The 144,179-nt window shown below is 44.1% G+C and overlaps 1 protein-coding gene and 1 non-coding gene across 2 annotated transcripts; both read left to right on the top strand.

Moving 5' to 3' along the window:
• Positions 1-47,909: 47,909 nt before the first annotated feature.
• TRNAS-AGA (transfer RNA serine (anticodon AGA)) lies at positions 47,910-47,991 on the top strand. The gene has a single exon. It is a non-coding gene; the product is annotated as a tRNA-Ser (tRNA).
• On the top strand, positions 47,910-139,471 carry HS1BP3 (HCLS1 binding protein 3). Its single transcript, XM_069728146.1, has 7 exons — positions 47,910-48,273; positions 51,724-51,889; positions 65,779-65,986; positions 67,200-67,416; positions 125,717-125,886; positions 130,784-130,916; positions 138,004-139,471. Exons 1-7 carry the CDS (start codon positions 48,248-48,250, stop codon positions 138,236-138,238), a joined length of 1,155 nt encoding a protein of 384 aa, XP_069584247.1. The 5' UTR covers positions 47,910-48,247; the 3' UTR covers positions 138,239-139,471.
• The last annotated feature ends 4,708 nt before the right edge of the window (positions 139,472-144,179 follow it).

Below are 144,179 nucleotides of genomic sequence, written 5' to 3'. Positions count from 1 at the left end.
GCTGAAGGATGATTACAAAAGTAATATTTTTATTTTACTTTACTTTCCTGACATGATGAGGTTAAAAACTAATCAAGAACTCTAAACCGTTAAGGTGTTCATACATGATGAATTTATATTGGCTGGATGTGATGACCATATGATGTGCATGAGGGATTAGGTTGCCTTGTCAATCTCACCCACAACATTTACTATTTAAGGAAGTACTCCAACACAAGATGTCAGCTAAGGTTAAGGTTTTTTTTTTACCCGAAACGCGTAAGCATTATCGGTTTATTTTATACCTTCACATTCTTCCAAATTTTTTTTATCCTATATGATTAACGGCTAAGTTTTAACTACCTTTCTTTGGAGCTGGAGAACATCCACATTTGGACCTTTGAGAGATATCTAAACTGCATGGCAAGCTTTAAGACCTTTTTTTTCTGATTTTGGAGATTTAAACAGTTAAGGTGTCCCAAATTCTCAAATCAAATGTAAAATCTGTCTTCAGTAAGTACAGATTTTCTCATTACGGAGGTAGGCGATGACAGTTAGTGCTCATAAAGTTCTATGGAGAACTGTAACGGTTGTTTTAGGAGAATGTCAGTGTCTGCCTATAGCTCGTGAAAACAGTTAGTGCTCATAAAGTTCTATGGATAACTGTAATGGTTGTTTTAGGAGAATGTCAGTGTCGGCCTCTAGCTCCTCCCGTCTCCATAGAATCTTGTAAGAACCAACTGTCATCTCCAATCTCATATATTACCCATGAATTGACAGTGAAAGATTAATCCAGAAGGATCAGGGATTCAAGCTTCAGGAGGCTAATTTGCATATTCCAGGCGCCTTCTGGGAGAAGCGAAGTCTCCCTAAGCTAGAAGATCGTTGGGTACAGCCGGGACCAGCTGCTTCGAAAGCATCACCAAACCAGGGATTCAAGCTTCAGGAGGCTAATTTGCATATTCCAGGTGCCTTCTGGGAGAGGCGAAGTCTCCCTAAGCTAGAAGATCGTTGGGTACAGCCGGGACCAGCTGCTTCGAAAGCATCACCAAACCAGGGATTCAAGCTTCAGGAGGCTAATTTGCATATTCCAGGTGCCTTCTGGGAGAGGCGAAGTCTCCCTAAGCTAGAAGATCGTTGGGTACAGCCGGGACCAGCTGCTTCGAAAGCATCACCAAACCAGGGATTCAAGCTTCAGGAGGCTAATTTGCATATTCCAGGTGCCTTCTGGGAGAGGCGAAGTCTCCCTAAGCTAGAAGATCGTTGGGTACAGCCGGGACCAGCTGCTTCGAAAGCATCACCAAACCAGGGATTCAAGCTTCAGGAGGCTAATTTGCATATTCCAGGTGCCTTCTGGGAGAGGCGAAGTCTCCCTAAGCTAGAAGATCGTTGGGTACAGCCGGGACCAGCTGCTTCGAAAGCATCACCAAACCAGGGATTCAAGCTTCAGGAGGCTAATTTGCATATTCCAGGTGCCTTCTGGGAGAGGCGAAGTCTCCCTAAGCTAGAAGATCGTTGGGTACAGCCGGGACCAGCTGCTTCGAAAGCATCACCAAACCAGGGATTCAAGCTTCAGGAGGCTAATTTGCATATTCCAGGTGCCTTCTGGGAGAGGCGAAGTCTCCCTAAGCTAGAAGATCGTTGGGTACAGCCGGGACCAGCTGCTTCGAAAGCATCACCAAACCAGGGATTCAAGCTTCAGGAGGCTAATTTGCATATTCCAGGTGCCTTCTGGGAGAGGCGAAGTCTCCCTAAGCTAGAAGATCGTTGGGTACAGCCGGGACCAGCTGCTTCGAAAGCATCACCAAACCAGGGATTCAAGCTTTAGGAGGCTAATTTGCATATTCCAGGTGCCTTCTGGGAGAGGCGAAGTCTCCCTAAGCTAGAAGATCGTTGGGTACAGCCGGGACCAGCTGCTTCGAAAGCATCACCAAACCAGGGATTCAAGCTTCAGGAGGCTAATTTGCATATTCCAGGTGCCTTCTGGGAGAGGCGAAGTCTCCCTAAGCTAGAAGATCGTTGGGTACAGCCGGGACCAGCTGCTTCGAAAGCATCACCAAACCAGGGATTCAAGCTTCAGGAGGCTAATTTGCATATTCCAGGTGCCTTCTGGGAGAGGCGAAGTCTCCCTAAGCTAGAAGATCGTTGGGTACAGCCGGGACCAGCTGCTTCGAAAGCATCACCAAACCAGGGATTCAAGCTTCAGGAGGCTAATTTGCATATTCCAGGTGCCTTCTGGGAGAGGCGAAGTCTCCCTAAGCTAGAAGATCGTTGGGTACAGCCGGGACCAGCTGCTTCGAAAGCATCACCAAACCAGGGATTCAAGCTTCAGGAGGCTAATTTGCATATTCCAGGTGCCTTCTGGGAGAGGCGAAGTCTCCCTAAGCTAGAAGATCGTTGGGTACAGCCGGGACCAGCTGCTTCGAAAGCATCACCAAACCAGGGATTCAAGCTTCAGGAGGCTAATTTGCATATTCCAGGTGCCTTCTGGGAGAGGCGAAGTCTCCCTAAGCTAGAAGATCGTTGGGTACAGCCGGGACCAGCTGCTTCGAAAGCATCACCAAACCAGGGATTCAAGCTTCAGGAGGCTAATTTGCATATTCCAGGTGCCTTCTGGGAGAGGCGAAGTCTCCCTAAGCTAGAAGATCGTTGGGTACAGCCGGGACCAGCTGCTTCGAAAGCATCACCAAACCAGGGATTCAAGCTTCAGGAGGCTAATTTGCATATTCCAGGTGCCTTCTGGGAGAGGCGAAGTCTCCCTAAGCTAGAAGATCGTTGGGTACAGCCGGGACCAGCTGCTTCGAAAGCATCACCAAACCAGGGATTCAAGCTTCAGGAGGCTAATTTGCATATTCCAGGTGCCTTCTGGGAGAGGCGAAGTCTCCCTAAGCTAGAAGATCGTTGGGTACAGCCGGGACCAGCTGCTTCGAAAGCATCACCAAACCAGGGATTCAAGCTTCAGGAGGCTAATTTGCATATTCCAGGTGCCTTCTGGGAGAGGCGAAGTCTCCCTAAGCTAGAAGATCGTTGGGTACAGCCGGGACCAGCTGCTTCGAAAGCATCACCAAACCAGGGATTCAAGCTTCAGGAGGCTAATTTGCATATTCCAGGTGCCTTCTGGGAGAGGCGAAGTCTCCCTAAGCTAGAAGATCGTTGGGTACAGCCGGGACCAGCTGCTTCGAAAGCATCACCAAACCAGGGATTCAAGCTTCAGGAGGCTAATTTGCATATTCCAGGTGCCTTCTGGGAGAGGCGAAGTCTCCCTAAGCTAGAAGATCGTTGGGTACAGCCGGGACCAGCTGCTTCGAAAGCATCACCAAACCAGGGATTCAAGCTTCAGGAGGCTAATTTGCATATTCCAGGTGCCTTCTGGGAGAGGCGAAGTCTCCCTAAGCTAGAAGATCGTTGGGTACAGCCGGGACCAGCTGCTTCGAAAGCATCACCAAACCAGGGATTCAAGCTTCAGGAGGCTAATTTGCATATTCCAGGTGCCTTCTGGGAGAGGCGAAGTCTCCCTAAGCTAGAAGATCGTTGGGTACAGCCGGGACCAGCTGCTTCGAAAGCATCACCAAACCAGGGATTCAAGCTTCAGGAGGCTAATTTGCATATTCCAGGTGCCTTCTGGGAGAGGCGAAGTCTCCCTAAGCTAGAAGATCGTTGGGTACAGCCGGGACCAGCTGCTTCGAAAGCATCACCAAACCGCGCGCCTTACGGCGCGCGAATTTTTGCCTGTAGGACATTATTGCAAGAGAGCTTGGCTGAGTAGATTACACAAGAAGGAAAACACACAGCAAGTCAGCAGGATCTAGGAGCAACATGGCAGATGTGACAACCTACATGGTGAGCTGCAGCATGTGCTACATGTTCACAGATCGACCAGAAGAAGAATCCAATTTCACCTGTCAGAAGTGTAGACTAGTGGCCCTTTTAGAAGAAAAGGTGCGGGGTCTGGAAGAAAGAATAGCAACTTTGAAACTCATCAAAGAGAATGAAGACTTTCTAGACAGAACAGAAGCATCTCTACTGGTCACAGAAGGTGCAAAAAGTGTCAGAGAACCTCCAAAAGCAGATGAGTGGAAGCATGTGACCAAAAGAAGCAAGAAGACCATGGAGAAATCACCAACCACACAACTGAAGAACCGATATCAAATCTTTGTAGAGGATGAAGATGGCACACCTAAGAATGAAGCAATACCAGCAAGCAAAAAAGAAAAGGGCACACAGCAACAAGTGACAGCAAAAAGTACAGCCAAGAAGCAACGAAGAGTGGTGGTGGTGGGAGACTCACTACTGAGAGGCACCGAAGCAGCCATCTGCAGACCGGACATAACTGCAAGAGAAGTATGCTGCCTTCCAGGTGCGATGATCAAGGATGTGACCGATAGGATACCAAAGCTCTTCAGCTCCAAGGACGTCCACCCATTTCTTCTGATACATGTTGGCACCAATGACACGGCAAGGAAGGACCTACCGACAATCTGCAAGGACTTTGAAGAGTTGGGGAAGAAAGTAAAGGAACTGGATGCACAGGTAGTTTTTTCTTCTATCCTTCCAGTAGACGGGCATGGCACCAGGAGATGGAACAGGATCCTTGATGCAAACAACTGGCTAAGGCGATGGTGCAGACAACAAGGATTTGGATTCCTGGACCACGGTGTGAATTACTGGTATGATGGACTCCTCGCCAGAGACGGACTACACCTCAACAAACCTGGGAAACACACATTCGCCAGAAGACTCGCTACACTCATCAGGAGGGCGTTAAACTAGAAGAAGAGGGGACGGGAAGAAAAACATTAGACTCGAACAAAGACGACCCAGGAAAACATACTCAGAAGGGAGGTAAGAACATTTCTAAAACAATCCACAGTGAGGAGATTGGAACAAAACAAAATCCTCTAAACTGCATGCTCGCAAACGCCAGAAGCCTGACAAACAAGATGGAAGAACTAGAAGCAGAAATATCTACAGGTAACTTTGACATAGTGGGAATAACCGAGACATGGTTAGATAAAAGCTATGACTGGGCAGTTAACTTACAGGGTTACAGTCTGTTTAGAAAGGATCGTAAAAATCGGAGAGGAGGAGGGGTTTGTCTCTATGTAAAGTCTTGTCTAAAGTCCACTTTAAGAGAGGATATTAGCGAAGGGAATGAGGATGTCGAGTCCATATGGGTCGAAATTCATGGAGGGAAAAATGGTAACAAAATTCTCATTGGGGTCTGTTACAAACCCCCAAATATAACAGAAACCATGGAAAGTCTACTTCTAAAGCAGATAGATGAAGCTGCAACCCATAATGAGGTCCTGGTTATGGGGGACTTTAACTACCCGGATATTAACTGGGAAACAGAAACCTGTGAAACCCATAAAGGCAACAGGTTTCTGCTAATAACCAAGAAAAATTATCTTTCACAATTGGTGCAGAATCCAACCAGAGGAGCAGCACTTTTAGACCTAATACTATCTAATAGACCTGACAGAATAACAAATCTGCAGGTGGTTGGGCATTTAGGAAATAGCGACCACAATATTGTGCAGTTTCACCTGTCTTTCACTAGGGGGACTTGTCAGGGAGTCACAAAAACATTGAACTTTAGGAAGGCAAAGTTTGACCAGCTTAGAGATGCCCTTAATCTGGTAGACTGGGACAATATCCTCAGAAATGAGAATACAGATAATAAATGGGAAATGTTTAAGAACATCCTAAATAGGCAGTGTAAGCGGTTTATACCTTGTGGGAATAAAAGGACTAGAAATAGGAAAAACCCAATGTGGCTAAACAAAGAAGTAAGACAGGCAATTAACAGTAAAAAGAAAGCATTTGCACTACTAAAGCAGGATGGCACCATTGAAGCTCTAAAAAACTATAGGGAGAAAAATACTTTATCTAAAAAACTAATTAAAGCTGCCAAAAAGGAAACAGAGAAGCACATTGCTAAGGAGAGTAAAACTAATCCCAAACTGTTCTTCAACTATATCAATAGTAAAAGAATAAAAACTGAAAATGTAGGCCCCTTAAAAAATAGTGAGGAAAGAATGGTTGTAGATGACGAGGAAAAAGCTAACATATTAAACACCTTCTTCTCCACGGTATTCACGGTGGAAAATGAAATGCTAGGTGAAATCCCAAGAAACAATGAAAACCCTATATTAAGGGTCACCAATCTAACCCAAGAAGAGGTGCGAAACCGGCTAAATAAGATTAAAATAGATAAATCTCCGGGTCCGGATGGCATACACCCACGAGTACTAAGAGAACTAAGTAATGTAATAGATAAACCATTATTTCTTATTTTTAGTGACTCTATAGCGACAGGGTCTGTTCCGCAGGACTGGCGCATAGCAAATGTGGTGCCAATATTCAAAAAGGGCTCTAAAAGTGAACCTGGAAATTATAGGCCAGTAAGTCTAACCTCTATTGTTGGTAAAATATTTGAAGGGTTTCTGAGGGATGTTATTCTGGATTATCTCAATGAGAATAACTGTTTAACTCCATATCAGCATGGGTTTATGAGAAATCGCTCCTGTCAAACCAATCTAATCAGTTTTTATGAAGAGGTAAGCTATAGACTGGACCACGGTGAGTCATTGGACGTGGTATATCTCGATTTTTCCAAAGCGTTTGATACCGTGCCGCACAAGAGGTTGGTACACAAAATGAGAATGCTTGGTCTGGGGGAAAATGTGTGTAAATGGGTTAGTAACTGGCTTAGTGATAGAAAGCAGAGGGTGGTTATAAATGGTATAGTCTCTAACTGGGTCGCTGTGACCAGTGGGGTACCGCAGGGGTCAGTATTGGGACCTGTTCTCTTCAACATATTCATTAATGATCTGGTAGAAGGTTTACACAGTAAAATATCGATATTTGCAGATGATACAAAACTATGTAAAGCAGTTAATACAAGAGAAGATAGTATTCTGCTACAGATGGATCTGGATAAGTTGGAAACTTGGGCTGAAAGGTGGCAGATGAGGTTTAACAATGATAAATGTAAGGTTATACACATGGGAAGAGGGAATCAATATCACCATTACACACTGAACGGGAAACCACTGGGTAAATCTGACAGGGAGAAGGACTTGGGGATCCTAGTTAATGATAAACTTACCTGGAGCAGCCAGTGCCAGGCAGCAGCTGCCAAGGCAAACAGGATCATGGGGTGCATTAAAAGAGGTCTGGATACACATGATGAGAGCATTATACTGCCTCTGTACAAATCCCTAGTTAGACCGCACATGGAGTACTGTGTCCAGTTTTGGGCACCGGTGCTCAGGAAGGATATAATGGAACTAGAGAGAGTACAAAGGAGGGCAACAAAATTAATAAAGGGGATGGGAGAACTACAATACCCAGATAGATTAGCGAAATTAGGATTATTTAGTCTAGAAAAAAGACGACTGAGGGGCGATCTAATAACCATGTATAAGTATATAAGGGGACAATACAAATATCTCGCTGAGGATCTGTTTATACCAAGGAAGGTGACGGGCACAAGAGGGCATTCTTTGCGTCTGGAGGAGAGAAGGTTTTTCCACCAACATAGAAGAGGATTCTTTACTGTTAGGGCAGTGAGAATCTGGAATTGCTTGCCTGAGGAGGTGGTGATGGCGAACTCAGTCGAGGGGTTCAAGAGAGGCCTGGATGTCTTCCTGGAGCAGAACAATATTGTATCATACAATTAGGTTCTGTAGAAGGACGTAGATCTGGGGATTTATTATGATGGAATATAGGCTGAACTGGATGGACAAATGTCTTTTTTCGGCCTTACTAACTATGTTACTATGTTACTATGTTACTATGATCAAGAAGCAGATTACTCTAAAAAAATACTTTACAACGTTGATTATTTTCATGTGTACTACTGATTGATAAAATTAAAATCACGGTTACTCTTGAGATACTCAATGACCATACTCTGCCTAGGAACACATACAGGGATGTATGAGTCCTCCAAGATTTCCATACGATCCCCCATCGTTGTCCCCATACTACAATCGCCATTGTCGATAGAATCCATCTGTCACTGATTAATCCACTCACTGATTGGATAACGAGATTCAGAGCTCTGATTGGTTAATACTATTTGTAATTAGATCATTGTACTAAATGGATAATGAAAAGCAATGCTAATGAGTAGAAATAACAATGGACTCATTAGCCTGGACAATGTCGTCATGTTGTTCACCCCTCATAACCACTTGATCATGGTGATGGGGGTGGTGGACACAATGTTGGCTGTTATCCCTAGGAAACTGGAATGGCAGAGAGCTAGAAAAACATGAAAACATAGCTGCATTGGTTCAAAAACAGTGCCACCCCCTACCCACAGGTTGTGTCTGGTATTACAGCTCTTCTCTTTTTCAACCCCTTCAGGACCTATGACGTATGGATACGTCATAGGTAGTGTCCCGGCATTTGATGCAGGCTCCAGCGCTGAGCCCGCATCTTTTCCGGCACGTGACAGCTGATTTGTTCAGCAGTCATGTGCCCCTAACAGCGGCAGGTGGAATTGCGATTCACCCGCGGCTGTTAACATGTCATTCTCAGTAAGTCACAAACCCCGCTGTCACATGATCATGGGGCGCCCATGGGTTGGCATGACAACCGGAGGTCTGCAGAAGATCTGCTAGAATCGGCTGACCTTCATAGAAGTTGATGATTTTTGCTACACATAGCAGACCTGCAGCCCTGCTATGTACTGCACAAGTGACCGGATTATCGCAGCTTCAAGTCTCCTATGGAGATCATTAAAACCAGTAAAAAGTTGAAAAAAAATTATTTAAAAAATTAAAAAAATATAAAAGTTCAAAAATCATCCCCCTTTTGCCCTATTCAAAATAAAACAATAAAAAAAAAAAAAATACACACATTTGGTGTCACTGCATTCACAATCGCCCGATTGGTCAAAATATAATGTAAATTCATCCGACTGGTGAACGCGTAACGAGAAAAAAATGTGTTTTTTTATGTTCCATTTTGGAGGGGCGGCAAAGGTTATATAATATATATATTCCATATTAAAAAATGAATGTACATGTGCATTCTGTCAGGAATGCACGTGTACATTAGCAGCAATAGACAGACTCTGACCCTATGTTTTGTATTGAAGCGGTTAATGAGCGTGTGCAAAGGTCATTGTGAATGAAGGGGGTGCAGGTGAGCTGTGACATCTCCTATTGTGATTGGGCGAGCTTGTGTATAGCGGTGTTACCTGTCATTGTAATCCTGAGAAGGAACCTGATGAAAACAACTTTTCCTTAAAACACAGGAAGTATGAATCTAAAAAAGTCCCAGTGGCCAGTGTGTAAATTGCAAGATTACTCATTTTGCATTTTAAATAAAGATGGTGTAATATGAAAAAAATAAATACCAAAACATTGACAATTTGTTTTTAAAAGCTACATGTAATACAAAAAACCTCATTCAAGCAATTTGTCATTTTCTGATGATTGCTTCCCTTTAAGCTGCAATACCAGGCACAACCTGTAGACAGGGGTGGCGCTGTTTTTGAAAGAAACTTTACATGTTCATTTTACATGCAGGGTCTCTTTATAAAAAAGTGCCTCTAAGTATATGGCCGGCCATTCATTTCAGCAGTCGTTGATGGTCCTCCAGGACTGACTGCCGAATGTCACACCTCTTCTCCATCTGTCGGGAGGCGGTGCGCAACTGATCAGCACGTTCCCTCATCACTAGTGAAAAACACTGATGGTAGAAATGGAAATACAGACCAAAAAAAGAATAAAAAGCGATCAAAGCATCGTCTGTGCCGTAACATCGTATCAATGGTGACAGTGTGCACGTTGCACAATATCATGAGTCGGAAATCTGTGGGCACCTGAACTGACCGCAAAAATTTGCCAAGAGCCTGGAAAACCCCTTTAAGGAGTTTTAAGGGGTTGTCCTATGAAAACAAGTCATAAGCTATGCATAGGATAGGCAATAACGTGCTGATTGGTGCGGGTCCAACTGCTGGGAATTGCACTGATCGGCAAAATCGGGCGCATTTATCCCAGTTCGAAGAATACACATGTCCGACCGCCGCTCTGCTCATTCTCTATGGGGCTGCTGAGCTCTGCGATCATGTAGAGAATGAGGCAGTAGTCTGCCATCTGCACTGTTACTCCATTTTGTAACTTTCCCTGTTCTGCCGTCCCAGCGGTCGGACCCCCACCAAACAGTAACTCACCCTATTGTTTTCTCTTGGTAGTCCCCTTTAACGCACTGAAGAAATGCTGATAACGCCAGTATTCTTCTATCCACAGTCAAGAAGCTGAGATATAGTGTTTGTTGGGATGTGCTTGTCTCCATCCTCACCGGTTTTATTCCTTTTCTGACTGATGGAAACCGCGGCCATGCAATAGATATTTTCGACCATGCGGAAAACCAACATTGACCGCAATAGTCACCGGCTCTACAAGCGGCAGAACCTCAGCAAACAAACAGCACGTCATATCTCAGCTTCTCGTGGCTGCATGATGGTCTAACAGTGTAAGACTGTGTTTATGAGCGGAGCTGGGCTTCACGGTGATATAGGATTCACCTGTAAAGACCTTACCGTGTGACATTAAGTCTAATGAGCGGCCTGACGTGCCGTAAAGTCAGCAGTTACTGCTCAACATCGGAGATGAAACAGCGTCTTAAAGATGTAGGGTAAGAATTCTCCATAATTCTGACTCACACGGCTACCACACTGCCTGAAACAATTACACTAAACATAACCAGACCTCGGCGGCGACGTACGCTGCTCGTCGTTACATTGTTCCAGTCTTCTATTACATCACTGTTGACTGAATCAGTTGTGAGGGATCGGTTATCTAGATAATCTGGCCTAAAATGCCACCCGCGGCGGTGTTAAAGGGGAAGATCCTCCAAGATCCATTCCATTAGGATAATGCTCTGTGAGCTAAACAGTCTGATTTGCTGTATTTTCCAGAATTGAAACATTGTAGCAAACTATTAAGGGAGGAGAGATGGACGCAGCGCATGCACGCTCACAGAGCATTGTCTGAACGGGGCTCAATGACGGCGAACCTGCAGCTGGAAGCTTTACTATTTCTATATGAGGTTTCCAAAATCTGAAAATGGAAAAGAAAAATGAAACATGGGAGAAATTATAAACCACAAAAAATATTACTGTAAAAACCCGAAGACACGTTTAGGATGTTTAATCATATAATTATAAAGAAGAAAGTTTGTATTCACTGACAGCAAGCAGATCTATATATATAATTGTCTAAAGGTTTTTCTGTCTGTCTGTCTGTCCTGGAAATCCTGCGTCTCTGACCAATCAGTGACGGGCACAGCATGGCGACGATGATGTCATAAAGGTTGCCTCGACCAATCAGCGACGGGCACAGTCTGCTGCGAATTCGCCTCGACCAATCAACGACGGGCACAGTATCGACGTAGATGTCATAATGGTTGCCATGGCGACGATGATGTCATAAAGGTTGCCTCGACCAATCAGCGACGGGCACAGTCTGCCGCGAATTCTGGAATCATCATTGTCCATATACTACGGGGACATGCATATTCTAGAATACCCGATACGTTAGAATTGGGCCACAACCTAGTGTATTAATAACAGTGCAGAATTGCTACATGAGCAATTAATAGGATTATATATATATATATATACATATATATATATATATATACACTGCTCAAACAAACAAAGGGAACACTTAAACAACAGAATATAACTCCAAGTAAATCAAACGTCTGTGAAATCAAACTTTCCACTTAGGAAGCAACACTGATTGACAATCAATTTCACATGCTGTTGTGCAAATGGAATAGACAACAGATGGAAATTATTGGCAATTATCAACACGCCCTCAATAAAGGAGTGGTTCTGCAGGTGGGGACCACAGACCATATCTCAGTGCCAATGCTTTCTGGCTAATGTTTTGGTCACTTTTGAATGTTTGTTGTGCTTTCACACTCTGGTTAGTATGAGACGGACTCTACAACCTACACAAGTGGCTCAGGTGGTGCAGCTCATCCAGGATGGCACATCAATGCGAGCTGTGGCAAGAAGGTTTGCTGTGTCTGTCAGCGTAGTATCCAGAGGCTGGAGGTGCTATCAGGAGACAGGCCAGTATACCAGGAGATGTGGAGGGGGCTGTAGGAGGACAACAACCCAGCAGCAGGACCGCTACCTCTGCCTTTGTGCAAGGAGGAACAGGAGGAGCGCTGCCAGAGCCCTGCAAAATGACCTCCAGCAGGCCACAAATGTGCATGTGGCTGCACAAGCGGTTAGAAACCGACTCCATATGGATAGTCTGAGTGCTCGTCGCTCACAGATGGGGGTTGTGCTCACGGCCCAACACCGTGCAGGACGCTTGGCATTTGCCACAGAACACCAGGTATGGAAAATTCACCACTTGCGCCCTGTGCTCTTCACAGATGAAAGCAGGTTTACACTGAGCACATGTGACAGACGTAACAGAGTCTGGAGACGCTGTGGAGAGCGATCTGCTGCCTGCAACATCCTTCAGCATGACCGGTTTGGCAGTGGGTCAGTAATGGTGTGGGGTGGCATTTCTTTGGAGGGCCGCACAGCCTCCCATGTGCTCACCAGAGGTAGCCTGGCTGCCATTAGGTACCGAGATGAGATCCTCAGACCCCTTGTGAGACCATATGCTGGTGCGGTTGGCCCTGAGTTCATACTAATGCAGGACAATGCCAGACCTCATGTGGCTGGTGTGTGTCAGCAGTTCCTGTAAGATGAAGGCATTGAAGCTATGGACTGGCCCGCCCGTTCCCCAGACCTGAATCCAATTTGAGCACAACTGGGACATCATGTCTCGCTCCATCCACCAACATCACGTTGCACCACAGACTGTCCAGGAGTTGATGACTGATGCTTTAGTCCAGGTCTGGGAGGAGATCCCCCAGGAGACCATCTGCCGCCTCATCAGGAGCATGCCCAGGCGTTGTACATTAGGGAGGTCATACAGGCACGTGGAGGCCACACACACTACTGAGCTTCTTTTCCTTGTCTTGAGGCATTTCCACTAAAGTTGGATCAGCCTGTAATTTAACATAGTAACATAGTTAGTAAGGCCGAAAAAAGACATTTGTCCATCCAGTTCAGCCTATATTCCATCATTTGTTTTTCCACTGTGATTTTGAGCATCATTCCAAATCCAGACCTCCATGGGATATTCATTTTGATTTAAATTGATAATTGTTATGTTTTATCGTTCAGAACACATTCCACTATGCAATGAATAAAAATTTGCAACTGGAATATTCATTCAGAGATATCTAGGATGTGGTATTTTAGTGTTCCCTTTATTTTTTGAGCAGTGTGTATATATATATATATATATATATATATATATATATATATACTGTATATATAAATTTTCCTTTCGGACCCCTGTACAAATGTTCTAATAGTGGGGTTTAGTGTGATAAGACCCCACGGATTGCTGTAAAGATACAGCGCTGGCTCACCTAACCTATACCCAGCCCATAACTAGCTACTCTTCTCTTTTGCACAAAGGGGGAGGAACTCCAGTAGTCCTAGTGTTAATGGAAATACAGTCTTAGTAATGTCAAAGTAACTTCAGCTATGGGTAAACGGATGACAATCGTTCTTCACTGCTGTCCTGCCACACACTATCTATAGCTAAGCTGTGGCGTCCTCCCACTATACAGGTTCAATGCTAAACGGCTGCTGCATTCCCTACCTCTGCTTTTACACAGGCCTTGGATAGTCCCTTCTCAATTACAGGTGATGTCATGAACAGACTTATTACCCCGGTGGCTCCTATTGAGGGACCACGCTGGTATCAGTGAGTTCTGTACTACCAGTTCGTCTTTCACATGTTAGTGAAGTCAGACGGCACGGTGAGAGGTAAGAGGGGCACCTATACGCCAGGGGCGAGGGGCCGGAGCCTATACAACAAGGCGACGGCACTGAATGAGAAATTGCCTTTTATGTAACTTTTTTTTTTCAGGCAACTCCAAAAGCTCTAACTCTGTTTTGTTTGTTTTTTTGTTTTTCTTTTGGGTCTCTCAGCGATCATCTGTAATGTAAAGAGGAACCTCGCAGCAAGTCTTTAATTTCCCTGCAGCGCCACCACAGGAGAACTGAAACATTACATGGTGGCTGCTGAAATTAACAATTTATGTGCTTGTTCCTAGTTCTCATGCTAAAGAGTCCACAAAGCTCCTCTATTGAATCACCTAATATTGACTGGCCTAATATTTTAATTAAGAGTTTTGTAAGGGTATGGGCACATGACGGCTTTCTCAGGCATATGCCGCTCTGAAAACTGCCGTTAAAAGCATTATGTAAAGAATTAACGTACGCAATTCTATGGGGGAAACGGCTTGCTGTTCATATGTTCAGGCGTTTGTCTTTCTGAGCTTTCTGCAAACTTTCTTACCTGAAAAACCGCTAGCATTGTTGAATGGAGTTAAAAGAATGACTGGGATCTAAGGGATAACATTTCTCCTTGTGAAGAGTGACACGCAAGGCCTGGCATGTCAATGTGAGGAGACTTATAGGCCATGTATGCTCCTCTGGAAAATTAAATATGCAGATATTTGCATATCAAAATAACTGGAAAACACCAAAAAAGCCACAAAATTCTTGAAAACAGTTGATTAATCACAAGGGGAATGACCAAAAAAGTGCTAAAAAAGACCCTTCAGGAAAAAAATGCTGACTTTTCCTCTTGAAAAACTCAGATTTGAACGCTTGAAGAAGACGTCGTCCACGCATTCCCTAAATCAGACGACCCCTTTAAGCATTACAAAACGTTGCCTTCTAGCAGAAGAAGATTCAGTGCAAGAATTTTTTTTTTTCTTTCTTTCTCTTTCACAACACTGATGAATAGTCACCGAAGAATCCCAAACTATTTATTGGCTTCAGTCTTAGTATTAATTACCATACAAGACATGTAAGCCCCCCCACACCCCAACCAAATAGCTTCAGGTCCCATCGCCATATTCCGGGCTGCTCACATTTGTTTTTTATTACCTTCATCAGAGTTATAATGGGCAGGAATATTCTCTATAAAGAGTATCACATATCCATGTAGAGCCATCGGTCCACTTTGTAGCTACACCATGTTCACTACTCATCATTAGTGCGGCCCTGATGGTAATTGAAAACATTAAACTTTAGCTGATTATTTATTACGGTGCATTGTGGCCTTAAAAAACTTGAGCCTCTCAGTGTTGATGCCATTTCTTGTAATATATCACCATCTACTGTCCAAAGTGGCAAATGCAACTTGATTTTCTGTGCAGGTACTTTCAAGAAGTAGCTTGGCATTTTTGGGGGGCTCGGTTAACCCCAATATGGTACTGTTATTAGATTGTACGTATGCTCAGACATAAGCGGAATGCCCTATATACCGATGACACGTAACATTCCGTTTATGGCTCCGTTATGACGAGCAGTTCCGGCAGCGGAGGACAGCTAGGCTTTCATTGTAGATGCATCCGACGGTTACATCACGCATCTGTCCATAGCCACTTTGATCGGTTGGGGGCTGGGGTTTGGGCAACTTGTACCAGATCTTCGACCAGGGTCAGTGCCATTTTGGTAGTGCCTGCTGTTTTAAACATTGAACTTTCAATTGTGGAGGAAGGAATGTGTTAAGCATTCCTAAAGAAAAATAGGGGAGGTTGGAAACAAAAAGGACAACTTCAGTGAAAGTAGACATGATGCTTCCACCTCAAAGCCGGTCTCTGGTTAAAGATGCGGCCAGACCTTTGGAGGAAAGGATTACTCAGAGCTTTTCAATTCCTTACCCACCCGACGCTCACATTCATCCAGAACTGGCATCTGAAGAATTAGCAAAAGAGGTGGCCATGTGGTACATGGAGTCTACTTACCCAAAACCGCCGTGACCACATCTGCAGATCCCACCATTAGTTACAGGAGCCCAGTAGATGTAGATTTATTCATCACTTCTCCTACCTTGAGGGTCTCTCGGTCAATGATGGCATAAGGGACGATCTATGTTCTGTTACTTATGTGTCAGTTGACAAGGTGGTGTGTGTGGTGGTGAGAGTGGAGACCCTCATGACTAAAACAGACATTGGAGCCTGCTTTTCAGCTCTTACCGGTACCACCTTGGTAGCTTCCATTTGTATTACTATTAATATCATGGTAAGGGCAATTTTATGTTGACTGTTGCTTGCCAATGGTATATTACACCTCATGTACATATTTTGAGGGCTTTACCACGTTTCTTGAATGGGTCATGAAGAACAAATCTGGGGCACTACCAGTACTGCACTACTTGCATGATTTCCTTTACTCCTGGCCAGCACAATCAAGTGTTTGTCCAGCCCTGGTGCATGCGGTGGAATAAGTGTCTGAGCTTTGGCTTTCAAGAAAATAGAAGGCTCTTCCATGATGCTCTGTTTCCTGGATATTGAGATTCACTCGATAGCCATGGACTACAGGCTACAAGCGTAAAAGCACAATAATATCAGGAGGTGGGTGCAGCCAATGCTCTTCGTTAAAGTATTTTTGCCAATGTGGAGAGTTCATTCTATTGGCATATTACTAGGGCAACTGTGAGGATCCGCAGTCCTCTTCACTTTTGATTTTTCACGGCTTGATTTGCATGTGTGGGCTGGACTTTTGAGTCAGTATTAAAGGGAACCTGTCACCCCCCCCAGGCATTTGTAACTAAAAGAGCCATCTTGTGCAGCACTAATGCATCGCATGGAACCTTCCCAAATGCGATGCCACGGCGATTAGGGATCAGCTGACGCCACACAGTCTGAAGAAGGCGGAGGGAGATGAGTGAGAGGCGAAGATATGCACTGTGCATGCCCAGGAATCCCATCCCCGCAGTGTGAATAAATCAGAAGACACTGCGGGGTGGGATCTCGGCAGTGCGGCCGCACAGGCGCAGTCAGCTAGACATCAAGTGGTGTCAGAAGACGGGCAGCGCTAACTGCGCATGCCCAAGGCATAACATAACAGCGCAGGCACCAGGACAGTTCAAAACAACATTGAGGAGGTGGCGCCTGGCGCCAAGAGGGTACGAGTGACGGCGGTGCTGCGTCTGCATTGGGGAAGAGGGGGGGGGGAAGAACTGCCCCCAGGACTGTTTCAAGGTATTGTGGACAAATTGCAAAATCGATTATTTCTGCAGTTACAGCACCAAGAACTAAAAGAGCCACCTTGTCAGAATGCAGCATTAGTGCTGCACAAGGTGGCTCTTTTAGTTACAAACGTCTCTGGGGGGGGAGGGGATGGTGACAGGTTCCCTTTAAGGTCGATTGTTGTGGCTGGAAGATTTGGTGGATAGTCCGGATGTGGAGCTTTTTAAGGATGCAGCTGATGCGATTGGATTTGGGGGCTATTTCCATAGGCAGGAGATATCTGATAAATGGCCAAATAAAAGGAAGAAACCAGGCTGGTTAGGCAATATGATGCTCTTGGAACTCTTCACTGTTGCGACTTTGGTGTAAGTTTGGACTGAGGGTTTTCGGAATAGGAGGGTTCTGTTCAATTTGGACAGGCTTTTACAAACTGGCTTTTAGAAACTTAGCAGCATCTTCTCCTGTTGTTAACTTGTTGTGTCGTCTAATACTGAAATGTTTGTGTTGGGGTGTGAACAGTTCGTTATTTCAGTTCCACCAAGGTATATTTTAGGAGCTGAAGACACAGGCGGATCGGTGTTGAACTCCTTGTCCATCATAAGGGACACAGATTTGACATTCTACAGCATACCAGCTTAGGGGACCACGGCCCCGGCTGAAAGAATACACATCTGCTCCATTGAGCATCACTGAACCCATGGATACATTTGGGGAAGCCAGGATTTGGACCCACCAGTACCTGAGCCCCATGGATACGTTTGGGAAAGCCAGGATTGGGACCCATCGGTCACCTGGCTTCATGGAGATCTTTGTAGAAGCCAGTTAGTGACCCTCCAGTCACCAGGCCTTGTACCTCAATGGACTGTTGGCATCCTAAGCTTGTCTTTACCTCCTCTCTGTGTGTGCCACAGGTGGGGGGTTGTCGGCCATGGAAATCACAGTTGCTTTACTCCCAGCGAGTCAGTGGAAGGGTAAGATGGCAATTTTGCACCAACTTGGGTATTTTGCTGGGACTGTCCTATGTGTTATTATTTGTTCATGGTTCAATAAAGCATTGCCACACTGCTTTACCCCTAACCTGTGTTGTCTGAGTAGCATTATGTCCCAGATAAAAGGAGAGCAGGCATTCAATGGGATGATCCCTGGTCCATGCGGTCTCGAGCCAGCGGACTAGAGCACCTGCTGACCCCCCATGTCTCCACAAGGCCTAATTGCTATAAAATGAGGGTGTCTTAGGTTATTGTGTGCAAGGAGGAGAGCAGCAGTGCTAGCAAAAATTTAACAAGGATGGACAGTGGCCGATTGGATTCAAGATGCAGAAAAATCATCTCTGGTACCCTAAATTTGTGGTACAAAACAGAATTGAGCCTAGTTTCGGCTGTGCGAGGAGCCAAGAGTCCAGGCAGATACCTCTGTGAGTTGAAGTGGGGACCCTGAGACAGCAAAGAAGTGGGACTGAGGTGAGTGCAGACTGGATTTGGGGGAAGAATTGTTGGGCTTACTAAGGGCACTTGGTCATGCATTGAAGCTGTGTCATAGCCAACAGGAAAGTTTAGGAAGAATGAAGGGACCAAGAAGTTTATGTCATGTAGCTGTAATGTTAGTCTCAAGTAACCGCCACAAGAAACCATAACTATAGTACCTCTGTCAACTAGAGATGTATTTGTAATGCAATGTGCCTGGTATCATCTGAACGTACTGTTAATCAAGTTCTGCAGTAATAGAAAGTTTCTGCTTCCTTTATGTGACCAAAGGTTCCCACATTCCTGTGTAAGGCAGAGTCGGCTGAGATGGGTGTCTGCGAATGTAGAATCGCTCGGCCGACAGCTATCTACAGTGTATGGTAGTCTTTGTGGAATTACCTCAGGAGTAGGAGCTCTGGGCAAGTGCCCAGGGAAAATAGGCAACGTTACCTTCTATACAACCCAAAGGAGAAGGGAATGGGGCCAGTCCTACTCAGGGGCCCCATGAGTTCTGCCTTTCTAGTACCTATGTGGGGTTATGGCAGACGTCGCTGTTTATTCCCAGCATTTACCCTGTGGAACAGATATTTCCAGTACAAAGCGCCCCTTGAAACGTAAGGACTTTTCTGGATATGAATGGTTAAACATAAGCCTTATGCCTACAGTAATGGTGGGTGTCTGCCCAGGCTATTTTTTTAACCCACAGCGCACCCGCTGCCCTGTCTTCTCGCTGTGACTCAGGCAGGAGGGTAAACATCGCAGGCTATTTTGAGCGGCAGGCCTTGTCTTCGGGGTGTTTTTCGCATTGCTGTGGACGATCACTGTTCCCATCCTGTGGGCACAGGTGCAGAGGTTTTTGGTCCTGAGCATCTGTTCAGTCAAGACTTACCAGAATAAACATGGAGGCGTCGGGGGTTTTATTAAAATAAATGGAATGTTTACACGGGGTTTGTCTGAGTCAGGCAGACACTTTTTTCACTCTCTCACACATACGAGGATGCCAGGGAGGCTGCAGGTGTAGCCGGGCACTGCCAGACCATGAAGGTCGAGCACGGTAGCCAAGCTAAACAGAACGTCTGCACGGTAGTCGCTCCGGCTCTGATCTCGCGGCTCCATCTTTTCTTATGCCAAATAAATAACATTTCTGCTGGAGGGTAGACCAGGTGCCAGTGCCAGCCGCTCCATCTAGCACTATAAATATGGATTAAGACTACAGCGCAAGCTTAGGGAAATGTACAAGAGAAATCACCCAATATTAGAGGGGTATCCCAACTACTGACATGTCACCTGTCCCTCCATCCCTCCATCCTGTCCCCTGGCATTGGGCTCATTTAGTAGCACTCAGGCTCAGAGATGTCAGCCATCACACATCATCTTTTCTAAAACCAACGACTTGTCATCAATTGATTTTTCCCATTTCATTGTCCTGGCAATCCTAAGGGTTTGGCAATTCTGCCTCTAGTCTTGTGTCCTTGTTGGATTTCTTCTCGTTACTGGCTAGATAACTGGCCGTACTTCCATCTAGATTTTCCCAGGCCTCAATCCACCTCCAATGTATGTGCCATCCCCAACGGTAAGACATCCATGAGCTGGCGGTAACGCGCCAACTCTTTGGAGAGCAGGTGTGTGAAGAACTACGAAGGCTTAGGTGGATCTTGTAGGAGACGGAGCACACGGGGCTTGGCAGGAACAGTAATGGATCAAGAGCTGGAGCATAGGGGAAATGTACTTGGGAGTTCACTGCTTGATAAAATCAAAATCATTGAATTATTTGCACTGATGTGTGCACAACTTGTTATAAAAGGCATTAAGATCCAAAGGTCAAATGCAACAATATGTGATGTCACAGCTCATCTCCTCCTCCTGTACAATGACTGATAACGCCTCTATATACAGTAGATGACACAGGATCCTCCATTCACAACAGGTGATGTCACAGCTCACCTCCTCCTCCTGTACAATGACTGATAACACCTCTATATACAGTAGATAACACAGGATCCATCATTCACAATAGGTGATGTCGCAGCTCACCTCCTCCTCCTCCTGTACAATGACTGATAACACCTCTATATACAGTAGATAACTGTTATGAAAGGCAATTCAGTATCACAATGGACATGGAGGTCAGAGCACATACAGTGATCTGACAATAATCCAAAATAATAGAACGAGCTCTGAGAAGTGGGAACTCTGCAGACCGCAATCCCTAATCCTCTCCAAACAACACTAGAGGCAGCCGTGGATTGCGCCTAACTCTGCCTATGCAACTCGGCACAGCCTGAGAAACTAACTAGCCTGAAGATAGAAAATAAGCCTACCCTGCCTCAGAGAAATACCCCAAAGGAAAAGGCAGCCCCCCACATATAATGACTGTGAGTTAAGATGAAAAGACAAACGTAGGGATGAAATAGATTCAGCAAAGTGAGGCCCGACTTTCTTAACAGAGCGAGGATAGGAAAGATAACTTTGCGGTCTACACAAAACCCTAAAGAAAACCACGCAAAGGGGGCAAAAAGACCCTCCGTACCGAACTAACGGCACGGAGGTACACCCTTTGCGTCCCAGAGCTTCCAGCAAAACAATTAGACAAGCTGGACAGAAAAAATAGCAAACAAATAGCAAAGAAGAACTTAGCTATGCAGAGCAGCAGGCCACAGGAATGATCCAGGGAAAAACAAGTCCAACACTGGAACATTGACAGGAAGCATGGATCAAAGCATTAGGTGGAGTTAAGTAGAGAAGCACCTAACGACCTCACCAGATCACCTGAGGGAGGAAACTCAGAAGCCGCAGTACCACTTTCCTCCACAAACGGAAGCTCCCAGAGAGAATCAGCCGAAGTACCACTTGTGACCACAGGAGGGAGCTCTGCCACAGAATTCACAACAGTACCCCCCCTTGAGGAGGGGTCTCCGAACCCTCACCAGAGCCCCCAGGCCGACCAGGATGAGCCACATGAAAGGCACGAACAAGATCGGGAGCATGGACATCAGAGGCAAAAACCCAGGAATTATCTTCCTGAGCATAACCCTTCCATTTAACCAGATACTGGAGTTTCCGTCTTGAAACACGAGAATCCAAAATCTTCTCCACAATATACTCCAATTCCCCCTCCACCAAAACCGGGGCAGGAGGGTCAACAGATGGAACCATAGGTGTCACGTATCTCCGCAACAATGACCTATGGAATACGTTATGTATGGAAAAAGAATCTGGGAGGGTCAGACGAAAAGACACAGGATTAAGAACCTCAGAAATCCTATACGGACCAATGAAACGAGGTTTAAACTTAGGAGAGGAATCCTTCATAGGAATATGACGAGAAGATAACCAAACCAGATCCCCAACACGAAGTCGGGGACCCACACGGCGTCTGCGATTAGCGAAACGTTGAGCCTTCTCCTGGGACAAGGTCAAATTGTCCACTACATGAGTCCAAATCTGCTGCAACCTGTCCACCACAGTATCCACACCAGGACAGTCCGAAGACTCAACCTGTCCTGAAGAGAAATGAGGATGGAACCCAGAATTGCAGAAAAATGGCGAAACCAAGGTAGCCGAGCTGGCCCGATTATTAAGGGCGAACTCAGCCAAAGGCAAAAAGGACACCCAGTCATCCTGATCGGCAGAAACAAAGCATCTCAGATAGGTTTCCAAGGTCTGATTGGTTCGTTCGGTCTGGCCATTAGTCTGAGGATGAAAAGCCGAGGAAAAAGACAAGTCAATGCCCATCCTACCACAAAAGGCTCGCCAAAACCTCGAAACAAACTGGGAACCTCTGTCAGAAACGATATTCTCTGGAATGCCATGCAAACGAACCACATGCTGGAAGAACAATGGCACCAAATCAGAGGAGGAAGGCAATTTAGACAAGGGTACCAGATGGACCATCTTAGAAAAGCGATCACAGACCACCCAAATTACTGACATCTTTTGAGAAACGGGAAGATCTGAAATAAAATCCATAGAGATATGTGTCCAAGGCCTCTTCGGGACCGGCAAAGGCAAAAGCAACCCACTGGCACGAGAACAGCAGGGCTTAGCCCGAGCACAAATCCCACAGGACTGCACAAAAGTACGCACATCCCGCGACAGAGATGGCCACCAAAAGGATCTAGCCACTAACTCTCTGGTACCAAAGATTCCAGGATGACCAGCCAACACCGAACAATGAACCTCAGAGATAACTCTATTCGTCCACCTATCAGGGACAAACAGTTTCTCCGCTGGACAACGATCAGGTTTATTAGCCTGAAATTTTTGCAGCACCCGCCGCAAATCAGGGGAGATGGCAGACACAATTACTCCTTCCTTGAGGATACCCGCCGGCTCAGATAAACCCGGAGAGTCGGGCACAAAACTCCTAGACAGAGCATCCGCCTTCACATTTTTAGAGCCCGGAAGGTACGAAATCACAAAGTCAAAACGGGCAAAAAACAGCGACCAACGAGCCTGTCTAGGATTCAAACGCTTAGCAGACTCGAGATAAGTCAAGTTCTTATGATCAGTCAATACCACCACGCGATGCTTAGCTCCTTCAAGCCAATGACGCCACTCCTCGAATGCCCACTTCATGGCCAGCAACTCTCGGTTGCCCACATCATAATTTCGCTCAGCAGGCGAAAACTTCCTGGAAAAAAAAGCGCATGGTTTCTTCACTGAGCAATCAGAACCTCTCTGCGACAAAACAGCCGCTGCTCCAATCTCAGAAGCATCAACCTCGTCCTGGAACGGAAGAGAAACATCTGGTTGACACAACACAGGGGCAGAAGAAAAACGACGCTTCAACTCTTGAAAAGCTTCCACAGCAGCAGAAGACCAATTGACCAAATCAGCACCCTTCTTGGTCAAATCGGTCAATGGTTTGGCAATACTAGAAAAATTGCAGATGAAGCGACGATAAAAATTAGCAAAGCCCAGGAACTTTTGCAGACTTTTCAGAGATGTCGGCTGAGTCCAATCATGGATAGCTTGGACCTTAACAGGATCCATCTCGATAGTAGAAGGGGAAAAGATGAACCCCAAAAATGAAACCTTCTGCACACCAAAGAGACACTTTGATCCCTTCACAAACAAAGAATTAGCACGCAGGACCTGAAACACTGTTCTGACCTGCTTCACATGAGACTCCCAATCATCCGAGAAGATCAAAATGTCATCCAAGTACACAATCAGGAATTTATCCAGGTACTCTCGGAAGATCTCATGCATAAAGGACTGAAACACTGATGGAGCATTGGCAAGTCCGAATGGCATCACTAGATACTCAAAATGACCCTCGGGCATATTAAATGCAGTTTTCCATTCATCGCCTCGCCTGATTCGCACCAGATTATACGCACCACGAAGATCTATCTTGGTGAACCAACTAGCCCCCTTAATCCGAGCAAACAAATCAGATAACAATGGCAAGGGGTACTGAAATTTAACAGTGATCTTATTAAGAAGGCGATAATCTATACAAGGTCTCAGCGAACCATCCTTCTTGGCTACAAAAAAGAACCCTGCTCCTAATGGCGACGATGACGGGCGAATATGCCCCTTCTCCAGGGATTCCTTCACATAACTGCGCATAGCGGTGTGCTCAGGCACGGATAAATTAAACAGTCGACCTTTTGGGAATTTACTACCAGGAATCAAATTGATAGCACAATCACAATCCCTATGCGGAGGTAGGGCATCGGACTTGGGCTCATCAAATACATCCAGGTAATCAGACAAGAACTCTGGAACCTCAGAAGGGGTGGATGAAGAAATTGACAGAAATGGAACATCACCATGTACCCCCTGACAACCCCAGCTGGACACCGACATGGATTTCCAATCCAATACTGGATTATGGGCTTGTAGCCATGGCAACCCCAACACGACCACATCATGCAGATTATGCAACACCAGAAAGCGAAAAACCTCCTGATGTGCAGGAGCCATGCACATGGTCAGCTGGGTCCAGTATTGAGGCTTATTCTTGGCCAAAGGCGTAGCATCAATTCCTCTCAATGGAATAGGACACTGCAAGGGCTCCAAGAAAAACCCACAACGCTTAGCATATTCCAAGTCCATCAAATTCAGGGCAGCGCCTGAATCCACAAACGCCATGACAGAATACGATGACAAAGAGCAGATCAAGGTAACGGACAGAAGAAATTTTGACTGTACCGTACCAATGGTGGCAAACCTAGCGAACCGCTTAGTGCGCTTAGGACAATCAGAGATAGCATGAGTGGAATCACCACAGTAGAAACACAGCCCATTCAGACGTCTGTGTTCTTGCCGTTTAACTCTGGTCAAAGTCCTATCGCACTGCATAGGCTCAGGTTTAAGCTCAGGTAATACCGCCAAATGGTGCACAGATTTACACTCACGCAAGCGTCGACCGATCTGAATGGCCAAAGACATAGACTCATTCAAACCAGCAGGCATAGGAAATCCCACCATGACATCCTTAAGGGCTTCAGAGAGACCCTTTCTGAACATAGCTGCCAGCGCAGATTCATTCCATTGAGTGAGCACTGACCACTTTCTAAATTTCTGAATATACCTCTATCTCATTCTGACCCTGACAAAGAGCCAGCAAATTCTTTTCTGCCTGATCCACTGAATTAGGCTCATCGTACAGCAATCCGAGCGCCAGGAAAAACGCATCGATATTACTTAATGCAGGATCTCCTGGCGCAAGAGAAAATGCCCAGTCCTGAGGGTCGCCGCGCAAAAAAGAAATAATAGTCAAAACCTGTTGAACTGGATCACCAGAGGAACGAGGTTTCAAGGCCAGAAATAGCTTACAATTATTTTTGAAACTCAGAAAATTAGTTCTATCTCCAAAAAACAAATCAGGAATAGGAATTCTTGGTTCTAACATAGATTTCTGATCAATAGTGTCTTGAATCTTTTGTACTCTTGCCGAGAGCTGATCCACAAATGAAGACAGACTTCTAATGTCCATCGCTACACCTGTGTACTGAACCACCCAAATGTCTAGGGGAAAAAAAAAGGCAAAACACAGTGCAAAGAAAAAAAAATGGTCTCAGAACTTCTTTTTTCCCTCTATTGAGAATCATTAGTACTTTTGGCTTCCTGTACTGTTATGAAAGGCAATTCAGTATCACAATGGACATGGAGGTCAGAGCACATACAGTGATCTGACAATAACCCAAAATAATAGAACGAGCTCTGAGACGTGGGAACTCTGCAGACCGCAATCCCTAATCCTCTCCAAACAACACTAGAGGCAGCCGTGGATTGCGCCTAACTCTGCCTATGCAACTCGGCACAGCCTGAGAAACTAACTATGGAAACAGAAACACATGGGCTACTTGCACAGTGAACAAGTCTGTAGGAACATGTTCACACACCACCAAGAAACCTGAAGACACAAAAGAGAATAGTAAAACCAAAAACACTCAGTTTGAAAAAAATTGCAGTAATCCGCAAGTGCTAGTAAAAGATGTAAAAAACAGGGTATTTGGTTGATACGTTTTTTGCAAAAAATGTATACTAAGCTGCTCTACCAAACTTCACGGTATACCCATATCAGAGCAGTCCTAACTAATGTATGCAATCCCTATCTGATGTATTTAAAAACCTGATCATCTGTATATTACCTGTGTGAACAGGGTTCAGAGAGGAAAAATCCATGTGTGCATACAGAGTAGAACAGCTTTTGTGCAGATAGCCCAAGAGGAGTGGTGGTGGATAACTCCCCAGTCTTGTAGACACAAGAGAACAATTATGGAAACAGAAACACATGGGCTACTTGCACAGTGAACAAGTCTGTAGGAACATGTTCACACACCACCAAGAAACCTGAAGACACAAAAGAGAATAGTAAAACCAAAAACACTCAGTTTGAAAAAAATTGCAGTAATCCGCAAGTGCTAGTAAAAGATGTAAAAAACAGGGTATTTGGTTGATACGTTTTTTGCAAAAAATGTATACAAAGCTGCTCTACCAAACTTCACGGTATACCCATATCAGAGCAGTCCTAACTAATGTATGCAATCCCTATCTGATGTATTTAAAAACCTGATCATCTGTATATTACCTGTGTGAACAGGGTTCAGAGAGGAAAAATCCATGTGTGCATACAGAGTAGAACAGCTTTTGTGCAGATAGCCCAAGAGGAGTGGTGGAGGATAACTCCCCAGTCTTGTAGACACAAGAGAACAATTATGGAAACAGAAACACATGGGCTACTTGCACAGTGAACAAGTCTGTAGGAACATGTTCACACACCACCAAGAAACCTGAAGACACAAAAGAGAATAGTAAAACCAAAAACACTCAGTTTGAAAAAAATTGCAGTAATCCGCAAGTGCTAGTAAAAGATGTAAAAAACAGGGTATTTGGTTGATATGTTTTTTGCAAAAAATGTATACTAAGCTGCTCTACCAAACTTCACTGTATACCCATATCAGAGCAGTCCTAACTAATGTATGCAATCCCTATCTGATGTATTTAAAAACCTGATCATCTGTATATTACCTGTGTGAACAGGGTTCAGAGAGGAAAAATCCATGTGTGCATACAGAGTAGAACAGCTTTTGTGCAGATAGCCCAAGAGGCCCAAAAACGTATCAACCAAATACCCTGTTTTTTACATCTTTTACTAGCACTTGCGGATTACTGCAATTTTTTTCAATCTGAGTGTTTTTGGTTTTACTATTCTCTTTTGTGTCTTCAGGTTTCTTGGTGGTGTGTGAACATGTTCCTACAGACTTGTTCACTGTGCAAGTAGCCCATGTGTTTCTGTTTCCATAATTGTTCTCTTGTGTCTACAAGACTGGGGAGTTATCCACCACCACTCCTCTTGGGCTATCTGCACAAAAGCTGTTCTACTCTGTATGCACACATGGATTTTTCCTCTCTGAACCCTGTTCACACAGGTAATATACAGATGATCAGGTTTTTAAATACATCAGATAGGGATTGCATACATTAGTTAGGACTGCTCTGATATGGGTATACCGTGAAGTTTGGTAGAGCAGCTTAGTATACATTTTTTACAAAAAACGTATCAACCAAATACCCTGTTTTTTACATCTTTTACTAGCACTTGCGGATTACTGCAATTTTTTTCAAACTGAGTGTTTTTGGTTTTACTATTCTCTTTTGTGTCTTCAGGTTTCTTGGTGGTGTGTGAACATGTTCCTACAGACTTGTTCACTGTGCAAGTAGCCCATGTGTTTCTGTTTCCATAATTGTTCTCTTGTGTCTACAAGACTGGGGAGTTATCCACCACCACTCCTCTTGGGCTATCTGCACAAAAGCTGTTCTACTCTGTATGCACACATGGATTTTTCCTCTCTGAACCCTGTTCACACAGGTAATATACAGATGATCAGGTTTTTAAATACATCAGATAGGGATTGCATACATTAGTTAGGACTGCTCTGATATGGGTATACCGTGAAGTTTGGTAGAGCAGCTTAGTATACATTTTTTGCAAAAAACGTATCAACCAAATACCCTGTTTTTTACATCTTTTACTAGCACTTGCGGATTACTGCAATTTTTTTCAAACTGAGTGTTTTTGGTTTTACTATTCTCTTTTGTGTCTTCAGCTTTCTTGGTGGTGTGTGAACATGTTCCTACAGACTTGTTCACTGTGCAAGTAGCCCATGTGTTTCTGTTTCCATAATTGTTCTCTTGTGTCTACAAGACTGGGGAGTTATCCACCACCACTCCTCTTGGGCTATCTGCACAAAAGCTGTTCTACTCTGTATGCACACATGGATTTTTCCTCTCTGAACCCTGTTCACACAGGTAATATACAGATGATCAGGTTTTTAAATACATCAGATAGGGATTGCATACATTAGTTAGGACTGCTCTGATATGGGTATACCGTGAAGTTTGGTAGAGCAGCTTAGTATACATTTTTTGCAAAAAACGTAACAACCAAATACCCTGTTTTTTACATCTTTTACTAGCACTTGCGGATTACTGCAATTTTTTTCAAACTGAGTGTTTTTGGTTTTACTATTCTCTTTTGTGTCTTCAGGTTTCTTGGTAGTGTGTGAACATGTTCCTACAGACTTGTTCACTGTGCAAGTAGCCCATGTGTTTCTGTTTCCATAATTGTTCTCTTGTGTCTACAAGACTGGGGAGTTATCCACCACCACTCCTCTTGGGCTATCTGCACAAAAGCTGTTCTACTCTGTATGCACACATGGATTTTTCCTCTCTGAACCCTGTTCACACAGGTAATATACAGATGATCAGGTTTTTAAATACATCAGATAGGGATTGCATACATTAGTTAGGACTGCTCTGATATGGGTATACCGTGAAGTTTGGTAGAGCAGCTTAGTATACATTTTTTGCAAAAAACGTATCAACCAAATACCCTGTTTTTTACATCTTTTACTAGCACTTGCGGATTACTGCAATTTTTTTCAAACTGAGTGTTTTTGGTTTTACTATTCTCTTTTGTGTCTTCAGGTTTCTTGGTGGTGTGTGAACATGTTCCTACAGACTTGTTCACTGTGCAAGTAGCCCATGTGTTTCTGTTTCCATAATTGTTCTCTTGTGTCTACAAGACTGGGGAGTTATCCACCACCACTCCTCTTGGGCTATCTGCACAAAAGCTGTTCTACTCTGTATGCACACATGGATTTTTCCTCTCTGAACCCTGTTCACACAGGTAATATACAGATGATCAGGTTTTTAAATACATCAGATAGGTATTGCATACATTAGTTAGGACTGCTCTGATATGGGTATACCGTGAAGTTTGGTAGAGCAGCTTAGTATACATTTTTTGCAAAAAACGTATCAACCAAATACCCTGTTTTTTACATCTTTTACTAGCACTTGCGGATTACTGCAATTTTTTTCAAACTGAGTGTTTTTGGTTTTACTATTCTCTTTTGTGTCTTCAGGTTTCTTGGTGGTGTGTGAACATGTTCCTACAGACTTGTTCACTGTGCAAGTAGCCCATGTGTTTCTGTTTCCATAATTGTTCTCTTGTGTCTACAAGACTGGGGAGTTATCCACCACCACTCCTCTTGGGCTATCTGCACAAAAGCTGTTCTACTCTGTATGCGCACATGGATTTTTCCTCTCTGAACCCTGTTCACACAGGTAATATACAGATGATCAGGTTTTTAAATACATCAGATAGGGATTGCATACATTAGTTAGGACTGCTCTGATATGGGTATACCGTGAAGTTTGGTAGAGCAGCTTAGTATACATTTTTTGCAAAAAACGTATCAACCAAATACCCTGTTTTTTACATCTTTTACTAGCACTTGCGGATTACTGCAATTTTTTTCAAACTGAGTGTTTTTGGTTTTACTATTCTCTTTTGTGTCTTCAGGTTTCTTGGTGGTGTGTGAACATGTTCCTACAGACTTGTTCACTGTGCAAGTAGCCCATGTGTTTCTGTTTCCATAATTGTTCTCTTGTGTCTACAAGACTGGGGAGTTATCCACCACCACTCCTCTTGGGCTATCTGCACAAAAGCTGTTCTACTCTGTATGCACACATGGATTTTTCCTCTCTGAACCCTGTTCACACAGGTAATATACAGATGATCAGGTTTTTAAATACAGCAGATAGGGATTGCATACATTAGTTAGGACTGCTCTGATATGGGTATACCTTGAAGTTTGGTAGAGCAGCTTAGTATACATTTTTTGCAAAAAACGTATCAACCAAATACCCTGTTTTTTACATCTTTTACTAGCACTTGCGGATTACTGCAATTTTTTTCAAACTGAGTGTTTTTGGTTTTACTATTCTCTTTTGTGTCTTCAGGTTTCTTGGTGGTGTGTGAACATGTTCCTACAGACTTGTTCACTGTGCAAGTAGCCCATGTGTTTCTGTTTCCATAATTGTTCTCTTGTGTCTACAAGACTGGGGAGTTATCCACCACCACTCCTCTTGGGCTATCTGCACAAAAGCTGTTCTACTCTGTATGCACACATGGATTTTTCCTCTCTGAACCCTGTTCACACAGGTAATATACAGATGATCAGGTTTTTAAATACATCAGATAGGGATTGCATACATTAGTTAGGACTGCTCTGATATGGGTATACCGTGAAGTTTGGTAGAGCAGCTTAGTATACATTTTTTGCAAAAAACGTATCAACCAAATACCCTGTTTTTACATCTTTTACTAGCACTTGCGGATTACTGCAATTTTTTTCAAACTGAGTGTTTTTGGTTTTACTATTCTCTTTTGTGTCTTCAGGTTTCTTGGTGGTGTGTGAACATGTTCCTACAGACTTGTTCACTGTGCAAGTAGCCCATGTGTTTCTGTTTCCATAATTGTTCTCTTGTGTCTACAAGACTGGGGAGTTATCCACCACCACTCCTCTTGGGCTATCTGCACAAAAGCTGTTCTACTCTGTATGCACACATGGATTTTTCCTCTCTGAACCCTGTTCACACAGCTAATATACAGATGATCAGGTTTTTAAATACATCAGATAGGGATTGCATACATTAGTTAGGACTGCTCTGATATGGGTATACCGTGAAGTTTGGTAGAGCAGCTTAGTATACATTTTTTGCAAAAAACGTATCAACCAAATACCCTGTTTTTTACATCTTTTACTAGCACTTGCGGATTACTGCAATTTTTTTCAAACTGAGTGTTTTTGGTTTTACTATTCTCTTTTGTGTCTTCAGGTTTCTTGGTGGTGTGTGAACATGTTCCTACAGACTTGTTCACTGTGCAAGTAGCCCATGTGTTTCTGTTTCCATAATTGTTCTCTTGTGTCTACAAGACTGGGGAGTTATCCACCACCACTCCTCTTGGGCTATCTGCACAAAAGCTGTTCTACTCTGTATGCACACATGGATTTTTCCTCTCTGAACCCTGTTCACACAGGTAATATACAGATGATCAGGTTTTTAAATACATCAGATAGGGATTGCATACATTAGTTAGGACTGCTCTGATATGGGTATACCGTGAAGCTTGGAAGAGCAGCTTAGTATACATTTTTTGCAAAAAACGTATCAACCAAATACCCTGTTTTTTACATCTTTTACTAGCACTTGCGGATTACTGCAATTTTTTTCAAACTGAGTGTTTTTGGTTTTACTATTCTCTTTTGTGTCTTTGAGAAACTAATTAGCCTGAAGATAGAAAATAAGCCTACCTTGCCTCAGAGAAATACCCCAAAGGAAAAGGCAGCCCCCCACATATAATGACTGTGAGTTAAGATGAAAAGACAAACGTAGGGATGAAATAGATTCAGCAAAGTGAGGCCCAACTTTCTTAACAGAGCGAGGATAGGAAAGATAACTTTGCGGTCTACACAAAACCCTAAAGAAAACCACGCAAAGGGGGCAAAAAAAACCTCCGTACCGAACTAACGGCACGGAGGTACACCCTTTGCGTCCCAGAGCTTCCAGCAAAACAATTAGACAAGCTGGACAGAAAAAATAGCAAACAAATAGCAAAGAAGAACTTAGCTATGCAGAGCAGCAGGCCACAGGAATGATCCAGGGAAAAGCAAGTCCAACACTGGAACATTGACAGGAAGCATGGATCAAAGCATTAGGTGGAGTTAAGTAGAGAAGCACCTAACGACCTCACCAGCTCACCTGAGGGAGGAAACTCAGAAGCCGCAGTACCACTTTCCTCCACAAACGGAAGCTCCCAGAGAGAATCAGCCGAAGTACCACTTGTGACCACAGGAGGGAGCTCTGCCACAGAATTCACAACAGATAACACAGGATCCACCATTCACAATAGGTGATTTCACATCTCACTTCCTCCCCCTGTACAATGACTGATAACACCTCTATATAAAGTAGATAACACAGGATCCACCATTCACAATAGGTGATGTCACAGCTCACCTCCTCCTGAACAATGACTGATAACACCTCTATATACAGTAGATAACACAGGATCCACCATTCACAATAGGTGATGTCACAGCTCACCTCCTCCTGTACAATGACTGATAACACCCCTATATACAGTTGATAACACAGGATCCACCATTCACAATAGGTGATGTCACAGCTCACCTCCTCCTCCTGTACAATGGCTGATAACACTTCTATATACAGTAGGTAACACAGGATCCACCATTCACAATAGGTGATATCACAGCTAACCTCCTCCTCCTGTACAATGACTGATAACACCTCTATATACAGCAGATAACACAGGATCCACCATTCACAATAGGTGATGTCACAGCTCACCTCCTCCTCCTCCTGTACAATGACTGATAACACCTCTATATACAGTAGATAACACAGGATCCACCATTCCCAATAGGTGATATCACAGCTCACCTCCTCCTCCTGTACAATAACTGATAACACCTCTATATACAGTAGATAACACAGGATCCACCATTCACAATAGGTGATGTCACAGCTCACTTCCTCCTCCTGTACAATGACTGATAACACCTCTATATACAGTAGATAACACAGGAGCCACCATTCACAATAGGTGATGTCACAGCTCACCTCCTCCTCCCTGTACAATGACTGATAACACCTCTATATAAAGTAGATAACACAGGATCCACCATTCACAATAGGTGATGTCACAGCTCACCTCCTCCTGTACAATGACTGATAACACCTCTATATACAGTAGATAACTGTTGTGAATTCTGTGGCAGAGCTCCCTCCTGTGGTCACAAGTGGTACTTCGGCTGATTCTCTCTGTGAGCTTCCGTTGGTGGAGGAAAGTGGTACTGCGGCTTCTGAGATTCCTTCCTCAGGTGATGTGGGGAAGTCGTTAGGTGCTGCTCTATTTAACTCCACCTAGTGCTTTGATCCTGGCCTCCAGTCAATGTTCTAGTATTGGACCTGTTTCCTCCTGGATCGTTCCTGTGGCCTGCTGCTCTGCATAGCTAAGTTCCACTTTTGCTATTTTGTTTGCTGTTTTTTCTGTCCAGCTTGTCTATTTGTTTTTTCCTGCTTGCTGGAAGCTCTGGGACGCAGAGGGTGTACCTCTGTGCCGTTAGTTCGGTACGGAGGGTCTTTTTGCCCCCTTTGCGTGGTTTTTGTAGGGTTTTGTGTTGACCGCAAAGATACCTTTCCTATCCTCGCTCTGTTCAGAAAGTTGGGCCTCACTTTGCTAAATCTATTTCATCTCTACGTTTGTCTTTTCATCTTAACTCACAGTCATTATATGTGGGGGCTGCCTTTTCCTTTATGTTATTTCTCTGAGGCAAGGTAGGCTTATTTTCTATCTTCAGGCTAGCTAGTTTCTCAGGCCGTGCCGAGTTGCATAGGGAGCGTTAGGCGCAATCCACGGCTGCCTTTAGTGTTGTTGGAGAGGATTAGGGATTGCGGTCAGCAGAGTTCCCACGTCTCAGAGCTCGTTCTTGTTTTTTGGGTTATTGCCAGGTCACTGTATGTGTGCTGACCTCTATGTCCATTGTGGTACTGAATTACCTTTCATAACAGTACTGGAGGCCAAAAGTACTAATGATTCTCAATAGAGGGAAAAAAAAAAGTTCTGAGACCATTTTTTTTTCTCTGCACTGTGTTTTGCCTTTTTTTTTCCCCTAGACATTTGGGTGGTTCAGGACACAGGTGTAGCAATGGACATTAAAGGTCTGTCATCATGTGCGGATCAGCTCACGGCAAGAGTACAAAGTATTCAAAACTTTGTGGTTCAAAATTCTGTGTTAGAACCGAGAATTCCTATTCCTGATTTGTTTTTTGGAGATAGAACTAAATTTCTGAGTTTCAAAAATAATTGTAAACTATTTCTGGCTTTGAAACCTCGCTCCTCTGGTGACCCAGTTCAATAAGTTAGGATCGTTATTTCTTTTTTACGTGGCGACCCTCAGGACTGGGCATTTTCTCTTGCGTCAGGAGATCCTGCATTAAGTAATATCGATGCGTTTTTCCTGGCGCTCGGATTGCTGTACGATGAGCCTAATTCTGTGGATCAGGCAGAGAAGAATTTGCTGGCTCTGTGTCAGGGTCAGGATGAAATAGAGGTATATTGTCAGAAATTTAGAAAGTGGTCCGTACTCACTCAATGGAATGAAGGTGCGCTCGCAGCTATTTTCAGAAAAGGTCTCTCTGAAGCCCTTAAGGATGTCATGGTGGGATTTCCTATGCCTGCTCGTCTGAATGAGTCTATGTCTTTGGCCATTCAGATCGGTCGACGCTTGCGCGAGAGTAAATCTGTGCACCATTTGGCGGTATTACCTAAGCTTAGACCTGAGCCTATGCAGTGCGATAGGACTTTGACCAGAGTTGAACGGCAAGAACACAGACGTCTGAATGGGCTGTGTTTCTACTGTGGTGATTCCACTCATGCTATCTCTGATTGTCCTAAGCGCACTAAGCGGTTCGCTAGGTCTGCCACCATTGGTACGGTACAGTCAAAATTTCTTCTGTCCGTTACTTTGATCTGCTCTTTGTCTTCCTATTCTGTCATGGCATTTGTGGATTCAGGCGCTGCCCTGAATTTGATGGACTTGGAGTTTGCTAGGCGCTGTGGGTTTTTCTTGGAGCCCTTGCAGTGTCCTATTCCATTGAGAGGAATTGATGCTACGCCTTTGGCCAAGAATAAGCCTCAGTACTGGACCCAGCTGACCATGTGCATGGCTCCTGCACATCAGGAGGTTATTCGCTTTCTGGTGTTGCATAATCTGCATGATGTGGTCGTGTTGGGGTTGCCATGGCTACAAGTCCATAATCCAGTATTAGATTGGAAATCCATGTCTGTGTCCAGCTGGGGTTGTCAGGGGGTACATGGTGATGTCCCATTTCTGACTATTTCGTCATCCACCCCTTCTGAGGTTCCTGAGTTCTTGTCTGATTACCGGGATTTATTTGATGAGCCCAAGTCCGATACCCTACCTCCGCATAGGGATTGTGATTGTGCTATCGATTTGATTCCTGGTAGTAAATTCTCAAAAGGTCGACTGTTTAATTTATCTGTGCCTGAGCACACCGCTATGCGGAGTTATGTGAAGGAGTCTTTGGAGAAGGGGCATATTCGCCCGTCATCGTCGCCATTGGGAGCAGGGTTCTTTTTTGTAGCCAAGAAGGATGGTTCACTGAGACCTTGTATAGATTACTGCCTTCTAAATAAGATCACGGTTAAATTTCAGTACCCCTTGCCATTGTTATCTGATTTGTTTGCTCGGATTAAGGGGGCTAGTTGGTTCACCAAGATAGATCTTCGTGGTGCGTATAATCTTGTGCGTATTAAGCGAGGCGATGAGTGGAAAACTGCATTTAATACGCCCGAGGGCCATTTTGAGTATCTAGTAATGCCATTCGGACTTGCCAATGCTCCATCAGTGTTTCAGTCCTTTATGCATGACATCTTCCGAGAGTACCTGGATAAATTCCTGATTGTGTACTTGGATGACATTTTGATCTTCTCGGATGATTGGGAGTCTCATGTGAAGCAGGTCAGAACAGTGTTTCAGGTCCTGCGTGCTAATTCTTTGTTTGTGAAGGGATCAAAGTGTCTCTTTGGTGTTCAGAAGGTTTCATTTTTGGGGTTCATCTTTTCCCCTTCTACTATCGAGATGGACCCTGTTAAGATCCAAGCCATCCATAATTGGACTCAGCCGACATCTATGAAAAGTCTGCAAAAGTTCCTGGGCTTTGCTAATTTTTATCGTCGCTTCATTTGCAATTTTTCTAGTATTGCTAAACCATTGACCGATTTGACCAAGAAAGGTGCTGATGTGGTCAATTGGTGTTCTGCTGCTGTGGAAGCTTTTCAAGAGTTGAAGCGTTGTTTTTCTTCTGCCCCTGTGTTGTGTCAACCAGATGTTTCGCTTCCGTTCCAGGTCGAGGTTGATGCTTCTGAGATTGGAGCAGGGGCTGTTTTGTCACAGAGAAGTTCTGATTGCTCGGTGATGAAACCATGCGCCTTCTTTTCCAGGAAGTTTTCGCCTGCTGAGCGAAATTATGATGTGGGCAATCGAGAGTTGCTGGCCATGAAGTGGGCATTCGAGGAGTGGCGTCATTGGCTTGAAGGAGCTAAGCATCGCGTGGTGGTCTTGACTGATCATAAGAACTTGACTTATCTTGAGTCCGCCAAGCGGTTGAATCCTAGACAAGCTCGTTGGTCGTTGTTTTTTGCCCGTTTTGACTTTGTGATTTCATACCTTCCGGGCTCTAAAAATGTGAAGGCGGATGCTCTGTCTAGGAGTTTTGTGCCCGACTCTCCGGGTGTATCTGAGCCGGCGGGTATCCTCAAAGAGGGAGTAATTGTGTCTGCCATCTCCCCTGATTTGCGGCGGCTGCTGCAGAAATTTCAGGCTAATAAACCTGATCGTTGCCCAGCGGAGAAACTGTTTGTACCTGATAGGTGGACGAATAAAGTCATCTCTGAGGTTCATTGTTCGGTGTTGGCTGGTCATCCTGGAATCTTTGGTACCAGAGAGTTAGTGGCTAGATCCTTTTGGTGGCCATCTCTGTCGCGGGATGTGCGTACTTTTGTGCAGTCCTGTGGGATTTGTGCTCGGGCTAAGCCCTGCTGTTCTCGTGCCAGTGGGTTGCTTTTGCCCTTGCCGGTCCCGAAGAGGCCTTGGACACATATCTCTATGGATTTTATTTCAGATCTTCCCGTCTCTCAAAAGATGTCAGTCATTTGGGTGGTCTGTGATTGCTTCTCTAAGATGGTCCATTTGGTACCCTTGTCTAAATTGCCTTCCTCCTCTGATTTGGTGCCATTGTTTTTCCAGCATGTGGTTCGTTTACATGGCATTCCAGAAAATATCGTTTCTGACAGAGGTTCCCAGTTTGTTTCGAGGTTTTGGCGAGCCTTTTGTGGTAGGATGGGCATTGACTTGTCTTTTTCCTCGGCTTTCCATCCTCAGACTAATGGCCAGACCGAACGAACCAATCAGACCTTGGAAACATATCTGAGATGCTTTGTTTCTGCTGATCAGGATGACTGGATGTCCTTTTTGCCTTTGGCTGAGTTCGCCCTTAATAATCGGGCCAGCTCGGCTACCTTGGTTTCACCGTTTTTCTGCAACTCTGGGTTCCATCCTTGTTTCTCTTCAGGGCAGGTTGAGTCTTCGGACTGTCCTGGTGTGGATACTGTGGTGGACAGGTTGCAGCAGATTTGGACTCATGTAGTGGACAATTTGACTTGTCCCAGGAGAAGGCTCAACGTTTCGCTAATCGCAGACGCTGTGTGGGTCCCCGACTTCGGGTTGGGGACTTGGTTTGGTTATCTTCTCGTCATATTCCTATGAAGGTTTCCTCTCCTAAGTTTAAACCTCGTTTTATTGGTCCGTATAGGATTTCTGAGGTTCTTAATCCTGTGTCTTTTCGTCTGACCCTCCCAGATTCTTTTTCCATACATAACGTATTCCATAGGTCATTGTTGCGGAGATACGTGGCACCTATGGTTCCATCTGTTGATCCTCCTGCCCCGGTTTTGGTGGAGGGGGAGTTGGAGTATATTGTGGAGAAGATTTTGGATTCTCGTGTTTCAAGGCGGAAACTCCAGTATCTGGTTAAGTGGAAGGGTTATGCTCAGGAAGATAATTCCTGGGTCTTTGCCTCTGATGTCCATGCTCCCGATCTTGTTCGTGCCTTTCATATGGCTCATCCTAGTCGTCCTGGGAGCTCTGGTGAGGGTTCGGCGACCCCTCCTCAAGGGGGGGGTACTGTTGTGAATTCTGTGGCAGAGCTCCCTCCTGTGGTCACAAGTGGTACTTCGGCTGATTCTCTCTGTGAGCTTCCGTTGGTGGAGGAAAGTGGTACTGCGGCTTCTGAGTTTCCTTCCTCAGGTGATGTGGGGAAGTCGTTAGGTGCTGCTCTATTTAACTCCACCTAGTGCTTTGATCCTGGCCTCCAGTCAATGTTCTAGTATTGGACCTGTTTCCTCCTGGATCGTTCCTGTGGCCTGCTGCTCTGCATAGCTAAGTTCCACTTTTGCTATTTTGTTTGCTGTTTTTTCTGTCTAGCTTGTCTATTTGTTTTTTCCTGCTTGCTGGAAGCTCTGGGACGCAGAGGGTGTACCTCCGTGCCGTTAGTTCGGTACGGAGGGTCTTTTTGCCCCCTTTGCGAGGTTTTTGTAGGGTTTGTGTTGACCGCAAAGTTACCTTTCCTATCCTCGCTCTGTTCAGAAAGTTGGGCCTCACTTTGCTAAATCTATTTCATCTCTACGTTTGTCTTTTCATCTTAACTCACAGTCATTATATGTGGGGGCTGCCTTTTCCTTAGGGGTATTTCTCTGAGGCAAGGTAGGCTTATTTTCTATCTTCAGGCTAGCTAGTTTCTCAGGCCGTGCCGAGTTGCATAGGGAGCGTTAGGTGCAATCCACGGCTGCCTTTAGTGTTGTTGGAGAGGATTAGGGATTGTGGTCAGCAGAGTTCCCACGTCTCAGAGCTCGTTCTTGTTTTTTGGGTTATTGCCAGGTCACTGTATGTGCGCTGACCTCTATGTCCATTGTGGTACTGAATTACCTTTCATAACAGATAACACAGGATCCACCATTCACAATAGGTGATATCACAGCTCACCTCCTCCTCCTGTACAATGACTGATAACACCTCTATATACAGCAGATAACACAGGATCCACCATTCACAATAGGTGATGTCACAGGTCACCTCCTCCTCCTGTACAATGACTGATAACACCCCTATATACAGTAGATAACACAGGATCCACCATTCACAATAGGTGATGTCACAGCTCACCTCCTCCTCCTGTACAATGACTGATAACACCTCTATATACAGTCGATAACACAGGATCCACCATTCACAATAGATGATGTCACAGCTCACCTCCTCCTCCTGTACAATGACTGATAACACCTCTATATACAGTAGATAACACAGGATCCACCATTCACAATAGGTGATATCACAGCTCATCTCCTCCTCCTGTACAATGACTGATAACACCTCTATATACAGCAGAAAACACAGGATCCACCATTCACAATAGGTGATGTCACAGGTCACCTCCTCTTCCTGTACAATGACTGATAACACCCCTATATACAGTAGATAACACAGGATCCACCATTCACAATAGGTGATGTCACAGCTCACCTCCTCCTCCTGTACAATGACTGATAACACCTCTATATACAGTCGATAACACAGGATCCACCATTCACAATAGGTGATGTCACAGCTCACCTCCTCCTCCTGTACAATGACTGATAACACCTCTATATACAGTAGATAACACAGGATCCACCATTCACAATAGGTGATATCACAGCTCATCTCCTCCTCCTGTACAATGACTGATAACACCTCTATATACAGCAGATAACACAGGATCCACCATTCACAATAGGTGATGTCACAGGTCACCTCCTCCTCCTGTACAATGACTGATAACACCCCTATATACAGTAGATAACACAGGATCCACCATTCACAATAGGTGATGTCACAGCTCACCTCCTCCTCCTGTACAATGACTGATAACACCTCTATATACAGTCGATAACACAGGATCCACCATTCACAATAGATGATGTCACAGCTCACCTCCTCCTCCTGTACAATGACTGATAACACCTCTATATACAGTAGATAACACAGGATCCACCATTCACAATAGGTGATATCACAGCTCATCTCCTCCTCCTGTACAATGACTGATAACACCTCTATATACAGCAGATAACACAGGATCCACCATTCACAATAGGTGATGTCACAGCTCACCTCCTCCTCCTGTACAATGACTGATAACACCTCTATATACAGTCGATAACACAGGATCCACCATTCACAATAGGTGATGTCACAGCTCACCTCCTCCTCCTGTACAATGACTGATAACACCTCTATATACAGTAGATAACACAGGATCCACCATTCACAATAGGTGATATCACAGCTCATCTCCTCCTCCTGTACAATGACTGATAACACCTCTATATACAGCAGATAACACAGGATCCACCATTCACAATAGGTGATGTCACAGGTCACCTCCTCCTCCTGTACAATGACTGATAACACCCCTATATACAGTAGATAACACAGGATCCACCATTCACAATAGGTGATGTCACAGCTCACCTCCTCCTCCTGTACAATGACTGATAACACCTCTATATACAGTCGATAACACAGGATCCACCATTCACAATAGATGATGTCACAGCTCACCTCCTCCTCCTGTACAATGACTGATAACACCTCTATATACAGTAGATAACACAGGATCCACCATTCACAATAGGTGATATCACAGCTCATCTCCTCCTCCTGTACAATGACTGATAACACCTCTATATACAGCAGAAAACACAGGATCCACCATTCACAATAGGTGATGTCACAGGTCACCTCCTCCTCCTGTACAATGACTGATAACACCCCTATATACAGTAGATAACACAGGATCCACCATTCACAATAGGTGATGTCACAGCTCACCTCCTCCTCCTGTACAATGACTGATAACACCTCTATATACAGTCGATAACACAGGATCCACCATTCACAATAGGTGATGTCACAGCTCACCTCCTCCTCCTGTACAATGACTGATAACACCTCTATATACAGTAGATAACACAGGATCCACCATTCACAATAGGTGATATCACAGCTCATCTCCTCCTCCTGTACAATGACTGATAACACCTCTATATACAGCAGATAACACAGGATCCACCATTCACAATAGGTGATGTCACAGGTCACCTCCTCCTCCTGTACAATGACTGATAACACCCCTATATACAGTAGATAACAAAGGATCCACCATTCACAATAGGTGATGTCACAGCTCACCTCCTCCTCCTGTACAATGACTGATAACACCTCTATATACAGTCTCTGCACCTGTTTTTGTAAATCCGCAGGTAAAAGGCACTGCGGATTACCTGCGGATTTCCTGCGGAATTACCGCTGATTTCCAGCGTTCTTTGTGCGGATTCCTATTATGGAGCAGGTGTAAACCGCTGTGGAATCTGCACAAAGAATTGACATGCTGCGGAATAAACAATGCAGCGTTTCCGCTCGTTTTTTTCCTCAGCATGTGCACTGCGGATTTTCTTTTCCATAGCTTTACATGGTGCTGTAAACTCATGGAAAACAGCTGTGAATCCGCAGCGTGTGTACAGACCCTTATACACCCCCCCTTAATCCTCGGTTGAATATAATGCAGCCCCCATATAATATAATGCAGCATCTGGTCTCCTCAGCATTGCACAGTGTGGCGCACGATGAAGTGATGCAGGGGGGGAATGACGCTCTCTCCTCCATCACTGCTCTCTCCTGTGTTGGCATCTATGATGCTGATATAGTGGAAGGTGCGATGCGGGGGAGGGGGCAGAGCTGGCTCTGGCAGAGGGTGCCCCCGACTCACGGACCACTGGCCCCTACGCCCAAGTCACCAATTGTTCCATCGCTTGAGTCCCTTAGGGGGCCCAATGAAAAAGAAAAAGAAATGTAAAAAAAAACCTCCACACACATACGGAACACATATATATAATATAGATTTTATTAAAAATAAAGAAAATTCTTATCACCCTACTTCTCTCGGAATAAAAACAAAATATAAAGATATTCCTCTGTAAAAAAGAAAAAAAATCAAAATGACAAAATTCGCTGTTTTTTTTGCTTTCCTCGCCTAAAAAAAAGAAATAGAATAACGAGATTAATAAGTCGTATCGACCCCTTAACTGGTTCCAATAAAAGCTACAGCAAGTGTCACAATAAGGCCGGCGTCACACTCAGCGTATGAAAATACGGTCCGTATATTACGGCCGTAATATGCTGAAAAGTCCCGAAAATAGTGGTCCGTAGCTCCTCCGTAGGCAGGGTGTGTCAGCGTTTTTTGCGCATGGCATCCTCCATATGTAATCCGTATGGCAGCCGTAATGCGTGTTTTTATCGCAGGCTTGCAAAACCGACATACGGCTATACAAGGGATCCATGTGTACAAAAAAAAAAAAAACATATATACTGTCTCTCTCTCTCTCTATATATATATATATATATATGTCAGTAGACACATATATGTATATATATTAATATTTCATCCAGCGCGATATAGCAGAAAGCCGGTAATTCAATTACCGGCTTTTGCTTTCTCCTTCCTAAACCCGACATGATATGAGACATGGTTTACATATAGTAAACCATCTCATATCACCATTTTTTTTGCATATTCCACACTACTAATGTTAGTAGTGTGTATGTGCAAAATTTGGCCATTCTAGCTAGTAAATTAAGGGGTTAAATTGCGGAAAAAATTGGCGTGGGCTCCCGCACAATTTTCTCCGCCAGAGTAGTAAAGCCAGTGACTGAGGGCAGATATTAATAGCCTGGAGAGGGTCCACGGTTATTGCCCCCCCCCCTTCCCCAGCTAAAAACACCTGCCCCCAGCCACCCCAGAAAAGGCACATCTGGAAGATGCGCCTATTCTGGCACTTGGCCACTCTCTTCCCATTCCCGTGTAGTGGTGGGATATGGGGTAATGAAGGGTTAATGCCACCTTGCTATTGTAAGGTGACATTAAGCCAAATTAATAATGGAGAGGCGTCAATTATGACACCTATCCATTATCAATCCAATACTAGTAAAGGGTTAAAAAAAACACACACACACACATTATTAAAAATTAATTTAATGAAAAAAACACAAAGGTTGTTGTATTAATTTATTCTACTCTCAATCCACTCACTGAAGACCCTCGATCTGTAAATAAAAAAAAAATAATAAACCAAGAATATCCATACCTTCCGAAGATCTGTAAGGTCCAACGATGTAAATCCATCTGAAGGGGTTAAAATATTTTGCAGGCAGGAGTTCTGTTAATGCAGCGCTACTCCTGCCTGCAAAACCCCAGCGAATGTAGGTAAAGTAGGTGAATGACCTATATTTAGCTTCATTTGCGGTGAGGGCGCCCTCTGCTGGCTGTTCCTAGATCGTGGGAACTTTCCTAGAAAGCTCCCAGGCTCGAGTTCATATGAGGACAACCAGCAGAGGGCGCCATCTTATGAACTCGAGCCAGGGAGCTTTCTAGGAAAGTTCCCACGATCTAGGAACAGCCAGCAGAGGGCGTCTCACCGCAAATGCAGGTAAATATAGGTCATTCATCTACTTTACCTTCATTCCCCGGGGTTTTGCAGGCAGGAGCAGCGCTGCATTAACAGAACTCCTGCCTGCAAAATATTTTAACCCCTTCAGATGGATTTACATCGTTGGACCTTACAGATCCTCGGAAGGTATGGATATTCTTGGTTTATTATTTTTTTTTTATTTACAGATCGAGGGTCTTCAGTGAGTGGATTGAGAGTAGAATAAATTAATACAACAACCTTTGTGTTTTTTTCATTAAATTAATTTTTTTTAACCCTTTAGTAGTATTGGATTAATAATGGATAGGTGTCATAATTGACGCCTCTCCATTATTAATTTGGCTTAATGTCACCTTACAAAAGCAAGGTGACATTAACCCTTCATTACCCCATATCCCACCTCTACATGGGAATGGGAAGAGAGTGGCCAAGTACCAGAATAGGCGCATCTTCCAGATGTGCCTTTTCTGGGGTGGCTGGGGGCAGATGTTTTTAGCCAGGGAAGGGGGGGGGGGGGCAATAACCATGGACCCTCTCCAGGCTATTAATATCTGCCCTCAGTCACTGGCTTTACTACTCTGGCGGAGAAAATTGCGCGGGAGCCCACGCCAATTTTTTCCGCCATTTAACCCCTTAATTTACTAGCTAGAACGGCCAAATTTTGCACATACACACTACTAACATTAGTAGTGTGGAATATGCAAAAAAATGGTGATATGAGATGGTTTACTGTATGTAAACCAGGTCTCATATCATGTCGGATTTAGGAAGGAGAGAGCAAAAGCCGGTAATTGAATTACCGGCTTTCTGCTATATCGTGCTGGATGAAATATTAATATATATACATACAGTGGGGCAAAAAAGTATTTAGTCAGTCAGCAATAGTGCAAGTTCCACCACTTAAAAAGATGAGAGGCGTCTGTAATTTACATCATAGGTAGACCTCAATTATGGGAGACAAACTGAGAAAAAAAAATCCAGAAAATCACATTGTCTGGTTTTTTAACATTTTATTTGCATATTATGGTGGAAAATAAGTATTTGGTCAGAAACAAACAATCAAGATTTCTGGCTCTCACAGACCTGTAACTTCTTCTTTAAGAGTCTCCTCTTTCCTCCACTCATTACCTGTAGTAATGGCACCTGTTTAAACTTGTTATCAGTATAAAAAGACACCTGTGCACACCCTCAAACAGTCTGACTCCAAACTCCACTATGGTGAAGACCAAAGAGCTGTCAAAGGACACCAGAAACAAAATTGTAGCCCTGCACCAGGCTGGGAAGACTGAATCTGCAATAGCCAACCAGCTTGGAGTGAAGAAATCAACAGTGGGAGCAATAATTAGAAAATGGAAGACATACAAGACCACTGATAATCTCCCTCGATCTGGGGCTCCATGCAAAATCCCACCCCGTGGGGTCAGAATGATCACAAGAACGGTGAGCAAAAATCCCAGAACCACGCGGGGGGACCTAGTGAATGAACTGCAGAGAGCTGGGACCAATGTAACAAGGCCTACCATAAGTAACACACTACGCCACCATGGACTCAGATCCTGCAGTGCCAGACGTGTCCCACTGCTTAAGCCAGTACATGTCCGGGCCCGTCTGAAGTTTGCTAGAGAGCATTTGGATGATCCAGAGGAGTTTTGGGAGAATGTCCTATGGTCTGATGAAACCAAACTGGAACTGTTTGGTAGAAACACAACTTGTCGTGTTTGGAGGAAAAAGAATACTGAGTTGCATCCATCAAACACCATACCTACTGTAAAGCATGGTGGTGGAAACATCATGCTTTGGGGCTGTTTCTCTGCAAAGGGGCCAGGACGACTGATCCGGGTACATGAAAGAATGAATGGGGCCATGTATCGTGAGATTTTGAGTGCAAACCTCCTTCCATCAGCAAGGGCATTGAAGATGAAACGTGGCTGGGTCTTTCAACATGACAATGATCCAAAGCACACCGCCAGGGCAACGAAGGAGTGGCTTCGTAAGAAGCATTTCAAGGTCCTGGAGTGGCCTAGCCAGTCTCCAGATCTCAACCCTATAGAAAACCTTTGGAGGGAGTTGAAAGTCCGTGTTGCCAAGCGAAAAGCCAAAAACATCACTGCTCTAGAGGAGATCTGCATGGAGGAATGGGCCAACATACCAACAACAGTGTGTGGCAACCTTGTGAGGACTTACAGAAAACGTTTGACCTCTGTCATTGCCAACAAAGGATATATTACAAAGTATTGAGATGAAATTTTGTTTCTGACCAAATACTTATTTTCCACCATACTATGCAAATAAAATGTTAAAAAAACAGACAATGTGATTTTCTGGATTTTTTTTTCTCAGTTTGTCTCCCATAGTTGAGGTCTACCTATGATGTAAATTACAGACGCCTCTCATCTTTTTAAGTGGTGGAACTTGCACTATTGCTGACTGACTAAATACTTTTTTGCCCCACTGTATATGTGTCTCACTGACATATATATATATATATACCTATTCTATGTGTACACATTTATTCTACCTATTCTACTGGAAGCTGTCAGTGTGATTTTACTGTACACCGCACTGAATTGCCGGCTTTTCTCTCTAACAGCGCTGCGTATTCCTCGCAAGTCACACTGCTGGTCCGTGTGTGATCCGTATTTTTGGGGCTTCCATAGACTTTCATTGACGTTTTATTTGCGCAATACGGTGACAAACGCAGCATGCTGCGATTTTCTACGGCCGTAGAAAGCCGTATAATACTGATCAGTTTAATACGGCAGATAGGAGCAGGGGCATAGAGAATAATTGTGCCGTATTTTTTGCGAGTTTTACGGACGTAGTTTCTGCGCTCTTACGTCCGTAAAACTCGCAAGTGTGACGCCGGCCTAACAAACAGGCGCTGATAGAACTCTCAAAATCGAAAAACAAAAAGGTTATAGCTCTTTGAAGGTAAGAGGAGAAAATGAAAGGCGAAAAGTGACCCCTGACAATGCACCATGTCGTACCGTTGCTTTATGTGTTCGCTCCCTGTATTTTTCGTGCAGGCTCAGGCGCTGAGCCCGAACCTTCCCCCCGCAGGAGACGGCTGTGACGTGATCATATGGGGTCGATTTATTGAAGTCACTTTTCCATCTGACTTTTTTTGCGCCAAATTCTTGAAGAAAAGAAGAAGTTTTCGCTTTGAAAAGTTGAAAAATTTTGTGCAAATTTAGCGTTTTCACACCGGCGTCACTCCCGGCCCCTCTCTGGGGTGTTTTTGGGGACGACAGGGTTTTTTTTTTGTGCAAAACCAGCCACCTTTTGCCCTACAAAGTCGCAAAAAAAAAATTCAAGACAAAAAAGAAAGACCATTTTTGAAAAATTTGTGAATCACGTGCGCCACTTTGAAGAATTTGTGACTTAAAAAAAATGCAAATGATGAATAGGGGGTCTTAGAAAATAGGGCACAAATAGAAAAGCCCCTAAAATGGAGAAAATGATTACAGAAACGGAAGAATCCTGCGATATAGTACAAGCAATCGGATGATTCAAGACCCAAAAAGGAAGAAGGGGAACAAAAGTGTTACCATATATTGTACTTGAAAATTGGAAAATAATTCCAAGTGCGGTGAAATTGCAAAAAAAAGTGCAATCCCACAGTTGTTTTTTGTTTGGCTTTTTTGCTAGGTTCACTAAATGCTAAAACTGACCTGCCATTGTGATTCTCCAGGTCATTACGAGTCCGCAGACACCAAACATGTCTGGGTTTTGTTTTATTTGAGTGCCGAAAAGAAATCCAAAAAAAATGTAAAAAAAAAATAAATAAAAAAATAAAATAAAAAAGCTCTACTTTTTCCGATACCCGTAGCGTCTCCATTTTTCGTGATCTTGGGCCGGGTGAGGGCTTATGTTTTGTGCGCCCCATTTTTTGGGGGGTAGACATGATCTTCTGATCGTCCGTTATTGCATTTTATTGTGCTGACAAAAAAAAAACAAAAAAACGTAATTTTGTTTTCTGGTTATACCGTTTACTGATGGGATTAATTTACTTTATACTCTGATAGATCGGGCATTTCGGTATCGCCGTTATCGCTCTGACCTGTAAAAAAATGGACGGCGTCATTCAGAAACGACAAGTCGTCCGACAAAAATAAAGGCAAGGCCTCGGACAAATAGAGAACTTACTGATCAATGGGGTCCGACCTCTACAAACCCCCTCACTGATCCTGAGAATCCCATGGGATCAACATCCCCTTTCCCAGTGGGGGAATAGTTTATGACCAATTCCTTTAAATCTGTACTACCCCTTTAAGCCTCCTTCTCCATACAGTGCCTCCAAGTTGTATGTGCTGCAGCGCCGCCTCCTGGTGACGTATATGGGTGCAGCCCAGCAGCACTTACATTACTCAGTAGTCGTGGCCGAGTGGTTAAGGCGATGGACTAGAAATCCATTGGGGTCTCCCCGCGCAGGTTCGAATCCTGCCGACTACGGAAAACCTTTTTATTCTCCTTTTTTATTTTTTTATTTCTTTTTTTAATTTTCACGTATCGCTGTAATCACCCATGATTCCTATGTAATCCCCGCACGCCCGGCGCCTCCCAGGGACACAGAACCCGGTTACTCCTCCATTGTATTAACACTACTGCTCCCACAGCTGTGAGACATTAACGTGGGACGTGCGCTGCCCTGTGCAGTATCCTGTCCCGTGATTGGGACGCCACAGAGCCGCCGCCTCCTCTTCCCGCCATGGCCGCTCCGGTGCTCACATCCAGGTCAGTGCACAGCTCGTATCACCGACAGGAAGCCGTTTATAGCTGTCTACACGGGGGTTACCGAGCACCTTGTAAGGGGCGACTGCATACTAAGGCCTAGTCTAGAAACGAGTTGCCCATAGCAACCAATCAAATCACGCCTTTCATCGCTTAACGCGTCCTGAGCAAATGGAAGCTAATATCTGATTGGGCGACCATTCAAATTACACCTTTCATTTTTTTTAACACGTCATCTGAATTCTGATTGGCCGTTGAAGGGGACTATACAGCTCAGTCCCCATAGTAGCCAATCAGGTAGCTTCTTTCACTTCCAGACAGAGAACTAGACTGTTGTTGCTATAGGCAACAATCCCAGTGTATATATTACACCGTTACCTACTTTATTGTGGTTTTAGAAGAATCAGTTGTATCATAAAAGTGGCGCTGTTGCCCTTAGCAACCTATCAAATTCCCCCAATTCATTTATGAGAGACTATTTGGTAAATAAAAATACAACTTTACTGGTTGCTAGGGGCAACTGCGCCATCTTTATAGTGCATCAGGTATTTTTTTTAGTAGCTTGTCTGATGGAGATTAAACTGTACCTGAAAATCAAAAAACGATGACGTGAATATGTTAAAAAATGTTTCACCCTTAAAGAATGAAAACGCATAATAAAATAAAATAACGGCATGCGTTTTACAATGTGCCTGCGTCATGGACGTCTGAAACAGGGTCCGGACATCTCGGCACTTTTCCACCGTCGCCCTCTCGCCACAAGTCTGCATCCATACTCCCCCAAAAATCTGCATGAGCACCGCTCTCACTATCGTACCAAGACCGCCGGTCCATCAACCCATAGAAGTGAATGGAGCAGAGGTCACGCATGCGCACTGTCGCTCCATTTACAAAGGAGAGGACTTAGGACCCCCCTCCGCTATTTTTGGGATTCTAGTGATCGCACGTTTATTATTACCTACAGCATGCAAACACATTTGGCACTTTCATCAGGAACCATTTTTGTTACCCCATTTGTTAGTCCCCCGTGCAGAGATTATGGTCTATAAAGACACGGTGCCTCATTTACTTGGGTTCTTGCGCCTGTTAAAATCCTGACACAAATTAAGTAATGTTTTGTACCAAAAACACTGACTGCGTGCACCATGCTTAGGGGTTTTCTGCATCCCTTGGCTGCAGTTTGCCAAAAAAAACTATGCTTTACTCCCCCTTCTTGGGTCCAGCGCTAGTGGGACCTATGTCATATTCATGACTGTAAGGCTACTTTCACACTAGCGTTTTCTGCAATCCGTCACAATGCGTCGTTTTGCAGAAAAAACGCATCCTGCAAAAGTGCTTGCAGGATGCGTTTTTTCCCCATAGACTTGCATTGACGACGCATTTGCGACGGATTGCCACACGCCGCATCCGTCGAGCGACGGATGCGTCATGCTTTTGCGGACCGTCGGGAGAAAAAAGCGCTACATGTAACGTTTTTTTCTCCTAACGGACCACTTTTTCCGACCGCGCATGCGCGGCCGGAACTCCGCCCCCACCTCCCCGCACCTTACAATGGGGCAGCGGATGCGCCGGAAAAATGCATCCGCTGCACCCATTGTGCAATGCAGCAAACGCTAGCGTCGGAATCTCTCCCCGAAGCATTGCTGGAAAGAAGATATGCATGGCAGCTTCAGCACCACGTGGGGGGGACAGCACTTACAGTAGCGCTGTCTCCTGCACGGCACACGGACAGCGTCCGTGTGCGGTACGTGTTTTACATGGACCCATTGACTTTAATGGGTCCGTGTAATCCGTGCGCTTCCACGAAAACTGACATGTCTCCGTGTTTTGCACACAGACGCACGGTCCGTGAAAACACGCTGACATGTGCAGAGACACATTGATTTCAATGTGTCTACGTGAGTCAGTGTCTCCGGTACGTGAGGAAACTGTCACCTCACGTACCGGAGCCACTGACGTGTGAAAACGGCCTTAGGAGCACGCAGCACGAGCATGCTCTTTACTTTAGAGCGGGCTTGCAGGGCTCTTTTCGAATTACTGGATGTGGCCATCCGAAGTGTCCTTGCCTTTCTGTCTCGCCGCAAAGGCAAAGCTACTTCTGCTACCAACGGTTCAGACCACCGGCGAAACTATGCCGCTGGTCCAAAATGTCAGTCTTTGGAAGCACACCGCCCCCCCTGACAAAGCAGAAAGCCAATTATCGGGGGGAGAGGTGTACTCCATGTCTTATCTAAATCTAATTTCTATTATTGAGACTTCCAGGCGGCAAAAGCTACCGGATAATTCACCGCTGATGATTTTTTGATTTAGTGACATCACCAGTTCCAGTATATCGTAGGGTTAAAGGAAAAATTCAGACGTTCCTCTGTTCGTATGAAACACATTTGGTTGTGTACAAGGGGCCTAATCAAAAATAATGGCCTCAGCAGGGGAGAAATCATTACTGCGGATCTCAAGTGGTTTCCTCATGGGTTGTGTTACCTTGCGGCCATCCAATGTCCTCCGCTTTCCTTGGTGTGGGTCCAGTGGGACTACCTCTTGAAGCTCATCAAGAGAATGCCAAGAGTGTGCAAAGCAGTCATCAAAGCAAAAGGTGGCTACTTTGAAGAACCTAGAATATAAGACATAATTTCAGTTGTTTCACACTTTTGTGTTAAGTATATAATTCCACATGTGTTAATTCATAGTTTTGTTGCCTTCAGTGTGAATGTACAATTTTCATAGTCATGAAAATACGGAAAAATCTTTAAATGAGAAGGTGTGTCCAAACTTTTGGTCTGTACTGTACTTCTCTGTGCTCCCTGACCTGTCCTACTACCGCTGCTCCCCTCTTGGTCCCCTGCTCGCTTCAGATCGATCTTATCTTCGGTCCATGGCTTCACTTGGTCAACTGAGATGCAACGTATGTCGGTGACGAGTATCGTCCCATATGTTCATGTCAGCACTGGAAGATGAGGACCGAAGTGGAAAACTAGGCCAAAGTGAACAGAGGACCGGGTCGAGGAAGCTAGAGCACGCTGTAAAGGGTTTTTGGGAAAATACCTGTTCCTCAACTGCAATTTGTTTAAAAATCAAACTGTATATTGCTCACCCTCCCCGGGTCCAGAAATAAGTCTCTGCCGCTGCACATGGTGTCTGTTATTGTCAACAGCACTGATATTGTGTCGACAGCTCTGCATACATTCTGCCACCTCCCCCAGCGCACTTCCAGGCCGATTTACATATGGTTTCAAAGCTTTGATTTCTGAGCACTGGACCATCGGATTATTGAAAAACAGGGCATCGTTAGGCCTCTCCGGAGGATGCTGTAGATGGCATAAAATATCCCCATGAGGGAACATTATAACCTCACAACCAACCCACCTGCCAATGCCCTCAGTCCTCCAGGCCGCTGGTGTCCATGTGTTCTCAGCATTGATAAACCCTTGATAAATGGTGGTCTCGTTTATCCAGACAGGTTCAGAATGTGCACACGGCTCTGGACATGTGGGTCCCAGAATACCAGGAGATCCGTGGGAAGATGATGACCGGACACGTCGAATATCAGATTGTGGTGGTCACCTCCCTACCTGCTTTCAAGTCGTCCAGACACAGCTCTGATGACGTGGTGCAGTTTGTGGTACGTACACGGCACTGATGGGGCTCGTTACGCACAGTAGGTAGAGCTGATCCATGACCATTCGTAAAATCAAAGTTTCTGATTAAGCTATACATTTTCCATGGTGAGGGTCCAAAAGTCAAACCAGCTTTATGGACGGGGTATGTAAAGCAAATCTACTCTTATCCACACAGTAGACATTGCCATTATGCCCCCATCAGAGGACCTGTGCCCCAAGCATTGGTTATTGGCCTTGGAGTAGTTTGGTGGAGTCGGTTAGTTCGATATTCGATCTACTTTAGATACTATGTTTAGATCTGGAGCTCACATTGCATATTTGCTGCAGATTTTCAGCACAGATTTACATGCAGGAAGCAAAGTAGATAAGAAAATGATTAACATGGAAATATGTATGTGGTGCCGATTTTAGAAATTCTTTTGTGTAAATCTCATTGTGGATTTCAACTTTGCGACAAAAAGTGTGAAATCTGTGGCAAAGACACCAGTAACACATGCAGATTCTGTTGTATCTGCGTTTTTTTGGTGAAATTCGCAGGCGAATCTAGTCTTTATGTAGTGTAAATGTGGACTGACTGGCTGCAGCCTTTACACTGGACTGTGGACTGACTAGCTGCAGCCTTTACACTGGACTGTGGACTGACTAGCTGCAGCCTTTACACTGGACTGTGGACTGACTGGCTGCAGCCTTTACACTGGACTGTGGACTGGCTGCAGCCTTTACACTGGACTGTGGACTGGCTGCAGCCTTTACACTGGACTGTGGACTGGCTGCAGCCTTTACACTGGACTGTGGACTGGCTGCAGAATTACACTGGGCTGTGGATTGGCTGTAGCTTTTACGCTGGACTGTGGACTGGCTGCAGCTTTTACGCTGGACTGTGGACTGGCTGCAGAAGTACACTGGGCTGTGGATTGGCTGCAGCTTTTACGCTGGACTGTGGACTGGCTGCAGCTTTTACGCTGGACTGTGGACTGGCTGCAGCTTTTACGCTGGACTGTGGACTGGCTGCAGCTTTTACGCTGGACTGTGGACTGGCTGCGGCTCTTACGCTGGACTGTGGACTGGCTGCGGCTCTTACGCTGAACTGTGGACTGTCACGGCGTTAACGGCGATAAAGGGGCAGGACGGCGTACTGGGACCCGCACCTGTCCCTGCCACTATAATGGGGCCCTGGCTTTCCCTTATCTCAGGGGTACCTATGATGGTTAGGAGACCTGAGCCGCCAGCATATCCCTGTCTCCTGTGCAGACCTTATCAATGGCCCCCTCTGCCCCCAAGGGAGGTGGACTGCACCAGTGTAACAATACAACAAATAACAGGGTATACAGACAAGGTAACTAAAAGTCTCAAACTCACCAAATGCTCACACAACCACAGAGGAAACACAGAGAAGGGAAGAGAAGGAATAAACTAGGAAGGAAAACAGGTTTAACATGCAACCAAAACAGCAGACACCAATCTCTGTATATAAACGTCCAACACTAAGCTCCTTCACCTTCCAAACCAGGCAGTAGAACTGATCACTGACAATAGCTGAAGTCAGGACTGGGTCTATATAGAGGGTCAGATTACAAAATCCACTTCAGCTGAGAGACCCAGCTCTCAGCAACTCAGTAATAGGTTAATTCCTGCATTGCTGGCACAAAGCAGCTAGGTCAGAATACAGGTGAAGAGCTTCTGTACACTGTGTGTGAACGAGGCCCAGAGCGCTGCGATTCTCTGGAACCTCTCTGTCGCGGTAGCCCCATGACAGACTGTTTGCGGCTTTTACGCTGGACTGTGAACTGGCTGCGGCTTTTACGCTGGACTGTGAACTGGCTGCGGCTTTTACGCTGGACTGTGAACTGGCTGCGGCTTTTACGCTGGACTGTGGACTGGCTGCGGCTTTTACGCTGGACTGGGGACTGGCTGCGGCTTTTACGCTGGACTGGGGACTGGCTGCGGCTTTTACGCTGGACTGGGGACTGGCTGCGGCTTTTACGCTGGACTGGGGACTGGCTGCGGCTTTTACGCTGGACTGGGGACTGGCTGCGGCTTTTACGCTGGACTGGGGACTGGCTGCGGCTTTTACGCTGGACTGGGGACTGGCTGCGGCTTTTACGCTGGACTGGGGACTGGCTGCGGCTTTTACGCTGGACTGGGGACTGGCTGCGGCTTTTACGCTGGACTGGGGACTGGCTGCGGCTTTTACGCTGGACTGTGGACTGGCTGCGGCTTTTACGCTGGACTGGGGACTGGCTGCGGCTTTTACGCTGGACTGGGGACTGGCTGCGGCTTTTACGCTGGACTGGGGACTGGCTGCGGTTTTTACGCTGGACTGTGGACTGGCTGCGGCTTTTACGCTGGACTGTGGACTGGCTGCGGCTTTTACGCAGGACTGTGGACTGGCTGCGGCTTTTACGCAGGACTGTGGACTGGCTGCGGCTTTTACGCAGGACTGTGGACTGGCTGCGGCTTTTACGCAGGACTGTGGACTGGCTGCGGCTTTTACGCTGGACTGTGGACTGGCTGCGGCCTTTACGCTGGACTGTGGACTGGCTGCAGTATTTAACATTACACCAGCGCTTACAGGATTTTGCATCATTGTATAAAATAAGGCCGGCAACTACGTCATTTTACGGCGCTGTTTTGTGTGTCTGTTTTATGTGCCTCACTTTACAATTTTCTATGTTTAGAACAGGTGAGTAAACAAAAATCTTGCTGATTCCTCCCTCAACTTTCTCCCTTTCTTTGACCCAATATTTTCATAATACAATTAAAACTTAGCAATAGATAAATAAATCTTCTCTTGGTGTCTCAGGAGAAGGACTACATACCCCCCCCCCTTTCTATTCCTCCTCCTCCTGTGTGTGACAATTAGTTGCAGCAGGAGCCTCTCCCCTTTTTCCCTGTTTACATTAGATTATCTCCTGTCCAGTTTTATCTTTCATTTATAGATTTATTGTTCTTTTAGCTACAGATAAACCCCTTTTCTGCATAATAAACCTTTTTCCTTTTATACGAACTCGAGAAAAAAAAAGTGGGCCTATTGGGAGTATGTTTGGGGGCACGCAAGACCCTGAGGAGATCTGGCCGGCGTATTTGTCTGAGCCGGCGTATTTGAGGATATAGATTTTGGGAATATTGACATGGCGTAACGCTTTACTGTCTGTAGGTGAAGTCATCGGACACATGCCAGCCAAAACGCGTTGGGGACGACGGTCCAGATGGCGGCTGACATAATTCTGGCAGGTTACAAATAGCGAAGTTATGTACGGAAACACCGGGAGAGCACAGACTGAAGGCATGAGGTCTCATTTATACTTTTGGGAAAGTAGATTTTACAGCGGGGAGAATAATAATAACATAGAACACATTTATTCGCTGATTTTTTATTTTTTTTTATTGTCTTGAATGACAACATGTTGAACTTTTCAACTCTGAGGATAAAATAAAAAAAATGGTGTAGCCCCGACCCGCTCTTTGAATTAGGATAATATTACCTTTATTGGCGTTCGTTTCATTATTTTGATGGAGAATCAAATGACTGCAGATTGATTCCAGACCCTCCATCGCCATCAGTGTGGTCAGGAGAGCTGTGAAGCCATGCCTGATACTGGAACACACAAAATTAGATTAATCGTATCTGCTCCTGGCAGGAACGCGCCTGATACATTTTTCATTTTTTTTTTTTAAATTTTAAGCTTAGGGTTGCCAAAAAATAATGAGCGGTTACTAAGCCAGCGGAGTAGAAATGTGCACTTGCAGCTTTTTAGTAAAATGCCTTTGAAATGTCGCCAAGAGGGGGCACTAGTGTGCGCTGGCCAGTGAGCGCACTTGTATTATCCACTGTATATAGAGGTGTTATCAGTGGTTGTACAGGAGGAAGAGGAGGTGAGCTGTGACATCACCTATTGTGAATGGTGGATCCTGTGTTATCTACTGTATATAGAGGTGTTATCAGTCATTGTACAGGAGGAGGAGGTGAGCTGTGACATCACCTATTGTGAATGGTGGATCCTGTGTTATCTGCTGTATATAGAGGTGTTATCAGTCATTGTACTGGAGGAGGTGGTGAGCTGTGACATCACCTATTGTGAATGGTGGATCCTGTGTTATCTGCTGTATATAGGTGTTATCAGTCATTGTACAGGAGGAGGAGGTGAGCTGTGACATCACCTATTGTGAATGGTGGATCCTGTGTTATCTGCTGTGTATAGAGGTGTTATCAGTCATTGTAATAAGGGCTGCCACCTGGAATTTTCTGGCCCCCTTGAGACTCTGCACAAGCTCCACCCCAGCTCTGCCTCCACCCCTCGAACCTTCCTCAGTCCCACCACCCACTCTTGGAAAAACTCCACTTCTGCACCATGTCTTCCCCAATGAAACATTAACAGTTCCCATCGCCAGATCACATGCATTGTTATCAGGTTTTGTTTTGGCCAAAAGATTTTTTTAATCCACCACCACGACAAGGTAGACTCTTTTGGCCAGGCTCTACTCTACTGTAACTTATTTCATATTTGTTAAAATACTCAATACTCTTTAGGTATATTTTTATTTATTTTTTAATTTTTTTTTGAATGACCAATAATATGACATACAATGAACAAATACAGCCACACCATGACTAGACCACATATTACCACCACATAGTGACTGACGAATACCACAATACTAATCATTAATTTTTAGAAAAACCCACAATACTAGTATTACCATAAATGCCATTATACACAGGAGCTCTGTATAATGTGTCGGTGTACAGGTAATGCAGGGATCATTGGTGACATGCACGATATATATATATATATATATATATATATATATATATATATATATATATATATACAGGTCCTTCTCAAAAAATTAGCATATAGTGTTAAATTTCATTATTTACCATAATGTAATGATTACAATTAAACTTTCATATATTATAGATTCATTATCCACCAACTGAAATTTGTCAGGTCTTTTATTGTTTTAATACTGATGATTTTGGCATACAACTCCTGATAACCCAAAAAACCTGTCTCAATAAATTAGCATATCAAGAAAAGGTTCTCTCTAAACGACCTATTACCCTAATCTTCTGAATCAACTAATTAACTCTAAACACATGCAAAAGATACCTGAGGCTTTTATAAACTCCCTGCCTGGTTCATTACTCAAAACCCCCATCATGGGTAAAGGTACCGTCACACATAGCGACACTGCAGCGATACCGACAACGATCCGGATCGCTGCAGCGTCGCTGTTTGGTCGCTGGAGAGCTGTCACACAGACCGCTCTCCAGCGACCAACGATCCCGAGGTCCCCGGTAACCAGGGTAAACATCGGGTAACTAAGCGCAGGGCCGCGCTTAGTAACCCGATGTTTACCCTGGTTACCATCCTAAAAAGTAAAAAAACAAACACTACATACTTACCTACCGCTGTCTGTCCTCGGCGCTCTGCTTCTCTGGTCTGGCTGTGAGCGCCGGGCAGCCAGAAAGCAGAGCGGTGACGTCAGCGCTCTGCTTTCCGGCTGACCGACGCTCACAGCCAGAGCAGGAGGAGAGCAGAGCACAGCGCTGGAGGACAGACGGCTGTAGGTAAGTATGTAGTGTTTGTTTTTTTACTTTTAGGATGGTAACCAGGGTAAACATCGGGTTACTAAGCGCGGCCCTGCGCTTAGTTACCCGATGTTTACCCTGGTTACCAGCGAAGACATCGCTGAATCGGTGTCACACACGCCGATCCAGCGATGTCTACGGGGAGTCCAGCGACGAAATAAAGTTCTGGACTTTCTTCCCCGACCAGCGACAGCACAGCAGGGGCCTGATCGCTGCTGCCTGCCACACTGGACGATATCACTAGTGAGGACGCTGCAACGTCACGGATCGCTAGCGATATCGTCTAGTGTGACAGTACCTTAAGACTAGCGACCTGACAGATGTCAAGAAGGCCATCATTGACACCCTCAAGCAAGAGGGTAAGACCCAGAAAGAAATTTCTCAACAAATAGGCTGTTCCCAGAGTGCTGTATCAAGGCACCTCAATGGTAAGTCTGTTGGAAGGAAACAATGTGGCAGAAAACGCTGTACAACGAGAAGAGGAGACCGGACCCTGAGGAAGATTGTGGAGAAGGACCGATTCCAGACCTTGGGGAACCTGAGGAAGCAGTGGACTGAGTCTGGTGTGGAAACATCCAGAGCCACCGTGCACAGGCGTGTGCAGGAAATGGGCTACAGGTGCCGCATTCCCCAGGTAAAGCCACTTTTGAACCATAAACAGCGGCAGAGGCGCCTGACCTGGGCTACAGAGAAGCAGCACTGGACTGTTGCTAAGTGGTCCCAAGTACTTTTTTCTGATGAAAGCAAATTTTGCATGTCATTCGGAAATCAAGGTGCCAGAGTCTGGAGGAAGACTGGGGAGAAGGAAATGCCAAAATGCCTGAAGTCCAGTGTCAAGTACCCACAGTCAGTGATGGTGTGGGGTGCCATGTCAGCTGCTGGTGTTGGTCCACTGTGTTTCATCAAGGGCAGGGTCAATGCAGCTAGCTATCAGGAGATTTTGGAGCACTTTATGCTTCCATCGGCTGAAATGCTTTATGGAGATGAAGATTTCATTTTTCAGCACGACCTGGCACCTGCTCACAGTGCCAAAACCACTGGTAAATGGTTTACTGACCATGGTATTACTGTGCTCAATTGGCCTGCCAACTCTCCTGACCTGAACCCCATAGAGAATCTGTGGGATATTGTGAAGAGAAAGTTGAGAGACGCAAGACCCAACACTCTGGATGAGCTTAAGGCCGCTATTGAAGCATCCTGGGCCTCCATAACATCTCAGCAGTGTCACAGGCTGATTGCCTCCATGCCACGCCGCATTGAAGCAGTCATTTCTGCCAAAGGATTCCCGACCAAGTATTGAGTGCATAACTGAACATTATTATTTGTTGGTTTTTTTGTTTGTTATTAAAAAACACTTTTATTTGATTGGATGGGTGAAATATGCTAATTTATTGAGACAGGTTTTTTGGGTTATCAGGAGTTGTATGCCAAAATCATCAGTATTAAAACAATAAAAGACCTGACAAATTTCAGTTGGTGGATAATGAATCTATAATATATGAAAGTTTAATTGTAATCATTACATTATGGTAAATAATGAAATTTAAAACTATATGCTAATTTTTTGAGAAGGACCTGTATATCTATCGTACAGGTGAAGTCCTTCATCTTCGCTTCTCATCTTCATTCAGTACAGACTGCCATCACTTCTTCCAGTCATGTCTCAGTCTTTATTTGTAGTTACTGAGATTCTGTTGCTCAGGGTGGGGCAGTGGGCGGGGCTTCATGTGCTCTACTTACATATTCATATGTATGGACCTATGACATGTCACTGATCCCTCACTCACCCCGTCCCCTATGTTCCTATGTTACATACTGCATATACTATTGTGGGGTTGCAAAAAAAAAAGAACATTCATCAAAATGGCTCTGTCGGTGATGGCTGCACAGTAGCATCTATTGCGTTCCAATGGACGCTACTGCACAAGCTTTGAAGCCGGCGCCACTTTCCTGGAGAAAAAAAATGGCACCATGTAGATGGTGCCAGCAGAACACGATAGATGCTACTGCGCAGTTGCTTTGGCCGGAACCATTCTGATGAAAGTGATTGCTTTACTGTGCAGAGACATCCATGCTCTAGGAGAACACAGACATGGGGTTTCTTACTTTACTTGCTCTGAGATCACAAAATAAAAAAAATAAATTAATAGCAAACTTGATTTCGCAGCGCTCTGCTGGGAGATGTTTATGATGTTAGTATCTGTGTGTGGACACCTAGTGGTCGTACTGTGAACTGCAACACGTCCTGATAATTTATTGCATGTGTCGTGTGAGAAACGAAGAGTTCCAAGTAAAATATGTGAAAAGATAAAAGGCAAATGCATCCATAAGCCACGCTCAGACTCCCGTGATCACAGGCTAAATCTGGATTTTAAAGGGGGATTTCCAGTTTCAGAAAAGCCCTGTCTTCCTGGTGTAGTTTATGTATAATAAAAAAAAAAACCAGTGCTTTCTTCACCCTCCCTGGGTCCACTTTATTTTAGTCTGCAGCTCTGACGTCATCCCCAGATCGCTGAGTCTAGTCGGTGACCTCTGAGCGTTTGTGCCGCCTGCTCGGGCAGAGCCGCTGAGCTCCGTTATCAGCTGCAGCACTTTCGACGTGAAATCAACGCTGCAGATGATCAAAGAAGCACGCAGCAGCTGCAGAGGAGACTCAGTAATGTTCTTTGTTTTTTGTTTTTTTTTTAAATGAACTTGAAGACAGGTTTTCCAAAACTGGAAAACCCCTACATAGAAAACAGATACAAAAAATCCATAATTTATTTTATTTTTATTTTATTTTTTATTTGTTTACTATTTGTATTTTGGGTCTAAAAATATTTTTTATTCCATCGAAATGTTTGACCTTCTGGCTTTCTTTTCCACAGGCTTTTTACTTTTCTGCTCGTTGCTGGCTGCAGAATAAAATTAGCCAAGAAGCCGTCAGCGAGCGCGTTCTCAGAGGGACTTTATACGTTTTTTTTTTTTTTTTCTGTATTTTACTGAGCTGCTCTCAGCTGAATTATCGCCACATCTAAGGAGACCTGAACCTCCACGTGATCATAAATCAGCTGAGAAGAAGACAGACAATAGTTACCAAGCTGTCAGAACGGAGCTCGCTGACAGATTCTCAGTTGCCTCATTATGAAAATAATTTTTAGAATAAAAAAAAAAATATATATATATATATATATATATATATATATATATATATATTTTTTTTTTTTTAAATTTATATATATATATGTATATATATTTCAATATATATATATATATATATATATATATATATATATATATATATATTTTTTTTTTTTAAAATTTATATATATATATATATATATGTATATATATTTCAATATATATATATACATATATATATATATTTTTTTTTTTTTTCTTTAGCAAGGGCTGTACACTGATTAGTGACTAAACTGGATCCTTTTATACTTTCCTGCACCTTAATGACAAAAACACACACCCTTCTATTGCTTGCCATATATTTTTGACCAGCAGGGGGAGCACACACCATACAGATCAGCTGTAACCTCTGGGGGAACCCAGCAGAAAGTGTTCAGTTGCTCTGCAGCGCCACCACAGGGGCAATTTAAGCATTACACCCCACCTTGATATCATTGAGGCGCCAGAGTAAGTGATACGCTTTGTAACTGAGCTTCTTGGCGGTGTAGAGGGTCTCCGTCTCTTTTATTTAAAGGGGATATCCGTCTTTAAGCGGACCATTTTTCTTCTTTTTCTTACATATATACATGTATTTATGGCTAAAAATCTATTTTGTTACTGCGATTCATTAAAAAATTGCCTTTGTGTTACATTATCTATGGCTGAGTTAACTGAGAATCTGTCAGTGAGCTTGTTTAATGGGAGACTTTATAACTTTTGTGTTTTTATTTTTTTAAAGATTATTCCAGCTGATTTTATGACGACAGATCATTCGAAGTTGAATTTGCCGGGAAATAAAGAGCCTGTAAAAGCCAAAGTTGTTGCTAAAACCCAGTTGCAAAAGTTATTTTTAGCCCATAAATACCCCCAAATTGTCCTTAGATAGGAACAACCAGAATTTCCTTGTAGAAAGTGTTATTTTTACATCAAATTATGGTGAAACTACAGAATTTGACAACCACTGCTTGTCATCTCATAGTTGTCCACTAGAGGGCATCCTAACACTTCTCTATAATATGCTGGTGCCTGGGATTCCTCTTATTAACTCCTTGTGGTTCTATAATTGCAATTTACTGGTATTTTTTTTTCAAATATTTTATGATTTTTGTGCTAAAGGAATAATCAGATCACAACACAAAACAGCACCAATAGGACCAAACATGTAAAAACAATTAAAAAGCCCCAATAATACCCATGGGGCTGCACACTGATGAGTGCCATGTCCCAGACACCCTTCCGCCACACACATGCAATGATTAGAAGCTTGGGACCCCCTAAAGAGATATTCCACTAACGAAAACCCCTGCAAGTTGTTTAAAAAAAAAAGTGAAAAATATCCGTCCCTTGCTCCCTCTCCCCAGGTCCGACGCTGGTTCTCCACTGCTGCTCCTGATGTCTGTTATTGTCTACAGTGGTAAAGTGACGTTGACAGCGCTGCAGCCAATCAGGGAGCTCAACGGTTCTGCCCGAGTTGACTGCATGAGCTGCACAGAGCCGCTGAGCTCAGTGATTGGCTGCTGACGTGAGACGTCACTGCTGCAGACAATCACAGACACAGGGAGCAGCCGCAGAGACTGAGTGCTGGACCTGGGGAGGGTGAGTAAAGAGAACTTATTTTGGCTTCATATTACTACTATATTCTGACTTTATATTAGGACTTTATAATGAGGCTTTATATTACAAATCTATTCTGTCTTTATATGACGACTATATATTGCTGCTTTTGCTGCTATCATTAGTTGCGTCAGTGACCTTCATTTGCTTCTCACAAAATTAGAATATCATCAAAAAGTTAATTTATTTCAGTTCTTCAATACAAAAAGTGAAACTCCTATATTATATTCAGTCATTACAGACAGATTGATCTATTTCACATGTTTATTTCTGTTAATGTTGATGATTATGGCTTACAGCCAATGAAAACCCCAAAGTCATTATCTCAGTAAATTAGAATAATTAACTAAAAAACGCCTGCAAAGGCTTCCTAAATGTGTAAAATGGTCCCTTTGTCTGTTTCAGTAGCTCCATAATCATGGGGAAGACTTCTGACCTGAGATAATGACTTTTGGGTTTTCATTGGCTGTAAGCCATAATCATCAACATTAACAGAAATAAACATTTGAAATGGATCGCTCTGTTTTGTAATGACTCTATATAATATACTAGATGGTGGCCCAATTCTAACGCATCGGGTATTCTAGAATATGTATGTATGTATGTACGTCGCGCTGTGAGTGGGGGTTAAATTCCGCGCCAATATCGCTGATTGGTCGCGCCTGGCCGGGCACAACCAATGACCGAAAAATGTTTAATTACCGCGCCAATAGTGCTGATTGGTCGCGGCTGGCCGTGAGCTACCAATCACTGAAGCGTTGTTTAAATCCCGTGCCAATATCGCTGATTGGTCGCGCCCGGCCAGCCGCAACCAATCAGCTAAGTGTGGTTTAAATCCCGCATCCGTTCATGGCTGGACTGCGTCTGTCACTGATTGGTTGCAGGATGTCAGGGGGATCGGGGTGCAGGATATAGTACAGCCACGTAGTATATAGCACAGCCATGTAGTATATAGCACAGCTACGTAGTATATAGCAGCCACATAGTATATAGTAGCCACAGCGCTACCGCTAAGTCTTCTGGGTAATTTCACAATGCATCTCTGGGAATGGAAGCTGGCAGCAGCCTCGCCGCTCGCGTGCATCAGTGGACGCCGGAGGGTGAGAATAGCAAAAAATTTTATTTTTTTAAATTATTTTTATAATACCTTTATATACCTTTTTACTATTGATGCTGCGTAGGCAGCATCAATAGTAAAAAGTTCGTCACACATTGTTAATAGCAGCTTTAACAGACTGCGTTCCACCGCGTTATGCCGCAGTGTAACACAGTCTGTTTAACGGACTGCTAAAACGCGGCAGGCACTGACTGGGGGGAGTATGGAGGGGGCACTGACTGCAGGGGAGTAGGGAGCTGCCATTTCGTGGCCGGACTGTGCCCGTCGCTGATTGGTCGCGTCTGCTGGCCACGACCAATCAGTGACTTGGGATTTCAGTGACAGACAGACAAACAGACAGACAGACAGATGGAAGTGCCCCTTAGACGAATATATATATATATATATATATATATATAGACTAGATGGAGGCCCGGTGCTATCGCATCGAGAGGGCGGTAATATCGCGATGAGGGCAGGCTTTGCAGCGTTAAGAATCTCCCCCCCCATGTGCTCACCCACCTATCTACTCTCTCTTTCCCCATGTGCTGACTTCTCCTGTCTGTGCTCTCTTCTTTGACCATGTGCTATCCCCCTTGTCTGCTGTCTTTCCTTCCTGTGCTGTGTTCTCCCCTCATGTGCTGTCCCGTTTGCGCTGTCTCTCTCACCCCTGTGCGCTTTTTCTCTCCCCCATCTGCTGTCTTCTCCTCTCATGTCATCTCTTCTTTGACCAGCAGGAGATCGCAGAGGATACATTTTGTGAGGTAAAATCTTGTTTAAAAACAGTCAGTGAAATATTTTACCTCACAAACTGAATCCTTTGTGATCCCCTGCTGTAATGTCAGTATTGTCTTTTGCTTCCTCCCCTGCCCAGGAGATGTAGTATGTTCTGTACACGGTCAGATACAGACAATTTTTAAAATGAACTTTCGTTCGTGGGAAAACCCCCTTAGGCTATGTGCACACGTAGAATGGTCCACTGCGGATTTTTCCGCAGCGGATTTGATAAATCTGCAGGGCAAAAACACTGCGTTTTTGCTGCAGATTTACCACGTTTTTTTTTTTTTTGCAGATTTCACTGCGGTTTTACATCTGTGGTTTTCTATTGGAGCAGGTGTAAAACCGCTGCGGAATCCGCAGAAAGAAGTGACATGCTGCGGAATGTAAACCGCTGCATTTCTGCGATTTTTTTTTTCCCGCAGCATGTGCACAGCGTTTTCTGTTTCCCATAGGTTTACATTATAATGTAAACTCATGGGAAACTGCTGCGGACCGGCAGCTGCGGAGCCACAGCAAAATCCGCATCGTGTGCACATAGCCTAAATGTGACTTGCTTCCTCTGCCTGTAGACACGTCGCGCATCTGCTGCCGGGATCAGCCGAATGTAGGCGCAGTAAATCAGACCGCCGCCATCTTTGTTCAGACAGATAGTGGCGGTCACATTCAAACTGTGCATGCTCTCCTCCTGTACAAAGATGGCGGCGGTCAGTGAATCATTCGGCTGATCGCGGCGGTGTGTTTGCGACGCTGTTCTCCTGGTGGTACCGGGCAAGAGGCTGCGTACGGCGTATATAGTGTGTGTGTGTGTGTGTGTGTGTGTGTGTGTGTGTGTGGTGCGTACAGCGTATACTGTGTGTGTGGTGCGTACGGCGTATATAGTGTGTGTGGTGCGTACGGCATATACAGTGTGTGTGGTGCGTACGGCATATACAGTGTGTGTGGTGCGTACGGCGTGTATAGTGTGTGTGGTGTGTATGGCGTATACAATGTGTGTGTGTGGTGCGTACGGCATATACAGTGTGTGTGTGTGGTGCGTACGGCGTATGCAATGTGTGTGCTGCGTATACAGTGTGTGTGGTGTGTACGGCATATATAGTGTGTGTGTGTGGTGTGTACGGCGTATACAGTGTGTGTGGTGCGTATGGCATATACAGTGTGTGTGTGTAGTGTGTACGCCGTACAGTGTGTGTGTGTGTGGTGTGTACGGCGTATACAGTGTGTGTGTGTGTGTGTGTGGTGTGTACGGCGTATACAATGTGTGTGTGTGTGGTGCGTATGGCATATACAGTGTGTGTGTGTGGTGCGACGGTGTCCCGCTGTTGGTACCAGCAGCAGTCTCCATATTGAGTCACCCATCACTTGGGTGTCCCAATATGGCGGTCGGTGAACTTCCTCCGCTTGTAATCCTGGAATCCGGACACATCTGGACAGAGCAGGATGTGATTACAAGGTCAGTATATAGTAAGAGGAGTGTCACTTTTTGTATATTTGCTGATCCTGTAATTCAGTGAGAAGCCCCTGTATATAGTGGACTGGTAATTCTAGTTTTTGTCCTGATGACGATGTGCAGATAATGACCGTGTCTTACGCCTTGATAATGTCGCGCTTCGTTATGCCGCTCAGTGACTTCACTTTCTCTCCCGCAGATATCTAGAAAATACAGCGAGATTGAAGAGTTCTACCACAAGTTTGCCTCCCTGTACCCCAAGTATTCTCTGCCGCCTTTTCCTCGGAAGGTTTTATTTGTGGGGGAGACGGACATAAGAGAGAGGAGAGCCGCCTTCAACGACATTGTGAAGGCCATCGCCAACGAGAAGGAGCTGGCTGCATCCCCAGAACTGCGCCATTTCCTAGGTCGGACATTTCTCTGCTTTTCTGTAGACGGTTCCTTTATGGACAGCTCCTCTATCGAGCACTATACGCACACCACGGCTTCTTCAGGTGGATTTCCGCTCCGAAAACCAACTGAACAAAAAGTCAGCCTATATATTTCTACATAAAATCGACTTCTTATTCACATGTTCAACCTTTTGGGCATCTTTTAATTGCTTTTTGGTGTTTGTTTTTTTTTGTTCTGTTTTTTTTTTTTTAATCTTTATGAAAACCAGTTAAACAATATTTATCTTTTTCATAGATCTGACTTTTAAGAAAACGGCGATACCAAATGTGCTTTTTTTGTGTGTGTGTTTTAAGTTTCTTTATTTTTAACTAGGAAAATGAAATGTGAATCTATTTGTTATGATTTTTTTTTAAGTTTTGTTTATTTTAAATACTTTCAAAAACCTGTTATTTTTTTTCTGTATTTTTTTTTTTCCTTTTTTTAGGGGACTTGAACCTGCTATCGTTTGATACTTAAAGGGGTATTCCCATCTCCAAGATCCTATGTTAATATGTAGCAGGTGTAATAATAATATAAGAAAATACCTCCAATTAGAAATGTAGCATAGTTCTCCTGATTCGCTATGTCTCTTTCCTGATGTGCAGGGCATTGCAGTTGCTTAGGTATCTATGGTTACAGTCATTAGCAACTAACTGTAACCGTATGAGTGGTTGTAACGAAGGTTACCTAAGCTACTGCAATTCCCTGTATATGGGTAAATGACATAGCGAATCAGGAGAACTATACTATATTTCTAATTGGAGGTATTTGCTTATATTATTATTACACCTACTACATGTTGGGATAGGAACTTAGAGATGGAAATACCATTTTAAGTGTTGCAGGATACAGTCCAAATCACTGTGCTTCATACTAGTACTGTCATGGCAGTGATGGGGGCCTTCATCAGGCCTGCCATCACCCCGAGACCACATTGCAGAGGTAGCAGGGGGGCGAAGAGGCGATATACTCCCGGGCAGGATTGCGAACTTTAACTTTCTCCCAGGACAGTGCTCTTTTAACCACTTGGTGACATCTGCCATTTATACATACAAATACAGCAATGTGATGGTTCAGGAACCGCACGCGCGTCGGTGCAGTGGACGCCACCTGTATTACAGCCGACACTCTGCTACGTGTAAACCCAGAAAACTAAATTAATGTTTTCCATTACATATCTCTTCTTAGGATCAACCTTTGGGGATTTTATTCAACCAAAGAGTGTGAGGCCGTACATAAACTACTCTGAGGATGGAGATTTCTTCAAAGATGAGGCCCCAGCGGAGGACCGTCTCCTACAGATGGCGAGCAAACTGCAAAACCGGAAAACTGAAGTTCAGGAAGAGCCAGAGGAGGAGGAAGAAGAGGAGGAGGAGGTCGATTTAGATCCACTGGGCATCATGAAGTGAGTTCGATTATAACCAGATAATCAGTGAATTTCCACCGCCTTATAAAACTAAAAGGTGCATGGGAAAAATTTTTAAAGTGGATTTATCGGTTATTGGAAAATGATAAAAACTGAAAGTAGATGAAATTCTAAAACTTTTCTCAATTACATATAGTTAGCACATCTGATGATTTCCCACAGTTTTCCAGCGACGCAGGTTTTACTTTCATTTTACTAGTGCGATCACAAATCTGGTGAGATTCTTTTCTCTGGGAGATACCAACTGTCAAGGGGGAACTGATTCTATAAAACATCTGAAAAGTAAAGTGCTCGCCTGTTGACTGGCTTGTCCATAAAATATAAAGGGAGAATTGAGGTTTTGTTTTTTTCAGGAATTCTGCAAAAATTAATCACTAATATTATGAATTAATTCACAACTACATCTCAATGGGCAGTGAATCTAGAAAACACAAATGAAGCGATAATCTAGCTAATCTAGATGCCTGAATTTGCTACTATATACTGATATTGTTAGTTATCAGCAAGAGGGGTTCAAGAGAGGCCTGGATGTCTTCCTGGAGCAGAACAATATTGTATCATACAATTATTAGGTTCTGTAGGACGTAAATCTGGGGATTTATTATGATGGAATATAGGCTGAACTGGATGGACAAATGTCTTTTTTCGGCCTTACTAACTATGTTACTATGTTACAATGTTGTACGATGGCCCTGTATATCAGATAAGGGAGGAGGGAACAACTGCTTCTAAATGGTTAATCTGCAAGAAGGGGACATAGCTGTGAGTAAAGGGTTAATCTGCAAAAGAAGGAATTTGCTACCTATAAATGGTTAATATCTCACTATATACACAACAGCTTCAGTAGGCTGTGACAGGATTTACCCTTTTGTTGTCTGTAATCTCTTCTTTTGCTGCCCAATAATGCACAGGAATCCATCTTAATTTGCCTGTTTATAATAAAATTCAGCATGTTTTAAGAGACAGCGGCGCACATCCCTACACAATGGTTTCTCCCAGCTCAAAAGCAGGAAGTCTCACACAGCTGTTGAGATACTTGGTCAGCAGAGAGCCTTAAATCAGTCTCTCTTAAGGGGTCAGCGCCATTAACAATTAATCAGGATTTTCCTAATTCCTATTAGTCTTTCGTTTTAGATAATTACATTTCAAGGGGATGCAAGAACCCCTTTATCAACACCTTCATTAAAGAAGGTGTCCAATCTGTGACCTTTAACCCCTTTCTGACCTTGGACGGGATAGTACGTCCAAGGTCAGATCCCCTGCTTTGATGCAGGGCTCCGCGGTGAGCCCGCACCAAAGCCGGGACATGTCAGCTGTTTTGAACAGCTGACATGTGCCTGTAATAGGCGCGGGCAGAATCGCGATCTGCCCGCACCTATTAACTAGTTAAATGCCGCTGTCACACGCAGACAGCGGCATTTAACTACCGCTTCCGGCCGGGCGGCCGGAAATGACATCATCGCCGACCCCCGTCACATGATCGGGGGTCGGCGATGCGTCTCCATTGTAACCATAGAGGTCCTTGAGACCTCTATGGTTACTGATCGCCGGTAGCTGTGAGCGCCACCCTGTGGTCGGCGCTCACAGCACACCTGCATTTCTGCTACATAGCAGCGATCAGCAGATCGCTGCTATGTAGCAGAGCTGATCGTGCTGTGCCAGCTTCTAGCCTCCCATGGAGGCTATTGAAGCATGGCAAAAGTAAAAAAAAAAAAAAAAAAAAAGTTGAAAAAAGTTAAAAAAATAAAAAAAAATAAAAGTTTAAATCACCCCCCTTTTGCCCCAATCAAAATAAATCAATAAAAAAATATCAAATCTACACATATTTGGTATCGCCGCGCTCAGAATTGCCCGATCTATCAATTAAAAAAAAGCATTAACCCGATCGCTAAACAGCGTAGCAGGAAAAAAATTCGAAACACCAGAATTACGTTTTTTTGGTCGCCGCGACATTGCATTAAAATGCAATAATGGGCGATCAAAAGAACGTATCTGCACCGAAATGCTATCATTAAATAAGCCCTCAACCGACATCAGATCACGAAAAATGGAGATGCTACGAGTATCGGACAATGGCGCAATTTTTTTTTTTTTTTTTTTAATAGCAAAGTTTGGAATTTTTTTTCACCACTTAGATAAAAAATAACCTAGTCATGTTAGGTGTCTACAAACTCGTACTGACCTGGAGAATCATAATGTCAAGTCAGTTTTAGCATTTAGTGAACCTAGCAAAAAAGCCAAACAAAAAACAAGTGTGGGACTGCACTTTTTTTGCAATTTCACCGTACTTGGAATTTTTTTCCCGTTTTCTAGTGCACAACATGCTAAAACCAATGATGTCGTTCAAAAGTACAACTCGTCCTGCAAAAAATAAGCCCTCACATGGCCAAATTGACGGAAAAATAAAAAAGTTATGGCTCTGGGAAGGAGGGGAGTGAAAAACGAACACGGAAAAACGAAAAATCCCACGGTCATGAAGGGGTTAAATCCTCCTCATAGGTCATTTATCAAGAGAAAATGGCACTGCCCCTGCTTCCCTAGACACAGCTTTTATGTCCACAGGTTCCCTTCTTACACTTGTTTAGTGCATCTTTCCTCATGAACTGCTCGTGGAGGAACATGTGACAAGACCCATCCATCAGCCTCAACCAATAGGAAATCTGCTTTCTCAAGTGCACTGTTTTTCTATTGGGGGAGACTGTGAGTGCACCACTGTTGAGATGCACCAAAGTCATTCATTGGTGTGCACCTCTTATTTCGCTTAAAGGGAACATGTCACCCCCAAATCGATGGTGAGGTAAGCTCACCAGCATCAGGGGCTTATCTACAGCATTCTGTAATGCTGTAGATAAGCCCCCGATGTAACCTGAAAGAGGAGAAAAAGAGGTTATATTATACTCACCCAGGGGCGGTCCCGCTGTGGTCCGGTCAAATTGGTGTCTGAGGTCGGCTCCGGCGCCTCCTATCTTCATTCCATGGCGTCCTCTTCTTGTCTTCCTGCTGCGGCTCCGGCGTACTGTGTCTGCCCTGTTGAGGGCAGAGGAAAGTACTGCAGTGCACAGGCGCTGGGCCTCTCTGACCTTTCCGGCGCCTGCGCACTGCAGTACTTTGCTCTACCCTCAACAGGGCAGACACAGTACGCCTGCACTGGAGCCGCGGCGTGAAGACCAGAAGAGGACGTCATGGAATGAAGATGGGAAGCGCCGGAGCAGACCTGAGACACCCATCGGAGCAGGACCGCACCTGGGTGAGTATAATCTAACCTCTTTTTCTCCTCTTTCAGGTAACATCGGCGGCTTATCTACAGCATTACAGAATGCATTACAGAATGCTGTAACATAGTAACATAGTAACATAGTTAGTAAGGCCGAAAAAAGACATTTGTCCATCCAGTTCAGCCTATATTCCATCATAATAAATCCCCAGATCTACGTCCTTCTACAGAACCTAATAATTGTATGATACAATATTGTTCTGCTCCAGGAAGACATCCAGGCCTCTCTTGAACCCCTCGACTGAGTTCGCCATCACCACCTCCTCAGGCAAGCAATTCCAGATTCTCACTGCCCTAACAGTAAAGAATCCTCTTCTATGTTGGTGGAAAAACCTTCTCTCCTCCAGACGCAAAGAATGCCCCCTTGTGCCCGTCACCTTCCTTGGTATAAACAGATCCTCAGCGAGATATTTGTATTGTCCCCTTATATACTTATACATGGTTATTAGATCGCCCCTCAGTCGTCTTTTTTCTAGACTAAATCCTAATTTCGCTAATCTATCTGGGTATTGTAGTTCTCCCATCCCCTTTATTAATTTTGTTGCCCTCCTTTGTACTCTCTCTAGTTCCATTATATCCTTCCTGAGCACCGGTGCCCAAAACTGGACACAGTACTCCATGTGCGGTCTAACTAGGGATTTGTACAGAGGCAGTATAATGCTCTCATCATGTGTATCCAGACCTCTTTTAATGCACCCCATGATCCTGTTTGCCTTGGCAGCTGCTGCCTGGCACTGGCTGCTCCAGGTAAGTTTATCATTAACTAGGATCCCCAAGTCCTTCTCCCTGTCAGATTTACCCAGTGGTTTCCCATTCAGTGTGTAATGGTGATATTGATTCCCTCTTCCCATGTGTATAACCTTACATTTATCATTGTTAAACCTCATCTGCCACCTTTCAGCCCAAGTTTCCAACTTATCCAGATCCATCTGTAGCAGAATACTATCTTCTCTTGTATTAACTGCTTTACATAGTTTTGTATCATCTGCAAATATCGATATTTTACTGTGTAAACCTTCTACCAGATCATTAATGAATATGTTGAAGAGAACAGGTCCCAATACTGACCCCTGCGGTACCCCACTGGTCACAGCGACCCAGTTAGAGACTATACCATTTATAACCACCCTCTGCTTTCTATCACTAAGCCAGTTACTAACCCATTTACACACATTTTCCCCCAGACCAAGCATTCTCATTTTGTGTACCAACCTCTTGTGCGGCACGGTATCAAACGCTTTGGAAAAATCGAGATATACCACGTCCAATGACTCACCGTGGTCCAGTCTATAGCTTACCTCTTCATAAAAACTGATTAGATTGGTTTGACAGGAGCGATTTCTCATAAACCCATGCTGATATGGAGTTAAACAGTTATTCTCATTGAGATAATCCAGAATAACATCCCTCAGAAACCCTTCAAATATTTTACCAACAATAGAGGTTAGACTTACTGGCCTATAATTTCCAGGTTCACTTTTAGAGCCCTTTTTGAATATTGGCACCACATTTGCTATGCGCCAGTCCTGCGGAACAGACCCTGTCGCTATAGAGTCCCTAAAAATAAGAAATAATGGTTTATCTATTACATTACTTAGTTCTCTTAGTACTCGTGGGTGTATGCCATCCGGACCCGGAGATTTATCTATTTTAATCTTATTTAGCCGTAGATAAGCTTATTTAGCTGTAGATAAGCCCTTGATGACGGTGAGCTTACCTCACCATCGATTTTGGGGGTGACAGGTTCCCTTTAACCCCTTTCTGCCATTAGACGTACTATTCCGTCCATGTGGGGTGGGCTTTACTTCCCAAGGACGGAATAGTACGTCATAGACGATCGGCCGCGCTCACGGGGGGAGCGCGGCCGATCACGGCCGGGTGTCAGCTGCTTATCGCAGCTGACATCCGGCACTATGTGCCAGGAGCTTAACCCCCGGCACACCGCGATCAAACATGATCGCGATGTGCCGGCGGTGCAGGGAAGCATCGCGCAGGGAGGGGGCTCCCTGCGTGCTTCCCTGAGACCCCCGCAGCAACGCGATGTGATCGCGTTGTTCCGGGGGTCTCCTACCTTCCTCCCTGCAGCAAATCCCGGATCCAAGATGGCCGCGGATCCGGGTCCTGCAGGGAGGGAGGTGGCTTACCAAGTGCCTGCTTAGAGCAGGCACTTGGTAACGCTGCAGCGCTGTTTGACAGATCGGTGATCTGTCAGAGTGCTGTGCAAACTGTCAGATCATTGATCTGTGATGTCCCCCCTGGGACAAAGTAAAAAAGTTAAAAAAAAATTTTACAAGTGTGTAAAAAAAAAAAAAATCCTAAATAATGAAAAAATATATATATATTATTCCCATAAATACATTTCTTTATCTAAATAAAAAAAACAAAACAATAAAAGTACACATATTTAGTATAGCCGCGTCCGTAACGACCCGACCTATAAAACTGGCCCACTAGTTAACCCCTTCAGTAAACACCGTAAGAAAAAAAAAAAAAAAAAAAAACGAGGCAAAAAACAACGCTTTATTATCATACCGCCGAACAAAAAGTGGAATAACACGCGATCAAAAAGACAGATATAAATAACCATGGTACCGCTGAAAACGTCATCTTGTCCCGCAAAAACGAGCCGCCATACAGCATCATCAGCAAAAAAATAAAAAAGTTATAGTCCTCAGAATAAAGCGATGCAAAAATAATTATTTTTTCTATAAAATAGTTTTTATCGTATAAAAGCGCCAAAACATAAAAAAAGATATAAATGAGGTATCGCTGTAATCGTACTGACCCGAAGAATAAAATTGCTTTATCAATTTTACCAAACACGGAACGGTATAAACGCCTCCCCCCAAAAAAATTCATGAATAGCTGGTTTTTGCTAATTCTGCCTCACAAAAATCGGAATAAAAAGCGATCAAAAAATGTCACGTGCCCGAAAGTGTTACCAATAAAAACGTCAACTCGTCCCGCAAAAAACAAGACCTCACATGACTCTGTGGACTCAAATATGGAAAAATTATAGCGCTCAAAATGTGGTAACGCAAAAAATATTTTTTGCAATAAAAAGCGTCTTTCAGTGAGTGACGGCTGCCAATCATAAAAATCCACTAAAAAACCGGCTATAAAAGTAAATCAAACCCCCCTTCATCACCCCCTTAGTTAGGGAAAAATAAAAAAAATTTAAAAAATGTATTTATTTCCATTTTCCCATTAGGGTTAGGGCTAGGGCTAGGGTTAGGACTAGGGTTAGGGCTAGGGTTAGGGCTAGGGTTAGGGCTAGGGTTAGGGCTAGGGTTAGGGCTAGGGTTAGGACTAGGGCTACGGTTAGGGCTAGGGTTAGGGCTAGGGTTAAGGCTACAGTTAGGGTAAAGGCTACAGTTAGGGTTAAGGCTAGTTAGGGTTGGGGCTAAAGTTAGGGTTTGGATTATATTTACGGTTGGGAATAGGGTTGGGATTACGGTTAGGGGTGTGTCAGGGTTAGAGGTGTGGTTAGGGTTACCGTTGGAATTAGGGTTAGGGGTGTGTTTGGATTAGGGTTTCAGTTATAATTGGGGGTTTCCACTGTTTAGGCACATCAGGGGCTCTCCAAACGCGACATGGCGTCCGATCTCAATTCCAGCCAATTCTGCGTTGAAAAAGTAAAACAGTGCTCCTTCCCTTCCGAGCTCTCCCGTGTGCCCAAACAGGAGTTTACCCCAACATATGGGGTATCGGCGTACTCAGGACAAATTGGACAACAACTTTTGGGGTCCAATTTCTCCTGTTACCCTTGGGAAAATACAAAACTGGGGGCTAAAAAATAAGTTTTGTGGGAAAAAAAAGATTTTTTAATTTTCACGGCTCTGCGTTACAAACTGTAGTGAAACACTTGAGGGCTCAAAGTTCGCACAACACATCTAGATAAGTTCATGGGGGGGTCTAGTTTCCAATATGGGGTCACTTGTGGGGGGTTTCTACTGTTTAGGTACATTAGGGGCTCTGCAAATGCAATGTGACGCCTGCAGACCATTCCATCTAAGTCTGTATTTCAAATGGCGCTCCTTCCCTTCCGAGCCTTCCCATGCGCCCAAACGGTGGTTCCCCCCTACATATGGGGTATCAGCGCACTCAGGACAAATTGCACAACAAATTTTGGGGTCCAATTTCTCCTGTTACCCTCGGGAAAATACAAAACTGGGGGCTAAAAAATAATATTTGTGGGAAAAAATTTTTGTTTTATTTTTACGGCTCTCCATTATAAACTTCTGTGAAGCTCTTGGTGGGTCAAAGTGCTCACCACACATCTAGATAAGTTCCTTAGGGGGTCTACTTTCCAAAATGGTGTCACTTGTGAGGGGTTTCAATATTTAGGCACATCAGGGGCTCTCCAAACGCAACATGGCGTCTCATCTCAATTCCTGTGAATTTTGCATTGAAAAGTCAAACGGCGCTCCTTCCCTTCCGAGCTCTCCCATGCGCCCAAACAGTGGTTTACCCCCACATATGGGGTATCAGCGTACTCAGGACAAATTGTGCAACAACTTTTTGGTTCCAATTTCTTCTCTTACCATTGGGAAAATAAAAAATTGGGGGCGAAAAGATAATTTTTGTGAAAAAAAAAATATTTTTTATTTTTACGGTTCTGCATTATAAACTTCTGTGAAGCACTTGGTGGGTCAAAGTGCTCACCACACATCTAGATTAGTTCCTTAGGGGGTCTACTTTCCAAAATGGTGTCACTTGTGGGGGGTTTCAATGTTTAGGCACATCAGTGGCTCTCCAAATGCAACATGGCGTCCCATCTCAATTCCAGTCAATTTTGCATTAAAAAGTCAAATTTCGCTTCCGAGCTCTGTCATGCGCCCAAACAGTGGTTTACCTCCACATATGGGGTATCAGCGTACTCAGGACAAATTGTACAACAACTTTTGGGGTCCATTTTCTCCTGTTACCCTTGGTAAAATAAAACAAATTGGAGCTGAAGTAAATTTTTTGTGAAAAAAAGTTAAATGTTAATTTTTATTTAAACATTCCAAAAATTCCTGTGAAACACCTGAAGGGTTAATAAACTTCTTGAATGTGGTTTTGAGCACCATGAGGGGTGCAGCTTTTAGAATTGCCACACTTGGGTATTTTCTATCATATAGACCCCTCAAAATGACTTCAAATGAGATGTGGTCCCTAAAATAAAATGGTGTTGTAAAAATGAGAACTTGCTGGTCAACTTTTAACCCTTATAACTCCCTAACAAAAAAAAATTTTGGTTCCAAAATTGTGCTGATGTAAAGTAGACATGTGGGAAATGTTACTTATTAAGTATTTTGTGTGACATATCTCTGTGATTTAATTGCATAAAAATTCAAAGTTGGAAAATTGCGAAATTTTCAAAATTTTCGCCATGTTTCCGTTTTTTTCACAAATAAACGCAGGTAATATCAAAGAAATTTTACCACTATTATGAAGTACAATATGTCACGAGAAAACAATGTCAGAATCACCGGGATCCGTTGAAGCGTTCCAGAGTTATAAACTCATAAAGGGACAGTAGTCAGAATTGTAAAAATTGGCCCGGTCCATAACGTGCAAACCACCCTTGGGGGTAAAGGGGTTAAACACTGGACTAATCAACACAGGTCTAAGTGCTCATGTCACCATGATTTCTTGCCACATGAGGGCGCCATTACTCTGTATATCACTCTGCAGATATGAATGAATGGCGGTGTCAGCTGTTTTCATTCACGCTAACTTTCCTTAGTTCTATTTATTCCTTATGGACAGTGACTGTACCCCTCATTATCAGGGCAGGACCCCGGCCTCAATTTCAAATGCTCTCACGATCTCTCAGGGTTCCCATATTCCTCTGATAGCTGTTCATCCTGACCATTTCCCCCATACATATGGACATCCAATTCGGCAGTGCGTGCATGTGTTATTAATGAAGGGAGGGGAGTAAGCCGCCGTCGGAGGACATTGAAATACAGAATCCTGACCCTTCTGTTTCCCATCTCTTGGGAGTCCCTCGTATATTGGACTTGTTTGATTTCCTAACAAGCCCATTGCCACTGTTTTACCCAGTCTACCCTCTGTAAGGCTACGTTCACACTAGCGTTGTGCGCCGCTGCGTCGGCGACGCACAACGCACCGAAAAACGCACGCAAAAACGCTGCGTTTTTCGACGCGTGCGTCGTTTTTTGACGAAAATCGGACGCAAGAAAAATGCAACTTGTTGCGTTTTCTTGGTCCGACGCTAGCGTCAAAAAAGACGCACGTGTCGGAAAACGCAACAAGCAAAAACGCATGCGTCCCCCATGTTAAACATATGGGCGCATGACGCGTGCGTCGCCGCTGCGTCGCGCGACGCACACTAGCCGAACGCTAGTGTGAACGTAGCCTTAGTCAAAATCTATTGATTTAAAGGGGAACTATTCCATCTTAATTAATGAGTATTGTCGGATAGAGCTGGTAAAACCAAGCAATTTTGCAATTTACCGTTTTTAAAACTTTTCAGCTGTTCTTGAGATATTAACACTTTTTTTTCTTTAATTGTGTTTTGTGACCTCGGCGATCGACCACCGCTGCTAGACAGCAGAGCATGCCCAATGCTTACGAGAACTCTTCTGTTGAAGTGCTGGAGTGGTTATCGTTGTTCTGAAGTTTACCAAAACCACTGGGGGGCGCTGCTACCTCCTAATCCCAGCCCAGCTTCAGCGCAGAGCTTAGAATCTATGCAGCAGCAGTGGTCGGTCTCCCAGGCAATGAAGAAACAAAAGAAAAGTGTTAATATCTCAGGAACGGCTGCAAATTTTAACAAGCAGTAAATTGCAAAATTGCTCGTGAGTACATGCACTATCCAACGGTAACCATATAGAAAGATGAGGAATGACCCCTTTAAGGAGACCGACTATGCATTAAGTCTAGTTAACAACTCCACATAATCTTGTAATTGATGTATTTTTATCACACTTCCTTTTATGCTTTTATTAACTGTTTTCCTTCCTCGTTACCCTGCAAGAAAAAAGTCATTCCTAGTTCTGCCCTCCACTTTCCGAGTATTTGTGAAATGACAACTTATTGTTGGCGGCATTGATCGACGATGCACTGAAAATCGGCCGCAGCCACCATTATTGATCTTCCGGGACTTAGGTCGTCAACCCTTCTTTCCACAGACCCTGAAAACCCACGTTTTCACTTTGCTCACATCCCTCTCCTTCTCTGCGAGTTTGTGTCCGTCTTTACTGCAGTGCTCGTATTCTGTTCATGAAGCAGGAGGATCAGTATGAACAGCGCCATGGTGTGAATTACTGGTACGATGGACTCCTCGCCAGAGACGGACTACACCTCAACAAACCTGGGAAACACACATTTGCCAGAAGACTCGCTACACTTATCAGGAGGGCGTTAAACTAGAAGAAGAGGGGACGGGAAGAAAAACATTAGACTTGAACAAAGACGACCCAGGAAAACATACTCAGAAGGGAGGTAAGAACATTTCTAAAGCAATCCACAGCGAGGAGATTGGAACAAAACAAAATCTTCTAAACTGCATGCTCGCAAACGCCAGAAGCCTGACAAACAAGATGGAAGAACTAGAAGCAGAAATATCTACAGGTAACTTTGACATAGTGGGAATAACCGAGACATGGTTAGATGAAAGCTATGACTGGGCAGTTAACTTACAGGGTTACAGTCTGTTTAGAAAGGATCGTAAAAATCGGAGAGGAGGAGGGGTTTGTCTCTATGTAAAGTCTTGTCTAAAGTCCACTTTAAGGGAGGATATTAGCGAAGGAAATGAGGATGTCGAGTCCATATGGGTCGAAATTCATGGAGGGAAAAATGGTAACAAAATTCTCATTGGGGTCTGTTACAAACCCCCAAATATAACAGAAAGCATGGAAAGTCTACTTCTAAAGCAGATAGATGAAGCTGCAACCCATAATGAGGTCCTGGTTATGGGGGACTTTAACTACCCGGATATTAACTGGGAAACAGAAACCTGTGAAACCCATAAAGGCAACAGGTTTCTGCTAATAACCAAGAAAAATTATCTTTCACAATTGGTGCAGAATCCAACCAGAGGAGCAGCACTTTTAGACCTAATACTATCTAATAGACCTGACAGAATAACAAATCTGCAGGTGGTTGGGCATCTAGGAAATAACGACCACAATATTGTACAGTTTCACCTGTCTTTCACTAGGGGGACCTGTCAGGGAGTCACAAAAACACTGAACTTTAGGAAGGCAAAGTTTGACCAGCTTAGAGATGCCCTTAATCTGGTAGACTGGGACAATATCCTCAGAAATAAGAATACAGATAATAAATGGGAAATGTTTAAGAACATCCTAAATAGGCAGTGTAAGCGGTTTATACCTTGTGGGAATAAAAGGACTAGAAATAGGAAAAACCCAATGTGGCTAAACAAAGAAGTAAGACAGGCAATTAACAGTAAAAAGAAAGCATTTGCACTACTAAAGCAGGATGGCACCATTGAAGCTCTAAAAAACTATAGGGAGAAAAATACTTTATCTAAAAAACTAATTAAAGCTGCCAAAAAGGAAACAGAGAAGCACATTGCTAAGCAGAGTAAAACTAATCCCAAACTGTTCTTCAACTATATCAATAGTAAAAGAATAAAAACTGAAAATGTAGGCCCCTTAAAAAATAGTGAGGAAAGAATGGTTGTAGATGACGAGGAAAAAGCTAACATATTAAACACCTTCTTCTCCACGGTATTCACGGTGGAAAATGAAATGCTAGGTGAAATCCCAAGAAACAATGAAAACCCTATATTAAGGGTCACCAATCTAACCCAAGATGAGGTGCGAAACCGGCTAAATAAGATTAAAATAGATAAATCTCCGGGTCCGGATGGCATACACCCACGAGTACTAAGAGAACTAAGTAATGTAATAGATAAACCATTATTTCTTATTTTTAGGGACTCTATAGCGACAGGATCTGTTCCGCAGGACTGGCGCATAGCAAATGTGGTGCCAATATTCAAAAAGGGCTCTAAAAGTGAACCTGGAAATTATAGGCCAGTAAGTCTAACCTCTATTGTTGGTAAAATATTTGAAGGGTTTCTGAGGGATGTTATTCTGGATTATCTCAATGAGAATAACTGTTTAACTCCATATCAGCATGGGTTTATGAGAAATCGCTCCTGTCAAACCAATCTAATCAGTTTTTATGAAGAGGTAAGCTATAGGCTGGACCATGGTGAGTCATTGGACGTGGTATATCTCGATTTTTCCAAAGCGTTTGATACCGTGCCGCACAAGAGGTTGGTACACAAAATGAGAATGCTTGGTCTGGGGGAAAATGTGTGTAAATGGGTTAGTAACTGGCTTAGTGATAGAAAGCAGAGGGTGGTTATAAATGGTATAGTCTCTAACTGGGTCGCTGTGACCAGTGGGGTACCGCAGGGGTCAGTATTGGGACCTGTTCTCTTCAACATATTCATTAATGATCTGGTAGAAGGTTTACACAGTAAAATATCGATATTTGCAGATGATACAAAACTATGTAAAGCAGTTAATACAAGAGAAGATAGTATTCTGCTACAGATGGATCTGGATAAGTTGGAAACTTGGGCTGAAAGGTGGCAGATGAGGTTTAACAATGATAAATGTAAGGTTATACACATGGGAAGAAGGAATCAATATCACCATTACACACTGAACGGGAAACCACTGGGTAAATCTGACAGGGAGAAGGACTTGGGGATCCTAGTTAATGATAAACTTACCTGGAGCAGCCAGTGCCAGGCAGCAGCTGCCAAGGCAAACAGGATCATGGGGTGCATTAAAAGAGGTCTGGATACACATGATGAGAGCATTATACTGCCTCTGTACAAATCCCTAGTTAGACCGCACATGGAGTACTGTGTCCAGTTTTGGGCACCGGTGCTCATGAAGGATATAATGGAACTAGAGAGAGTACAAAGGAGGGCAACAAAATTAATAAAGGGGATGGGAGAACTACAATACCCAGATAGATTAGCGAAATTAGGATTATTTAGTCTAGGAAAAAGACGACTGAGGGGCGATCTAATAACCATGTATAAGTATATAAGGGGACAATACAAATATCTCGCTGAGGATCTGTTTATACCAAGGAAGGTGACGGGCACAAGGGGGCATTCTTTGCGTCTGGAGGAGAGAAGGTTTTTCCACCAACATAGAAGAGGATTCTTTACTGTTAGGGCAGTGAGAATCTGGAATTGCTTGCCTGAGGAGGTGGTGATGGCGAACTCAGTCGAGGGGTTCAAGAGAGGCCTGGATGTCTTCCTGGAGCAGAACAATATTTTATCATACAATTATTAGGTTCTGTAGAAGGACGTAGATCTGGGGATTTATTATGATGGAATATAGGCTGAACTGGATGGACAAATGTCTTTTTTCGGCCTTACTAACTATGTTACTATGTTACTATATTGTTAGCAATTACATGTGGAATTTTACAGGAACTATCGGCCCACATTCATTCATCTGTTTTTGGCAATGTTGGCTGTAAATTTAGCTCCAAAAAGTTGCAAATTTGTGCAAAAAAAAGTTATTTAAAGGAGCACGACGTCATTTTCTTAGATGGGTAAAATTGTCAAGCACTGCACCTATAAAAATAAGCGGATTTGCAATTTACTTATTAAAACTCATCTAAGTTCCAAAGAGCAAAAGGATTTTTCTCTACTCATGGCGTAGGTTACCGGACAACTCTGCAATCCATCAGAGATCAGCGGTGGCTGGTCTGCTATACAGGTCCTTCTCAAAAAATTAGCATATAGTGTTAAATTTCATTATTTACCATAATGTAATGATTACAATTAAACTTTCATATATTATAGATTCATTATCCACCAACTGAAATTTGTCGGGTCTTTTATTGTTTTAATACTGATGATTTTGGCATACAACTCCTGATAACCCAAAAAACCTGTCTCAATAAATTAGCATATTTCACCCATCCAATCAAATAAAAGTGTTTTTTAATAACAAACAAAAAAACCATCAAATAATAATGTTCAGTTATGCACTCAATACTTGGTCGGGAATCCTTTGGCAGAAATGACTGCTTCAATGCGGCGTGGCATGGAGGCAATCAGCCTGTGACACTGCTGAGATGTTATGGAGGCCCAGGATGCTTCAATAGCGGCCTTAAGCTCATCCAGAGTGTTGGGTCTTGCGTCTCTCAACTTTCTCTTCACAATATCCCACAGATTCTCTATGGGGTTCAGGTCAGGAGAGTTGGCAGGCCAATTGAGCACAGTAATACCATGGTCAGTAAACCATTTACCAGTGGTTTTGGCACTGTGAGCAGGTGCCAGGTCGTGCTGAAAAATGAAATCTTCATCTCCATAAAGCATTTCAGCCGATGGAAGCATGAAGTGCTCCAAAATCTCCTGATAGCTAGCTGCATTGACCCTGCCCTTGATGAAACACAGTGGACCAACACCAGCAGCTGACATGGCACCCCACACCATCACTGACTGTGGGTACTTGACACTGGACTTCAGGCATTTTGCCATTTCCTTCTCCCCAGTCTTCCTCCAGACTCTGGCACCTTGATTTCCAAATGACATGCAAAATTTGCTTTCATCAGAAAAAAGTACTTGGGACCACTTAGCAACAGTCCAGTGCTGCTTCTCTGTAGCCCAGGTCAGGCGCCTCTGCCGCTGTTTATGGTTCAAAAGTGGCTTTACCTGGGGAATGCGGCACCTGTAGCCCATTTCCTGCACACGCCTGTGCACGGTGGCTCTGGATGTTTCCACACCAGACTCAGTCCACTGCTTCCTCAGGTTCCCCAAGGTCTGGAATCGGTCCTTCTCCACAATCTTCCTCAGGGTCCGGTCTCCTCTTCTCGTTGTACAGCGTTTTCTGCCACATTGTTTCCTTCCAACAGACTTACCATTGAGGTGCCTTGATACAGCACTCTGGGAACAGCCTATTTGTTGAGAAATTTCTTTCTGGGTCTTACCCTCTTGCTTGAGGGTGTCAATGATGGCCTTCTTGACATCTGTCAGGTCGCTAGTCTTACCCATGATGGGGGTTTTGAATAATGAACCAGGCAGGGAGTTTATAAAAGCCTCAGGTATCTTTTGCATGTGTTTAGAGTTAATTAGTTGATTCAGAAGATTAGGGTAATAGGTCGTTTAGAGAACCTTTTCTTGATATGCTAATTTATTGAGACAGGTTTTTTGGGTTATCAGGAGTTGTATGCCAAAATCATCAGTATTAAAACAATAAAAGACCTGACAAATTTCAGTTGGTGGATAATGAATCTATAATATATGAAAGTTTAATTGTAATCATTACATTATGGTAAATAATGAAATTTAACACTATATGCTAATTTTTTGAGAAGGACCTGTACGGTGTAGCACTTGCAAGCTCTGTTTGGCTAGACAGGGTGTAGCGCTTGCAAGCTCTTTTGGGCTAGACAGGGTGTAGTGCTTGCAATCGCTTTTCTACTAGACAGTGTAGCACCTGCAGGCTCTTTTTTTAAAATAAAAAGCTTGTAAGCGCTTCTCAGTATGAATCTGCCGGATCACTTAATGCAGCCAGCTTATGTACTGTAGAGACTAAACTGCCTCTGCTTGAAGCAATAGAAAGTGCAGGGTTCGGGCCAGCAGCTCCGCCATGCCACCAGTCCAAACTGTCAGCCAATGAGGAGTGCATCACTCCTGCAAGAAACCAGGAAGCAGGGAAGCGGCGTGCTCCAGACCCTCTAAACCCGCCAACTGTGGGGAAAAAATTGTTACAAAAATTTTCAGAAAAAGTTTTCATTTTTCTTTTTATGCCATGCTTGCGAAAAGTTGAAAAAGTGTGCATGGTTTACAAGGAGGGCGTGCCGCCTCCTTTTTAGGCAGCATTATTAAGCCGGAGATTAAGGGGAGAAAATGGCGCAAATTTTAGCCAAAAATCTACACCTGCTCATTACAAGAGTGCATTTAATTTTTTGACTTCAGTCAAAAATACGTCAAATTTATTAAGAACTGACTGTCTTAGTTAATATAAGTTGTTTTAAGATCATGGCCTTATTAACCGTGACTGAGCATTCCTGCGCCTGTGCCCAATTTGAGGTGGGACTTTTATTTTCATTTTTTTTTTAATTTTCGTGTTTTTACTCCACCCATTAAGGCGTGGATAGTGATGGACTATCCCTCATTATTTCCGGAGGGCTCAGGATGCAGTTTCTATCATACGGAGGGAAGCCCCTCGATGTGGAGTCATTTCTTGTTCGGACTCTTTTATTAGCAGCTTTTGCTGTTTTGGACCCTGGAGGAGATGTCCATGGTTGCGGTTTGATCGTCTCCGCCGTGTAGAATCCCTCCAGAGATTGATGCAGCTGTTACATTGAGAATTAGAGGAAGTGTGAGGGACATGGCCGGCTCTCTCGTTCCGGGACCATTCAATTCCCTGGAAGGATGCGGAGCAAATGGACACATGAACATGAAGGGGGAATGGAGGTTTGTCATTTTAGGGTTTCCTTTGTTTCCATGGCAAACTTTTAAAGCTTTTCAGAACCCATTTTTTACTAGTATTTCAGAATTAAGCGATGCGTGTGTCTCCTGGACTCCTCATCTGTTGGTGTCTACAAAGCCTCGCTTTCCAGGACCGGACATTTCCATACATTATATGAACAGCACATGTGTAATGCTCCGTCCTGTGGATCTGCCATAAATATATGAAATGGAAACCCCCGCCATGCACGTACATGAGATGTCGGAGGTGCACATCGTCTCTGGAGATGAGCCCGCTCCACACCCTGCAGGTCCAGGCCACCAGCTGTGTTATTCCAGGTGCCACCTGACCTTTCAGTGGTAAAATCTGGTTGGGGGTCTGTCTCCTCACCCATTGGTGGACTCCATCGCTGGCTTGTTTGTACTGTTTGAGCTTTATTGAAGATTATTTGACCTGGAAAGGGGTTAGTAACCCTTTAAATATAGGGAAGTAGATATGAAACTCTCCACTTCCACTGAAACTAAGATCCTTTTACATTGTAATCCACTGCTAGGACAACCCCTTCTGAAACTAAATGTTCGACCCCAATGAAATAAATTAACATATACTCCCCTCCCGTGTCGGCACCGTTCCCACAGTGTCAGCACTCGCGGTTCCGGAGCTGTGATGCGGTAAAATGACACATGATGCCCAGTGCCTAATCAGCGCTGGGGTCACTGTCTCAGTCTCCTGTCAAAATGAATGTAACACAGGAACATGGATGCAGTGACACAGAGGCGCGGAGCAAGGGTTAACTATAATTTACTTAAGTAAGGAAACAGGAACACATGGGCTACTCGCACAGTGAACAAGTCTGTAGGAACATGCTCACACACCACCAAGAAACTTGAAGACACAAAAGAGCATAGTAGAACCAAAAACACTCAGTTTCAAAAAATCACAGTAATCCGCAAGTGCTAGTAAAAAGATGTAAAAAACAGGGTATTTGGTTGATACGTTTTTTGCAAAAAATGTATACTAAGCTGCTCCACCAAACGTCAAGGTATACCCACATCAGAGCAGTCCTAACTGATGTATGCAATCCCTATCTGATGTATTTAAAAACCTGATCATCTGTATATTACCTGTGTGAACAGGGTTCAGAGAGGGAAAGTCCATGTGGACACGCTGAGTGGAACAGCTTTTGTGCAGATAGCCCAAGAGGAGTGTTGGGTAACTCCCCAAGTAATAAACTCCTGGCAGGGAGATAACAGGTTAAAGGGATGCAGGCTAAAACAGAATAATGGTTATTTAACTCAACAGTCTTTTTATCAGGTTTAACTTATTGTAGCTCCGCTGTCCTTTACACACCTGCAGTCCGATGGATGATGGGATGCTGGCGGAGGCCGGTGCTGCGTCTTCTGGCTTCCCCGCCTAACACACGGTCCCGCTTCTGGGGGCAGTGGGCGGACATCGGTTTTGCCCGCTGAGCCCCTAGTCCATTGAACTGCAGAGCCGAAGAGTGAAGCTCTGCACACGTCTCTACTCGGCATGTGCTTTCCTGTGCACCCGCCAATACCTGTATGCCTGCACCGCAATGCTGCACTTGGCACCTGACTCTCAGCACACCCGCCAATACCTGGATGCCTGCACCGCAATGTTGCAGTTGGTGCCTAACTCTCAGCACACCCGCTGGTACCCGTTTGTCCCCACCGCAATGCTCTGCTCGGTGCACCAGTCCTAGATCTGTGCTCTGCGGCCGGGAGCCTTTCTCAACAAACTCCCACTTGGCGTGCTCTGACCTGCACGCTCGGCGATGCTCTCCGGGTCCTTACTGCCCCCCAACCCTTATCGCTGCCGCGCGGCCTGTCGCTTCTCGCGGCGCAGGTCCTCTCACTCAGCCCTCCGGCGGGAAGCCCCTCTCATTTCCCTGGCAAACCTCCTTATACTTCCGACTCACCACGCTCCCTCTCTACAAGTCATGGGTCTCTTCCATCCTCAATTTCCTTTCCCCCCTGCAACAGGAGGCAGTGACCTCGGCAGTTCCTGACCTGGCGCTTCAGCATCACTTGCAGCCTGGTTCTCTCTTCTACATGAACATAAAGAGGAAACCAGGGATCAGCTGCAGCCCGGACTTCCGCTTCATGTTCAGTTTGTCCAAAGGAGGAGGAGGCAGTGACGCCAGCGCTTATTGGGCACTGGACATCACGTATCACAACACTGCATCACAGCCCCAGGACCGCGAGTGCCAGCACCGCGGGAACGAAGCCGGCACAGGAGCTGAGTATAAGCTTTATTATTTTATCAGAGCCGAACATTTAGTTTAAGAAGGGGTCGACCTAGTAGAGTAAAACCCCTTTAACGGCCTTCAGCTCGATCTTGAGCAATGGTGACTTGATGGATGAACGCTCTGTAGGAAGATCGATCTTGTGAAAGCCTAGATAGGTCCACCAGGGTCTTCTCCACCGTTATCTTGATAGTATGAAGCCATCGGGTTTCTGGTCTTCCTCTTCGCCTTGTTCCTTCTATTCTTCCGACCCTGATGTCCTTCTCTAATGATTGCTCGCTTCATATGATGTGTCCATATGATGTGTCCAAAGTAGGAAAGTCGTAGCTTGGTGATCCTTGCTCCAATTGACATGTCTGGCTTGATTTATTCCAAAATTGATTTGTTCTTCTTGCCATCCATGGTATTGATATTGGTTAAACTCTCCACTTGCGCCGAATCTAAGGCCCTTTCACAGCGGTCAATAACTGGTCGAGCAAACCAGTGTAGGCACATGGCAGCGATGAGCAGACAAATGATCGCGGATCATATCTGTTATGCAATCTCTAAGATTAGTGATGTCGGCAGCACATCTCCAAATGTAAATATGCCAAATGTATGGGGGCCAAACTATCGTTCGTCCTCATATGATTTGCATCGGCTCAGATAAAACAGCCTTGAATGGGTGTCATTATAAAATTTGCCTGCGTAAATCGGCTTTTTAGTCTGAATTTTCCCTTAATTTACTGAAAATGTAAACTAATAATCCCCCAAAAATGGTACATATAGCAAAAGTGCAAATAGTGAATATTTTCTTGCTATTTAGATCCCAGTCTCTTAGAACAGCTCATTCCTCGTCATATATTGTCTGTTTTTCCCGCAACTTCTGCTTCGGCTAATAGAAGCACAAAGCCACAAAAATTATCACAAATTGGTTTCAGAACAATTTGTTCTATAAGATTTCCTGCCTAAATAAAGCAGAAGTTAATGCATCATTCTAAAAATACAATGGTTCATAGGAAATGAGAGCATTGGGAAAATTTATTACCAAACACTGTTCATTGACTATGACAAGTGTTATTATTATTGCTAATTATTAGAGGGGTCTCAGCACCAAATAACATTCTATAGTTGGCGGTCCAATTAGGATAACCAGAGTCCCTAATTTGCCAAGTGAGATGGGTTTTGCATTCAGGCAAATATTGAACATCGGTGCATGCAATGGTTTTCCTTTCTTTATTGGAATGTGCACATTGTAGATTCAGAATGAAGGCAGCAAAGAGACTAAGTGACCCATATGAAGTAAAGAAACAAATCAAAATATGATCTAAGTCTTTCAGTCAAACCTGAAAATTCGTAGAGCCTTGAAGGTATCCTCAAGCACAGTCACCAAAACAACCAATTACTACGATGAAACTGACTCACATGAGGACATACCCAGAAAAGAAAGACCAAGAATAACCTCTGCTGCAGAGGATAAGTTCATCAGTTATTTTCTTCTGGAACTGTAAATGGACAGCACATCAGATAACAACCCTTATAAATGTTGCACAGACAGCAAGTAGCAGACACTTTTCAACATCAAGTGTCCAGAGGTCTAATTGCTGCAACTGATGACTGCAGACAAGAAGAGAATTGTTTAGTCAAAGCAACAGGAGGACTGTGGTCTGATTTGAGTTAAAATTTGGGATTTTGGTACCAATCGCCATGTCTCAGTGAGATGTCAAAAAGATGAGTAGATGATTTTACATGCGTGGTGCCTACCATGAAGCATGGAGGTGTCCTGGTGTGGTGGTGCTTTGCTGCTGATATTGTTGGTGATTTATTCCAAATTCTAAGGACAATTGCCCAGCATGGCTTCTGCAGTGACATACCAGTAACAACTGTTCTTATCTCATTTTTCCCAAATGAGGCTATAACATTTGACAAGCCAATTCTGCAAAATGGGTAACAGCCTCAGGGCAATGTACAGATATCAGTCATTAGTGAAGGTTTCACAGATCTTTAGCAGCTAGGTAAACGTATTGCTCATGCACTTGTCATCCCCGGCAGCCATAAGCTAAGGATTATTTTTTCTGAACTAAAGTACCGGCTCACCATTACCTTGTCAAGCTCGATAGTCTGAAGAAAACTCATATAAAAGTATCTTTGCTGCTTGGCTCTAACTGCTAAAATACTGTCACCTATATGCAAAAATATAGATCTAAGCAGTTAAGATTTGCTTTTCTGCTTCCTCTGCCTAATATATATATTTAGACCAAAACTAAATGTCGAGTAACTTTTCAAATTCTCATGCTGTTAAGCTTGCCTTGCCTTCTATGTTTTTTTTAAGTTTTCTTTAGTGGATGGTTTCTCTTTAAAAGCATTCTGCCAGCACTATAGGTGCTTGAAATTTGCTTTTTCACCAGCATTAATTGAGTCTTTCAAGTCTTTCCTGCCCTAAACAATTCCTTCCTCTCTGTTATGCCTTTAGGCAGGTTGACAGACAATCAAGCAGGAATAGAGAAGCAAAGCCCTCCCACTTCCTGTAGAATGACAGCTCCGTCCACACTTCCTGTAGAGAGACCACACCCCCACTTCCTTTGATCCATATTGGCATCTTTGCAGCTATAAACTAATTACACTTGACAACAGGCACTGGACAGGAAATTTCAAAAGAAAGGAGACATCTTTTCTTACGTTACTTTTTTTGGGGTGGAAGAGGGGCAGAAGATGTAATTTTGGGCGAATAAAATAATTTGTAATTTTAGGCATTGCATTTGCCATCAGATAAGCCTCATTTCATTAAGAGGCCATTGATCATTAACGCCTCATGCACACAGTAATACTCTGGACACTTTCCTAGTACGGCGACATGTTGAGTCCCCATGGTTCGATATTAGAGGCAGCAATGGCATGTGGTCGCTCTTGCCTAAAAGCCTTGAATTCATCCATAATTCGCTAGTATTGGTGTATGAATTGGTGTTAAAGGCCATATTAAGCCTCTGCATGACTTCCAAGAAAGAGCCAAAATACTGCTTTAGTATTTTAAGTTTGGCAACACACCGGAGACTGCGGCCGGCACCGGCCCAACGTTCTGTTTCTCCCAAAACCTTCATAGACCTGAGCACTGGTTGAGCATTGATATGTTTTCAACAGAGAGAGAGGAAAAAGACGCTGCCATTAGTGGGCGCTTATTTCTCTTGAGCAAAGAGCTCAGATGTTGAAATTCCAACCTATCTCGGATGATGTTGGTAGAGAGTGACCCATCGGATGGTCGTCTCGTTTTGCCAAAATTGGTGCATTCGGTTGACTTTTATCTAATGTGTAAAGATCTGTTACAAAGAGTGCAATATGTGATCTCATTAATGCTAGTCCAAGCCCGTTCCTGCAAATGGCTAAATGTTCCTTTGGTGTAACTCAAATAGAAGCCTTTTCGAATCGTGACGCGTTTCACCTAGCCGAGAGACAACACCCGGCAGCCAGGCTAGAGGTGAATTATTAACGAGCGGTACAATATGACATTATTACTGAAGCACAATACCATTGCTCAGGAGAGGGAACATTGTGTAAAAGTTCCTTTTAATTTGCTTTATACCTCTCAGGCTTTATCGAGAGCCTTCAGAACATGCAAACAATGGATCCTTGTAATGGCAGAGTGGTCCTCGTGGTGCACAATGGAGGCGACGGAACAGAACTCGTTTTTCAAGCCTCTTGCATGAAATATCGTTTGTCACTTTACAGCTTTGCTCCATCGCATCGCATTACGCGAACAAATTAAAAGGAACTCGCGTAGCTTTGCTTTCAAGTTTCGAGCTGGCGAGAAGGCCATGTGGAGGTGCACATGTTTATATACGAGCGCAGCGAGATCTGAAAAATAGCTCCGTGCAGGCCTGTGGTGCTGTCAGGCTCATAAAGCTGGCCTTGTAACCTGGTGAATGGAGCCTCAGTGCTGCGGAGACCATTGACGGAGTCCCCGGTGTCATCCAGCAATGTGCTGGCTGCTACGGGGCCAGACATGCCGAGCGCCTCTGGCATCATCACCTATAGCAGTACTGGAGGCCGTTTTCCTCCTTTACGTAGGTTCGGTGTACGGTTGCACGTCCTAAAATGAATTGATTTAACAAATTGAATATATTTAAAGGAACACGGAATCTAGAACCCGAACGATTCAATTAAACAGGAAGTAGACTGCATTCACTGTGTGTTAGTCTGCAGCATTTTCTGTAGGCGCCTGAAAACAGTCAGTCTTGTAGAAATCCTGCAAAGAACATCGGGTAAATCTCCTGCTGATAAGTTCCATCTTTGTTTGGTGGCTGGCAGACAGGGACGGACTAGGACTGAAATTCAGATTCTGCCATTTAAAGCTGTCTCTGCCCCCAGATTGGGGTTTTTATTATATGACCCTTGCTGGAGGACATTAAGATTTAGTACAAGACCTAGATTTCTAATCATTCTGCTATATAAGATTTAATAATAATATCACAATATGAAAAGAATACTGCAATATTAACAGACAAATACCACCAGACCATAACCAAATATTTATATATGAATTACACCGGTGCCCTCAATGACAAGGGGAAACGTAAAAGTGATTTTGATTAAAAAAATAGGATATGCAGCTGCTGGCAAAACTGAGGATCCTGTGTGAAAAATCCCATATGCAAAATACTGAATACTAAAAATCAAATGGTTTGCCGCGCTAATCCTTATAATGGTCACCTAATGAATATATAACCTTGAATGATGCCTAATCAATAACTTAACTATAACAATAGTGTTCAATATAACAAGTAGAAAGCCAATGTCATGTTAAACTGTGCACAATAGCAAGCGTAATATCCAAATTAAAACAGCTACCAGCCGTATCTAGTTAATCCCACACGCTGTACTGCAAACTGCTCATATACAGTAGTTGTCCCTACACAATATGATGGTCACCTAGGCTCCCCACAAGGTGTGATGGTCACATAGGCTCCCCACAAGGTGTGATGGTCACCTAGGCTCCCCACAAGGTGTGATGGTCACATAGGCTCCCCACAAGGTGTGATGATCACATAGGCTCCCCACAAGTTGTGATGGTCACATAGGCTCCCCACAAGGTGTGATGGTCACATAGGCTCCCCACAAGGTGTGATGGTCACATAGGCTCCCCACAAGGTGTGATGGTCACATAGGCTCCCCACAAGGTGCGATGGTCACATAGGCTCCCCACAAGGTGTGATGGTCACCTAGGCTCCCCACAAGGTGTGATGGTCACATAGGCTCCCCACAAGTTGTGATGGTCACATAGGCTCCCCACAAGGTGTGATGGTCACATAGGCTCCCCACAAGGTGTGATGGTCACATAGGCTCCCCACAAGGTGTGATGGTCACATAGGCTCCCCACAAGGTGTGATGGTCACATAGGCTCCCCACAAGGTGCGATGGTCACATAGGCTCCCCACAAGGTGTGATGGTCACCTAGGCTCCCCACAAGGTGTGATGGTCACATAGGCTCCCCACAAGGTGCGATGGTCACATAGGCTCCCCACAAGGTGTGATGGTCACCTAGGCTCCCCACAAGGTGTGATGGTCACATAGGCTCCCCACAAGTTGTGATGGTCACATAGGCTCCCCACAAGGTGTGATGGTCACATAGGCTCCCCACAAGGTGTGATGGTCACATAGGCTCCCCACAAGGTGTGATGGTCACATAGGCTCCCCACAAGGTGTGATGGTCACATAGGCTCCCCACAAGGTGTGATGGTCACCTAGGCTCCCCACAAGGTGTAATGGTCACCTAGGCTCCCCACAAGGTGTGATGGTCACCTAGGCTCCCCACAAGGTGTGATGGTCATATAGGCTCCCCACAAGGTGTGATGGTCACATAGGCTCCCCACAAGGTGTGATGGTCACCTAGGCTCCCCACAAGGTGTGATGGTCACCTAGGCTCCCCACAAGGTGTGATGGTCACCTAGGCTCCCCACAAGGTGTGATGGTCACATAGGCTCCCCACAAGTTGTGATGGTCACATAGGCTCCCCACAAGGTGTGATGGTCACATAGGCTCCCCACAAGGTGTGATGGTCACCCCAGCCCCCTACACAGTATGATGGTCACCAATACCCTCCACACAGCCTGATGGTCACCCCAGTCCTCCACACAGTATGATGGTCACCACTGCCCCCACACACAGTATGATGGTCACAATAGCCCCCACACAGTTTGATGGTCCCCCCACAGCATGATTGTCACCCCGGTCCCCCACACAGCATGATGGTCACCCCAGCCCCCTACACAGTATGATTACCAATGCCCCCCCACACAGCATGGTGGTCACCCCAGTCCCCTACACAGTATGGTGATCATCAGTGCCCCCCACACAGCATGGTGATCACCCCAGTCCCCTACACAGTATGGTGATCATCAGTGCCCCCCCACACAGCATGGTGGTCACCCCAGTCCCCTACACAGTATGGTGATCATCAGTGCCCCCCACAAAGCATGATGGACACCGCAGTCCCCTCACACCCCCAACACAATAATGGTCTCCCCACAGCATAGTGTTCTCCATGTTTTCCTACACAGTACGATGATTCCCCCCACAGACACCTACACAGTATGATGCTTCACCCAAAGCCCTCCATATAGTATGATAGTCCCGCACAGCATGATCATCTTCCCACAGACCTCCATATAGCATAATAACCCCCTCAGTATGATGGTCTCCCCGCAGCCTCCCATATAGTATGATGGTCTCCCTCACAGCCCCAATACAGTATGATGGTCCCCCTGACATCCCTCATATAGTATGATGGTCCCCACCACAACACCTATAATATTGGTACCTCCAACAGTCCCCTCTTGAAGAGGGGGGGAACTTTTGTTGCAGCCAGTTGTTTGGTGGCCTAACACTGGACAATGGATAAAAGAAGTCTACACACCCCTGTAAACTGCCAGGTTTTAATCACTTAAAAAATCATACTAACAATTATTTTAGACATTTTTACACCTTTTTTAATACATAGTAACATAGTTAGCAAGGCCGAAAAAAGACATTTGTCCATCCAGTTCAGCCTATATTCCATCATAATAAATCCCCAGATCTACGTCCTTCTACAGAACCTAATAATTGTAAGATACAATATTGTTCTGCTCCAGGAAGACATCCAGTCCACTCTTGAACCCCTCGACGGAGTTCGCCATCACCACCTCCTCAGGCAAGCAATTCCAGATTCCAGCTGTGATAAAGACCGCTGTGTCGGTCGAAACGCGTTGCCTACCTCGCATGTGCTATGGTGCTGTCCCAGGAGTTGTTTCTCCATTTTAAAAGTTGGAATAAATTTTCACGATTTTACTGAAGCTGGAACCATTCTCTTTTCGTTTATGGAATTCCAGATTCTCACTGCCCTAACAGTAAAGAATCCTCTTCTATGTTGGTGGAAAAACCTTCTCTCCTCCAGACGCAAAGAATGCCCCCTTGTGCCCGTCACCTTCCTTGGTATAAACAGATCCTCAGCAAGATATTTGTATTGCCCCCTTATATACTTATACATGGTTATTAGATCGCCCCTCAGTCGTCTTTTTTCTAGACTAAATAATCCTAATTTGGCTAATCTATCTGGGTATTGTAGTTCTCCCATCCCCTTTATTAATTTTGTTGCCCTCCTTTGTACGCTCTCTAGTTCCATTATAATCTTCCTGAGCACCGGTGCCCAAAACTGTACACAGTATTCCATGTGCGGTCTAACTAGGGATTTGTACAGAGGCAGTATAATGCTCTCATCATGTGTATCCAGACCTCTTTTAATGCACCCCATGATCCTGTTTGCCTTGGCAGCTGCTGCCTGGCACTGGCTGCTCCAGGTAAGTTTATCATTAACTAGGATCCCCAATTCCTTCTCCCTGTCAGATTTACCCAGTGGTTTCCCGTTCAGTGTCTTTTCATAATTTGTACAAATACATTGAGAACAAAAACTGAAATAATTTTAAAGGGGAAAATAAGACCCTCTTTTCATTGGGAATGTGGTTGTGTTTAGATTTAGCCAATCACATTTCCACTCGTGTTACACAGTTGTCAGTACACGATTATGTAAAGTTTCGCTGTTCAAGAGTGAGCAAAGATTGCCAGTTGTAGAGACGCCATCCTGATGGCAGTCAGGCTTTTTGGGTAATACCGTAGTCTGTCATAAATACAAAGGATACTAAAACAAGGGCGTGTTTAATTATACAACCACAATATATTAGTTCTTCATCTTTTCCCAACTGAAAAGATAATCAGTCTTCCTGTTTGCCATGGGGCGGCATGGCTGAACCACTAGTCCGACCGTTGCGCTCTCCCATGGTGCAAGGAGAGGCAGTGTTAGAGGAGCACAGTGGAGCTGAACCTGATCCTGTTTCTTGGGAAATTGGCCACCTCTGATATATACTGTTGAGTTGGTCGGTAACCTAAGCAATGAGCTGTAAACTATAGAAATTAAGCTAGCCAATGAGCTGTAAACTATAGAAATTAAGCTAGATTTTTAGTAAGAGCTAAAGTGCAAAGTTGCTGGTCTTTACAAACACTTTTGTCAATTTATTTTGGTGAGAAACCCCTTTTAGTTGGAGTGGGGCAGGGCACAATTACTTTATGAAGTAAGCACATCTCCATGTAGATCAGCTTACCCTAAGAAGGTAATTGGTAGTTCCAAATTCCGTGGACTACTTTTCAAGAAAACGATCTTTAAATAATATGTATTGTAGTGCTGTCATCTCTGCACTTTTCCTCCTTTCCCCGGCAGAGATGCTGACTCACTACCGCCACTGTCCCGCACTTCCTCCTCTCCAGCTGCCGATGTCCGGTGTACGCACACAGTGCGCAGATCCTCAGGCACTGTGCTTAGGGTGCGCGCTCCCTCCTTAGATGGGCCGCACACTCGTCGTCCTAAAGTGTCCTTAGCCAATGGCTGGGAGACAAAGTGCTATTTTAGGCGCCTGCCTGTCTATCAGCCGTGCCCGCCTCCACTCGCCTGCCTGGATACCATTCATGCCTGTCAGTACCTGTTGTGCCAGTCACTATACTAGCCGTGCCAGCTAGGACTTGCTAAATGTACCATTCCGGCCTCCTGTCCCTTGGGGGTCAGCTGCCATCTACCCAAGGTCTGTCCTGGTGTAGCGTCTGGTCCTGTCTCTTTCGTCCCTTCTCAGATCGCGGTATTGCAAGCTGCTGTTCATTCGAGGTCTGACTTGGTGAGGCACCTAGTCACGCCCCTCCAGACTGTCCTCAGATCAGAGCAAAGGGGTTCCACCACCCAGTCTGTTACATGTATATTAGGTACTTGTTGCATTTTGGGCGCTCTGGAGGACCTTTCCTCAAGCTGGCTGGCCATACCTTTCTCCTTCACTTGAGCAAGTGGTAGCTGAAAAAAAAATATTTAGCTCAAACCGGGATGATCTGTTCATGCACAGGAGTTTATTCAAGACAGTGGTCATCTAAGGGAAGCCAGCTTAGCGGAGATGGTCAGCCTGATGGACTGACGGAAGGTGACCCGGACCACCCATGGTGCATCGAGTACATCATTTACATTGTTTATTTCAAAGGTAGTCCACTCCTTTTGGAATTACCAATATACTTCTCCTTGGGACAAGCTACCAAACATACTTGCTTCATACCCTAATTTTGCCGTGACGGACGCCTTTTAAATACGGGAAACCAGCAGACAGAGAATCTGTTAAAAAGCCATGCTGGGTATTGACATTGCAGGGTCCCCGACTGTGAGGGTAATTATACACCCCCAATAATAAAATGTCCGGGACTGATCTCGTAAAATGCATTTCCTCATCCAAGTGCCGTAATTTACGGTGACATTTACTGCACTAAAATATCGAACGGTGGAAAACCGAGAGGACCGTATTTAATATAAGATTGGCACAATGGCCGTCATTTAGCAATTCAGGTCATTTATATTTCTGTGTTTATGCAATTTGACTTTTTTTATGAGCGAATAAAGGACAAGAAAGGATTTACAGTTTTGTAACAGAACCGCCACAACCCATAGTCGTTGTACAGCATAGTATTTTAAAGGGAATTTGTCAACAGGTTTTTGCCCCATCTGAGAGAAGCATGATGTAGGGGCACAGACCCTGATTTCAGTGATACATCACTTTCTGGTGGAGTTTTGATAAAATCCCTGTTTTATTTGCTGCAGATCTAGCAGAACTCTGACTGCTGAGCTCTGTGTAACCCCGCCCACAACACTGATTGACAGCTTACTGTGTATAGACAGATTGCTGCCAATCAGTGATGGGGGTGGGGTTACACAGCACTCATTATTATGGAGGGGGTCACTACTGTTTATCAGGCTGTGTTCACACTGTTTGGTGTGTATGTTCAGTATGTACTGCAAATTGATCCTCGCAGTGCATGAGCCAAATTAGTCTCTTTGGCACCCAATTGACTGTAATGCAATTATTTTTTTTATTTTTTTTTCTAAATTGTTTAAAAATCAAACTCCGTTGCCAACCACCAAAAAAATCCACTCCCCAATTCCAGTTCTCATATTCAGATTATTAGTGATAAAGGGTGTAGAAGGGGATGGCTTTCTAAGGCCTTGGTGCCAGTCTGCAACATACGGAAACACCAGTTTTATAAATTGCCCATGGTAGGTGGGACCCTGTTACTGATTTTACTGTACAATCATCCACATTATATGGAGAAAAGTTTTTGAACACTTCTCAATTATTGAAGATTTTTCATCCAGTCCCGTTGCCCCAATTTATAACCTCCGGCCCCTCGCCCCAGGCGTATAGCATCCTGCCCTCCGCCATGCTGTCTGCCTACTATTGTGACAGAACGGCTGGTGGTGCCAGTGCGATCCTATAATAGGAGCCCCTGGGGGAACAAGTCTGTTCATGACATTTCTTTCTCCTAAATCTTCCCCCATCACCTGTGATTGATATTATTGAGAATGAACCCCAGCAACTCGGCCACAAAGTATAGACCCCGTAATGTTACAGAGTGGGGGGCCAAATGCTTAGGAGCAGAAAAGTCACTACTCTCTGCTGTCTCCATAACTGCAGAGTCCAGACCACCTCTAGTATAATATCAGCACAAACTCTGCGCCCCCACCGGGAGCTTCATGGCCGAGCAGCTGCATGCAGCCTTACATCACCAAGCACAATGCCGAGCATTGATTGGAGTAGTGTAAAGCCGCCACCACTGTAGAAAACGTGTTCTGGGCAGTGACGGATCACACTTCTCTTTCTGGCATCTGTTGGACCAGTCTGGGTTTGGTGAATGCCGAGAAAACGTTACCAGCCTGACTGCATTGTGCCAGGTTGACAGTTTGGAGAAGTAGGGACAATACTATGGACTTCGTTTTCAGTTTGCGACCCCAGCCCTTTAGCTCCATTGCATGGAAAATTCTTCCACATACGACATTGTGGACAATTGTAGCTTCCAGCTGTCATGACTCTGGATGGGCTGGTTCTGGCTCCTTCCTGGTCAGGTCTGGATTAAATTAGTCCTCTTCTCTTTGGTTCTGGGGCGGCTATTTAATGCTGATACTTCCTGGGTTCTGAGTTTGGTTATACTTCCGTCTACTCGGTTTGAGATATCTGATCCAGGTTATTCGTCTGTAATCGTTGTGCCTCTGTGCTTGTGTGCCTTGTTGTGTATGACCTGGTTTGCCCCCTGACTGCTGCCCCTATTTTCTGCTTGGTACTTCTCTGTCTGTCCTGGCTTAATGACCCCTAGGCTTGTCTCTGACTAATCTGCTGTTTTGCCCCTTGGTACCTCGCTCCCGTCTGGCCCCCGACCCTCGGCTTGTCTTTTGACTACGTCTCTGTCTTAGTACTCTGTGTCCTGCGTTTTTTGTAGACCCTCTGTTCTTGCACGGTAGCTCTGCCCCCATCGTCCTTGCAGTGATCACGTGACCAGCCCGGTTCAGTTCCTGTGTGCACTGCGTGCCTCATTCCTCCCTCTCCCTGCGCTCCCGCTGGCGCCCCCTTAGGCTGCCTCTCTACAACACCAGGCAGCGCCATTACACCAGCTTTGTGGGATCAGTTTGGAGAAGTCCTTGTTCGTTCTCTGGCTGTGGTCAGTGCACAAGGTCCATAAAGACATTGAGGCGGGAGCTTGGTGTGGAAGAACACGACCCCATCCAACACCTTCGGGATGCACTAGAACGCAGATTGTGATCCCGGTCTCTCCTCCAACATCAGTGTCTGACCTCACAAACAATCTTCTGGATGAATTGACAATAATTCCCAAAGACCTCTGCAAAATCTTGTAGAACGTCCTCCCAGAAGAGTGGAAGCTGTTATACCTGCAAAAGGACCATCTCCAGATTAAAGTCTATGGCTGTAGAATGGGAAGCCCTAAAAGCTCCTCTAGGTGTAATGTTGGGGGGCACATACTTTGGTCCTTATACTGTGTATGTACTATATTTATATAGCTAAGAGATTATCGGCCAGAACGACGAGCAGCAGCCGGCATCTCGTTCGAAAGTTTCTGATCTCTGCAGGCGCCAAACGCTGTTTTCTCTCCCGTCACTCCTCTGTGAAGTAGCAGTAGAGCGACTCTGACCAGCCGTATAGTAGTAGAAGATAATTACCATTAACCTGATCCATAATTAGATCTTCTGAAATTATTATTGGCTTTTATGTTCCATTATGAAAACGCTGCTGAGAAAGTGAGTTAATAAGGTGGAGCCCACAGGGCGGATTCTCACCCTTGTTACTTAAGAAGGCGGTTGTGTAACGCTGCACAGCATGTTCTCCACAGAAGTTGATAGAACAAAATGTTTTGTTTCCTACCTGTAGAAAAGAGGCCGTAAATTGCAAATCTCACGGCTGCTTCCTTATTAAATTAAAACCAATTTTTAATAAAGTTCTTTTCAGGTGAGGTTGGAACATTTTAATTTTTTTTATTCTTAAAAAAAAATTAAAATGAGTGGACCTCCCGTTTTGCGATACTGTAAATGTACAGTACAAGGAGTCAACTTTCGACAGAGGAAAAATTAACCATTTTGTGTATGGAAAGTAAATTTTTGTAATTGCTGACTAGAATGGTTGATTTCAGCCCTTGTGCTTAGCTACTTATATATTTCTTGTTTTTCAAATAAACTCACGAGTAGTGATGAGCAAGTGTACTCGTTGCTTGGGTTTTCCTGAACACGCTCGGGTGGTCTCCGAGTATTTATGACTGCCCGGAGATTTAGTTTTCATCCCGGCAGCTGAATGATTTACAGCTACTAGCCAGGCTGAGTATATGTGGGGATTCCCTAGCAACTAGGCAACCCCCACATGTACTCAGCCTGGCTAGTAGCTGTAAATCATTCAGCTGCCGCAATGAAAACTAAATCTCCAAGCAGTCCTAAATACTCGGAGGTCACCCGAGCAACGAGTACACTCGCTCATCACTACGCACGAGTTTTGTATCTCTGGACTTCTTTTGAGTCACTGAAATTAATTTCAAAGACCTGTGATAATTATGGTAGTTTGCCAAGTGACACCAATTAAAGAAAAACTACTTTAAAGGGCTTGTCCACTACTACTTGATCTTGATCAAAATGTTTGGCCCCCATTAAATAATAAAGCTTATACTCCCCTCCCGTTCCAGCGCCGTTCCCACGGTGTCGACACTCGCTCTCCCCGGGGCTCTCGTGCAGTGTTGTGATGCGTGACCCCGGCGCCCAATCGGCACTGGTGTTACTGTCATGAAGAGGAAATCCAGGGTGCAGCTGATCTCAGACTTCCTCTTCATGTTCAATTCGACAGGAGTCGGGGACAGTAATTGGCTGTTGTCACGTTTCACAACAACAGCACGGAAGCTCCAGAGAGAACGAGTGCCGACAGAGCGAGAACGGCACCGGCACGGGAGGCGAGTATAAGCTTTATTATTTTATTGGGGCCTAGTGAAGGGTATGACAAGAACTTGTCCAAGTAGTGGACAACTTCTTTTAAGAAGGACGTTTCATATTATTATTATGCTGTCAAGAAGCATCAAATAGTGCAATGCCCTTGGACAAGGTGTAAAAACATTAGACATTTCATAAAAACTTAAGCGTGATCATTGTACTGTGCTAAGATTTGTGGCAGATACAAAGCAAAGACGGATATGTGCAGATAAAGACATAATGAGGAAGGTTTCTGACAGCCAAATTCATGTAGATTTACAGATTAAGAGAGCAGCTTCCAAAATACAATTTTTGTAACATTTACTCCTTTACTTAAATATAATGAGACATGCTACCAAATTTCAAGGTTCACAATTCATCATCAGCCGTCAATTGAAACGAGAATGGTGCCTTTCAAGATTTCTCTTGTATCCTATGATAATTGAAGAGTTCAGTCTGATCTTGGGCATGTGTGGAAAGAGGTTTGTCTCGGGAGTTGCTTTTTCAATGGTTTCTCCTCCATCCTTTGCTATTGTTTATTCTACTCCACCTCATTGGAGAGAGGGTCGGTCTTGAAATGAACTTATTCTACTTTTTTTGTGTGGTGCCAAAGGGTGGTTTGCATGGCCAGAGTTTGCCAAAGCATTGGTTGCGAGGGCTTCCTCTGTCCACCATGTGTTCTCTGTTTCTACAGGAGGACTTACAATTACTGTCAGATTGTTATAGAGGTATATCAGAGTTGTTGTATGAGGAGCACCCGGAGAGCGAGGGGGCTATTTCTGAAATGTTACGCCTTTGGTGCCCTACTGACACTGTAGTAAAGCTGAAGAGTAACACATTACATGTACTATTTTAGCTCAGCTATTTCTAATTACTGCTCCATTACATAATATATTACATTAATTATATATTTTGAAGACGCAGGAGAACATGTCCTACGGTAACCGCAAGAACTCGGCACCTAGTAATTTATGCTTCATGTTCCAACATGAGTTCTTATTTTAGTAGATTTATTCCGTACAAAATTAAATATCCATTAGACTTAAATAAATGTATAAATGTAGACCTAGTACATTACATTCCTGGAAAGCTGTCTGCTAGTGACTCATGTACAGTAAGTGCCATCCTTGCCTTATTCCTGTGATTAAAACTCATGACAAAAAACTCACATGTGAACAAAGTCTTTGGATGTTGGGCAGCAGATCCAGTACAGCTGCATGTACCATATTGCCATTTGAACGATACTAATATATGTTTTAATTAATTTACTTTTTTTAACGACCTTTGGCTCTGTCTCGAACCATGGCGACTTGATGGATGAATCGGTGGGAAAATCCATCTTGTGCAAGGCTAGATACATTTACCAGGGTCCTCTTTGCTATCAAGTTGCTGGTTTTCTTATCACTTTGTTCCTTCTATTCTTCCAACCATGATGTATATTTACTGTACATTTTTGGGGGGGAATAAATTCTACTTGGTGGATTCCACCATTTAAGCCATCCCAGCTGATGACAAGGTTACCCATGGTCTGCTGTAAGCGCTGGTAACCACCACACAAGCTCATAGATGTTACCGCTGATATTTTCTCTAGGTACTTGAAGGAACAGTTCAAGAAATATTCTTCAGGAGCACATGTATCGTGATACCAAAGAAAGACTGTCTCATAGGACTGTTATAGGACTGCCCACTATGCGCCTGGGATCTATTGACCTCTGCGTCATGGCTTCCATTTATACTTTAGACCCTATTAACCTACATTGACATCCACCAAGGTTCTATCAAAAGATTCTCGCTGCATGCTGCGTCATTCTTGCCATCAAAAGTGATGGAAACTTAAACGAAACCTCAGACGGCCTGTACCCAGCCATGAATAATGTCAAACGCTGGCTGGAGCAGACCTTTGGAGCAGACCAAAGGATGGCTGGAGCAGACCTTTGGAGCAGACCGAAAGATGGTTGGGACAGACCAAAGGATGGCTGGAGCAGACCTTTGGAGCAGACCAAAAGATGGCTGGAACAGACCAAAGGATGGCTGGAGCAGACCAAAAGATGGCTGGAGCAGACCTTTGGAGCAGACCAAACAATGACTGGAGCAGAACTGCTGTGAAGTCAAAGGTCTGTCAAAGATGGTGGTTCCAAAATGCAGACATGTAGGAGGTCCATGAGGAACCACGAGACATTTCTGGTTTGCAACCTAGCTGGCTTCAATTGAGGCTTGTGCACATTGGAGCTTATGGAAATATGTAGTGTCCATATTATAACCTTGACGTGAACAGAACAGGAATGAAGTATTGTCGTAGGAGCAGAGCACAAATGACGCTAATTACGACTGTTCATTGTTCTACATCGGGGACATTTATGTAGAACCTCTCTTAATCTCCTGGTGCCAGGTTTCCTTTAAAGGTAACCTGTCAATGGATTCAAGCTACTTAGTTGCCCCAGGTAGATAAGAATCTGCTGGGTCAAAATGCAGTGCAGAGCTGATCTGGGTCTTCTAAAACCCCAGCAGCTCCCGCTGCCTCAAACAACCAGTGATCAGATGATCATTGGACAGGAGAAAGAAACGTGGACAAGCCTTACGTTTTAAGACAGTGAGCGATCCACAAATAGTTAATGGATGTTATTGTACCTGCTGCAGAATCATTATTATGTTCACACTGGGCTGATATACTGCCTGGTTTACTGAGCGTGACTGCCGGCATCAGTTTCCTGCTTGACCGTCAGCTTCCCACAGCTAGGCAGCGGGGAGCCAGCTGTTAATCAGCATGGCCGACATTCATGCCCCATCAAAAGAGCAGAGCGGAAAATAAGTCGCTGCTCTGTCGACGTGACGTCAGTGGAAGCCGAAGGAGGATCAATGGTTGGCAAAACAGGCAGATAGTTAGCAACTACCTGCCTGTTAGTTTTTAGCCCCATAGTAAAAACAAATTAATTCGACCTAGATAAACCCTGTTATGCCAACTTTCTTGACGTTATACTGCTGAATGCTGGGAAATGGAACAGCATGTGATCAGCTTATTATCCAGGACCCTTCGAGAGAATGATCAGTGATCAGACCCTCGCAGTGGCCTTTTTGTTCTTGGCAAATTTCTGCAGTCTAAATTAGACTTATTTCACATGTAAATTTTGCAATTACCGTAATATTGTCGACACGATAGCCGTGTTCTGTCCTGACTTGTTATATAAGCACAACTTCCTGTCCTTCCCTGTTATTGATGCATATCAAGTGTTATTCTGTACGATGGATTATTAGACGACACAGTCCAGTATGTAAAGCAAGGCACTGGGTGAGTCACATCGCTGTGTAATAACGAGGCTAGGTGAAGAAGGCACAGTGTTAATGGTAATTCATCAGGATGTTACCTAACATTATCGGATGTAATTTACTGTGGTTATGACATTACAGTAGTATGTTAATGTACAGTAATGGCCAAAAGTGTAGGCACCTTTGAAATTGTTCAAGAAAATGAAATATTTCTCCCAGAAAATTATTGCAATTACACATGTTTTGTTATACACACGTTTATTTCTTTTGTGTGTATTGGAGCAACACAATAAAAAGCAAAGAAAATGTCAAATTTGACTTAATTTCACACAATACTCCCAAAGGGGCCAGAGAAACCTGTTGGAACCCTCAACTTAATATGTGGTTGCTGTAATAACTACAATCAATCACTTCTTATAACCATCACCAAGCTTCTTACACCTTTCAATTGGAATTTTGGGCCCCTCCTCTGTTGTAAACTGCTCCAGGTCTCTCATAATTGAAGCCTTCTCCCAACAGCAATTTTAAGATCTCTGCACAGATGTTCATTGGGATTTAGATCCAGACTCATTGCTTACAACTTCAGAACCCTCCAGCACTTTGGTTCCATCAATTTCTCGGTGCCACTTGAAATGTGTTTGGAGTCCTTGTTCTGCTGGAAGCTTGACCTAGGACGCAAACTCGGCTGTCTGACACTGGGCACTACATTACTACCCAAAATCCTTTGGTGAGCTTCAGATTTCATGATGCATTGCACATAGTCAAATTCACACAGTGCCAAAGACAGCAAAACAACCCCAAAACATATTGTAACCTCCGCTATATCTGACTGTAGGTACTGTGTTCTTTTCTTTGTAGGCCTTATCCTGATTTCAGTAAACAGTAGAATGATGTGCTTTACCAAAAAGCTCTGTCTTGGTATCATCTGTCCACAAGACACTTTTCCAAAAGGATTTTGGCTTACACACATACATTTTGGCAAATTGTAGTCTAGCTTTTTTATATCTCTGTGTCAGCAGTGGAGTCCTCCTGGGTCTCTTGCCATAATGTTTCATTTAATTCAAATGTCAACGAATAGTTCGCACTGACACTGATGTACCCTGAGCCTGCAGCACGGCTTAAATGTCTTTGAAACATGATTGGGGCTGCTTATCCACCATCCAGACTATCCTGCATTGCAACCTTTCATCAATTTTTCTCTGCCGTCCACATCCGGGGAGATTAGCTATGGTGCCATGGGTTGTAAACTTCATGATTATTTTGCGCACTGTGGACAAAGGAACATCAAGATCTCTGGTGATGGACTTGTAACATTGATATTGATGATATTATCTACAATTTTGGTTCTCAAGTCCTCAGACAGTTCTCTTCCGCTCTTTCGGTTCCCCATGCTTAGTGTGACAGAAAATGCAAAGATTGAGTCAACTTATCTCCTTTTTATCTTGTTTCAGGTATGATTTTCATACTCCCCACACCTGTTACTTGCCACAGGTGGGTTTGAAAGAGCATCACATGCTTGAAACAAAGTTGTTAATTGACAATTTTGGAAAGGTGCCGACAATTTTGACTGGCCTATTTTGTTGGTTTTGTGTGAAATGATGTCCCAATTTGCCTTTTTTCCTTTTTTTTTTTTTTTTTTGTGTTTTTCCAATACACACAAAGGAAATAAACGTGTAAAACAAAAGATGTGTAATTGCAATAGTTTTCTGTGAGAAATACTTCATTTTATGAAACATTTTCCAGGGTGTTAACACTTTCGGCCATGACTGTATTTGACATATATTGATTTTTACTATTTTTGTAGAATAATGCCATAATGTTGTTCAATTAGCTCAGAATTTTTAATACAGTTGCCTACCACAGGCTCAAGCCGCATCCCCACACCAACGCTAGGTAGTTAGAAGTTATATAAAGAGTAGTCAGTATTGTAGTAGTTATATGTTTGCATATAGGGATTGGTATTATAGTAGTCACAGTGCCTTGAAAAAGTGCCCAAATGGGCATCTTCGCATAAATATTGCATACATTGCCTTGATACTGTCAGTGTCCAGATAAATGGGGCCTGTACTATTTATGTATTAAAAGGAACCTGTCATGTCCCAAAATGCTATTAACCTGCAGATATGGGGTTAATCTGCAGGTTAATAGCATTGCAAAGCCGTGGGGCTGCAGTTCTGAAAACTTGACTACCTGGAGATATTGAACTTTATTCCACCCAACAGCCTCCGGCTTTCAGTTATAGAGGCGTGGCTTAAGTCACCACTCCGAACATAGTGAGCAGCGACTGTCACCACATTTCTTGCCACTGACTGACAGCTGGTTTACCACTGATGCACTGTAGAGCTGGCTGTCAGTGCGGTTACAGCCACCACTCACTATGTACTGAGCAGTGACTGAAGCTGCTTAGGCCGCACCTCTATGACTGAAAGCTGGAGGCTGCCGGGAGGAATAAAATTAATTTCCTCCCAATTGCCGGGCTTCCAGTGTTGCCGCCGCACAGATTTAGAATGCTATAAACCTGCAGATTAACCTCATATCTACAGGTTAATAACAATTTGGGACATGTCGGGTTCCCCTTAAAGCCCAACTCCAGTTTTAGAATAGCCTCCCACGGTGTCCAGATTAGCTGATTGTAGAAATTATAAAGTATTTCATAGTGACAATTGTTTTTAAAGTAGTCAGATAGTCGAAAGCTGAGGCTGATCTACCTCTTAACAGCAGCCATTAGATGGGGGTCGCTATCCGAGTTTTACCTTTCGAAAGCTCAATATATAGTATTGATTATGTGAACCACACTGCCCCTTTACAATTTGATTCTGAGTGTTGATCTGAAGGGATTAGATTTTTCTTATGTTTTGTTTTGTTGTTGTTTTTTTAAGTCTATGCATTTTAAATGTTCTGTTTTACTGATGTAATGTATTTTTCTTTTTGCTCCCTTTTTATCTTTTGACTGAGCTGACTATTTCGGTATTGTTGAGGTTGGGTACAGGACTTCCCTATAACCTGCTGACCTTAGTGAATCGCAGGAAATGTTGAATCACAAGGCGTTCTCTTTTTGAGAGTTGCAAAGGATCAGCCCCTCGAGTGAGCTTTGTATTTTCAGTCTATCAATCAAATGAAATATTTCGAAAAGTGTGAAGTCCTCAGAACAATGTAGAAAAGTGTGTACGGTGAAACATATCTGTCACTCACACAATAAAACGAGTAACAAAAGGTTGAACTCTGCCGCGAACTCGGCTTCCTGTCTATATCGGCCTGATGGCAGCTCGGTATTATTGGCGCCTGACTCCTGTCTGCTCGCTTCTTCACTGTATCCTGTGTTTTGCATTTTATCATTGTTCTGTCCATCTAAAAATAAGTAGCTGTAAGCTAAAAGATGGCAGAAATTGTCCTCCACCATTATGTATGCCAGTGTCGTCTCAGTATAGGAAAAAAAAAAAAAAAAGGAGGGGGGAAAAAAACCATGGATAAGCCAGGTGACATGTCACCTGGCTTATCCATGGTTTTTTTCCCCTCCTCTGCTTCATGTTACCTGGCTTATCCATGGTTTTTTTCCCCCTCCTCTGCTTCATGTCACCTGGCTTATCCATGGGTTTTTTTCCCCTCCTTTTTTTTTTTCCCTATACTATGTTGTGCATGAATATGTGATTCTTCAGAATTTGTTTTAGTCTCTGCCTGATGAAGAGACCTGTGTAGTCTTGAAAGCTTGCAATTTGTTACCATCTTTTCAGTTAGCCATTAAAAGGTATCAACCACTGAGGACTCTCAATTCTAAATATTTTTCTATCCACCGGCTAACACGGTACCAAGATATATTTCTTTCCGGGAACAATTAGATGATTTTTTTTTAATCCCATTTCTATAGCGTCCACTTTTTTTTTCTCTTCTTTTTGGCAGTGTTCAACTATTGGGGTTCACAAACTTTTCCTATTTCAATCATAATCTTGTCAGGATCCAGCATCCGTCTTTAATGATCGTAGGGTGAAACTGTCACATTATAATCTTGGGTGCACTTCTTTACCTTCCCATATTTTCTCAGCTTGTCGAATGGTCCGCTTGTTTGTTTGCCTGTTTAGAAAGGTCTGTTTACACGTGCTACGAAATGACCGCCGATCAGGTGGCTTGTTTGCCCATTAGCGTCACTTACCAGGATGTCTTCACAAGCTAACCCATCTTCAGATGCGCACTGGACTATCTGTAAAAGATTGTTCAGTTCTCATAGGTTTCCATTGTTCTCGGCAGCTCAAGTCCTGTTTATGCTGAACGAAGAGCTGCCGAGAACAAATATCTTTTCTGCAGAACTGAAGATTATTTCACCTAACATAAATGAGGGTTTTGCTCATTTGTCAGATGACTGAGCAGTTTAAACAGACTGACGGTCATCAGGAAAACAATCGTTCACAATAATTGTGCAGTGCAAATGGCCCGTAAACCTGTATAGTCTAAGAGGCGCATCCACGTCTTACGTGCATGACTGTAAGACTAGGACGATTAGAGTATTCGGGAAGTAGCAAAATATCGAAGACTGTGAAGACAAGGAACATTGTGGCAGTGAATAAAAGTTAGAAAAGTTTTTGGTTTTACAGGTTAAAGTCATAGTTTAATTTCAAAATGGTCATGGAAAACCCCTTGAAGACCCTGATCTGTAACAAGATAGGTGTAAGTCAGGAAGAAGTCCCCTCCAAAGCCTCTCTCTAGCTTTTCCTTAACAATGGGACCTTCACTAGAGGATGTCAGTAATATTACATAATATAAACTTCACCCAAGAAAGTGGCGAGTCACAATTTTAGCTGAAGGAAAGTTGGTAACGTTGACCTTTTCTAGTGAAGCTAGCAGTTTTCTGTATTAGAAGACCAGGGCGGTCCAGTCCAAGAAGACATGCCAGTTTCAAGTTTTACTTTTTTACCTTTTTTTAATACTTAATGGCATATTCCAGGCAAAACTAATGAAAGACATGGAAGTAGTAGCTTGTTGTAAAATGTCCATGACCTAATCAAATAAAACAATTGTCTCTCGCATTAATATGATTGTTGCCCAAACTCTTGTTTAGCCATTATCCTACAAGACTCCTCCATAAATAAGTAGATTCTGCTCGGCTTCAGGGGTAAGTGGCTCATCTCTGCTTTTCTGTTATGGCAAACCATGGCTTGTAAAAACATGCAACCTATCGTCCCAAATGGAAGATATATGGGGACCATCCTCAGTCCATCTAAAGTCATTCTGTAGCTGAAATACAAGAAATTTTCTCCAAAAGACATCTCAAAAATCGTTCAAAAAATGCTTGAAATCCTCGTACTGTTCATATCTATTGTAAAATCAGTCTGCTGTTCAAATGTCCAATGTTTTTGGTGTTTTTCTTCCACTTCAGGTTTTGAAAAATGTCTTGTTGGAAAAAAAAAATTGCAAATCACTTTTTGGAAGCATATCCTGGTAGAATTTGTCCATGCATAATAAGTACCTTAAAAAAAACCTTCAAAAATGCTTGAGAATCTGAAAACTCCTCCAAAAACAACCCCAAAGAAGGAATGTTTTTTTGGATTAGAAAGAACATGGGTTTTTGGATTAGAAACTGAGAAATAACATAGCAGAAAGTTTCCAAATCTTCCAAATGTCAAAACTCCTCAAAAGCTTAGAAAACTCGGCAAAAAGACGTCATGTGCACATACTCCTAGGCTGACATTTGGATTTTTCACAGATTTTACATTTGGGATCCATGGGAAATAAATAGCTACTTATTTCTCCAACTGATTTTTTTTTTTCCCATGTGGAAACCAAACCGAAAAATTTCCAGTGCTTGTAAAATTGGCTGCGGAATCCCCTTTGGGCTGCGAATTTCATGTGGATATCTGACAAATGCCAACATACTCTACTGACGCCTAGATAAGATGTTAAAAAGCATAACGGTGGCATCGGAGACCCTGAAGTAGATCACCAGACAACCATTCTTCCCGCATTTTATTGTCTTTTTGCCAGTTTAATGTCTCTAATTTTGGATTCCGCAGAAACATTTATGGCAGAAATCTAACACTTTTATAAATAGCAAAGATTTCCATTTCACAATCCATGGGATGTTTATAAGTCATTGCCAAGTTCTTGGGCGGATTTCACATTTCATTGAAAAGTTTCACTCCACACTTAACTTTTCTCACAGTCTTTGTAAAACTAGGTGTCGAAATATCGGAACTCTACCGATAGACAACTATGTAGAAGAAAAAAAATGGCGCCAGAGCTTCTCGAAGATCTGGTTGCACAACTGCTAGCCGTTTACATATGTTTTGCGGTGGTGTTTGAATGGTTTGGATGGATACGATATCCAAGAGATATTATTTGCACTGTACTCGTCCCCTACTGATTTTCCATGTCGTACGTTTTTGGTGATGCACAAAGGTTAGAAATTTACAATGATGGATACCCTTTGGAAATAAAATAGAGCTACGTCCACCAAACTGATTTTGGACCACAGAAATATGCATTGTTTCTGTGATTTATTGCCCATGTAGACGGATCTAAGCAGATTATTAGAGAACCTCTGATTGGTGGTGATGAGCGAGTGTGCCCGAATATAGTGTTATTTAAGCATGCTCGAGTTTTATCCGAGTATCTCGGTCATGCTCGAGTAATATCTACACAGATCATTAGAGGACCTCTGATTGGTGGTGATGAGCGAGTGTGCCCGGATATAGTGTTATTTAAGCATGCTCGAGTTTTATCCGAGTATCTCGGTCATGCTCGAGTAATATCTACACAGATCATTAGAGGACCTCTGATTGGTGGTGATGAGCGAGTGTGCCCGGATATAGTGTTATTTAAGCATGCTCGAGTTTTATCCGAGTATCTCGGTCATGCTCGAGTAATATCTACACAGATCATTAGAGGACCTCTGATTGGTGGTGATGAGCGAGCATGTGTTATCAGAGTATCTCGGGCATGATCAAGTAATATCTATGCAGATCATTAGAGGACCTCTGATTGGCGGTGATGAGTGAGCGTGCTCGGATATAGAGTTATCTGAGCATGCTCGGGTGTTATCCCAGTATCTCTCGGGCGTACTCATATATTATGTCAGAGTTCCCGTGGTTGCATGATTCACGACTGTTAGATAGCCAAAACACATGCGGGGAGTGCCTAACTATCAGGTAAACCCCGCATGTGGTCCGGCTGTCTAAAAGCTGTGAATTATGCAGCCGCCAGGAGTCAGACATAATATATGACCACATCCAAGATTCTCGGATAACACCCGAGCATGCTCAGATAACAATATATCCGAGTACGCTTGCTCATCACCACCAATCAGAGGTCATTTAATGATCTATGTAGATATTACTGAAGCACACCCAAGATGCTCGGATAACACCCGACCATGCTCGGATAACACGATATCTGAGCACGCCTGCTCATCACTATTGATGGATATATCCAAGCAGATCGGAGGTCATTTACTGGCCTGGCTGCCGATCAGTCTATTTATACAATTAAAGAAACAGCCGCACTCAAAATGTGGATTTTCAAATGCATAACATGAACCAGGTTTATTCAAGTCACCACAGTGTTATTAATGTGTAAAGGTAGGTAACGTTTCGACCCCGTAATTGGTCTTTAGCAAACAGCACTTTAGTGAAGCTACCGCCTCACCAACGCCGGAGCTCCTGTAACGCCCAACCTACTGTCTCCTTCTCCATAATCCTGTAGAATGTAAGTCCGCAAGGGCAGGGTCCTCGCCCCTCTGTGTTAGTCCGTCATTGTTAGTTTGTTTACTGTAAGTGATATCTGTAACTTGTATGTAACCCCTTCTCATGTACAGCACCATGGAATCAATGGTGATATATAAATAAATAATAATAAAAATAATCGTAGAGGTCAAATTAGAAAAAAAATGGAGCCGCAGTGGAAAAATGTAAGAGCTCCCAGTTCAGGCTATAGGTAATAAATGAAGGGGTCCGGTATGGCACGGAGGGGGACGGTGGTCCCAGAAGGAGCTGCAGAAACAAGAGCGATGCCTGTGGTGATGTGCCAACAATCAACAGAGTGCATGCCATTTATATAGATTAGTCTTTGAAGTCATAGCTGTCAATCAAAAAGAGTGGAAGGGGTGTAGCTAGAGGGAAACAAGTAGGAGGGAAGGTGCACTTAAATGTTTGGCCACACCAAGGGTGCACTGAGCACCTGTACTTGGTTTGTATAGTCATTTTGTGCTGACAGTGGCCCTTTCCAATTTCGTACCACTCCATTACCGATGCTCTCTTAGGGTATGTGTCCACGTTCAGGATTGCATCAGGATTTGGTCAGGATTTTATGTCAGTATTTGTAAGCCAAAACCAGGAGTGGAACAAATAGAGGAAAAGTATAATAGAAACATGTGCACCACTTCTGTATTTATCACCCACTCCTGGTTTTGGCTTACAAATACTGACATAAAATCCTGACCAAATCCTGATGCAATCCTGAACGTGGACACATACCCTTAGTCTCTGTCATTAAAGTGTTGAATCTAGTGAACATCAGTCCCCTGAGCACTCCAGTGGTGAAGAATTCAAGAGTTCGAAAATGCTTATTTATAGCAATAAATGAAGCTCAATTGATAAAATTAAATGGGCTCTTATGATTTGAGGATGCCATCCTCCCCAGGGTGCCAACTCCTGGAAGTAGCAATTCTAAAATCAATATCGACCCCTTAACGAGCCTTGTCACATGACTTGGGATAAAAGACAAACAAGATACTCTATTTGCAGATGTGTTTCGGGGTGTTTACCCCTCCTCAAGTGCAAAGCATGAGATCTGAGTTGATTGGATGAGCGGCTTTTATATACAGTGGCTGTGATCAGCTAGCCCCCCATCCTTTGTTTACAAGCATCGGTATGTGACCACTGCAGCCAGTCGGTGTCCTCATCAATCTTTCGCTGTACTCGTTTTTTTTTCTTCCATTGTAGGAGCTCTTAAGCTTGCTGTACATGCATGTACAGTACTCCACACTGGTGATCAACATGCACGCTAAATACTAGGAAGATACTGCAGCAGTCCCTCCACTAAAACTTGGACAACACCTTTTAAATTATAGGTTTGCTAACCATTCTGCCGCGTTACCAACCGCCGGAGCTGCCGCGCCACCAACTGCCAGAGCTGGCGCCTGACCACCGCCAGAGCTGCCGCTCCCCTTCTGTCTCTTCCCCATTATCCCATAGAATGTAAGTCCGCAAGGACAGGGTCGTCTCCCCTCTGCACCAGTCTGTTACTGTAAATTGGTGTACTGTAAACGATATCTATAACCCTGTACGTGACCCCTTCTCATGTACAGCACCATGGAATTAATGGTGCCATATAAATAAATACTAATAATTTCACTTTTAGCTTTTATTTTCTCCTGGAACATTTAACGCCTTAGCGACCGCCGATACGCCTTTTAACGGCGTTAGCTAAGGGTACTTAAACCACAGCGCCGTTAATTAACGGCGCTGTGGAAAAAGTGAATAGCGCCCCCCAGAGTCGGATTTTCTCCGGGGTCTTGGCTGCCGGGGGTAGCCGAGACCCCAGAGAACATGATTCGGGTTTTTTTTTACCCACCCCGCATTTGCGATCTCCGGTAATTAACCGTTTACCGGCGATCGCAAAAAAAAAAAAAAACGCGATCTCTTTTTAATTTCTCTGTCCTCCGATGTGATCGCACATCGGAGGACAGAGAAAAGGGGTCCCAGGTAGCCCCCCAATACTCACCTATCTCCCCCGGTGCTCCTCTTGGCTCCCGGTGGGCGCCGCCATCTTCAGAATGGCGGGCGCATGCGCAGTGCGCCCGCCGGCCGGCCCCGCGAGAATCTTTGGGGTCTCGGCTGCCGGGGGTTTTACCGACCCCTGTTTTGCGATCGCCGGTAATTAACTGTTTACCGGCGACCGCAAAAAAAAAAAAAAAAGTAAAGTGTAATTCTCTGTCCTCTGATGTGATCGCACATCAGAGGACAGAGAAATAGGGGGATTCGGGGACCCTGTCATACTCACCTGTGTCCCTGGATCCTCCTGCTGCTCCTCCTGGCCGCCGGCAAAAGAAAATGGCGGGCGCATGCGTAGTGCGCCCGCCATCTGTCTCCATCTGCTGGCCGGCAGGAGAACAGCAGTTGGGGCTAAAATTAGGGTTAGGGTTAGGGCTAGGGCTAGGGTTGGGGCAAAATTTAGGGTTGGGGCTAAATTTAGGGTTAGGGTTGGGGCTAAATTTAGGGTTAGGCTTCTTTCACACTTACGTCGGTACGGGGCTGTCGCAATGCGTCGGCCCGACATACCGACGCACGTTGTGAAAATTGTGCACAACGTGGGCAGCGGCTGTAGTTTTTCAACGCATCCGCTGCCCAATCTATGTCCTGGGGAGGAGGGGGCGGAGTTACGGCCACGCATGCGCGGTCAGAAATGGCGGATGCGACGTACAAAAAAACGTTTCATTGAACGTTTTTTTGTGCCGACGGTCCGCCAAAACACAACTGATCCAGTGCACGACGGACGCGACGTGTGGCCATCCGTCACGATCCGTCGGCAATACAAGTCTATGGGCAAAAAACGCATCCTGCGGGCACATTTGCAGGATCCGTTTCTTGTCCCAAACGACGGATTGCGACGGATGCCAAACGATGCAAGTGTGAAAGTAGCCTTAGGGTTAGGGTTGGGGCTAAAGTTAGGGCTAGGGTTGGGGCTAAAGTTAGGGTTAGAGTTGGGATTAGGGTTAGGGTTTGGATTAGGGTTGGTATTAGGGTTAGGGTTGGCATTAGGGTTACGCTTGGGATTAGGGTTAGGTTTGGGATTAGGGTTAAGGTTAGGGTTGTGATTAGGGGTGTATTGGGATTAGGGTTAGGTTTGAGGTTAGGGTTGAGATTAGGATTAGGGGTGTGTTGGATTTAGGGTTTTGATTAGGGTTATGGTTAGAGTTGACATTAGGGTTGTTTTGGGGTAAGGGTTGTGATTATGGTTAGGGTTAGTGATTAGGATTATGGATCAGGTTGAGATTAGGGTTAGGGGTGTGTTGGGGTTAGGGTTGGAGCTAGAATTGGGGGGTTTCCACTGTTTAGGTACATCAGGGGGTCTCCAAACACGACAGCCAATTTTGCGCTCAAAAAGTCAGATGGTGCTCCCTCCCTTCTGAGCTCTGCCGTGCGCCCAAACAGTGGGTTACCCCCACATATGGGGCATCAGCGTACTCGGGATAAATTGGACAACAACTTCTGCGGTCCAATTTCTCTTGTTACCCTTGTGAAAATAAAAACTTGGGGGCTACAAAATCTTTTTTGTGGAAAAATATTATTTTTATTTTTTTTATGACTCTGCATTCTAAACTTCTGTGAAGCATTTGGGCATTCAAAGTTCTCACCACACATCTAGATAAGTTCCTTGGGGGGTCTAGTTTCCAAAATGGGGTCACTTGTGGAGGGTTTCTACTGGTTAGGTACATCAGGGGCTCTGCAAACACAACATAATGCCCGCAGACCATTCTATCAAAGTCTGCATTCCAAAACGGCGCTCCTTCCCTTCCGAGCTCTGCCGTGCGCCCAAACAGTGGTTTACCCCCACATATGGGGTACCAGCATACTCAGGACAAATTGGACAACAACTTTTGGGGTCCAATTTCTCTTGTTACCCTTGTGAAAATAAAAACTTGGGGGCTAAAAAATCTTTTTTGTGGAAAAAAAAAATATTTTTTATTTTCACGACTCTGCATTATAAACTTCTGTGAACCACTTGGGCATTCAAAGTTCTCACCACACATCTAGATAAGTTCCATGGGGGGTCTAGTTTCCAAAATGGGGTCACTTGTGGGGGATTTCTACTGTTTAGGCACATCAGGGGCTCTCCAAACGCGACATGGCGTCCAATCTCAATTCCAGCTAATTCTACATTGAAAAAGTAAAACGGCACTCCTTCTCTTCCAAGCTCTGCGGTGCGCAGTGGCGTAGGAAATGGGGGTGCGGGGGGGGCGGTCCGCCCCGGGCGGCACAATGCGGGGGGCGGCCGGCGCTGCAGGAGAAGAAAAAAAAAAGACGCCCCTTTAACGCCCCTTTAAATCTTCCCCCCACCACCGGACCCCGCCCCCCGCTCTAATACTCACCTCTCCTGGTTCCTGCGGCAGCTGCAGCGTCCTCTGACTCTGCGACGTCTCAGAGCTGAGGGCGCGATGACGTCACTACTGTGCGCGCCGCTCTGCCTCTCTGTCCTGAGCGTCACAGAGCCGGAGAGACGCTGACTGGCTGCACCGGACCTGCGCTAGGAACGGGAGAGGTGAGGATTTTACTTTTTTTTTTTTTTTCTTTATGTCTGACTGTCTGGGGGCAATGCTGGACACACTAGGGCAATACTGGAGACCATGGGGCAGATTGCTGGACACACTGGGGCAATACTGGAGACCATGGGGCAGATTGCTGGACACACTGGGGCAATACTGGAGACCATGGGGCAGAATGCTGGACACACTGGGGCAATACAGGAGACCATGGGGCAGAATGCTGGACACACTGGGGCAATACAGGAGACCATGGGGCAGATTGCTGGACACACTGGGGCAATACAGGAGATTATGGGGCAGATTGCTGGACACACTGGGGCAATACTGGAGACCCTGGGGCAGATTTCTGGACACACTGGGGCAATACAGGAGACTATGGGGCAGATTGCTGGACACACTGGGGAAATACAGGAGACTATGGGGCAGATTGCTGGACACACTGGGGCAATACTGGAGACCATGGGGCAGAATGCTGGACACACTGGGGCAATACTGGAGACCATGGGGCAGAATGCTGGACACACTTGGGCAATACAGGAGACTATGGGGCAGATTGCTGGACACACTGAATACTGGAGACCATGGGGCAGATTTCAGGACACATTGAGGCAATGCTGGAGACCCTGGGGCAGACTTCTGGACATACTGGGGCAATACTGGAGACCATGGGGCAGATTGCTGGACACACCGGGGCAATACTGGAGACCATGGGGCAGATTGCTGGACACACCGGGGCAATACTGGAGACCATGGGGCAGAATGCTGGACACACTGGGGCAATACAGGAGACCATGGGGCAGATTGCTGGACACACCGGGGCAATACTGGAGACCATGGGGCAGAATGCTGGACACACTGGGGCAATACAGGAGACCCTGGGGCAGATTTCTGGACACATTGAGGCAATGCTGGAGACCCTGGGGCAGACTTCTGGACACACTGGGCAATGCTGGACACTGGGGCAGAATGCTGGACACACTGGGGGTAATATGCTGGACACACTGGGGCAATGCTGGACACTGGGGGTAATATGCTGGACACACTGGGGAAAGGCTGGACACTGGGGCAGATTGCTGGACACACTGGGGGCAGTGCTGGACATACTGGGGCAGATTGCTGGACACACTGGGGGTAATATGCTGGACACACTGGGGCAGATTGCTGGACAACATGGGGGTAATATGCTGGACACACTGGGCACAGGACTTGAGGCATGGGCAGAATATAGATACGGGGCATGATTGGAGACACGGGGCAAGATTGGATCATGGGGCATGATGGATACGATGGAGACATATGGGGCAGGATGTGGAGATCATATGGGGTAGAATGGATACTCATGAGGGCAGGATGCGAGAACATATGGCTGGAGCCAGGAATGAGATAAACGGGGCCAGGGTGGGGAATAGTGTTACCATAGGGGATAATTAAGGGATATTATTACTGCAGTGATGTATTTATTTTATTTTTTTGAGTATACGGTTTTAAATGGGGGGGCGGTCCTGTTACTGTGCAGAGTGACACTATATCACCTTTTTTTCTTCATGTGATGTAATGTAGAAGTTGTGAAAAATTAAGTAATGTGTTCTGCAAGCGGAGCTCGAGATAACTGTGTTATTTCCTGCAGAAACGAGTCCTGGCTGGAAGGAATGATGGCGGTCTGTGCTGGATGAAAGATGAAGGACTTCACCTAGAGACATCACTGGTGAGTCAGTGTTACCTATACACTGACACTATACACTGTATACTATATAGAGGTCCTGTGTTTAATGTCACCAGTGATCTCTGTATTACCTCTACACAGACACTGCTTACTAAGTACAGATCTCCTGTGAATACTGGCACTTATGGTGATAGTATTGTGGTTTTTATTTTTATTACTGATCAGTATTGTAGTATTCAGTCACTATGTGGTGGTAATATGTGGTCTGGAAATGGTGTTGTGGTATTTGTCCCTTGTATGTAGTATTATTCGGTCACTATGTGGTCTGGTCATGGTGTGGTGGTATTAAGTCACAGGTGTGGCATGTGGGGGTGACACCATTAGGCCCAGTTTAAGTTCTACAAAACAGGAAAAACATTTTTGGTAACCTTTGTGTGTATTGAGCCGGGGGGGGTGGCGGGGGGCGCCAAACTCGGGAACAGCCCCGGGCGGCAAAAGCTCTAGCTACGCCTCTGGCGGTGCGCCCTAACAGTGGTTTACCCCCACATATTGGGTATCCGCGTACTCAGGAGAAATTGCACAACAAATTTTGTGGTCTAATTTCTCCTGTTACCCTTGTGAAAATAAGAATTTGTGGGCGAAAAGATCATTTTTGTGTAAACTAAAACGATTTTTTATTTTCACGGCTCTACGTTATAAACTTCTGTGAAGCACTTGGGGGTTCAAAGTTCTCACCACACATCTAGATAAGTTCCTTAAGGGGTCTAGTTTCCAAAATGGTGTCACTTGTGGGGGGTTTCCACTGTTTAGGCACATCAGGGGCTCTCTAAACGTGACATGGCGTCCGATCTCAATTCCAGCCAATTCTGCATTGAAAAAGTCAAACGGCGCTCCTTCACTTCTAAGTTCTGCGGTGCGCCCAAAAAGTGGTTTACCCCCAAATATGGGGTATTGGCGTATTAAGGAGAAATTGCATAACAAAATTTATGGTTACATTTCTGTTTTTACACTTGTGAAAATAAAAAAAATGGTTCTGAATTAAGATGTTTGCAAAAAAAAGTTAAATGTTCATTTTTTCCTTCCACATTGTTTCAGTTCCTGTGAAGCACGTAAAGGGTTAATAAACTTCTTGAATGTGGTTTTGAGAACCTTGAGGGGTGCAGTTTTTAGAATGGTGTCACACTTCGTTATTTTCTATCATATAGACCCCTCAAAATGACTTCAAATGTGATGTGGTCCCTAAAAAAAAATGGTGTTGTAAAAATGAGAAATTGCTGGTCAACTTTTAACCCTTATAACTCCCTAACAAAAAAAATTTTGTTTCCAAAATTGTGCTGATGTAAAGTAGACATGTGGGAAATGTTATTTATTAACTATTTTTCGTGACATACCGTATTTTCCTCTTTGTAAGACGCACTTTATTTCCCCCAAATTTGGGGGGGAAATGTGGGTGCGTCTAACAAAGCGGATATACCGCTTACCATTACAGGCTGGGAGGAGGGGGTGTCCGCCGCCGCTACCGCCTGCCGCCGCTGTCATCCGCCGCCACTGCCGGGGTTGTCCGCTGCTGCCCCGGGTGATGCTGAAGGCTCCGGTGCTGCGGGGGGCTCTGGCGACATTTTGTGAAAGACCAGAGCCCCCCGGCAGTTCTTCCATGCGTTCCAGTATGACTAATTCCGGGAAAATGGCCGCCGGAATCTCGAGAGATGAGATCTCAGCGCTGAAATCTCATCTCCCGAGATTCCGGCGGCCATTTTCCCGGAGTCAGTCATACTGGAACTAACTCCGGGAAAATGGCCGCCGGAATCTCGAGAGATGAGATCTCAGCGCTGAAATCTCATCTCCCGAGATTCCGGCGGCCATTTTCCCGGAATTAGTCATACTGGAACGCATGGAAGAACTGCCGGGGGGCTCTGGTCTTTCACAAAATGTCGCCAGAGCCCCCCGCAGCACCGGAGACAGCCCTACAGCACAGGAGCCCCCTGCAGACCCCTCATCCCAGCCTGCAGCAAAGGAGCCCCCTGCAGACCCCTCATCCCAGGCTGCAGCACAGGAGCCCCCCTGCAGCACAGGAGCCCCCTGCAGACCCCCTCATCCCAGCCTGCAGCAATGCTCCACTCCTGCCTCCGGCAACGAGCCTGGGACCCTGATCCACCACAACCACAACCCCTGGTAAGTAATAAGACGCATGGATTATAAGACGCCCCACCAATTTATTAAAAAATAGTTTTTTCCTATTTTTCTCCTCAAAATTTGGGGTGCGTCTTATAATCCGGAGCGTCTTACAAAGCGAAAAATACGGTATCTCTCTGATTTAAGGGCATAAAAATGCAAAGTTTGAAAATTGCAAAATTTTAAAAATTTTCGCCATATTTCCGTTTTTTTCATAAATAATCGCAAGTAATATCGAAGAAATGTTACCACTAACATGAAGTACAATATGTCACGAAAAAACAATCTCAGAATCAGCGGGATCCGTTGAAGCGTTCCAGAGTTATAACCTCATAAAGTGACAGTGGTCAGAATTGCAAAAATTGGCCTGGTCATTAAGTACCAAATTGGCTCTGTCACTAAGGGGTTAAATAACAGAAATAAAAAACAACAATAATTAGTTTACTCCCGGGCTGTGTAGTCTGGACCGCCCCCTCTCACGGACACAAGTTACAGTAGGTAGTGGGCGGTCCAGACTACACTGTCAGACTGCAGCGCAGCAATTCATTTCTCTTCCAGCTATTTGGAATATTTTACAAACTTGTGAAGGTATGTCTCCGTCGTGTTTTATTTTTAGATTTACCGACTGTTTATAAAAAGGTTATTCTTAATTTAACGGTGCAGGTTTACTTTATCATTTACGTCACCTTGGATTTAGTGCCAACGCTCAAGTTCAATTGCAAACAAAAGATAGAAAAATTACAATGGTTGCGCTAAAGAAGCCTTTAGCGTTCTGACAATCCAATCTGCCCCGTGTGTGCGCCTGACGTGGAGGCGGCGAGGGCAGGCGCACGTCTAAACAGACTGCTCTCTCGGAATGTGTTATGATTCCAGTCTCCTCATCTGACAAGCACTTTTCCCAGTTGCTAAGATATGGAAATACTTCATTAGGACATTTCGTTCCTTACCAGGAAAAGCTCTTGACTAAAGTTTACTACTGAGTTCTAGCTCTTGAAAGGTTTTAACCAGGCCATTTATAGGAACCTACTCTCAGCGACTGTTCTACTTGCGGAGTCATTCGCAATCGGCCTCCCATGTTGAATCCTCGTATATGTCATAAAAGCAGCCAAGTTGTCTAAAAAAGGTTCCAAAAATGCAATGTAAAGCACTGGCTATATTATCAGTCTTCGTGTTTGGGGGAGGTCAAGGGGATCTCCAGCCGCATGTACCAGTAATCGATAGATAACATCGTGCAGGCTCCATCACTCCCTGGGGAGGCGTGTGCACAGATGGATATTTTGGCTTTTGCGACAATATTAGGATTAGGTTAGTGCACATGTGCTGCTCCTAGACTGACGGTGTCTGCGCGAGATGTCAGCCGGGGCAGCAGGGCACAGAGACGAGTGACCTGTCAATCACTAGCATGAGGCCGGTGCCTGGAGGAGAAAGCGGCTGGAGAGCTGTAAGTGCAGACCAAGCACTTGTATTCGCAAGCTCATTTGTATAAGAATTCTTCGATGGATCACAAGACAACAGAGAAACACATTTTTTATATACAAGTATGTAAATAATCATCATTACTTGTACATTTACTGTGATTATGTTACTTGGTGGGTGTAAAAATCTGCTAACAGGTTCCCTTTAAGGAGGTGTGACTAGTTGCTATTAGGCTACGTTCACATTGGCGTTCCGCCAATGTGCGTCGCTGTTGCGCCGGCGACGCAGTGGCGACGCGCCCCTATGTTTAACATAGGGGACGCGTGCGTTTTTAGGGTGGCGTTTTTCGACACTTGCGTCGTTTCCGACGCTAGCGTCGGACGCAAGAAAATGCAACAAGTTGCATTTTCTGTGCATCCGATTTTGGTCAAAAAACGACGCACGCGTCGCAAAACGCGCGCGTTTTTGCGCGCGTTTGCGCGCGTTTTTTCGTGCGTTGCGTCGCCGACGCAGGGCGGCGCAACGCTAGTGTGAACGTAGCCTTAATAGGACATTACATGTAGATTATCCTGGGGCCCCATTTCCTGAACCCTCTAAAATCACATGCACATTGACCATACAAGGTAGGGTGTATGGGTGTTGCATAGCAAATAAGTATGTGATATTTTCAGGGTCAGAGAACATATCTAACAATGATAATAAAGATGTCAACTTCCATTTTTTTTCAATTATTTCATATGGAAAATCCAAGCCAAACCTTAAAGTAAGATGTATAGCATGCACGTAGTGATATATATATATATATACTTATATATACACATATATATACATGTGTGTGTGTGTGTATATATGTATATATATATATATATATATACATATATATATATATATGTATATATATATGGATATATATATATATACGGTATATATATAGAGACAGCGCTTCCTGAGTGAGTTGGGGACGCTCGCTTGGCAACGGGATTAAAGCACTCAGGCACAGTTTCTCACAAAAAGCAGTCTTATTTGGTTTATTTAGGCATCATAAACCACACCACGACAGTTCATTATATACCTCCCTGGGACATATAACAACCACTGACAGTCTGTTCCAGTGGCAGATACTTCTCTGCCCGTAACCCCCTTTATCTGGAGTTACCTTACAGGAGCTCCTGCTCCACACACTGACTCCTGCCAGTCCTGGTTACCAGGGAAGCTGCCGAACTGGGATCACTGTCCTTGTGACCAGGGCACTTCAGATAGTCCAGACCCGCAGACGGAATTGTAGCTTCCCCAACACAGTAGCCAACCCAACCTCTGTAGATACAGCCTCTCCATGCACTAGTCAGAAAGTCCAGTCCCCGGTATTTCCAACACACAGGCCTTCAGTCCATGGCTTCACCATGTGCTTCCAGGAATCCAGTCCACTCCAGGACATTCCAACACAGACCATCCAGGACTTTACACACTAACCACTCTGGTCCATACGCTCTGAACATGTGACCCCAAACCCTGGTCACATTATGTACCTGTAACCACCCCCATAGGTGGGAGGTGTGTGTGGTTAGCTAGTCCTGCCCAGCTCTCCGACTAACCCTGCAAGCCTCCCTTTTAACTATACAAATACTTGTGGGACTACAGGTTCCATAACAACAATACTACAGGCTTACAGCGCAGACTCCCTCTGCTACACATACCGGCCATTTACAATCATGCCGGACACTGTTTAATTATGACCATTACAGATACGCCTCCATGCGTATCCTGAGGAGCACATACAGCACCCCCTGGCTGTAACATGGGTCACTGCATCACAATAAAAAATATATAATACTTTTAGAGGGGTGCCATACAAATTAGATGGCTCAGTAAAGGTGGTTGTTGCTTCGACGAATGTTCAGCCGAAGTACAATGGCTCATTGAATTTCTCTTGAAGAATCATGCATTTTTCTCCATTTTAGTTTCTATAAAAAAAAAACTAAAAACTTAAAAAATTAATTCCCATTTTTCTAACAAAAACAATTTTCAGCTAGCATTTATCTAGACTTTGGGATTCTTAGAGGTCCCAGAGTTAAAGTTGGGAAGACGCATGAGATAGATTCCTGTTGTGAATTCTGTTGTCAAGCTCCCTCCTGTGGTCATGAATGGTACTTTGGCTGGTTCTGTCCATGGGCTTCCTCTGGTGGTTGTGAGTGGGGCTGCGGCTTCTGAGTTTCCTTCCACAGGTGATGAGGTTAATTCGTTAGCTGGCTGCTCTATTTAACTCCACTTAGATCATTGCTCCATGCCACCTGTCAATGTTCCAGTATTGGTCTAGTTCGCTCCTGGATCATTCTTGTGACCTGTCTTCCCAGCAGAAGCTAAGTTCCTGCTTGTTTTTCTCTTGTTTGCTATTTTTCTGTCCAGCTTGCTATTTTGATTTTTGTCTTGCTTGCTGGAAGCTCTGGGATGCAGAGGGGCGCCTCCGCACCGTTAGTCGGTGCGGAGGGTCTTTTTGCGCCCTCAGCGTGGTCTTTTTGTAGTTTTTGTGCTGACCGCAAAGTTACCTTTCCTATCCTCTGTCTGTTCAGTAAGTCGGGCCTCTCTTTGCTAGATCTATTTCATCTCTGTGTTTGTAATTTTCATCTTCACTCACAGTCATTATATGTGGGGGGCTGCCTTTTCCTTTGGGGAATTTCTCTGAGGCAAGGTAGGCTTTATTTTTCTATCTTTAGGGCTAGCTAGTTCCTTAGGCTGTGACAAGTTGCATAGGGAGCGTTAGGAGCAATCCACGCCTATTTCTAGTGTGTGTGATAGGATTAGGGATTGCGGTCAGCAGAGTTCCCACGTCCCAGAGCTTGTCCTGTATTATTAGTAACTATCAGGTCATTCCGTGTGCTCTTAACCACCAGGTCCATTATTGTCCTAACCACCAGGTCACAACAGATTCCAACAATCCTGCTGTCACGCAACGTCAGGGGAAAAGAAGGCCGGTCCTGTCTAAATCATTTGGTTTGACCAACTATTATTTAAAGGGACTCTGTCACCTGAATTTGGCGGGCTATGAAAATGCCCTGTTTTCTGTCCGGTGGGCGGTGTTTCTTCTTTTTTCCTCCACCCCATCCTTCCCCCGCTGTCCGCAATATTTTCCAGAATTGGAGTAGGTGTCCTCCATAGTTTGCGTGTGCGCATTGCAATCTTGTCTAGCGCACGCACAGTATGCTTTGCCCATCTGCGGGCAAAGCTGAAAAGCATTACTGCGCATGCGCCGGCGCACTATGTCCCGGAACACAGAGAAATACTTCCGGAACATAGTGCGCCGTCGCATGCGCAGTAACGCTTTTCGGCTTTGCCCGCAGGTGGGCAAAGCATAGTGCGCGAGACAAGATTGCATTGCGCACGCGCGTACTATGGAGGACATCTACTCCAATTCCAGAAATTATTACGGACAGCGGGGAAGGATGGGGTGGAGGGAAAAAGAAGGAACACCGCCAATCGGACTGAAAATATTTTGCCTGTGAATATTGACAAATACTTTGAATATTTCATAAAATATGTTTTTTAAAGCTGTTTACTGCAATGCAATATTACTTCCTCTAACCGCTCTGCTTGAAATCTTCTTAATTAGCAGGAGGCAAGCATTCTGCTAAAAGTACAAACTAAATTAAAATTAGATTATAGTTTGGACAACTCTGCATTATAATAATGTGTATATTAATCTGGTCTAAGGGCACAGTATGAGCGCTTCCATTAATCCTCTCTTCTAGAATCTGTGCTCACTGCGCGTGCTAAATAGACTCAAAAGTCTGTGCTGATTCGTTTCATAATATATCTTTATAGGGATTTAACCTTGCTTCAGTATTTTTATATGAAAAGCTGTTGAATTGTTGCCAGGTCACCTAAAAAGAGAGCCTGCGAGTCTTGCCTTCTCTTTCTCTCGTAGAGAAATCTTGTGAGTCCTGATTGTCCCTTCACCTCACCATTTGAAAGGAAAACATGACTGCCCTGCTTTTCCCTCCCACTAAGAGAAAACTTGTGAGTCCTTCCCCTCCCACTTATATAGAAAGTCTGAGGATCCAGCTGCACCCCACCACTTCTTGGGAAAGCTTCTAATTCCTTCTCCAACTTAGAGACACCATGACACATGCATTTCCTTCCAGCATTGAAAACAAGTGTTCCTCCTTACCCTTATCGAGAGCACCTGAGAGTCTCAATTGTAGAGCGAGAGCTTGAGTCCTGCTTCCCACACCCACTCATGAACCAAGCCTGAGAGTGCTTTTCCTCCCTTCCCCTCATAGAGAAAGCTTGTGAGTCCTTCTCCCTCCCACTGATAAAAAGAGCTTGAAGGTCCTGATTCCCTTACCACTCACAAAGCCTGTGAGTCCTTCTTCCTCCTTCCATTTATATGGAAAGAGCTTGAGAGTCCTTATTCCACCCATCCTCTACTCAGAGAAAGCCTGGTAGTCCTGATTCCCCAACCAGAAAATTTTTTGTGGATGAGTGCATATAAAAAAGTGGATTTACTGTAATCCCTGTATCGGTGGTGGAAGTAGGACTTCCAGGCTTCCTTCCTAAGACCTACTAACATTTAAACATCATTTTACATTCAAAGGAATAGAGAATTATACTGTATATGTTGGGATTTATAATGCCAATTTTGTTATATACCATCTGCCTATGCAGTTCTGTGTATTCTATTTTGAATAAAGACATTTTATATCAACATTTTCTGTCATGTGTCAGGGAAAAACGAATAAAGAAGAAATTCATTCCTAAGAAAACTGAAGATCCCAAATTACCGCCGAACGCAACATTGGCTCTTTTTGATGATGAAGTTGATCCAGATTCAGAGTTGTTTAAAGCAAGTGCAAATAATTCGGCCACAAGCAAGAAAACCTATAAGTTGTCAGATGGTGAGTAAAGTAGAAACCTGAAAGTGATGCAGCAAAAATTCTACATAAAAAATGTATGCATCTGTATTTATGGTAAGTTTCATGGTGTTGACTGATCTTCTCATTGCTTCTTTCGAGAAATGTTTCAGTCTTATCAGCTTGTGGAGCTTTAGGTTCAGAGCTCAGGGGCTTTTTCTGTGCAATTTCTTTTACTGCCTTCTAAACTTCTCCCTACCCTCCTTTCCAAATTGAACCTGATTTTTCTAGTCCTTGAGGCGTGAACCAAAGAAATTAGATAATTGGGTAACATTTCCTTCTGAAATTAACCCGTTTACCAATTAAATTTTTATAAATGTCACTCTCTGGTTTAATATGTTGTTTTGGGGGTGTGTACAAGTTGCAATTACACATAGGTATAACCGATCAGGCAACTCAAGGAAAGTTGAAACCTGACGTTAAATAATGGATTATGATATTTGCTTCTTTTGCCTTCAAGATCGTTTTCTCTGATGCATCTGCTTGTGGAGCTTTAAGTTCAGAGCTCAGGGGGCTTTTTTTTCTGTGATGATTCCTTATTTCCCTCCTCTTCCATTTGCTCCCCTTCGTTTCCAAATTAGATGGTTGATATTTTCTTCAGAAATTAGTAAATTCATCCCCTTCACTTTATAGGAGACAGTATCTGGTTTAATAACCAGATAATATGTGGACATAAATGATGTGACTACACAAAGGTGTCCTGTTCTTCTGATCACTCAGCCTTGGAATTTTATTTTGGAGACCTTGTATTCTCTTTTCAGTTTTATTGAATGCTCTTTCAGTCTTGTCAACGGTCTAGTGAAAATACTTAAAAAAGTACCCGGACCCTCTGGGATTCTTGGCCCACAGACCACTACCAATGGAAACTTCTGACTTGTCTCGTTCTTCTTCCTTCGTCTGACCTCCAAAACAAATTAGAAGATCGGTAAAAGTTAAGGCATCCAAACTACTAGGGAACTTATTGTTATGTTTCTGCCCCTATAATGGGTAGAACTCTTCTAATAATGCACTTTGATTTTCCTTACCTCTGACCTTTCCGTGTGTGGTGGTAAACATTGAGAAATCATTTTGTATCTGATTTTACAACTTCCTACCCTACTCCAGACGATGGGTGGGGGTTAGACGTTTCGTGACTCAGTAGAGTAGAACATGTAATCCCACATGTCATAACACAGATGATATACCGAGCCTGTCGATGGGTTTGCCGTCCGCCAGTGTGGGACGCTCCGTGCAGATGGGAAAACACCAGGAGAGTTATATCTCCTCTACACATTGGTATTTTTTATATAAATAATTTAGGGCTGGGTATGTTTCCTCATAGGTTGTTGTCTGCATGATCTCTCGATTTTCTTTACTGTCAACCAAAGCGAAATCAAAACAGAAATATTTTACTGGAAAGTCTGTTTAATAACAGTGAATACTGCGTAATACCATTGAGCAGAGGTGTCAAACTGCATTCCTCAAGGGCTGCAAACAGGTCATGTTTTCAGGATTTCCTTGTACTGCACAGGTGATAATTTAATCACCTACACACATAATGATTACAGCACCTTGTGCAAAGCTAAGGAAATCTTGAAAACACGCATGGTTTGCGGCCCTCGAGGAATGCAGTTTGACACCCCTGCCATTGAGTATAGTACCTCACCGACAACATGCTAACTAATCGACAAGTAGCATAAACCTCTCCACTGAACGAGAGTCTGATTAGTTGTTTAACATATATTTTGAGAGACATCAAGGAGAACATGACATATCTTTATCTCCTTCCATTCCTTTCACGCCATTTTGCCAAGGCTGTCAGGTTAAGTTGAGGTTCAGCCCAATGTCTGCATTCTCAAACCAGTGGACTTCACAGCTGTGTGCCCTTGTTGTGTTGAGGACAAGTGCAGGAGTCCTCTACGGTAAACTAGCTCAGAATGGTGCATGCTGCAAATTTTTCCTACATGGTCCTTCGGTCCGTGTCGAAAAATGCTCATCTGCACTTGCACATTTACAAACATTGGTCCACACATGGTAGTGCACACATGGACAGCATTGAAGATACCATATTGATTTCAAGGTGAAGAAGTTAGCTACTTCCTATATTGCAGGGCAGCAATCAGGAATTTCTGAACCCTATATGGCCAAGGCATCTAGGCATTTTCCACCCCACTCCACCATAACTGGGGATGGTGGCAACAGTAAGAGGCCGAAGGAGACAGAATGAGACTTGCTAAATTTTTTCAGATCCTCCAATTAATTAAAAAAATGTAATACTAACCTGCTTTCTGTTGCAAGTACCCCACATAGCTCATCACTTCTTGGGCTGCTCACCGACAGATCATCTAATCTCTGAATCTTTGACGAAGCATTGTGCCACTGTGATCCAGCCTCAGTCTAATTCCAGCTTGGCCCATTTTTTAAATTTTTTGTCCTGGCCTCTGATGGCGGCCCTAGCTATTGCTATGGCATAAGGCAACCATACCCATCATTTTCACTGTTAAAGCCACCAAATTTAAAATTGTTAAAATGCAGGCTGGCGATTCAGATGAATGACCATCCATGAAATACAGGAACAAGAGTCAAAGTCTGAGCACTGTTCATTTAAGATAACCCCTGACAAATTACATCTCTAGAGCGAAACCACACATTTATACTGCCAAGGTATTTGTTTTCAAATTCCTGACTTATATGTGCCCCTGATGCAGCCGATTAGGTGAAACCCAAGTCGGTCAAAACAGCCAAGCATGTTTTTACACAGTATTATACAAGTGTGTCGTAAAACTAAGTTACCGTGGTATTTCACTATTTCAAGATTTTGCCATCATTTGTGTATTATTAAATCTAAGAAGCAATTGCCCACTTGATTTGGGAAAGCTAGATAGGAATGTTTTTTTTTTACTTGTTGGTGTTGCTAGTTGGGTTTCCAAATTTATTGTTTAGTATCGGCTAGTTTTCTTACCATGTCTCTAAATCTATTGTTAGTTGCTCAATAGTCATAAAAAAGATCAAAAACGCATTTGGCGCATGCAAGTTACCAGAATGGAGGTGGTGAGTCACGCAGGCTCAGTCCTTAAATATGTCCCTCCTGAATTGGTGGATGTCCCACAGGCAAGCATATGTCATTATGGTACAGTTGTGATGGAATCCAGCGGATGTTCGGAGAAGCCAGGTCTACTGACCTCGGTTCATCTTTGCGCATGCGCCGGATGCCGCCTGGAGCGAACTGTAATCAGACATTTATGATTTTACAGCACTGGGAATTCAAATGAGGGTTTCCGTTTTAAAAAATTTTCAAAATAAAAAGACAAAATTGACATGAAATATTTAATAATTTTATGCTATAAACAGAAACACGGATAGAAAAATCAAACCGCGATGTTCCATTTATGGGGATGCAGTGTTCTTCTAAATGTGTACTCATCACAGCCTGTAATTGGAAACCCCAATGTTATAAAGTGTTTCTGATGTTTTCTGGCAACCAAGGAAAAAAATAATTACTGGAACGAGGCGAGATGTGTAAATACTTTTAGGTTTTTAGTGAACTGTTTTAAACCGTCCTTTAGTTGAAGAGTGGTGTTCAGTGTCAAAGACCTGTCAGACCTCCACCTCCCTCCAATGTATTATTACAGCTTTATGTAAGCAGCTGCACTCCTGCCAAATTCTGGGACAAGTATTCGGAAAATACAGATGAGAACAATGTAGGGGCAGATCTACTATTCTGACTTTACCTAGATTTACCCTTGGGGTGGTTGGAGAGGAGTTGCTCCAAATTTTAAGGTGGAGCATTTGGTTTTAGACGTACCGTTATTGCTCGTATTATGTGGCTCATTGGGGGCAGAGCTTTATGTTGAGGGCATTGCTCAGCTGTAAATGAGGATATGGCTTAAGATGCGCCATTGCGTGACAACATTTTGGCGCTAAAAATAAGAGGCGGTATATAGCCGTTCTACAGATTTGCCAAAGTGATTATCAGCATGAGCCACTTTAATAAATTTGGCTCATTTTCAGCATGAAGAGGAAGCCTGGCAGCAGCTGATCCTTGGCTTCCTCTTCCTGCTCAAAACATCGGAAGGCGTAGACCGTGACGCCAATGCTGATTCGACGCCGGCGTCACGTGTCATAACCCTGCGAGAGAGCCCCAGGAAAGTGACTGCCTACCGCGCGGGAACGGTGCCAGCATGGGAGGTGAGTATAGGCTTTATAATGTTATCGGGACCAAGCAAGGGATATGAGAAGAAGTTGTCCAAGTAGTGGACAACTTCTCTAAGAGATCCATGATCAGACTGTCGGTACACTGGACTCTTTTAAAGAGTTTTTTTTTTTTACACTTTTTAGGTATTTTGAATTGTTTATCCTCTGTGCACTTACATTTTTTGTGTTTGCTTCAAACCATAGTGTTGTGACCATAGACGCCTCTGCGTGCCGATTTGACACTGAGTAAGACTCAAGGGTGTAAAGTAAAATTTGGCTGCACAACGGATGTGTATCTGATCAGTAATTATAGAGCAGCAAGTTCATCTGCCTGGGGTCCTAAGGTTTACCTAAGAGCCGGGGCGGCACGGTGGCGCAGTGGTTAGCACTGCAGCCTTGCAGCGCTGGAGTCCTGGGTTCGAACCCCACCAAGGACAACATCTGCAAAGAGTTTGTATGTTCTCTCCGTGTTTGCTTGGGTTTCCTCCGGGCACTCCGGTTTCCTCCCACATTCCAAAGACATACTGATAGGGAATTTAGATTGTGAGCCCCATCGGGGACAGTGATGATAATGTGTGCAAACTGTAAAGCGCTGCAGAATATGTTAGCGCTATATAAAAATAAAGATTATTATTATTTTATTATTATTATTAAGAGCCTAGATGGTTGCACAATGAGCAGTTCATTAAAATCTATTGTTTTCTCGCAGATATCAAAATATTTGAGGAGCAAGACTTAGGAGGCATCGTAAAAGTAGGAGATTCACTGCTGCTGCTGTCTGCATGTGGTAATAATCCTTCCTTCAAACCATCAACGGCGGAGGACACTGATGCACTATTCAGGTATGGACTGCAGTAGCTTTTCGAACCTGCTTGTGATGAGGTTTCCACATAGTGTAAGTCGTTTGTTTTTCTTTTTTTTTTGTGGAAAAGGGCAGAAAATAGACAGAAGTTTCCTGTATCGTAGGGACGTCATGTAGTACTGTAGCAATCATGCAATAACATAGGTTTATCTTGTAAACTGTAAGGAATGGATGATGTAGGACATTTCTACGGACGTGATAGTGACCAGGTAGTCAGGAAAATGCATTAGTCCTGGATGGTTTCTGGGTTTAGGAAAGTCAATTAAACTGTTAAACTGGTGAAAATAGCAAATTATTAGTAGAAATGTATTCAGGGTATTTCTTTACAACAGACCGTGCCATCCCGGACCCCTCTGGACAATGACATTTACTCCCTATGAAGACGAGTCACAGTCGCGTGCATTACATGTCCTTATATATACCAGTAATTTTAATAATGTATTGTAACCTCTGCTCCGTGTCTCCCACAGTAAATGACTTAAGGGTACCGTCACACTGAAACGACGCTGCAGCGATACGACAACGATGTCGATCGCTGCAGTGTCGCTGTGTGGTCGCTGGAGAGCTGTCACACAGACAGCTCTCCAGCGACCAACGATCCCGAAGTCCCCTGGTAACCAGGGTAAACATCGGGTTACTAAGCGCAGGGCCGCGCTTAGTAACCCGTTGTTTACCCTGGTTACCAGCGTAAACGTAAAAAAAACAAACACTAAATACTTACCTTCCGTGTCTGTCCTCCGGCGCTGTGCTTTCCTCTGCACTGTCAGCGCCGGTCAGCCGTAAAGCAGAGCGGTGACGTCACTGCTGTGCTTTACGGCTGGCCGGCGCTCACAGCCAGTGCAGAGAAGCACAGCGCCGGAGGACAGACACGGAAGGTAAGTATTTAGTGTTTGTTTTTTTTACGTTTACGCTGGTAACCAGGGTAAACATCGGGTTACTAAGCGCGGCCCTGCGATTAGTAACCCGATGTTTACCCTGGTTACCAGTGAAGACATCGCTGTCAATTCAGCGATGTCAGCGGGAGATCCAGCGACGAAAGAAAGTTTCAAACGATCTGCTATGACGTACGATTTTCAGCGGGGTCCCTGATCGCAGTAGCGTGTCAGACACAGCGAGATCGTAACGATATCGCTGGAACGTCACGGATCGTGCCGTCCTAGCGATCAAAGTGCCACTGTGTGACGGCACCCTAAGATTAAGACATTACCAGGAAAACCACAGCACCAGTAGTGAATGGGACTTTAGTTATATAGTGGCAGTGTGGTCCTCAGCATGCACATGCACTACCTGGTCAGCCCATTGCTTTCAATGTTTACTGCCCAAATATGAGAGCTGTTAGTTGCATTTCTTAGTGGGTCAGAGTTTGGAAGACTTTCGTTTTGGTGATGGATGTAGGTGGAGATTTCTGCCCATAAAAAATACTGATGGTCAAAATTATTCAAACCCCATTGTATATTCTAGGGTGTTCAAGTCAGGCAACTCCAGAATATTCCAGGACATGTTCTGACGTTCAAGCCTTGGCAGAGGTACGCGTGGGATCATTGTCCTCTTGGAGTGTTCAATTATGCCCGAGCTTTAATTTATCAAAAGGCATGATGTTTCCTGATACTTGATTGAATCCATCTTGCCCTCAACACTCTGCAGATTTTTAGTGCTAGAGGAAGCATAGTGGCTCCAGATTATTACGGCGCCACTGCCGTAGAATCATAGAACGTTAGAGTGGGAAGGGACCTCAAGGGTCATCGTGTCTAACCCCCTGCTCAGTGCAGCACAGGATTCACTGTAGACATCATCAAGCCACGGTCATGCTTCACTGTAAGCATCACTGAGCCTCCAACATGCTTTACTATAGACATCACCATGCCTCCACAATGCTTCACTGTAGGCATCACAGAACCTCCACCATGGTTCACTGCAGAGATCACAGAGCACCGTCATGTATCACTGTAGGCAGTGAGTTCTTTTTCAGTGTATTTTTCATTCTTCTAACTCCAGTCATACCGTTGATCTGTGGGCCCCCAAAATTTTGTTTTTTTTTTGTTTTAATTTTCAACAGAGCAGAAACCTAAAAGTCTGTAGTTTATTTAAATGATATCGGGTATATTGTAGCCAACGTTTCTTCTACTTTTAGGTCCGTAGATGTGACTTCTTGGAATCTGGGCATGGAGTCCATCAGCGTTTAGTTTGTGCCTTAGCGTGCAAACTAAAACCTCCATGACTGCTATTACCAACTCCCGCTGCTTGTCTATTGCAGTCACTTAATGGTTTTTGACCACCTGCCTACTGAGGAATCTGTTGGCAGCTGGTGACTGCTTCTCCTTTCTGCCATGTTCAGGTAGTGCAGTGAGGGGTCCAATAACTTTGAACTTGAGAACTCTGCTTTCAGTTGCATCTCTAGGACCATTCAGAACCTCTATGTATTCTTTTCCTTGTTTGTGCAGGGTAATGATCATTGCTCTTTAGTATTTGAACCCCTTCTTGACAACCCAAGAATTAGTGAACTGGAGGCCATTGTCCATGAGGATGTTTGTCAAGAAGGTGATGCATGAGTAATTTGTGCTGAATTTGGAGAAACCACTTGTTTATATTAGTTATGTTGTGATCTTTACATTGTTCTTGTTTGATTGATTTATCGCAAACATCAGTGTGTCAATTTGATATTGAACCTAAATTACAATACGGGCTGAATAATTTTGTTTGCAGTCAATCAGTGCCCTTTTAAGGTCCATTTACATGGGCTGAGACACCCTGCAAAGGGGGGGAGGGTAATGATTAAAATGATTGCTTTGTCCCCATAAAGTTTGCATATTGCTATGAGAACAAACACTTTTTATCACAAGCGAATGTGCTGCCGACAGGATGAGTGTACACGCGTTGCACGCCATGCCATGTGGTCTCACGATGACAACTTTTTTTTATTTAGTTTTTTTAGTTTTTTCAAGCTAGATGATTTTGATTTTTCTATTCTAAGATGGTTCTCAGATTTTGCTGATTCAGGTAAGTGTTGATGAAGTTAGCAAGATGGAGTCCTAATATACATATACGTATAGCTAGAGCCAAGAGACTGATATTGGGATAATCTGTAAAATACTGTAGCTACCCACATGCTTGATCAATTTGTGCTACATTGGGATAAGCAGTAAAATACTGTGCCCACATGCTTGATTGATTTGCACCATGTCACTGGGAGCTTTCATGCTGCTAGAACTGTGCCCTGTATGTGCCTTGGGTTGGTGCATCAGACTCATGGTCTTCTTAGTAAATTTAGTTTGTGGAAGAGGGCAGGTTTTGTGTAGCAGTAGGGAGCCATAAGTGCTTTTACATGATGTACTGATTATACTCATATTCAGCAGGGAGCTGCTTTACTGGGTGTGGTCAACATTTGGGGAGACACAGCACAGAAGGTAGCTAAGAGGAGAAGGGAGCTGCAGCACATATGATGTCTCCAGCTTGGTGGAAGTGGTGGCAGAAGTGCCGTCTCCAGCTAGGAACACTGATGCTGTCTCCAGACAGGAGGAAATAGTGGCAGCCATGGCGCAGGAGATGTTTTTTTCCAGCTAGGAAGAGGACGCGTCAGCCCCAGTGCAAAGGATGAAATTTTCAGCCAGGATAAGGATTCTACAACCACATTGCAGAGGATTATGGCTTTAGCTAGGAGGAAGCAGGCACATCGCACAGAATAATGCCACCAGCTAGGAGGAGGCAGCCACAACGCAGAAATTGATGTCACCAGCTAGAAGGAGCAGGCAGACACACCTCTGAGGATGATGTCACCATCTAGGAGGAGGAGGCAGCCACAACGCAAAGATTGATGTCACCAGCTAGAAGGAGCAGGCAGACACACCCCTGAGGATGACGTCACCTGCTAGAAGGAGGAGACAGCCATACCTCTGAGGATGACGTCACCATCTAGGAGGGTGAGACAGCCACACCTCTGAGGATGACGTCACCATCTAGGAGGAGGAGACAGCCACACCTCTGAGGATGACATCACCAGCTAGAAGGAGCAGGCAGACACACCCCTGAGGATGACGTCACCAGCTAGAAGGAGGAGACAGCCACACCTCTGAGGATGACATCACCAGCTAGAAGGAGCAGGCAGACACACCCCTGAGGATGACGTCACCAGCTAGAAGGAGGAGACATCCACACCTCTGAGGATGATGTCACCAGCTAGAAGGAGGAGACATCCACACCCCTGAGGATGACGTCACCATCTTAGGAGGAGGAGACAGCCACACCTCTGAGGATGATGTCACCAGCTAGAAGGAGCAGGCAGACACACCCCTGAGGATGGCATCACCAGCTAGAAGGAGGAGACAGCCACACCTCTGAGGATGACGTCACCATCTAGGAGGGTGAGACAGCCACACCGCCGAGGATGATGTCACTAGCTAGGAGGAGGAGACTGCCACACTGAAGAGGATGTCATAACCTAGAAGGAGGTGGAAACCACACTGCAGAAAATGATGACACCAGCTAGGATGAGGGGGCAGCCACAGCACCTTTACATGGCTGGTCTTGTCAGAAAAAAAAGTTAACATTTTTCTGCTAGGCCTACTGTTAATGCACCAAGCCATCAGACAGCCATGAGCAACGGTTTGGGGAACCCTGTTCTATGCCAGCACGGGCAATGCCGTGGTGTGGAGTCTTAGGAAGTTACCTTTTCTTCACCCTTAACCCCTTTTGGAGGTATGACCTTTCCTAATTAGATCGCTAGGTTATTATTATTATTTATCTATATAGCACCATTGTTTCTATGGTGCTGTACATGAGAAGGGGTTACATCAAAATACAAATATCACTTACAGTAGACACACTAAAATGGTAGCTTGGTACAGATTGGAGAGGGCCCTGACCTTGCGGGCTTACATTCTACAGGATGATGGGGAAAGAGACAGTCGGTTGGGGGTTTCCGCTTCTCCGATGGTGTTGAGGTGGCAGAGTGGTCATAGCAGGTTATAAGCTTTCTTGAAGAGATGCGTTTTCAGGTTTGAAGAATTCAAATGTGGTAGCTAATCGGACATGTTGGGGCACAGAATTCCAGAGTCTGGGGGCTATTCAGGAGAAGTCTTGGAGGCGATTGGGTGAAGAATGATTAAGTTTAGAGAACAGAAGGAGGTCTTGGGAGGATCGGAGATTACGCGAGGGAAGATATCGGGAGACAAGTTCAGAGATATACAGAGGAGAAAGGTTATATATATATACATCTGTGTTAGTAGTTTGAACTTGATACGCTGGGAAATTGGGAACCAGTGAAGGGATTTACAAAGGGGGGAAGCAGGAGAGATTAATTAGTCGGGCAGGTTTGAAGAACAGGGCAGAGTCAAGGGTTACTCTGAGGCAGCGGATTTCTCATACAGGGGAAAGTGTGATGTCATTTATTGTGATAGATAGATAGATAGATAGATCAGGTAGGGAAGATATGCGAGATGGAGTAAAGGTAAGTAGTTCAGATTTGTCCACATTGAGCTTGAGGAAGCATGAGGAGAAGGAGGATATGGCTGATAGACACTCTTGGATTCTGGACAACAGAGAGGTGACATCTGGGCCAGAGAGGTAGATCTGAGTGTCATCAGCCTATAGATGGTACTGGAAACCATAGGACTTTGTAATTTGCCGCAGGCCAAGGGTATAGATGGAGAAGAGTAGGGGTTCTAGGACTGAACCTTGAGGGACACCAACAGTGGGAGGGTGAGATAAGTGGGTAGTGTGGGAGTAAGATATCTAAATGTGTGTTTGGTAAGGTATGAGGAGATCAGGATAGGGCAAGGTCTTTGACGCCAAAGGAAGAGAGGATCTGTAGTGGGAGGCAGTGGTCAACTGGGTCGAAAGCAGAGAAGAAGTCTAGAAGGAGTAGTATAGAGAATTGTAGGTTAGCTTTGGCTGTAAGTAAGTCGTAAGTCATTTTGGTCAAGGCCGTTTCAGGGGAATGGTGGGGACAGAAGCCGAACTGTAGGTTGTCAAAGAGTTAGTTAGATGCGACGTGAAAGTTCAGCTTGGCTGTGTTGCTCAAGGAGTTTGCAAGCAAATAGGAGCAATGATATGGGGTGATAGCTGGACAAAGCAGTTGGGGCAAGGGATGGCTTTTTGAGGATAGGTGGGATTGTGGCATGTTTGAAAGAAAAGGGGAAGGTACCAGAAGTTAGTGATAGGTTGAAGAGATTGGTTAGGGATGGGATAAGTGTGGTGGTGAGATTGTGGAGGAGGTGGGATGGGGTCAAGTGCACAAGTGGTGAGGTATGATTTGGAGAGGAGGTGAGTAAGCTCTCCTTCACTGATGTTGGAAAGGAAGGATATGGGGTAAGGCCATTGGTTTGGAATACAAAGGGGTTGTGGTGGCTGAACAATAAAGACTTGCCTTGTTTGGTTTTACTTATTTGCAGCTTTGAGAGTAGTCACCATGGTGTACAAATGATCAAGGGTACATACCAAGTGCCATCAGTGATCAAGATGTCAGAAAAGCTGGGTAGGCTACAAAAAGCAAAGCTGCATCACTGTGACTAGATTAAAAGAGCAAATAGAAGAGCATAGTCATGATGTAGTAATGAAGAGCAAATTAGCCAGATTTCCACATCTATTTGTCACAGCCTGAGTATAGACTGTGATGCATGGACTTCGTGTGGTTCTTTTGACCCAAATTTGACAGCCTTAGCCTCACCTGTAAGGCTGTTAAGTTCAAGTCAGGAGACCTGCAGCCGGTCCATGCATCATTCCCATGACACACTGATGAATGCACCTGAAGGACAAGAGAATCCAGATCGGAAAATCGGGCAAGGTTAGGTTTAGGCATGGTGGACCATGGAGTCGGAAGTGTTACCTCTGTGGAAGCATAAGTGGTGCCAGAACACAGACAAGGATGGAAGCAGCACTGACCCATGCATCCATCATAATGTCATGTCAAGTAAGCTTGGCAGACAGAGGATGCGGCAAACTTCACACAGTCCGCACAAAGGAGGGATGCAATGTTCTGTATTTGATGCATACGTGGGTTACATACCATTACTATCACTCTTAACTCCTGAATTTACAAATGACGTTCTGTATTTCTTTACTTATGCCTTCAGGGTTGAAGAAGATTTGGAGAAACTTTTAAGTCTTGGAATGAAGACAAAGAATAAGCCAAAGCCACAAATACCTGCCAAGCCCACATTTCTGAAGAAGTCCAAGAATTCCACCAGCCCGTCACACGCGGATATAAAGCCCTCAGAGCCCAACGTACAGGCCATGGACGAGTCCGACATCCTCCAGTACATTAAAGAGAACGAAGCCCCAGACAGTGACTCACTCAGTCTGTTTTGAAGGACTGATGCTGATCTTGCTTTCTTTTTGAAGTGTCCTTTAAACCCTGTATAAACAGCAGCCTAACACCCCAGTGATTAGGAAGGTAGGGAGAACTTAGCTCTAGACCAACAGTACATGAACTAGTTAATGCACTGCCGTACAGTCGCTCATCAGCCCTTGCTGGAAGTGATGAACCCATTTTCAAATACCTTATGAGGGAATACCAAGTAAAAAGATGGTGGTTCCCATATTCTAGCAGAGTAAAGAGCGGCTATTAAATGGTTCTCTCGCTCAAAAGGATCCAACATTACATTGGCAGATAATTGATTTCTGTGGATACAGTGTAATACCACAATTAACCAGTGGAGGTGCTGTGGGGAAATTGATCACCTGCTGCCTATTTGTTTTACTAGCTAATGAATCCGACGCCGTATGATCAGCTTATAGTTGGGAGTCCTTTCTAAAAAAACAACCAAACAAAAAAAACGGACAACCCATTAGCTGGAGGAGAAAGTGGCTCCTAAGAATGTCTCTTATTCTGGAGGACTCTGGATGGGTTCGGAGTAAATGGGCAGTCTATTGATTTCAATGCTCAATGTGTAACGCATAATGTGGTGGGTGTGTCTGAGGTTCTGAAAAAACATTACTCATTGTGTATTTTTTCAAAAATATCAGATGGAGGGATACTCATCTTCCATTAGCCCCTGTTGATTAGAGGTAAACCACTCTGGAAGTGATGTCTACGCCGTCTAAATGTCACAGGACTCCTGAAGTCTGTGATTGGCTGCAGTAGTCAGGTGATGAGGAGAGCTTCTTATTGGATATTTCTCTTCTAGTCATGTGACCTCTACAGCCAATCACAGGCTTTTTGGCGGACTACGCTGGATCCTCAGAGGTGATAGAAGGTGAGTATCCCTTTTTTTGATATTTAGAGATAGTCAACACCTAGGAACATTATATTTTATCATCAGACACCCCCTTTAAGACATTTTCACCCCTTAGAGTTTCTTCTTTCTATTAGCTAGAACTGGGAGCCATCAAATCCCTTGAAAACAATGGACATGCTGAAATCAATGGCTCCTCTAATAATTTTTTTTGAGGTTTTCCAAATTAATAAACTCCTACTAGCTATGAAGTTTTCCAAGGAACTGTAATTGTTCTATGCAATCAGTAAAAGTGATTATTCTAATTAAGGCCTTAATTTTTATGGTCCTGTATGATTGAGACACAACAATAAATCTACAAATTATATCTGTGAGCATCTTATGTAGTAAATGACATGTTTGATAGTTACGGTACTTTATATCTGTGTTTTTTTTTATTATTTTTATATGAATTTTCACTTTACTTTTTTCATATTCCATTTACCAGTTTAATTTATATCCAGAAAGGAACATTTTTTGCCGGTAAGTAAAAAAAAAAAAACTAAACACAATAATGAATTATTCCTGGGGACAAATACATGTGTGGTGAAGCGATGGATATTTATATTTGTTTTTTAAGGTTATATTCACACAGGTCTGAGTGTAGTACAGACTCGGCAAAGTGCATCAGATTTTCTAAATCTCACCTACACAAAAAAAAGAATTCTCTTGGAAACTGAGCTGTATGAAATCCGCTACACATCCATTTTGCCAGGATCCATTGAACATTTTTTTTCTGTTTCCTTAAAGAAAAACCATCAGCATGTTTTGCTATGCAATCTGAGAGAAGCATGATGTAGGGACAGAGACCCTGATTCCAGTGATGTGTCACTTGCTGTTCTACATGTTGTCATTTTGATAGAATCACCGTTTTCTCTGCTCCAGATCTAGCAGTGCTCAAATGCTGAGCTGTGTATAACCCCGCCCTCATCACTGATTGGCAGCTTTCTGTGTGCCAATCAGTGGCGGAAGCGGGGTCATACAGTAGTTGACTAGAGGCACTAGATACCTAGTCATGTAGTGATAATCTCCTGCTGATAAAACACTGATTGTAATTAAACAGCAGCACGCAGCCAAGTAAGTGACACATCACTGGAATCAGGCTCTCAGCCCCTACACCGTGGTGTTCTCAGATTACATAGCAAAAACCTGCTGATAGGTTTGTTAAAATAAATCTATCTGGACAAGCTTTAAATCTATTTGCGGAGGATCTAGTGCAGGAAATGTGCACAAATAGAGATTAGGGAGAGTTATCATTGAGCATTTCCCTGAAGAAATATCCAGATCCTTTCTTCCCGCCGTCACTGGAGCATCACTACGGTGTGGCATCATCAGTGTCATGAATGATCTCCATCGGCATAGGATACATCAAAGAATTCAGCATAGGGGGCTATTCAGTGCAGATTTGGGGAATTAACGGCAACGCTGCAGGACGAACCTGCATTTTGGTCATTCATCAGGTGATCGTCACCCTGCTCAGACGGCACAATAATCGGGAAATACGCTCCTGGGATCACCGTAATCGGGCAGCGGAAATTCACTGAGACCGCGTGGACTCCATCGGAGCGGATCATCTCACTGTGGCCATGATTCCTATGATTATCCGTTCATTTGGGGAAACGTGTAGCCATTTGGTCTCCTGGGCTTCTCTAAAGCTGGACCCGCTGGGGTAAGGTGACCACACGATACCCCCATATAAAGCCCTGACATTGGACACAGTTGAGCCCCAGCTTCACATTTGTAAATTGTTTTCTTATGGGAAAGTTTAACTGGAACGTAGCAGTGTATTATTGTAAATGATCCCTATTCGTGACCAATTGTGTTGTTTTCAACCTTGTTCTGGGTCCCCAATATATCACTACTTGGCCGGTTTAGTTCTATGAAACGTTCCATATTTTTTTTTTTTTTAAGGTGTCTCTATTTTTCTCCAGAGATAAAACCCCGGGTCCTTATTGGCAAAACGTAATATATTATGTGGTTCGAATGAATGACAGTCAAAGAATAATGAATATTGGGGAAAGAGGGTTAATTCGACACCGTATAATCCCCAAGCTTATGCTCAAACAAGCACCACCACCACGTAATAATGCTGACTATATGTCCCGCTGATATTCATACTGTGGAAGATAACTATGTCATTATTATTCACGGTCATATCATTGGAATTAGATGCACTGCACCATATATTCCTTTATGTGATTGTAACTATAGCCACTGGTATATATTAATATTCTGGTGTCGGATTAACGTGTTGTATATCCCTGGCCACGTGGATCTATTAGCGGCTACACCATTGGCCTTGTCAGGCTTTACGCTCGCCTGTTTGTAAATGCTGATATGCCATCTTTCGCCAGGTACTCAGGGTGTTGTGTATCCCTCCAGATTCCCTGGTCAGTACAAGCGTTTCGCCGGAAAACCTGGCTTCTTCCCCTTTTTCTGGATCAATATTACAGGAAAACATAAAATTGTGATATAATGTGATTAATAAAAAACACCTTTATCCTGGACACTCATTTCAAATATTTGCCCCATCCCATTATAAAATTCCATCCCCTTGTTGGGCCTTTTACCTAAAATACTTTTCTCATTTAAGGTAGTTAGAGGGGGATCCACTATGATGTAACTTACTAATTGTCTAGTTAAAGAATCTGTAGACCTGTAACTAAACTATTGGTCAGGACAAACGTCCCAATACGTGTTTCGCCAAAAAACCTGGCTTCTTCTGGGGTTTTTGATTTGGATTCGTATTACAAAAATACATAAAATTGTGATTAAAAAATCCTTTGACGTGGATCCTCATTGTAAATATTTGAACCATCGCATTAAAAACTTGCCAACTGTTGGGCTTTCTAGTTAAGATACTTTCCTCATTTAGGGTAGCTAGAGATGGATCCACTGTGGTGCCATTTACTAATTGTCTAGTTATAGGTCTACCGATTTTGTTTTAGAGCCCGAGACATTCCGAAAATCTAGACAATGTGGAAATCATTAGAGAGCGAGCAGTAAAGTCAGCGCTCTTCATTCTCGGCTCGTGCTGCTTGCATTCATCATCCCTATTGTTTGGGTGATCATACACAGAATGTGCTTCCTGCTAATTGAGTTATTCTCTCGTGTCACACATTAGCGACTGCCTCTTAATAAATCCACGATCTTATGTCATTTATTCCATGTTGTGTCGCTATGAATATTGCACAAATGGTTACAAAGGAAGAGAGTCAATATTAGTCTCTAAGGAAACGTGTTGCTAAAATACAACTTTAGATCTTGGCCGAAATGTTGTATAATGATGTGAGGTCAAATGTAATGGCGCATAATGTTATACTGACAATAGAAAAGTAATGCGCTGCGAAACCGTGCAATCCAGAACGATTATTGCACCTCATCCAAAATTAGCGATAATGGCCGTTGTGTGGGTCCGTGAGAATCACTTTTCATATTACAATCTACTTACCTGATTTATTATATTTTCATTTATGTGGATGACTGGGTACATGAGCATCACTTACCTGAGGAAAATATTCTCTAGCGACAGAATGTATAGCCATTGGAGAAAAGTTGAACTTGATGGACCTATATCTCTTTTTCAACCTATATCTGTAAGTAGGATGCACAAGTCGACGGAGGCCGTATTATGGGCCAGTGTTCTCCTGAGTGGTTTTGGGTCCTGATATTCCTGTGGATGTGACAAGTGCCACCTACCTAAACATTTCACAGATAAAGGAGGTTGGGACCATTTTACAGCAGGTTAATGCCCCTGCCAAACTGCGAAAAAAAACTATTCTGGAATTGTGTGAGGAACATGACTAAGAGTTCATCGAATTAATTTGTCTTCAGTGTTCCCAAAACTCAATTTGAAGGTACTTAGTGGGAATATTCCTTTTAATGAAGAAAAAAATAGATGTAGTCGATAAGTAAAGATTTATTGAAGATGTTTGAAACAGTGGCGATTCCTCCAGTAACATTAAACCAACGCGTTTTGACTTATACTGCCTTGCTCATGGTTACTCATCCCTTTTAATAATCTGCTGCTATTGTGTACCATGGTGCCAGGTACCTTCAGACACCTTCAGAGTTTTTGTAAAGTCCATAGTTTGGCAAATTAGCGCTATCTTGGCTGGTAGAACAGACCCTACAAAATACTAGAGAGGAAGTTTCATCATCATCATTATTATTTATTATTATAGCGCCGTTTATTCCATAGCGCTTTACATGTGAGGAGGGGTATACATAATAAAAACAGGTACAATAATCTTGAACAATACAAGTCACAACTGGAACAGGAGGAGAGAGGACCCTGCCCGCGAGGGCTCACAATCTAGAAGGGATGGGTGAGAATACAGTAGGTGAGGATAGAGCTGGTCGTGCAGTGGTTTGGTCAATCGATGGTTACTGCAGGTTGTAGGCTTGTCGGAAGAGGTGGGTCTTCAGGTTCTTTTTGAAGGTTTCGATGGTAGGTGAGAGTCTGATATGTTGTGGTAGAGAGTTCCAGATTAGGGGGGATGCGCGAGAGAATTATTATGGCTAACATTGGTGTGTCAGTGTTCCTGAAATTGGACAAAAAATGTTTTCATGCTCAACCATGGTTTTGTATCTCCAGCATTTCACCTCATGCACATATTATTCTTGAGTATCTTTGTTGAATTATACATATAGAGAACTTTATTTCACAGTCATTTTTAGCATTACTATAAATTTCCTTGTGTGTTTAATTATGCTCTATATCCTATAAGTCAATCTAAACACAGCGGTGGCCTGGCCAAGCCTCCTGTCTGGCTTACTTCAGACATTTCCTGAATGAAGCTTGTCCTTACATGTGAACGTAACCCATGACTCAGTGGCCTCTTTAGAATTGATTTGAAGCAGGTAGGAATGTCTGGTCTTGTCGCACAAATCCATCATACATTGCAGAGGAATTACTATGGAAATTCTTGATCACTGACCTGAGAGAAAAGTGATTGTAGAGAAAGTGAACAAGACTAAAGTCCATAATGAAATCTAAAAGGTTTGTTACTTATTACGTTTTTATTATTAGCAAG

Source organism: Ranitomeya imitator, chromosome 5 (assembly GCF_032444005.1).
Source record: "Ranitomeya imitator isolate aRanImi1 chromosome 5, aRanImi1.pri, whole genome shotgun sequence".
Taxonomy (NCBI): domain Eukaryota; kingdom Metazoa; phylum Chordata; class Amphibia; order Anura; family Dendrobatidae; genus Ranitomeya; species Ranitomeya imitator.
The sequence above is the reverse complement of the archived record's forward strand: the minus strand, read 5'-3'. Positions and strand labels throughout refer to the sequence as shown.

Excerpts from the sequence above, each read along its gene's own strand:
- HS1BP3 (XM_069728146.1), top strand. The coding sequence starts at position 48,248 with ATGGCCGCTCCGGTGCTCACATCCAG. Across the intron at positions 65,987-67,199 it reads AGAACTGCGCCATTTCCTAG|GATCAACCTTTGGGGATTTT; the intron begins GTCGGACATTTC and ends ATCTCTTCTTAG. Across the intron at positions 130,917-138,003 it reads GACACTGATGCACTATTCAG|GGTTGAAGAAGATTTGGAGA; the intron begins GTATGGACTGCA and ends TTATGCCTTCAG.